Source organism: Puma concolor, chromosome D1, assembly GCF_028749965.1.
Source record: "Puma concolor isolate L17-30 chromosome D1, mPumCon1.1.hap2, whole genome shotgun sequence".
Lineage (NCBI taxonomy): Eukaryota > Metazoa > Chordata > Mammalia > Carnivora > Felidae > Puma > Puma concolor.
Window position 1 is genome coordinate 96,543,803 of NC_141676.1, and position 143,367 is coordinate 96,687,169.

At 46.7% G+C, this 143,367-nt stretch overlaps 2 protein-coding genes, 1 long non-coding RNA gene, 2 other non-coding genes and 1 pseudogene across 6 annotated transcripts; all 6 read left to right on the forward strand.

The window, feature by feature from the left end:
- The first annotated feature begins 3,093 nt into the window (after positions 1-3,093).
- CLMP (CXADR like cell adhesion molecule) lies at positions 3,094-103,316 on the forward strand. Its single transcript, XM_086678826.1, is given in 9 exon segments — positions 3,094-3,327; positions 3,729-4,045; positions 78,945-79,102; positions 96,395-96,596; positions 97,591-97,758; positions 98,222-98,344; positions 99,348-99,489; positions 100,068-100,315; positions 100,318-103,316. Coding segments are annotated over 8 exon segments (1,122 nt in total). The 5' UTR covers positions 3,094-3,327; positions 3,729-4,014; the 3' UTR covers positions 100,368-103,316.
- On the forward strand, positions 37,906-39,861 carry LOC147576900 (uncharacterized). The gene is made up of 2 exons (XR_015241255.1): positions 37,906-39,175; positions 39,408-39,861. It is a non-coding gene; the product is annotated as an uncharacterized LOC147576900 (long non-coding RNA).
- On the forward strand, positions 84,159-85,365 carry LOC147576901 (small EDRK-rich factor 1-like; annotated as a pseudogene).
- Positions 103,317-106,139: 2,823 nt separating the features above from the next.
- Positions 106,140-110,987, forward strand: HSPA8 (heat shock protein family A (Hsp70) member 8). Of its 2 annotated transcripts, none has more exons than XM_086678825.1 (9): positions 106,140-106,163; positions 107,177-107,386; positions 107,717-107,922; positions 108,163-108,315; positions 108,407-108,962; positions 109,177-109,379; positions 109,619-109,817; positions 110,025-110,257; positions 110,562-110,987. In XM_086678825.1, the coding sequence occupies exons 1-9, from the start codon at positions 106,142-106,144 to the stop codon at positions 110,745-110,747; spliced, it is 1,968 nt and encodes a 655-aa protein (XP_086534951.1). In that variant the 5' UTR covers positions 106,140-106,141; the 3' UTR covers positions 110,748-110,987. The 2 variants fall into 2 exon arrangements, with proteins under 2 accessions (XP_086534951.1, XP_025784114.2); XM_025928329.2 differs by lacking the exon at positions 106,140-106,163 and adding an exon at positions 106,284-106,438.
- On the forward strand, positions 109,022-109,109 carry LOC112866267 (small nucleolar RNA SNORD14). Its single transcript, XR_003224103.1, has one exon. It is a non-coding gene; the product is annotated as a small nucleolar RNA SNORD14 (small nucleolar RNA).
- Positions 109,449-109,534, forward strand: LOC112866268 (small nucleolar RNA SNORD14). The gene has a single exon (XR_003224104.1). It is a non-coding gene; the product is annotated as a small nucleolar RNA SNORD14 (small nucleolar RNA).
- Positions 110,988-143,367: the final 32,380 nt, after the last annotated feature.

A 143,367-nucleotide genomic window follows, 5' to 3' on the forward strand; every position in this document is an offset into this window, starting at 1 on the left:
GGCTATCCGTTCCAGGGGACTTCGCTTGTCCATCGGTTTTTCCTTTCATGTATTTCATTTCATTCAATACCCCCCCCCCCAGTACACCAAACTCTACCTCTGCGTCATTGTCTAGAAATGCGCCCCCCCCCCCCGCCCCCGCAATGGTCCTCCTCAGGTCTTCTCATCTAATGAAATTCTATTCTTTTTTTAAATTTTTTTTTCAACGTTTTTTATTTATTTTTGGGACAGAGAGAGGCAGAGCATGAACGGGGGAGGGGCAGAGAGAAAGGGAGACACAGAATCGGAAACAGGCTCCAGGCTCCCAGCCATCAGCCCAGAGCCTGACGCGGGGCTCGAACTCACAGACCGCAAGATCGTGACCTGGCTGAAGTCGGACGCTTAACCGACTGCGCCACCCAGGCGCCCCATGAAATTCTGTTCTGTTCATCATCCCCCAAGGCTTGACTCCAGCGTTGTTCTCCCAGGGAAACTTCGCCACCACCCAGCCTACAGTGCTCCCTCCTTTCTTGGAATGCCCAGTGTTTCGTACTGTCAGGATAATTTATTCAGGCACTTAACTACATAGCTTTCTCATATTGTGGCTGGAACAGTTCACATGTTGACTTTTCCTCTCCCACGGGACGGAGAGGTCCATTTAGGGTAAGGACTGCCACATAGCTCTTCCGATTCCCGTGTCACCCAGCTGGGCCAGCGTGGGCTATGGCGTAGGTACGCAATGGGCTGCTGAGTTATGAACCATCCCAAGGCACTGTCCACTTGGGGCCCACAGATGCGGGATAGTAGACAAGAGGCTTCAGGTAAAGGGACAGTCACCTTCAGGGACACAAAGCTCTTTCCAAGGAACATATGCCAAATATCTACTGGTTATAAGACTTTGGACCTGGGAAAACCGAGTGTTTATGACCTAATCTCAGCCCAGGCGATCCATTTCCTTTGCTGATGACTCATGTCTTGGAGTGAAGTCTTGTTACCTTCCAGCTTGAGCAATGTAGGTTTAAACACACGCATGCTTACACCCACACACATCTGTCCTGTGCACACCAGCCCTTAAGCAATAAATGGTGTCACAAGGTTCAGGAGAAAGGCCACAGTGGTAGGGGGATTAGAAATGGGGCTTTAAAACCTTTGCAAAAATATCTCCCTTAGAAAGAAAGAAAAAGGAGGAATCTGGGTGAAGGGTACCCAAGAATTCTTTGTACTGTTCTTGCAACTTTTCTGTAAGCCTGAAATTATTCCAAATACTAAATAAAATTTTAAAGCAGAAATAACAAAAAGCCACCTTCTCTATTTTCCCTCTCACCTTTGTCAGCCTTTAAGAATAAACCTTGTTTCAACACATTCCCCTGTGAATTATAGTTGTGAATATTTCGATTTCTCCTATTGAACCAGAAGTATAAAATGGAAGATAAAACTACTCAGAGTCAGAGAGCTTTTAAATCTTTTATAATATAAAATAATAATATTTTAGATTATTAAATTAGAGGGGCGCCTGGGTGGCTCAGTCGGTTGAGCATCCGACTTCAGTTCAGGTCACGATCTCGCAGTTTGTGAGCTCGGGCCCCGCGTCGGGCTCTGTGCTGACAGCCCGGAGCCTGGAGCCTGCTTCGGATTCTGGTCTCCCTCTCCCTCTGCCCCTCCCCCTCTCATGCTCTGTCTCTATCTCTCTCAAAAATAAACAAACATTAAAAAAAAAAAGAGTATTAAGTTAGAATATTAATAAAAGAGAGAGGTTTTAATATTTTGTGATATGAGGCATAATATTAATCTCTCTAGTTTCTGGTTTCCTCATCATTAAGATGGAGTTAAAAATGCCTCTTCCTGGCACCTGGGTGGCTCAGTCGGGTAAGTGTCCAACTCTTGCTTTCCCCTCAGGTCATGATCTCATTCGTGAGATCAAGCCCCCCGTGGGGCTCTGGACTGATGGCATGGAGCCTGCTTAGGATTCTCTCTCTCTCTCTCTCTCTCTCTCTCTCTCTCGTTCTCTCTGTCTCTCCACCCCTTCCCCACTCACACTTGCTCTCTCTCTCTCAAAAGTAAATAAACATTTTTTTTAAAAACGCCTATCCCTTAGCATCGCTCTAAGAATTACATGCAAAGACAAATGTTAAATAATTAACATAATTCCTGGTCTGTAGTCGGTGCCCTGCCATGTTAGTTCCAAATATTGAAAAAATGTCCATAACCAAGTTCTACTCGCTTTGTGTCCTCACCCTAAAAAAAGCACCTGGTGCACAGTAGATGAATAAATCGTTACTGAAGAAGCAGAGACAACACGGATAAACGTTGGCATTCTAAAGGAACTTACAGCTGATCCCAAAGCCGCCACGACAGCCCCTGCCTTGACCCTCCCTCCTGAGGACGTGGTGAGAGTCCCCTACCTCTCCAAGCCTCTGCTTTCCTCATCTATGAAATGGGTTGGTTTCCCATAGGACCAGAGGGTACTATACAGCTCCTGGGATCGAAGACTCCTAGAGAGAGGCCTGGAAAAATGGGGCAAATGTGCGATCAGGCAAGCCTAACAGGCCTGGAGGGGTTCATCTCTTGGAAAGCATCCCCAACTTCTGAGCGCGGGGCGGGTGGGGGTGGGGGAGGCGGCAGCTCTCACTCATAGACACCGGTGAGGCTGGAGAGGAGCGGGTCCTCATGCCTCAATGTGGCTGAAAGAGAAGTCACTGCTCCAGGAACATCCAGAGTCTGGGGACCAGAGAGCGCAGCTCCATGGTTTCACAGAGCCCAGGAGGCGGTCGTGCTCCAGGCAGTGGAGACCCGAGCCCGAGCGCGGCCCCTACTGCCCTTTCCTCTAGTATCCTCTAGCCTCTGTGCTCCAGGGCCCTCTAGGGCCGACCTCTCCCTCCCTTAGGCCAGCTCCTACCTGTGCCACTGGCCGGCAGGCGGGTCCCTGGGGCCCAGGAGCCTGGCCCTGGCGAGGAGGGAATTGCACCCCTTCTGCCTTTTCTTTGTGGAAGGGAGTGATGCATACTTGGGCCAGAGCCACGTGCAGTGCTTCCTAATGGACCAGTTCCACTGAGGTCTGGACGGCCCACTCCCCCGGGGGATCTGAGGATGGGCTGCTGTAAATACTGACAGCAGAAAGAGAGAGAGAGCGCGAATGCGAAAGGCCAAGGGAGGGCCAGGGGAAGGGTGGCTGGGGTTCCCAAGCAGGCAGGGAGCAGCCAGTGGAGGGCTGCCGGACCGTCGCAGTCCCTTCCACGCCTAAGCCTAACCGTCCTTATGGTCAGCCTGCGCTTTCCTACGACGCAGCCAGACAGGGAGGGCCGAGCAGAGGAGAGAAGGAGCGAGGGAAGAAGGGAGAGGAGGGAGGAGGTGAGAGGGGAGCGGCCAGAAGAATGTAAATGGGAGAGAAATGAAGAAAGAGAGAGAGAGAGAGACACGGTGGCGGGAGGGAGGGCAGATGAGGGAGAGAGTTGGAAGCACAGAGGGTGAGTGGGGGCGAGAAAACGAGATGCCAGGGAGAAGTGGAGAGAGGCACAAAGTGAGAACGGAGCCGGAGACGCGCGGCCAGGCCTCGGCCGATCCCCCGCGCGGGTCGGTGCGGCCCGGCCCCCTGCCCTCCCGGCCCCGGCGGCGGGCCCGGCTGCGCGAGGGCGGGCGCGGGGGGGGGGGGGGGGGCGAGGGAGGGGCTGCCGGTGGGAGGCGACCATGTGGTTCCAGCTCACTCTTTTCTCCCCCCCCCCTTTCTTCACTTCTTTTTTCTTTCCTAACAGGGAAAAGTGTTCCGCGGAGCGGTAGCGTCTTCCCGCCTGGCCCTGTCCTCCCCGACCCTGGTCCCCGCTCCCGTCCGGGCGCGAGCTGCCCCTCGGCGCCGGGGGGGTGGCGGGGGGCGCGGGGACCGGGCGCGGGGACGGCTCCCGCGCCGGCACATGGCTGCGGCCGCCCCGCGCGCACCCCGAGGCGCCGCGCCCGGCTCGCCCGAGGTCCGTCGGCTGCGCCCCGCCGGCCCGGAGCCCAGCAGCGGCTGAGCGGGGGAGCGCCCGCGCCCGGGGCGTCGGGATGAGCCTCCTCCTCCTCCTCCTCTGGCTAGGTGAGTGCTCGCGAGCGCGGGCCAGCTCCGCAAGGCCGTCCCCGCGGCCCCCGGGGAGCGCGGGCGCCCGGGTCCCCGCTCGCCGCGCGGGGTTGGGGGGCGGGGGCACACATCTGGCCGCGGAGACCCGCCCGGTCGGCCATCGCCAGCGGCTCGCACATCTGGGCCCGGGAGCGGGCTGGGGGCCGGGGGCAGGGGGGGCGCGTCTCCGGGGGACTTTGGGCGTGAACGGTCTGATGCGGAGGGTTGGGGGCCGGGGAAGGCTGGTGGTCAGTTTCAGGAGTATCTGGGGAAGCGGGAGGATCGGAGGAGGGAGGAAGGTTTATTCAGGAATTTTTGTGCCAGGTTCCTGAGGGTGGGGGGAGCTTTTTTGTTTCAAACGGGCGCCTCGAGGGCTCAGATTAGAAACAGATGTGTGGAAGGGTGAGAGGAAGGGAGTGGAGGAAGAGACGGGGGAGGGTGGGGGGACGAAAAGGAGGAGAGGGAAAGGGGCAGAGCGCAGGCAGGACCAGGAACGGGAAAGTGAGGACGGAGGGAGAGAAGAGGGACAAGGGGACCGGGCTGGGAGCTGGAGAGAAAAGAGGAGAACAGGGGATAGGAAGCAGAGGAGGAAGACTGAGGGAGATTGAGCAACAGAGAGTCGGGAAGACAGAGGAAAATGGAGTGGGAAGAGAAGAACAGAGAGGAACAGGTTCGGGGGCAAAGAAGAGCTTTTCCCGGTGTCCATCTGGATGTCACCCAGGCGGGGTCCTGAAACCTCACAGGCCCTAAGGCGCAGACGCACTTGGGCTGGAAGCCGTCGGGTTTGCAGGACAGGGCAGGACAGTTCCCGTCAAGGATGTGTGTGGGCAAGAGCGGACAGGAAGACCAGGAGTGTCTGAGGCGCCAGGGGCAGGCAGGAGCTGAGCTGAAGAAAAGTCGTGGTGTGCACCAGGGAAGGTGGGGCTCCCTGGGGACAGGACAGAAAAGTTAGCCAGGGTTCAGGAAACCGAACCCAGCTGGGTTTGGTAGAGCGCGCACGGCCTGGGACACCGGACCTCCCGACAGAACGAGTCCTGACTTTGAGCTGACTAGCTGGGTGATCTCGAGCAACTTTACTCACTACCCAGGGCTTCGGTTTCCTTGGCTCCAAAACAAGCACATTAGATGGTTCCTAAATCCCCACGTAGCTCCAACGGCCTGAAACACCGGGAGGGCGACAGGGCCTGATGTCTAGAAATAGAAAAACCAAACCCAAATCGAAGTGAAGAGGCACAAAATAGCCACCCTGACTCAGATGGCTAGAGCTCTCTGTCTCTCTTTTGTTTTTAAAATTTTTTTTAATGTTTTTGTTTATTTTTGAGACAGAGACAGAGCATGAGCAGGGGAGGGGCAGAGAGAGAGGGAGACACAGAATACAAAGAAGGCTCCGGGCTCTGAGCCGTCATCACAGAGCCCGGCGCGGGGCTCGAACTCATGGACTGAGATCATGACCTGAGCCGAAGTCAAACACTGCACAGACTGAGCCACCCAGGCGCCCCTCTCTTTTGTTTTTAAACGTACAAACCGAGGAGGCCACGTGCAGGCCTTTGGAGGCCAGCCTCGGGCCAATAATCACCCAGGTTAGAGGAATAAAGAAGGTGGATTAGCCTAAACTATTGCTCAAGTAGGGCAGGTGCGGAACCACTGTGTTGTCCTTGATACTTGGCCGAGTCTTGCAGTGCTGCTTCGGTGCACGGCTGGTGTATCTGGACGGCACCTTGGTCCCCTTTACTGGCCCCTAGCCCGAAGCTATGAATCACCAGATGTTCAGTAGACTCAAACTTCAGAGCTCCCTTATGAAAAGCAGCTGGAGTTCTTTAAGTACTTACCCCGCGTGCTTGATATGCACCACCTTGTTAACTCATTTATCCTTCACACCAATCTTATTGGCTACCCACTGTCATTATCCCCGTTTTAAAGGAAATCAAGGTGTAAAGAGGTCAGAGAACTTGCTTGAGGCTGTAAGCTCGTAGTGAACGGAGAAAGGACTTGAATGTAGGTTGTTTGCCTCAAGAGATGGCTTGCTAAACCGCAGTGAGTACAGCCTTCTTTCACGACAGAAGGACTTGAAGGTGTTGTTTGTAGCGAAATCCGGTTTAGTCCTCGTCATGAAGCCTGAGGTGTCAGAGCGAATCTGCCAGTGAGGGGTCTGGGGAAGGGAGAGAAAACTAAGCTAAGCCTGTCTGAACACCTGCTCCATACCAGCACTGTTTGGGCACAGTTTACGGTGGAAAGTGAAAAGTGACTGTCCCACATGGTCCGTTGAAATCAACTGGCTGGCCTCGATGATCGTCATCCTCTTGGTTCATGAGAAAGAGGAACTGATAAGACAAGCATCAAAAAGATGTCACTGATTCACTGTCCCCTCTTTACTGCACGCTGTTACGTGTGGCCATTCCTCTGGCAAGAAAATAATCTGTTGGGTTGATACTTTCTTTCTCCTAGAAGCTGCTTCTCATGATTCCCTTGTTGGTTCTGTCTTTACAAAACTGGCACAAATGAAAGGCCAACGTAGAAGGGAAAAAGTAGACTATAGACTTAGCATTCTGCACAACTGGATGTTTGCCATTCACACTATCCAGCTTTTGTCACACCTATGTTCTTGGTCAGACATACTCAGACTCCTGATCATCCCAGATCAAGAAAGATGAGCCAGTCACAGAGTTGATGAGCTGACGGGTCTGGACAAGGGACAAAGCAAGAGACCTGAGGTGATGCTGGTGATCCAGAGACCGGCCACTGAAGGGAAAAACAGTAGGAGGGACCCCTCTATGCCAGACATTCCTGCATGGGTCAGAAGCCCCCAGGGAAGCACTCCTGTGGGCTGGAGGAACCTCATTTGCTAAGTGGTTTTGAGCCATGGTATGCCTGGCACTCTAGCAAAGCCAGAAAGAAAACCCTCAGAGTTGCCTGAATCCTAAAATCATCTACCGGTCCCTTAAAGGAACAGTTCCAGGGCTGCTTATGATCACTGCCGGCGTGATTTCTGGCGTCTTTTCTCTAGAGAATGCACAGTACTGAAGGGGAGTTGGGAGGGCTAAGAGTTCATAAGCTGAGCACGGATGGACCGGTTGACTCTGGACCTGCCGGTGAGTGAAATCAAATGCCACACCCCTCTGATGTGAATGAACACGTAATGCTCTGAGCTTCATGGAGCAGAGAAAAGGGATATTTCATGGCCTCCCCCAGCCCCAGCCCCTCCTCTGACTGCCTCCCTCCCCTGATGCTCGGGTTCTCTTTATTCCACCTTAAATTCTCACTTGGACTCCTGTAATGGCTGCCATATTGGTCTCCTGCGTGAACTCTTCCTTCTCCACCCTACACACTGCTACCAGTGGGACCTCGTGAGGCGGCTGGTATAATGCAAAGAATTTGGACTTAGGAATCTGGCAAGCTCTCTGGGTTCTTGTTCTGACTCTCTTGTCCCTAAAACAGGGGTAAAGAGATCTTTAATTCAGAATTTCTATAATTCTATCATTTGACTCCCTTCGTCCATAAACCTTTGGAAATCTCCATTGCTTATAACATTGAGTACCAACACCATTCTCATTCAAAGATCTTACACGATGTCATTCACAACTCCTCTCCTCCCACCCCGGGCAGCTCTACAGGGAATCTGGATGATTTCCTGTGCCTTACACAAGCCCCATGCTTCTTTCTGTTTCTATTCTTTTGGCCTACGAGAATCCCTCCACCAAAGATGCCCTCTTATTCTCCACCTACCCCAGCAGATCAAAATCTTGTTCACCCTGCACATCTCACCCCCAATACTGCTTCCTCCATATGCCCTTCCATGATTTCCCCAACAGGATACACTTTCCTTCTTTTGAATCACAGTAGTCTGTCTGTGAGGCTGCTTGGCATGATAGTGATCCGGAGGCTTGTCTTTGCCCCGGTGAGAGCGTAAGCTCCATGCAGGCAGGTCAGTAAGCTCCATGCAGGCAGGTCAGTGTCTCCTTTATCCATGTACCTTGCGTAGACTAAAAACTGTGGACCGTTTGTTAAGATAGTTGGGTTTTTGGAACATTTAAGGTCAAGAGAGGTGAAAGATTGGAGGATTGTCACTCTGACTGTGGAATGACACAATTGTGAGGAGCCCAGTTTTAACTCAGCTTGCCTTTGTGCTTTCTCGTCCATTAATGCAAATGGGACTAGTACCACTTGAAAAAAAAATATACACAGAATTGTGGAATTGCAGACCCCACTGAGAATCGGATGAAACCCATGAAACCATTTCTTAGAAAAAGGCATATATACATTGAATTTTGCCTGTAACCTCTAGGGATTCATGGACGTCCTAATGCCAGTCCTCGGGACCGAGTAAATCCTTGATCTAAACCTACTCCTTTTCTTATGGTGAAGAAGGAACCAAAGTTCAGAAAGACTCAGCTGAAGTCAAACAGCTAGCTTCATAGAAAGGCCAAGACTGGAATCCTGATTCCATAATCTGTTCTGTCACACATTCTTGAAATAGAAAAGGTCTCTCCTTCCTTTTCAGCTCATGTAGTTAAGCTCCAAGATCACAACTGCGCTTCAGATGCTTCAGTTAAATGTGCTACATGCTGATTAATTGGCATTGGTTTTTGTGTTGAGAAATTGCCTGAAAAATAGGGCAGATGTCGTAACATTCCAATTTAGCCATCATAAGTGGAAATCCTGGAAACTTCTGCAGTGCCTTGTAGAATGTCTGGTGTGTTCAGAAAAAGAGAATTATACCCATAGTCCCAAAGAGGGTGTGTGTGTGTGTGTGTGTGTGTGTGTGTGTTTACAAGGAATAGATTGGAAAACCAGTAGCTCTGGCGCCTTCATAATTTTGCCGGGTTATTCTGGGTGAATTCTACCACTTTGAACCTCAGTTTCTTCTTCTGTGATGTGAGATCATTAGACTAAGGTTATCCCTAAGTTTCTGTACATCGTTAACATTCTCTCTCTTTTTTTTTAATTCTGAGAATTTGCTGGCTGGTCTAAATGCGGTTGGGGTTTAGGAACACATGGGTGTTGGCATGCGTTTCTGATTTTTTTCACGCACTGTCCACTCATGGCAGTTGGTTGCATATGATTATAAATCCAGAAGGGCATTCTGCCTAATGCGAAGAGAGCAGAGACTTCACCATGGAAGTGCACTGTGGCACTGTTAACGAGGGAGGGAAGATCATTCAAGGTCAGGATGGGTGGTTAGAATCCTATGCCCCAGAAGGTTAGTAACTGAAATACTCACCTAAATGACCTCATCCTAAGCAGAGTTACCTACAAAACAGCCCCCGGCGTGGACACCAGAGTAAACTTCTGCATAGAGGGTCTATTGTGTGAAACTATTTGCAAGCATTAAGCATTAAAAATAAGGTGTAATTCACATATAATAAAGTGATCTATTAAGTATGTGGCTTAACGGGTTCCTTGCACGGTTTTGAACTTGTGGTTAGGTTTCGAGATATGAATTGTATATTATTAGGTTACTTGTAGTACCTGGGAGAGGATTATAAGGGTAAGATTATCATGACAGTAGAATTCATGTCTAACAATCGTACAAGGTTGAGCAATTTACAAAGTTTATTAACATACTTTACCTCATCCCTAAATCACTCTTTGAGGGCAAATGTCATTATTACGCCATTTTACAGATAAATAAACTGAGGCTTAGAGAATTCGAGTAAGTTTCTCAAGCTTACCCTGTTAGTAAATAGTTGAGCCAGAATAGCAACCCAGCACTTCAGATTCCAAAGACCATTTGCTTTTCATTTACCAGGAGGGACAGAAATATTCTAGAATCAAGAATATATTACCAAGAAGCAGAGGCTTCATTGACAGGATGCCAGAGGATAAACCCTATGGTGGAAAATACAGTGAGGACATTTATCACTTACCCCCTTCCCCTATTCCATTCAAATGGTTAATCTGGCTTGTGTGGGTTGGGTTAATATGACAATTGTTTATGATTTAGAATTCCTGTGTATGTCTCACATGGATTACTAGCTCTTCTGAGTAAGCAGAAGACTCTTATAGTTAGTTATCCAAGGTTATTCAAATTAATATCGAGGTAGTTAGTATTCAAGAGACCTTGCCCTGCTTTGGGGTCAGATTCGTGAACTGTCGTCTTTAGCACACAGTCCTGTGGCTATGGGTGGCGAAGGTGTATGATTGGGTATGACTTGCCCTATATGTGGCTTTTCTAGTTAAATCCCTGTTTTCAGCAGTTTTGACTTCTTTGCCTCCCTTTCCAAAAAAGAATGCAGACTGCACCAAAAAACAAACAAACAAAAAATCTGGTTATCTGAACTTCCCAAGTATCTGGATTCCAGAAAAACAAAAGCTTATTTCCTTTGGCACCATATAGATCCAAATGGGAAGGAATGCTGAAATCAAACAACCTTTATTTTGTTAGTGACCGTCCGTTGGATCCCTGTGTGTCCAGCATCAGCCAGAGTCTGGGCGTGAGAAGACTGAAAGCTGCTTTGTTTCAGTAGAAGGCAGGGGAGGAAGCGGTCTCCCTTGCGCCCACGGGGAAGCGGGGAAGAGAAAATGGGCAACCATCTTCAGAATGGCTCCCCAGTCAGTGGGGGGATTTTGGAGGTTTTTCTGAAGTGACACAGCGAGGGAGGTAGAAGGGAGGCGCCTCGTGGATTCAGGTCCCGTAGTAGGCTCTCAGACCCCGGGATATGAGAAAGCCACGGTTTCTACCGCCTAAGAACTCAGGCCAGTGGGGGCGAAATAGGCATAAACGAGGAATTACTGATCTATGAAAGCGCTCTCATCGAGGAAAGTACCAAGATTTCTAGGAGTCCCAAGGAGGAAAGGAACTTTATTATGAGCTGTCTTGTGGAAGTAGGGTATTTCTTCTCGTGTAGGTCTTCAGGGACTGGGCCAGCTGTCCTTCTGTCCTTCACAGCACTAACACATCCTGAGGTTGGTGCTGAATAAACAGCTCGGGGGTGGGTGGGGGGTGTGATGGATCCCCCCCATCATCATCAGAAAGGATATTTAAGTGGTGTGTGTCCTTGGCATTCGGCCAGGTGCTTCCTGGAGGGATTGAACCTCCCGATGTCCTTGCCTATTGAGGATTATGGTCTCATCCTTCATCACAGCCTGCCAGCTCCCTAGCTACCTCTATTGCTTCATCCTTCGGGGGATGTTAGAAAAAAAAAAAAAGGAAAGAAAAAGAGAAAGAAATACATCGATGAATTTGGATCTCGTGATTAAGAGCAGAGGTCTGTTCACCCACGGCTGTAATTGGTATTTGTCCACATGGAAAGCACATAGGATCAAGCCAAGAAGGACTTTTTGTTCCAAGAGAAATCCATTGTATTGAGCAGAGACTCGGCTCCCGTCATAGTCTTACTTTTCTGGTTGGAGGGCGGGGCAATCAGATCTCAGAGGGGGGGAAATTGCCTTGTGACTTCATTGTTTAAATTTAGGCTGGGCTTTGTCGGATCGTTCAGACTGGGAGCAGTAAGCCTCTAACCCAGCCTCTGTCACTTCTCATTACTTCCAGTGACAGTTCCAATTATTTCCAATCACTCTTCAAGGGAAGAGCGGGGGAAGCATGGAAGGACCAGCAGTGCAGCGACTTCAGTAAGAGCCAGGGCCCCGGGCTCCTCAGACCCCAGCTTTGAAGCCCTGCTCGGCCACCTCCCCATCACGTGACCCTCACCTCTGCCCTTACTTTTCTCCCCGGCCACCGCACCTAGTGACGATGTCACAGGTTTGTAGCGACAGTTACCCGAGGTCGTGCATATAAAGAATCTCAGCGCCCTGCTTGGGACAAAGGAATCCAATGGCCGTGGTGATGACCGTGACTGTCCTTGCTGGGGGAGGGTCGGCCCATGGGGATTTGGCCGATGTGGGGATATTCTGCTTGAAGTCAGCTGACACCGGGCCGGCAGGGCCAGCCTGTGGAGCTCCGGCCACTGCTGCTCCTCCCCCATGCAGACAAGTCCCCAGATGTCCTCTGGGGAATGTCTCCCTGCTCCGGGACCCCAACAGGTGCACAGACCCCATCTGTGCCCCCCGCTAACTGCGTGCAGCCGCCCTGGGAGAGTAACGTTTGCGTCACGTAGCCCTGGGCAAGAGGTGCCCTTCCTTACCCCACCTGGCACCCTGTGTGCAGGTTGCTGAGACAGTAGCTCAGCGTGAAGCCCCTCTTTCCCCAGGCTCTGTCCTCGCCGCTACGTGCTCCCGGATGCCTGTGCCAATGTGGGCTGCCCCCGCCAGGCAGATACTGGGTGCCTCATTTCTGCATTCGCCGTCAGGTAGTGTTTTATTGAGCATCAACTACGTACTAGGCATTGTGCTAGGGACTTCCATACGAGTGGTTTCTTGGATCCTCCTAACAAGCTGTGAGGCAGATATTATTATCCCCATTTTATTTTTCTTATTTTTTAGTGTTTAGTTTTTAGTTTGACAGAGAGAGTATGTGAGCAAGGGAGGGGCAGAAAGAGAGAGAGAAAGAGAAAAAGAGAGAATCCCAAGGAGGCTCCACACCGCCAGTACAGAGCCCGACACAGGGCTCAGACTCATGAGCCATGAGATCATGACCTGAGCTGAAATCAAGAGACAGACTCTTAACCGACTGAGCCACCCAGGCGCCCCCAGTATCCCATTTTATAGGTCAGCAAAGTGAGACAAGGGGTCAGGTGTTCTGTCGTACGGACTGGAGCTGGGTTTGCCTCCTGCTTCAGCAATGATCCAGGGAAGACGGGAATAAAGAGACAGGTGGGTAACCTCCGTGTTGTGACGCCCAGACGGGAGGCCGCTCAGGGACCAAGGTGTGCCTGGCCTTTGAGGATGTGGCCTCCGAAGGAAGTGTCAGCCCTTCGTTCACCCACTTTCCAGGCTGTCTTTTGTCCTGACCAGAATTAGACTGCAGCACGCCCAGCACCCACATTCAAGATGTGTTGAGTTATATTTCCTTTTTAAATTTGGGAGGACAGGAAAACCTCAAGGTGAGAAGGAAAATGTCTGTTTTTTCCACTGACCTGAACAACAGAGAATGTGACAGCCCTCTCCACTGAACGGGGCTAAGCAGAGCGTCCCAGATTTCTGCAGACCTAGAATTCCCACTCCGAATGCATCCTTGGGCCAGGCAGGTAGGGTCTGGGTGTCCAGCCGAGGCCTGCTCTCCATCTGCTTCCCTCTGGTGGAGTTTCATCCCCCCAGGCTGCTTCGGCCAACGGCCGAGCGCAACAGGCTCCCGCCTTACCCTCTCTCCCCTCAAAGGAGAAGAAGCAGAAACGGGGCCACCTCTCCACAGCCACCCTCTCCGCTCCACTGCCTCTCCCTCCCTGTTCCCGGAGTCCTGCCGCTTCCCCAGCCCTGAGGAATCCAGTCCCTCACACGCCTGCCACGTTAACCTGACCTTCTCCTCGCTCTTTCGTTCTCTCATTGGGCCCGGTATGCCCTGCTGTCACAGAAACACACAGAGAGAGATGAGATACACAGGGAGAGACAGAAACAGACACATGCACAGAGGCAGAGACACAGAGAGAGAGAGAGAGAGAGACAGAGACAAAAAGAAAACAGAGTGGGGAGCCTGGGTGGCTTAGTCGGTTAAACCTCCAGCTCTTGATTTCGGCTCAGGTCATGATCTCACTGTTCGTGGGCTCGAGCCCCGCGTCGGGCTCTGTGCTGACAGTTCAGAGCCTGGCGCCTGCTTCGGATTCTGTTTCCCTCTCCCTCTGCCCCTCCCCCACTGGTACTCTGTCTCTCTTAAAATAAACATTTAAAAATAAATAAATAAATAACAAACTTATGAATGAAAAAGTTGATGAATATAAAGTATAAGCTTACAAAAATTAAAAGCTGATCTCTTCCTAGAGCATCTTTTTTTTTTTTTTTAAGTTTATTTATTTTGAGAGAGAGGGGTCCGGGAGGGGTTGAGCAGGGGAGGGGCAGAGAGAGAGGGAGAGAGAATCCCAAGCTGGCTCGATGCTGTCAGCAGCAGAGCCCAATGCGGGGCTGGAACTCACGAACTGTGAAATCATGCCCCGAGCCAAAAATCAGGAGTCAGATGCTTCATCGACCGAGCCACCCAGGTGTCCCTTCCTAGAGTATCTTTAATGAGGATTCTTCATCATCAGAAAGACCCCGAGGAGGAAATGGTGATCTCAGGCACAAAACAGATGGTGGAAAGATTTCCAGATAGAGCAGCCTGTCCAGCATGCCTGGAAACCCTACCCCCCAGCAGGCCAACCACCGTTGGTCGCTCCTGGAACAGGACTACACGCTCTCTTTGTAAGGGGATGGTCAGGGCTGTGCAGTGAGCAGGTGCATAGGTGGGAAGTGGCCAGACACCCTGAAAACCCTCTGCTTTCCACCCAGTGGTGGGGAGCCTATAGTCATCAGCCCTTTTACACGTTGGGGACTTATTTTCCATGTTCCATGTACTGTAATAATTTGGGAAACCTGAGGCTTTCCCTTCTGGCGTAATCTGAACTTTTAGCCTCATTAGTGGAGAAGGCCAGCCCAGCCATGCTGACCGACTCATTCCCTGGCCCTCTGGGGGTGAATGGCTCGTCCTTGGGCACACGGAGTTAAAAGTCCTCTTTCTCCTCCTTTCTCCTCTGCCTTGGCGGATTTACCCTGCACCTCACTAACTAGCGCAGTGTCACCGAGGCAGGGCGAGCAGAAGAAACGCTCATCGGCTGACCAACACCGAAAACAGGGGTGGGGTTTTAGCGATGTTTTTACATTTTATTTTATTTCCAGGCTGAGTGCTTTTCTGCATACATTAGCTCTTCATGACAGCATGGTGAGGCAGGTACTGGCAGCTTCCATTTTATAGAAGAGGGATCGGAGAGGTTAAGGGATTTCCCCATTAGTAGCAGAGCCAGAACGAGAAGCCAGTTCTCCCGGCCCCCGGATCATTGCTTGTGCCACTTCTCCACATGAGCTGGAGCCCCCTTAGGAGTGGCGGCAGCAGCATCGCACGGGCCTGAGCTGGCCTCTTCCCTGCCCCCACCCTGTCGTCTGTTGTCCTGGAAGCTCACTGAGTGTGCGCTGAATGAAAGATCCTTGCCCGGTATGGTTGCTCTCCTCTTTGGGGAGGTTTGAGATCTCGTATGTGCGGTGACAGACCACGCTGATTTGCCCAGGATCGCAGGGTTTCTCAGGATGTGGACACACAGGATTTTCAGCGCTGAAACAGCAACCGTCCCGGGAAAACCGTTCTGCTGGTCAACCACCTGGCTACTCAAAGTGTGGTCCTTTCAGCAGCAGCGGTATCACAGGGAGCTGGTTAGGCAGAATCTCAGGCCCCACTGAACCAGATGCTGCAAGGTCTGTCCGGGATCCCCACTGAACATAAGAAACATCTGAGAAATGGGGTGCCTGGGTGGCCCCGTCGGTTGAGCGTCCGACTTCGGCTCAGGTGATGATCTTGCGGCTCGTGAGTTCGAGCCCCGCGTCGGGCTCTGTGCTGACAGCTCGGAGCCTGGAGCCTGCTTCGGATTCTGTGTCTTCCTCTCTTTCTGCCCCTCCCCTGCTCATGCTCTGTCTCTCTCTGTCTCAAAAATAAATAAACGTTAAAAGAAAGAAAGAAAGAAAGAAAGAAAGAAAGAAAGAAAGAAAGAAAGAAAGAAAAGAAAAGAAACATCTGAGAAGCTACATAGAGCAGGATCTAAGACACCTTTGACAGGAGTTGGGGAAATAGCAGATTCGGACCTGAATTGTCTGACCTGGGAAAAGCTTGGCCGTGACCTCAGCTGATGTGCATTAGACACACAAGGCTTATAGGCTGAGGAAGAAAGAAGTCAGGGGTCCCATGTGTGACCCAACTGGGGTGCGTGAAAAGTGGGAGAGTGTCTTGATGCTGTCTCGGCATGACATGATCCAGGGTTCAGCTTCTCCGTCTGTGAAACGATGATGTTCTTATTAAGGCTCTGAAGTTCCTTGGACTCACCCTCCCTTTGACTCGGGAGAGGCTGGCACTGTCCGTAGTGAGCAGCCAATTACCCAGACTTCGTGCAATGGTGGCAGCGGGCTAAGCTCCCCACCCCGGGGCCGGGGACTCAAACACCTGAAATGAAAGCACAGGGGGCCACTTAACATACAACAGAGCTACGCGTGGCAAAGAGCAGACCCACCCTCGGTGGTTAATTATTGAAGGAATAATGAGGCTGTAAAAGCGGTATTCCGAACCCATGCGTTTTTTTTCCCCCGTTTGGTGCCTGGCTCCTTGTCACAAGAGCTGAACCCAGCTTTGCAAACAAGAAGTGATTGAACCTGTACTCCGGGAGAGGACGTGGTTGCCAGCTCCTGCTAGGTCCCAACAGCTTCTCTAGACCTTGGCTCTTCTCAAAGCAAACCGGGGTCAAAGCCTTGGTTCCAGGCCTTTCCGTGACGGTGCTGGCCCGTTATCTTCTGCTCGTCTCCGGGCCCTGCAGCCTGACCGTCAAGACGTTAAAATCGCAGGCACCGGGCAAGGTAGGAAAAGACATTCGTATTTCTGGGCTGGCAGCGCGGCCTCGGACTAAAAGAAGCATAACCCACGTTTGTCAACTTTCTCTCTCTTCCAAGTCACACGGCCAGTAGGGACTCTGAAATAAGGGCCGCCCCAGGGACGGGGTGACAGGCAGGCGGGGAGATGAATGTGTTCATCCGTTCAGTGAGAGCGGTTTTGGGCAAAGCTGATTCCTGCCGTGATGCTAGTCCCACTCTGACACCAAGAAATCAAACCGTCACCTCTGTCGTAATAAAGGGAGATGCCTGTGACCCAGGTCGGTCGGTTTTGTAACAGTTTCTTCTCGGCTCGTCATTCTCCCTGGGATCTCGAAGGGCTTGGGTGTGGGTGGATTTTAAAAGAGGATAACCGATTTCCATCGTGAAGCAACCCTCTGCGCTTGGTTCCGAGGGTAGAGAAGGACCCGTTCGTGACCCAAGACCCCACGCATCAAAGTCTGGTGGGGGGACCAGACCGGCCGAGGAGAAGGAAATGGTGAAAGATGTTGGACAGACTGTCATAAAATGCCCAAGTGTTTGGTACGGACAGGAAGTGGCTACGAGTTTTGGGAAAGGGTAGTCATCGAGGTGCGAGCGCTTCCTTCAGCCAACAGTGGAGCAGGAATGTGAGGTGAATACAGAATGACTTGAAGGCATTTCATCTGGGGCCAGGGAGGGGCAGGAAGCCAGAGAGGCAGAGCCCGGGGCAGAGGAAGAGAGGGGGAAAGGGCACGAGATGCGGGCCAGAGACCATGTGAAATAGTTGTTCCATCTGACTCTAGAAATAACACTCATTCAGTTTACAGGCCCCTTTGGGGGCCTTCCTCAGGTGGTGTTGAGAAGTGACCTTGGGCACCTCACTCTTTGGGCCTGGCTCTTCACCGTGCAAGAGGGGCGATTTTAACGGAGAATGTCTAGATCCTTCTGGCTCTGCAGATGGAGGGCTCTGCGGTATTCCTTTGTGGGAGGCCAGAGCCCCAAGCCACTCCTGGGGTTCTCACCTGCCCCTCAGCTCCGCACCCCCAGGCTCCCTGCTGCTGCTCGGGCTGGGCCCCCACTGCTTTCCCTTGCGCTGGAATGGACCCCACACACTCTGATCCTGCCCAGGCTTCTGTCCCCAAGAGGCCAAAGTCCCTCCAGGCTCAAGGTCTTTGCATTGTTTTTCCCTCCCCCAGGAACGCTCTTTCCCCCCGATTTTTGCAAAGCTGGCTCCTTGCCTTCCAGGTTTCAGTGCAGCTATTGCCTCAGTGAGACCTTTTCCTGAGCTCCACCCACCCTCCCTGGTCTAACCAGAGTTCTAGCTGCTCACTCTCACCTTCCCCTGTTCTGTTTTCTCCCTAATATTTATCACAGTCGGAAATACTCGTTTTCCCTCCATTCATGCACTTTTCTATCGTCCCTTGTATGAGAGTCTGGACTTTGCCTGCGTCATTGACTTCTGTGTCCCCAGTGCTAAGAACAGTGCCTGACAGAGAGCTAGAGGCTCAGTAAAGGTGTGACGAATAAACACGCGTGCTCTTTCCTGTGTGATATGCATAGCGACAGAGAAAGTTTATAGATGACGAAAGTCATTTATGGGCCCAGTTATATGCAAAGATCGTCATCCCCATGGTTTCATTCCATCTCCACGGCCACTCTACTGAGTAGCTACCACCAGGATCCCATTTTACGGAGGCGAACATGGAACACTGCAGAGGTTGAGCCCTTGCTGAAGACTGAAAAGCTGGTAAGGCATGAAGGTAGGATTTGGACCCAGGCAGTTTGACCACAGAGCTGATGCCATAAATTCAAGTACTACTCAAGTCCTCTAAAGCCAGTGTTTCTCAGAGTTTAGGGTGCTTTTGAATTACCTGGGGGTCTTGTTAAAATGCAACTCTGATTTGGTAGATCTGGGGCGGGGGATGGGGCTCAGATTCTGCTTCCACGTTCCCAGCCAGTGCTGCTCGTCTGTGGAAAATAACGCTCAGGAAGGAGAGGAGAGATAGAGGGAGAGAAACTGAGGCTTACAAGGTTAGGTGGCTTTCTTTAGATCATAGGGATAGTTAGTAGCAGAGCAGGGACTCCAGCCCAGTGTCCCTACTTCTAGCTCCAAGCCCTTCCAATGGCTCACAACCTCAGGGATTTGGAAGCATGCACGCATTTTTAAAGACTGTTTGATGGGGCACCTGGGTGGCTCAGTCGGTTAAGCGTCCGACTTCGGCTCAGGTCATGATCTCACGGTCTGTGAGTTCAAGCCCCGCATCGGGCTCTGTGCTGACCTCTCAGAGCCTGGAGCCTGTTTCAAATTCTGTGTCTCCCTCTCTCTCTGACCCTCCCCTGTTCATGCTCTGTCTCTCTCTGTCTCAAAAATAAATAAACGTTAAAAAAAAATTTTAATAAATAAAAAAAAAATAAAGACTGTTTGCAGGAATATAGCCACCTGAATTAGAGATTGCAAAGATGATCCTGTGTCCTCCATTGGAGCAAACAACAGGAAGTCAGTACTTACAAATGCTTCCACTCTGAGACGGCTCTTACTACCGGGAAGGACATTCTACTCTGAGCTGGAGTCACCCTTCCTGGGAACTGCCCCCAACCGAGGCTACAAAGATTAATTGCCACAGTTGCCTTGCAAGTAAAGGACCCTCCATTAAAAAAAAAAAAAAAAAAAGCTTATTTATTTATTTTGAGAGGGGCGGGGAGGGGCAGAGAGAGAGGGAGAGAGAGGATCCCAAGCAGGCTCAACTGTCAGCACAGAGCCTGACGCGAAGCTCGGACTCACAAACCGTGAGGTCATGACCCGAGCCAAAAGCAACAGCCAGACGCTTACCCTACTGAGCCACCCGGGGTCCCAAGGATCCTCCACTTTATGATGGGTGCTGTGCTAGATATTTTCATATGTGTGTCACCTCAGGCCAATAACCATACCTTGAAGTATGTAGTCTCAATCCCCATTTTACAAATACAGAAACTGAGGCTCGGAGGGAGGAGGTTAAGCAACTCGTCCCAAGATACACAGCCAATAGGCTGCATGGACAATGTCCTTTCTACCACAGTATCTCCACATATCTTCTTTCTGCCCCCAAAGCCCTGTGAATAAATGAGGGAAGTTGCTTTCATGTATGTCTCCCATCCTGCTCTTCTCTTTTGGAACAAAACCCTCCAGTTTCCTTGAACGGTTTCCCCTAGTTATCATAATAGTCGGGCTCACCATCATTGACTGAAGCCATGAGATGTGCCAGGCACACAATATGTAGACTGAATTAATCTCTGTAGGAGCCCTAAGAGGTCTCCATGTTATAGATGGACGGAATGCTGAAACCCAGAGAAGTAACTTGTTCAGTGTCACTCAATTAGTAAGTGACGGCAAGCCAGGATTTGAGCGTGGGTCTCCTGGACTGTGAACATGAGGGAGAACGCTGGATGGAATGAGGACAGTGGGGATCCGAGTGGGAAGTGACGCAAATCTGGCTGCCCTCCCATTGTAACTTTCTGTATTGTGTTGGCACGCATGGCCTCCCCTACGGACAGACTTCGCACAAAACAGGGGAGCCTGATCTATGCAGGGGGGTGGGGTCTTGAGTTATTGAAGGCATTGGTCTGGGGAGGTTATTTGACATCAATTCTAAGTACTTAAAAAAAAAACAGCATCAATGATGGTGATATAACTGAAATACAACATACCATGCATATTTAAAATGTATGGTTTGTTATGTTTTGGCGTGGATGTATGTCCATGAAACTATTACCATAACCAAGATATTTATTTATTTATTTATTTATTTATTTATTTATTTATTTATTTAATTTTGTGTATATGACCATTAAACTGCCACCATAATCAATATATATATGTATATATGTATATGACCATTAAACTGCCACCATAATATATATATATAACACATATTATTTTGAAAGACAATCCCAAGCAAGCTCCACTCTGTCAGCACAGAGCCCGATGCGGGCTAAATGCCAGGAACCGTGAGATCATGACCTGGGCTGAAATCAAGAGTCAGATGCTCAACCGACTAAGCCACCCAAGTGCCCCCATAATCAAGATATTTTAAATATATGTCACAAATCCACAAGGATAACAGCCCTAGTAATGAATTTTTGAGATTCTGATCTTCACTGTGAGGGTGGGCAGGAGAAGGACCCAGGGAAGATGAAAACCCATCTCCAGTCCCTAGAAAGCCTTGGGGAAGGTGTTGACCCAGATGATCCCGATGGTGGGGTAGGACCCTTTAGCCTCTTAGATTTCCATGCTACCTTGTAGTTTTCTGATCTATTTTGATCTAGACTCACATGTGCAGCCCAGTTTGGCTTCTCCAGATTCCCATGTACTTTCCACTTGGGTTCAAGAATAAGTTAACCATCAAGTTCTTGGGGTTGAACAATTTAGTAAAATGGAATCCAGCGGGGCTGGTCTTCCAGATAAAGCCTCAAATTGCAGGGTTCTCAATTCAGCCAGAATGAGATGACCCACCGGAATCTCCAAGAGGACACCCAGAAGACAGGAGCCACAGGCTCAGTGTCCACCTCCCATCGTCCCAGCCTATGTCCTTGTCTCCTGAACCCCTCACCCCCAATACATACTGCATCAAAGGGAGCAAAATACCCTAAGTAGTGAGGATTCCCAGTGAAGGGCTCTGAACGCAAAGGGCTTACTCTAGAATGACTGAAATGGCCTGAATACCATCTTTACCCGAAGAGCGTTCTCATTCTCCCCAGTCGAGGTCATCTCTGTCTGCTCGAAACTGCCATCAACTTTCCATTATGTCAGCAAGCACCTTCTACCTTCTGAAACATAATTGTCCACACGCACATCTTCTTTCACTGTAAGCTCTCTGAAGGCATGATCCTGGTTTGATCATTTTCGCATCCCCTGTGGTGTCTGACCCCTGGTACACAGCCATACTTGTTGAACAAATGAATGAATGATGCACCTGTCCTAAACCTCCAGGAACAGCGGTACTGCTCTGCAGTGGGCTTGTCTAGGACTCAGAGCTGAACGAACGTTACCTTGGCGCCTCTCACACCAGATGTCACACATGAAGTATTACACCCAAAATGAGGATTCTCACTCGTGTGATATAAATAGAGCCAAGGAGATACATGCTCTGTCTTCTTCACATACACTGTTAATGCTAAGCAAAGGTGAGGCTTGGCCTGACAGGCTTGGCTCACAGAAGGAAATTGACTGCTGTCATTGGTGAGGCTATCTCTTGAGGGAGACACAGCTCCTGCCTCCAGTGGTTCCAGCAGCTGCTAGTGACCCAGGAGAAGGGTAGAGAACGGTTCTCAGCCAGGGGGTGTGGGGCTCAGCAACTGGGGTCCCATTTGCTCAATCTCAACCTTGGAAGGAAGTCTGTAGAGCAGTAGAGCTCATGGATCACCGCTCTAATTCCTTGTCCAGAGATATCCATTCCTTGTGGGCCAATGTGGAATGGCCCGAGCAGTTAAGTTTCCGTTAGGTCACTCGAAAAGGAATTCATTTATGGGTTAGACTAAATTTGATCTGAAGTATAGGCATGCCTAAATCAGTATTTCTCGGACTTTTAGGTTTCAGGGACCAAACACATGTGGGGCCCACTTTTCAAACATTGCTGACTACAGATATTAAACGAAAATACAAAATACCGGCATGCTGTTAAAATTATTCCTAAAAGGAAATGGCATTTCAACAACAATAATAGCAAAAAGGCAAAAAGACAACCACACAAGAACAGCCCTCTGTCTACAACGACTAACACGGACTGAGTGCTAACTCTATGCTGGGCGCCGATTTAGGAGTTTTACTCTTATTTCATTTTACGCCATTCATATTCCATCATGTATATTTTTTCTTCTCTAGGAAGCTATGAAAATGTCTTCATGTTCCAGAGGTGCCAGTTTATACCCCAGACTTAGAAAATCAATGAGGGGCGCCTGGCTGGCTCCGTTGGAGAAATGTGTAACTCTTGATCTTGGGGTCGAGGGTTCGAGCCCCACGTTGGGTGTAGGGATTACTTAAATAAATAAATACGTAAACTTTTTTTTTTTTAAAGGAAAGGAAGGGAAAAAAAAAATCACCAGATGAGAAAACTTCTTTGAGGTAACTCACAGCCCTAGGAATCAAACTTTCTATGGCCCTTAAAGTTTGCACCTGATCTGGAGGCCAGGATGTGATCCTTCAGACCAGCTTCTTATGCAGGATCCAGGTGACCAACATCTTCCTCCGAAGCGTCTTTGCTAGAGGGACACCCCGAGTTCCGATTCCACTTGCACCTGAGACTCACGAGTTTGGAGTCTCCATTGACAAATGCAACGGCCCAAGTGAATCACAATCCAGCCAAAGCTAACGTACTTCCAACTACATTTGCGGGTCTTGAACAATGAAGGAAATGCTACCACTTTTGTAAGATAGAGCCTCCCCCACTCCCTTTTCCTGCCTGAACTTTCAAAAACGTAATATCCCATTATCATGTTTCACAACGAACACAAACCAGATGGCTTTGGCCAGAGGAAAGAATGCTGGATTGAGTCACAGGGTATGAATTAAATAACCCTAAACAACCATTAAAAAAAAACCCCAAAAAAACAACCGAAGTGTTTCTTAATTTCGAGATTAAAGGAAATCCATGGGGCCTGAAATAGAAAGAGAAGATAAAGCATGTTAGGAGGCTGCCTCTAGACAGAAGGGCCTTCTTCAGAAAATGAACAGGCCAGCGGGGTCATCCACTGCAAAGCCTCCCCAGAGACCAAACACGTCTTCAAAAGAAGGAAGCAAGTGGGAGACTCTGTTATTTATTTTTCCAAAGCTTAATAAATCAGCTCAAGGAGACCCAATGTCAGGCTTAGCTGAGAAATATTACATTTCGGGAGACAGAGCCTTAGTATCCAGGTGGGAGAGGAGCCAGAATTCAGGATGATTTAAGTCCAGATGACCCTTGCTTGTGTTGTCCCTTCCTCTGGACCATCTTGTTTCCCTGAATAAGAAAGAAGGCCGTAGTCAGAACTTCCTATTACCCATGGAAAAAAAAAATGTTCAAATTCTCTCCTGTTCCCAAAGAACTGGATTTGGAGGGCGATATGAGGAAGCATATCGTAGTAAGAAACGCATTTAAGTAAGTGTAAGAAGGTAAGTCCTGGCCTCTCCATCAGGTAGAAAGCTTAAGGTTCGCAGAAGTTTAGACGTAGGGAGCTGGAATTTTAAGATCGATAGGGAGGTAGGGAGCCCCAGAGAGCTCCATTTTTCTATCAGCTATGTCACTTGTCACTGAGGCTCCGTTTCCTTATCTGCCAAATGGGGACACAACTCCCATTTCACAAAGGAGGAAGGCAAGGCGCTTAGAGACGGAGGAACTTGGCCAAAGTCACCACCCTCTACGTATCTTGTTGCAAAGCCTGTGCTCTTTTCCCTAACCACACCAACTCTCGAGATGAGATCATATACATTAAAATGTCTGTCGGGAGCCAGGCACTGTGCAGTCATTCCCTTGTGGTTATTAGGCACAGACTTCCATCTGGCATGCACAAAGAGACGTGTCAGCTCACATCTGCATGCGTCCATGAATATATTCATCCAAGACTGCTTTGCAAACATGAGCAAGTTTGTGGTCTGACTAGCATAAAAATACTTCAGCAGTAACAGAACAGAACCAGGGAATCTCCCAGAAATCAGGCTCTGCAGTGGCTTCAGCCACATGAAAAGCAGTTCTATGCTCTGACTAATGCCAGCGCTGATCTTTCGAGCATTAGTGACACGTGGCTCACTTTGGGATAATCCTGGACCTGCTGTCCCATCCCAGAAATGAGTTTCTTTCTTTCTTTCTTTCTTTCTTTCTTTCTTTCTTTCTTTCTTTCTTTCTTTCTTTCTTTCTTTCTTTCTTTCTAATTTTTATTTTAGAGAAAGAGAGAGAGAGTGCATGCGAGTAGGGGAGAGGGGCAGAGGGAGAGAGAGAGAGAGAGAGAGAGAGAGAGAGAATCTTAAGCAGGTTTCATGCTCAGTGCAGAGCCCAATGTGGGTCTCGATCCCAAGACCCTGGGATCATGACCTGAGCTGAAATCAAGAGCTGGACACCCAACCAGCTGAGCCATCCAGGTGCCCCAGAGATGAGTTCTTTCTAAGAGATCAAGGCAAACCATATCTGCTGTTACTGGCCATTAGAATCTGGGAAAGAGGGTGTTAGCTTTGAGGCAATGATAAAGAGGAGAGAGAGGCTCCTGGTCTGGACCCAAGGGTATTCAGGGGTGACATGTTCTGCACCCTGAAAAGGTGTCATCAGAATGGTGAAGAGGAAGAGTATGATGCTTTCAGAAGGTCCCTCCAGGAAGGCTTATCTACGATTAGTGGGGTACAGTTAGCACAAACTATTTTATTTATTTTTAACCAAAAATTGAAATTTATTTATTTTTGTCATTTTATTTATTTATTTATTTATTTATTTATTTATTTAATTTATTTATTTATTTTAATATCATTTATTGTCAAGTTGGCTAACATGTGTATACAGTGAGTTCTTGGTTTGTGGGGTAGATTCCCGTGATTCATCGCATACATACAACACCCAGTGCTCATCCCAATAAGCACCCTCCTCAATGCCCATCACCCCTTTTCCCCTCTCCCCCAAACCCCCCATCCACCCTCAGTTTGTTCTCTGTATTTAAGAGTCTCCTGTGGTTTGCCTCCATCCCTCTCTCTTTGTAACTGTTTTTTTCCCCTTCCCTTCCCCCATGGTCTTCTGTTAAGTTTCTCAAGATCCACATATGAGTGAAAACATATGATATCTGTCCTTCTCTGAGTGACTTATTTCACTCAGCATAATACCTTCCAGTTCCATCCATGTTGCTGCAAATGGCATGATTTCATTCTTTCTCATTGCCAAGTAGTATTCCGTTGTATATACAAACCACATCTTTATCCATTCATCACTTGATGGACATTTAGGCTCCTTTCATAATTTGGCTGTTGTTGAAAGTGCCGCTATAAACATTGGGGTACATGTAGCATAAACTACTTTAAGGAATAGTATCGAAGTCTGCTTCAGGAATTTTAAGATTTTTTTTTTTTAAGTAATCTCTCCACCCAACGTGAGGCTCGAACTCACAACCCCGAGATCAAGAGTTGCATGCTCAGCCAACTGAGGCAGCCAGGTGCCTCTGCCTCAGGAATTTTAAAAATACTCATAGTCTTGGCCATTGTTGGGAACCTGTGCTGAAGAGATAAACAGAATGTACCAAGTTTATGTCCAAAAATGTTTACTGCAGTAAAAACACTAGCACAAACTAAGTGTCCCCAGATAGGATCATGGCTAAGTAAATTATGTTCGTGGATCTGTACGATCGAATAGAATGCTGTTAGCGAGACGTAACAAAGAATTTTCATGACTTGGATAACGCTTATGGTATCATGTTGACTAATGAAAACATAACAGAACGGGACATACGGTACAGTCGCTACTTTGCGCTCATGTAAAGGCACCGAAAAAAGGCTGTAAGGAAGTTTTACTGGTGATAGTTATTTTCCTCATTATTTTGTCCTTATTGGCCAAGTTTTGTATAATAAGTAGGTATAACTTTTATTTTTAAATGGTGCTTCAATAATGGCTCAAATATCTAAGGGCCACCCCTCCTTAAATGGCTTTCTCTTTTGCTGGAAAAAGACAGGAGGCTCCCAGGGGCCCTTCCTCCTCTCCCGCTCCCTCCCCAGCCCAGCCTGTACTGTCTCTAGGGTTCCCTTCTATGACTCAAAGCTGACCAGGGTTAATACCCCTTGGCTTAGCACAGGCTTCAGCTGCCTGTTGCCTCTAGACTAGAAGACAGGGTTCAAGCTCCTTCGTGTGATTTCCTGTTCCACATGGGGCAGACCCTTTTAGATCTTCCAGTCTTCATGCACGGTCTTCCCTCTGCTTACAACACCCTTTCCCCTTCTGGGGCACCTGGGTGGCTCAGTCGGGTGAGAGTCCGACTCTTGATTTCCACTCAGGTTGTAATCCCAGGGTCGTGGGATTGAGCCCCAAGTAGAGCTCCATGGTAAGCATGGAGCCTGTTTGAGATTCTCTCTCTCTCTCTCTCTCTCTCTCTCTGTCTCTTTCCCTCTGCCCCACTCCCCCACGCACACTCACTCTCTCTCTAGCACTGTCTCTAAACAAACAACAAACAAACAAACAAACACTGTTTCCCTTCCTTTTTTACCTGGGAAAGTCTTACTTGACCTTTATAGCCAAGATCAGAGGTGAGCCCCTTTGCGAAATCTTACCCCTCAGTTCCAAGCAGAACTGGTTGCTGTTGGCTCTGCTCCCAGAGACTTTGCCCATAGCGCCATTTGCGCAAATACAATTTGTTGTAATAAATGCATCTTTATGTCTCTTGCTCCCTCCCCCCTGCCTCTCTCCCCACATAGGACCATACGACTGGGAGAATGGAGTCTGAGACTCATTTGTCTGTAGGTGCCCAGGGATGAGTAGGTAAAAAACAAAACCAAATCTGGTGGTTGAGCTGGGACAGACGAAGCAGCAGGGAGTTCCCAGGCCAAGTAGGTAGTCTCTATAAGATGGCTGTGGCCTGACCTCCCTGGAAGCAGCAAGAAAAAGCAGGCTTCATTGCAGCCAGATTTAAGTTAGCCAAAAGGAGGAACTTCCACAGGTTGCTGTCACTGGACTAGACGAGTGATGGGGGGTGGGGTGGGGTGATGCCTTCAGAATGGGGTGAAAATCTCCCTAAGAGGAGTTGGGCACTGCCCTTCTGGGAGCCCGGAAGGTAGACAAGGTGACCTCAGCTGGACCTGGGTTTCAGTGTATCATCCAAGGCAACGCAGTTGGAAACTCTGCTTTCTCCCAGGGCCCACTATGATTCAGCTCTAGGCCTGGGCAGTTTTCCACGTTCAGCTGCACTTCCAAACCCAGATCTGCAATTTGAACCTAACGCCCCGCAGACAAAGAAGACTGTTGCGAGTAAGGCGTTTGCTCCCGAAGCCCAGTAGGGCTTTGGCTCCACAGCCCTCATTAGCATCTGCAGTCACATAAATATATATGAGGACTGTGGATTCCCCTGGGAGTCCCGGAGGCCAGCACAGCCAAGGCAGAATCTCTCCCTCTTTGCACCTCCTCCTGGACCCTCTGAGCCCAGCTGCCTCTGGGAAGCCCAGCTCTGTGAGGCTATTCCCCAGCAGGGGCCCGACAGCTCATTTTCAGGGGGGGCAACAATAGACGCTTGGCCATTTGGGCTTTGGGAGAACCAGCCCTGTTCTGCCCCTCCTCCTCCCCCCCCACCTTATGTTGGGCCAGGGTCTCTAAAGATCAGATGTTTCCCCACTACCCTCTCCTATGCCCCGATCCTGGAGACATGAGGGCAGAGTGAACCCGCTGCATGGTACCCACATACCCTGCATGAACCCGCACGGCAGAGCCCTGTGCGGAGCCCAGATTGGATGCTGCAAAATTCAGGACGGAGGGAGGTGAGGAGACTCAGGGCTTTTTGTTCCTAAAGTCCTCCTGATCTAATGGGTCGACAAAATAGAGAAGGAAACAAAAATTAGAAACCTGAGACACAGCACCAACCTCAGAGAAATATACATGAGAACATAATCAATAGCATGTGAACCTTGTAAATTCCACAGAGGGGGTGGGGCCAGAAGGCTGTGCTGTTGGATACAGTGCTGAAGTCTCAGAGGGCTTTGGGAGGAGGTGAATTTCGACTGGGGAAGGGCGGAGTTGGGAAGGGTACTGACTGGCTGCCCATCCCCCTCACTGGGGGCACTGCAGCACAGTGGAAGTGGTGGGGAGTAAAGCAGCCCCAAGGGTCCTCAGACTCCCAGTAACTAGCCCGCTACCACAGTTGTTTCCAAGACTGGAAGGAAAGGACTTTCAGAGAAAAGCCACAAAACGAAGCCAGTTGAATCCCGATGTATGGGGGGGGAGAGTCTGGTGTGGGTGGCTGTCCTCCGGTGCTTCTGGCTGAAGCTGGAGTACCCTGGCCCCGGCTTTGGGGTGCAATGCCACAGCACTGCCCTGGCCAGATACATGACCCCGCCCTCTGCAGCTCCTCTGTGATGGAAAGCCATGGATCCCTCAGTGGACTAGGGGAGGGCAGTGGATAAAGTGGAAAAGGGAATGACCGCGGTAGATTTCCAAATGTAGATTTCCAGCTCGGGTTGTTTGGAAAAGGTTTCTCCGGTCCCACTTCCTTTGGCCACCTTGGCAGCCTGGCGGCCTCAGTCAGCTCAAGAACAGGCATTCTGCTCTCCAAAGCGTCCTTCACCCCAGGTAGCCTGTCTTCCCTAGGGCCTGATAAGAGAGCCCAAGCTCTTCATTTCTTCTCGGGGAACTCCATCATCTGTCCTCATCTGTGACAGCTTTCTCTTAGGGAAGGAGGCAGATTTCTCAGCCAGGGAGGAGCTCCCCCTTTCCCCGAGACTGGCGATCCCAAGTCACGGCACGTCATACTGGAAGGATCCTCGGAGGTCACTGATTTCAACTCCTACTACAAGCCCAGAATGAGGATGTAGGAGGGGCATGGGGAGGGAATAATCAGAGCTGGGACCATAATCCGTGGTCATCTCCTTGCCACCACGGTATAGGGGGCACAGAATGATCTCTGCAACCAAACCAGCCTGGCTCCGCACTCCATCTTTCTGACTTGCTGGCCATGAATAAGTCTTTGAACTTCTCTGAGTGTCTGCATCCTGAGCTGCCAAAAAACAAAGGAGAAAGAAAGGTGATCTAGGGGCGCCTGGGTGGCGCAGTCGGGTAAGCGTCCGGCTTCAGCCAGGTCACGATCTCGCGGTCCGGGAGTTCGAGCCCCGCGTCAGGCTCTGGGCTGATGGCTCGGAGCCTGGAGCCTGTTTCCGATTCTGTGTCTCCCTCTCTCTCTGCCCCTCCCCTGTTCATGCTCTGTCTCTCTCTGTCCCAAAAATAAATAAAAACGTTGAAAAAAAAATTTAAAAAAAAAAAAAAAAAGAAAGGTGATCTTTTTGTAGGATGGTCTACAAGATGGTTGCTGGTAATGGCTGTCACTTACTGAGTACTTACCACGTGCCAAGGGCCAGGCGAGCACTCTGTGTGCCTAATGCCAGGCCTGGCATTCAGTCAGTTGTAATTATTAGTACGTGTGGTCCCCGACAATTGACCCTGCTCACGGTCATGCCTCACCTCTGGCAGCAGACTTCTCAAATGATAAAACTCCTCCGCCCCCCACTTTCTAGAATCCGGGAAGACCCCCAAAGCAGGAAAGCAATTCATGTTCAGTCTGAGCGGTGACTTGCTGACCTGCTCTCCAGCACTGAGGAACGGTCACCAGCCTTCTCGTCCAAACGCAGCCTGCTGTCTCTTGTTTAAACAAGGCCAAGGAGGCAGGCAGGCAGCCTGTGGTTGGGGAGGAAGAAACAAGGGCTGTTTGGGATTCCATGCAGACTCTGGGCTATTGAAGCTGTCAGGCTGATATACAAGCTCTGTCGGGCTTATAGCTCTTGGCATTCTGGCTGCTCCCCCCTGATGACCATTTATAGTCAATCCTTCTCAAGAGGGTGTAGCCCTGGGGTTGGGCAAAAGTGATGAAGTTGGAGGAAAGGCACCTGGCACAGGGGAGGCAGGCCGTAACTACTAGAAACTTCCCTACCTCCAAACACCACTGATTTCCCAGAATTTGGGCTCGGCGGCTCCCCCTTCAGGCTTGCGGGGTAAGAACAAGCCAGTGCCAGAGGGAGGTTGGAAGGTGGAAGGAATGGAAAGATCAGGGCCACCAATCAAAAGAGGTTTTAGTGGACTTTAATGTAAGACGAGCCCATGTGGCCTTGTGGTGGGGGATTCCGTTCCTGTGCCCCTGAATTTTTCTTTTGTTCGTTCCCTTGAGATTACCTCAAGACCCTTTTCTGCACATTGGAAGTAGCAGACCTTTCACAGAGCTTGGAAAAGGGAAAGGTGGCTTACAGCACCCACAGTCCAGTCTGGCTGTTGACCTGTGGCAAGTTCTGCCCTTGGCATCGTCGGGACTTCCGTGGTCTCTGCTTGGGGAGAGCGCACTAGATTCCATGTGTTCGAGGTAGACCTCATGCTCTTTAGGTGCCCAGGAGGATGAAAGGGTAAAAAAGAGGGTCTGGAACTGGTCCTACAGACTTGGGGTTGGTGGAGAAGAACACTGGCCCTAAAGTCAGCTGGAGGAATTGCTAGGAAGTCCGGAAACTGCAAATAAGGGTATGAAGACAGGCTTGCTGCTGCTGAGGCCATGGTGGTCACCATGGCCCTGCATCCACCTGCAGGAATGCAGAATAATAATATGTCCCTGTTAACCATCAGAGGGATATCCGAGGGTGGGAGTGGGGGGAGGATGATCAGAAGCAGGGATGGACGGGAGCATTGATGGTTATTTTGTTAGGTTCTAGACACTGGGTTTTATCTACACTGTTTTTTAAAATTTTTTTTTCTAAGGTTTATTTATTTTTGAGAGACAGAGACAGAGCATGAGCGGGGGAGGGCCAGAGAGAGAGGGAGACACAGGATCCGAAGCAGGCTCCAGGCTCTGAGCTGTCAGTACAGAGCCCCATGTGGGGCTCGATCTCGTCAACTGCAAGATCATGACCTCAGCCGAAGTCAGACGCTCAACAACTGAGCCACTCGGGCGCCCCTACACGGTTTTGTTTCTTAACGTTCATAACCTTGGGAAGTTAGTTTCATTCTTCTTTTACAGATGAAGAAACGAACACTCATGGAAGTCAGGGAACTTGCTCAAGGTTTCAGACTTGGCAGTGATGGAGCTGGGATCCAAACTTCTTTCTACTCTGTCAGGCTGGTTTTAGCAGCCTATACCAAGATTGGTTACTTGTTTAGAACACTCCCTCGGGGACAGGGGCGGTTACAGGTCCTCAGGAGGGCAGATTACAGACCAGGGGATGCTGTGGTAACTAGAAGGATCCTCCCATTTGCCTGGTGTAACTGGACAAAGCCGTCTCCAGCTTGAAGAGGTGTCTGCTTTCATTAGAAGGCTGTTCCCTGCACAGGGTAGAATGACACCGTCCAAACCTCATTTTTCTGTTTCCTTTGTCTAGAACTTCATAGAGATCACGACTCTTTGGTTATGACATCCATTCTTTGGCCAAATGAAAACATACTGGATTATGTTACAACATTCTTTGGTTGTTTCAGTCCTGGGGATTCCGGGGTCCCTTTTACTAACTTCAGGAGTCGATTACCACATTTCGAAAACCTTTGAGTGCAAACTACAAGATCATTCATTCGTCCAAATTTATTGAGCACTTACTATATGCCTGATGCTGGGTTCACTACTGGGAACAGAATGATGAAAGGTGTCTCTGCCTATGTGAGGCAGATACATAAACAAAACATCATGTGTGCGCAAACAGCATGATGTTTAAAGCACTGTACAGGTAGTTACTCTCCCTCCATTGGTTTTCCATTCATTGAAACAAAACCCAAAAAATCGAATTTAGTGTAAGACCTTATATTTAGTACTGGGAAACCAAAGAGGTTTTTTTTGGGGGGGGAGGGGGGGGAGATAGACAAATAAGTAGATAAACTATATGGTACAAAAATTTACAACAAAAAAGGCAGTTTTGGGTAGGCCTGTTCTTACGGATTTACATAGAAGTAAATTATTTAGTACTTTATCTAGAACAGAGCAAGCACTCAACAAACGGTAATATATGTTGTTGTTATCAACACTATTATCATTGTTGGCAAATGTTTGGTGACTTAATTTGGATTTTTTCCCCTATAAAATCTGGGTAATATCGTCATTTTTCCATTTTACAGAAGCAGTTGTACATAATATGATTTAAGTGGCTACACCATACAGTTTGCGAAGTAAAGATTCAAAAATTAAAACAAACATTCTGGCTCCCGGCATATCCCTCTTACTATAGGCTTCTGAACCCACAAGCTGGCCATCAGTTGGGTCTTCTCCGCCTCAGCGCAAACTTATTCTGACTCTACCCCCTACTCTTTATGATCTAACCCTCAAAACATCTGACATTACCTTAGAATCTCCTTTCTCTACTCCCTACTTTTAGTCAGTAAGCTGTCTGGGCTGAGGAACAATGCTTCTCTGCCTTTACGGTGAATACAGACCGCCCAGGGTTCTTGTTAAAATTCTGGGACAGATTCTGGGGGCGCCTGGGTGACTCAGTCGGTTAAGCATCCGACTCTTGGTTTTGGCTCAGGTCATGATCTCACGGGTTGTGAATCTGAACCCCATATTGGGCTCTGTGCTGACAGCGTGGAGCCTGCTTGGCGTTCTGTCTCTCTCTCTCTCTCTCTCTGCCCCCCCCCCCCGCAAAATAAATAAATAAATAAACATAAAAAAATTTTAATGCAGATTCTGACTCAGTAAGGATCTGGGTGGGGCCTAAGGCCCCACATTTCTAATAAGCTCCCAGTCTATGCTGGTGCTGCTGGTCCCAGGACCACACTTTGAGTAGCAAGCAGTCCATTATAACTCCAAAGCCTCTCTTTGAACTCCCTCTCTTCCTTACGCTCCTGCTGCCCCAGCTCAGGCCATCCTTCCTCCTCTACAGCTGAGACCCCAGCTCCTCAGTGACCTCCCTTCCTGGACTCCCTGCTTCCGCCCCATCCTACACACTTCTGCTAAATTCAGCTTCCTAAAATGCAACTTCCTTCACGTTACTCTCCTGCTGTAACGCCTCCAGTGACTCCCCACTGACCAGCACACTGGACGCAAATGTCTCTAACGGAAGTTGAGATCCTGTAAGAGTGAGCCTCAGCTTTTTCGGTGTGAGAGATCCCATGGTTCCCATCGGTTTACCCCACCCGTGACCTCCATTGCTTCTTGCCTTGGGGACTTTGTGGACACTGTTCTTTCCACTGATGCTCCTTCCCAGGCCCAACCGTGGCCCTAATCTCAGCACCCAAACCCTCTCCTTCCTTCAAGGCCTGGGCACCCTCTTCCGCAGCTGGAAACGTCTCAAACCCGCACAGCTCTTTGCCCAAATACGCTTATTTGTGTGCCTTTTCCCTTGTGCGTTCCTTCATCTCTCCGCAAACCCCACAGCATCTCTCGCAGGGCCTTGCTCCCAGCAAGCCCTCAGTTAATCCATCCCCGGTGCCTGAAAGATCTATTTCCCAGTTCTTTTAGTGGGACTCTGTTCTACTTGCATTATCTATGCCCCTGTGTTAGACGTGTTGCGACACTGTAAATCCCCTTGAATCCTTTTTGGAAATTGGCGAGTTACCAATCATAAATAATCAGCTGCAAGGGTAGACACTCAGGAATCGTTTGTGAAGTGACTAGAGGGATGCCTTCTTCAGGGCTGAGTCAAGAGCAGGTTACTGGCTTTACGCTTTCCATTCCTTCCTGTTTCCGGCCCTTTGGCTCGTCTGTCCCTTCAGAGGTCCTCCCACAGCTCTTTGGGGTCCTGCTCAGCTTCAGGATGCAGGGTGAGCTCGAGCCCTTCCAGGAGCTGCCCCCGGACAAGCTGTTCTCTGGCCTCCCACACCAACCAGGCCTGTTGAATCCGATGGTTCCCAAACTTGAGTGCCTGCACCCGTCATATGCACCTGAGGGCTTGTTAACACACTGAGCACCTGCCCCACCCCAGGGACTGCGGGAGGGGACCGACAATTTGCATTTGTAACAGGTTGGTGGATGATGCTGATGCTGTTTGAAAATGGCTCTTGGAGGACCACTGCCCTGGAGGTGAGGTTCTGGCTGTGAGGAAGAGAAATCACAGCTCAGGCAGGCACAGCAGGGGCTTGAGAAATACTTAATGGGTAAAATTATTTGCTCCACCTATCTTAGCTCTCCCTCCCCACATGGATTATAAGTCACTTGCACTTGGAGACCAAGTCTTATTAGACTACTTCTCCGGCAAATTCCATCAGGCAGAGCCCAGGGCTGGGCACGGAGTTCCTCGTTTCTTCCCTTTTGGACTAGAAATGGAAAAGATCGGTTTTTAAAGTTCATTTATTTATTTATTTATTTATTTATTTATTTATTTATTTAATTTTTTGGATGTTTATTTATTTTATTTTATTTTTAAATTAAATTTTTTTTTTTTTAATTTACATCCAAGTTAGCATCTACTGCAACAATGATTTCAGGAGTAGATTCCCTAATGCCCCCTACCCACTTAGCCCCTCCCCCCTCCCACAACCCCTCCAGCAACCCTCTGTTTGTTCTCCATATTTAAAGAGTCTCTTGTGTTTTGTCCCCCTCCCTGTTTTTATATTATTTTTGCTTCCCTTCCCTTATGTTCATCTGTTCTCTGTCTTAAAGTCCTCATATGAGTGAAGTCATATGATATTTGTCTTTCTCTGACTAATTTCGCTTAGCATAATACCCTCCAGTTCCGTCCACTTGGTCGCAAATGGCAAGATTTCTTAATGTTTATTTTTGAGAGAATAAGAGCGAGAACATGTGTGAGCAAGGGAGGGGCAGAGAAGAGGGTGGGGACAGAGGATCCAAAGCAGGCTCCACGCTGACAGCAAAGAGCCTAATACGGGGCTCGAACTCATGAACCGTGAGATCATGACGTGAGCTGAAGTGGGATGTTCAACTGACTGAGCCACGCAGGCGCCCCTTAGTTTATTTATTTATTTTGAGAGAGACAGCCGGCACATGCATGAGTGGGGGAAGGGCAGAGAGAGAAAGAGAGAATCCCAAGCAGGCTCCGCCCTGTCAGTGCAGAGCCTGACATGGGGCTCAAACTCACAGACTGTGAGATCATGACCTGAGCCAAGATCAAGAGTCGGACGCTTAACCAACTGAGCCACCCAGGTGCCCTAAAAAGAACTTTGTTAAGCAACAGTTATGACTCAACTGAGAGTATTTGCAGAGAATTATGGAAAACGCCATTCCTTGTAGACGCAGGGCATCACAGCTGTCCTGGGGGTGTTCCCACACTTCATCAGGTCCAGGGTGCCGCTCCCTCCCCCGTGTGGCCCCCCGGCACAGCTTGGCGTCTCCACCGGAACAGCACTTACCTCACTGCCTTCCAAAAGTCAGTTGACCATCCCTATTCTGTTAAGTGTGAGATAGTTAAGACTGAAGCAGTAAAGCTAACAGAAATTATAACCCATGCAGCACACGGCTTTTCAACATCTATTGACTCCGTTCAGCAAGCCACATATTCTCATTTTCTCGTTCAGACGTTACGCACACTCAGATGATTCCCACACCTGCTTGGGGCGTCACTTGTTGCCTGTAGGTGCATGGGGAACCTGAACAGACCCTAGGGGACAGTACTCACCCTTCTCACCCACTGGATCTGTTTCTCCCCCCTCCTTCCCTTCATGCCCAGGCTCGCCCAGGGTGGGGACAGCAGCTCTGTCTTCATAGTGGCCTGCAGGTAATCGTGAATGAGCACGTTCTGGAAAGTTCACAGCCTGATATTTATCTTCTCACCGAAAATAGCTGTTAAATGGCTCCCAGGAGATACTGGCTTTTTGCTGAGCTTTTCAGACACTGTCTTAATCATTTTTAAAAATAACACACACACATCCATATTTAAATACATTCGTTTCTTTAGTGTTTTGACAGATCATTGGTCTTTCCCACATTTTCCAAAGGTCTTAGAGCCAAGCCTAGATAGGAACTGCTTCCTGAACCTCTTGAGAAAATTATTGTCTCTTATATTGGAATCCCCAGTGCCTAGCACAATTCCTGGCACATAAAGGGGGCTAATGAATTAGATACAAGATAGAAAAAGTATAGCTAATATCCGCTGAACATTTTCTCTGTGCCACACTGAGAAGTCCTTTATGGGATGATCTTATTTAATACCCTCATAACCACCTGCGACCTGGGCACTAACAACCACCATATTTGGTAAACGAAAACAACCCGGGGCTCGGAGGGGCCAAGTAACTTGGCCAGGTCCATCACCCAGAAGGGATAACGCAGATTTTAAATCCAGGTCCGTCTAGCTCCAGAGCCCCCGTATTTACCACAACACGATGTGAGGTCAACAGTTGAACAAACTTTGATCACACGGACTGTAAATATTTGGGTAGTCTACTGGCTTTGTGGGTTTTTTGCGCAACTAAAATGATATACCCAACAGCAGAACTTATGAGAAAATAACTAGGAGTGCCTTTTTTTTATGTTTAGTTTTGAGAGAGAGAGAGAGAGAACACAAGCAAGGGAGGGGCAGAGAGAGAAGGAGACACAGTATCCCAAGCAGGCTCCAGACCCTGAGCTGTCAGCACAGAGCCCGACACGGGGCTCGAACCCACGGACCACAAGATCGTGACCTGAGCCGAAGTTGGACGTTTGACCGCCCGAGCCACCTAGGTGCTCCGAGCAGTGCCTTTTAGAGAGGGAGATGGTGGGGCCCGGCTAGGTTAACGGGCCCGCCCAAAGCCAGCAGGCCATGGTCGTGCTGTCCATGGTGTCCCCAAGTCTGATTTCTAGCGGTAGAGATTGGCACTCAAGCCTTCCACCGTGCCTACGTTCTCCACTATCTTCTAGCCCTTACACCATCTTCCTGCCCTAACAAAGGCTTGCTGGCTGTCAGAGTTTGAACAGAGCAGCATGGATTCCTTTTGAAAGGGGGGGTTGAGTGATCAGTGTGACCAAACTTCTGGGGTTTGTGCAGACGGGACCAGGTAGGAAGGAACAGGAAGAAAATGCGTGACCACAGAGAGGGGTGTGGTACAGTGCTGGTACAGGAGAAGGTGATAGTTCCACACTCTCCTCTGGAGGGAGCCCTGGAGGCACTTAGAACAGCCTGCACTTCAAATGCCAAGGCCAGAGCTCCAGCCCCTGCCGAATCATCTCCCTGCACGGCACTTGACACGTGGGCAGGGCACTGAGCCCCTGGGCCTTCGTTTCTTCTTTACTTGCGACATAAAGAAAGAAGTTGATTTCTAAGGTGCTGGTGATGTCTAAGGTACTGTAGCTCTGACATTCTAAACGGGGATCGTTTAAGGTTGGGCCTGATGTCCTAAACCCACTTGGAAAATTCTGCAACGGTGGCAGTCACCTCTCCAAGTTCTTCTCGGAGCCCGCTGATAAATGGGTCCCAGGTGTTTTTTTTTTTTTTTAATGTTTATTTATTTTTGAGACAGAGAGAGAGACAGAGTGCAAGTGGGGGAGGGGCAGAGAGAGAGGGAGACACAGAATCTGAAACAGGCTCCAGGCTCTGAGCTGTCAGCACAGAGCCCGATGCGGGGCTCGAACCCACGAACTGCGAGATCATGACCTGAGCCGAAGTCGGACGCTCAACCGACTGAGCCACCCAGGCGCCCCTGGGTCCCAGGTGTTTAACCCCCACAATTCCTCCATTCTCCCAGGACTGAATGTATATCCCTCAGTGTTGCTGCTTCTCAAACTGTTAGACGTTACTGTGGTCATAAGCCTCAGCGTTCAATAGAAACAGTAACCAAACAATTTATTAGCAAGGTAAAAGAGTTCTGGAAAGAAAGCGTCCGATCGGTGATATTCTTGGTGGGGGTGGGGGGGGTGGGGGTGGGTCCCTGGAGCCACAAGCAGGGCTGAGGAATGCTCAGCAAATCTTTTTAGGGAGAAGGAAGCATCATTAGGGAGATGTTACTCTGCGGGCCCGAGCACAGCTAAGCATCTCTCCACCATTTTGCAGAGCTGAAAGAAGGAAGCATCGAATGAGCTTTTTGCCTGCAGGACAGAGCAGAGCTGGGCCCCATCCCACAAGTAAAGCCCCATCCACGACTGCCGCTTCCTTCCTGCTGTTATGCAGAATGCCCTGGGATAAATAGGGCCCCCTCCCTGTCCCCTGGCGTCAAGTATCTCTCGCTGCGAAACCAGTGACCCACTCCCCACGTTAGGGGCTTAAAACTACAAACACTGATTGTTTCACCATCTCTGTGGGGCAGGGATTCAGAAGAGGTTAGCTAGATGGCTCTGGCCTGCGATTGCTCCCGAGTCTGCAGTCAGGCTGGGGCTGGTCATCTGCAGCCTCGGCAGGGCCGAAGGATCTGGTTGTCCGTATTAGTCTGACTGGGCTGCCGTAAGAAAAATATCACGGGCCCGGTAGCTTTGCCAGCGGTTGTGTTCTCGCAGGTCTGGTGGCTAAAAGCCCACGATCAAGGTGTTGGCAAATTCGGTTTCTTAGGGGACTCTCCTCCTTGTGGACAGCTACCTTCTCACTGTGTCCTTACGTGGCCTTTTCTCGGTGGACGGGTGCAGGGGCCAGCATGGCGGGGGAGGGGAGGGGAGGCACTCTCCCTGGTGTCTCTTTGTATAAGGACAATAATCCTACCAGATTAGGGCCCCACCCTTTTGACCTCATTTAACCTCAGTTACTTCCTTAGAGGCCCCATCTTTTTTTTTTTTTTTTTAATTAAATGTATTTATTTATTTATTTTAATTCAAGTTAGTTAACATACAGTATATAGCCTCGTCTTCAGGAGTAGAACCCGGTGATTCATCACTTCCATGTGACATCCAGTGCTCATCCCCACGAGTGCCCTCCTTCATGCCCATCCCCCAGTTAGCCCATCCCCCACCCACCGCCCCCTCCAGCAACCACCAGTTTGTTCTCTGTATTGAAGACTCTCTTACGGTTTGCCTCCCTCTCCGTTTTTATCTTCTTTTTCCTTCCCTTCCCCTCTGGTCATCTGTTGTGTTTCTTAAATTGCACAGATGAGTGAAGTCATATGATACTTGTTTTTCCCGGAGGCCGCATCTTTCAATGGAGCCACACTGGGGGTTAGGGCATCAACATGATAATAATGGAGGAGACACATCCAATCTACGACAGCTTCCAAGGTGGTGTATTTAAATTTTTTTTTTTCAACGTTTATTTATTTTTGGGACAGAGAGAGACAGAGCATGAACGGGGGAGGGGCAGAGAGAGAGGGAGACACAGAATCAGAAACAGGCTCCAGGCTCTGAGCCATCAGCCCAGAGCCCGACGCGGGGCTCGAACTCACAGATCGCGAGATCCTGACCTGGCTGAAGTCGGACGCTTAACCGACTGCGCCACCCAGGCGCCCCCAAGGTGGTGTATTTAGAGAGTGCTGGCTGTGGGCAGGAGGCCTTGGTTCCTCCCCATGTGGGTCTCTCCCACGTATTGCTTTATGGTCCTCATGCCCTGATGCCTGGTGTCCCCTAAAGAGTGCAGTCCAAGTTGTAAGCTGTGCACACGCTAAACCTCTCTGCGTCTGTTTCTCCATCAATAGGATAATTACACCTTCCTCAGGATGGTTGTGTTAAATGACAGAACAGACGTGCTGTGTCACAAGTAGTGCTCATCAAGTAAATACTCCTTCCCTCCCCAACCTTCTCCAGTCTGTACAATGACAACTTCTATAGGATGACAACACAAGACAAGAATTCCAGATTGTCACAACTGGAGGGATTTCCGTAGCATCTAGTCGAACAGTCCCCACTTTTTTAACCCCCAAGGCTCTTCTGATTTTTCTCTCAAGAGCCCTATATTTTGAAATACTTTTGATCCCAGGGGCACCTGCCTGGCTCAGTCGGTAGAGCATGCGACTCTTGATCTCAGGGTTGTAAGTTGGAGTCCCACGTTGGGTGTAGAGATAGAAAGAAAGAAAGAAAGAAAGAGAGAGAGAGAGAGAGAGAGATAAGAAAAGAAAAGAAAAGAAAAGAAAAGAAAAAAGAAAGGAAAGGAAAAAAGAAAAGAGAAAGAAAGACGGGGGAAGGAGGAAGGAAGGAAGGAAGGAAGGTAGATCTTTGATCCCCAAACAAATGTCATTAACTGCATGTTTCATTTTCCGGTATATTCACTAAAGCCTGTATAACTGCTCATCAGAACTTCTGATCAGTGAAAGACCATCCGTGCTTCCACCTTGAGTTGGGATAATTTCCGTGAAAATCAAAGCAATCGTTACTTTAGAGGCTTAGAAAGATGAAGGAATTTATCCAAGTTCATTCAGATTAGTTAGTAACAGATCTAGGGCTCAAACCTGGACCTCCTGATTCCAAGCCAGTGACCATCCCTGAACTCTAAATAGTCACCCTATCTATTTCATGTGCTGTGCCATATTTCGTGATGTTGGACATAATAAGAGATCCAAGATCTCCCTCAGTCTAACATTACAGAACTCTGGAATAAAACATCCACCTTTGCAAGGCCCCAGCTGCATGGATAGCACAAATGGGCAAGACCCCCAACCCCCCAAATGGAGGGAGGCCCATAAGTATCATAGAACAGGCCATTGCCCATGTGGCCTCCTTGAAGGGCTGTCCCATTAGCTGATGTGTCGATAACTTCTAGAGCTATTTAGAGCTTTAAGGTAGAGAGCTAGTTCTGTGTCTTCAAGTTCGCTGGCCCACACTCCAATCCCAAAGAGAAGCTAGCTTCTCACTAACAAATAGAAGTCAAGCCAGGAGAGGGGACAAGGAGATCATCTTTGACCCTACCTGCATGGAGCAGGGGGTGACAGCGTGATTCAGCCATGCTCTGTCTTGCTGCCATGGAGAATGAGAGCTGAGAATTATGGGGGCTCTGTATTCACCCTGGGGCAGGCCATCAACCCACCATTTGGTCAGAAGGTCAGTATATGACAGATGTCTAATCCCAACGTCTTCTCTGAAAAGAAACCAAAACAAACAAACAAACAAAAAACCAAAGGAAGAAAAGCCAAAGAATTAAAGAGGAATTTACTCAGCCTAGAGGTGGAAAGAACGGTGCCTGTGAGCAAGCTAATTGGGCCGATTGTTTAAGAACAAATGTTTGTAAATGTTGTTCTGCTCCGTGTCCGGTCTATTGCCCCCTTCCCTGTTAGTCCCTAGTCGGGTTCCTTTTGAATGTTCCAGCCTGCCTCTGCTTTATTCAAGGGCACGAAAACAGGGTTTGTATTTTCCATACTTCTGCCAAAATCTTAATTGGGGGAGGTACATCTCTGGGGATTTATGTGGTCCAGGCAACAGGACTCAAAGGAGAAGCTGGCAGGAGAAAAAAGGAACTCGATCAGATAAAAGTTTTGAGCTGCACCTTTCTCCGTAAAGAGAAAGTAGCTGGAGCTCTTATTTGCTCAACCCCCTGGAGGCCGTTCTGCGCCTGGGGAAAGGAGAAGAATTCAGTGTTCCAGACGATGGGCAAGCTTGAATGTCAGTGCTTGGTGCAACCCGAGCCCTGAAGCCTGGGAGCTCCGTCAACCGCAGTCCAGGGAGATGCTTTAATGTCAATTACATTTAATGTCATTGCTCTGTACGCTCTCAGCCAGATGCGTTTCATCACGAGAGTTCATTTCCTGGAGAAAAACCTTTAGAAAAAAGAACGAGTGTCCTCAACGAACTTCCTTTGAGGACAGTCTGTATCAGCCCAGTGGCTGAAACGCTTTTCCAACATGCTTCCCCCTTCAGGCATTTCTTATACAACCTCTGTGCTCAAAGTCCCTTACTGGGCTCTACTGAGTATGTGTAATAGACGACATGGCCCTGACTTTTAGTAAGTTACAGCCTGCGTGGGACGTATATGATACACCATATGAAAAGATACGGGTTGGGGGGGGGCGGGGATACGAGCCAAGTGAGAAAAAAAATGACAAGGTCCTTGGCAAATGTTTCCCTTATTTGAGCTCTGGAGAAAATTAGAAAATGGCGGCCTTTCAGCGTGGTATCACTTTGCCATCATAACAAAGTACCACAGATTGGGTGACTTAAACCACAGAAATTCATTCTCACCATGCTGAAGGTTGGAAGTCCAAGATCACGGTGTCCGCAGGGATGTGGACGGTTGTCTTCTGGTGTCTTTCTATAGTCTTCCTTCTGTACCTGTTCGTGTCCTCATCTCCTCTGTAAAGACATCGGTCAGATTGGCTTAGGACCCACATTAATGATCTCCTTTTAACTTAATTCCCCTTTAAAGACCTTATTTCCAAATACCTTCACATTCTGAGGTACTGTGGGTTAGGATTTCAACATTCATAAGTTGGGGGGGGGGAGGGTGGACATAACTCAACCCATGCAAGGGGTGTTTAGAGGAGGAAACTATTCACACCCATTGAAAAGTGATACAAATCTATCCATGTGGCTGCCGTGCTACCTGCCAGGTGTGTGGTATTATGGGAAGGAGCTCAGGGGATGGGGAAATTGCCATGAGCCAGTGTGGTTTGAAAGGAGCCTATCCTGAGGCGTGAAAACTGAACCAGCTAAAAAGGAAAGGAGATACGATTCGGATGAGGGTAGAGTGGGGGTTAACAGGGGAGGAGGAGAGGACATTTCAAGCAGAAGGAATCGCCTGGAAAATGGTGCAGATGGGGTGCTAAGAAGACGCACACGGGCGATGTGGATTAGACCAATCCTGTAAGATTGGAGCATTCATTTTGTTAGACATGCGGAGGGACGAGCCTGAGACAGTGGCCTGCAACTTGAGAGTGAAGGGTTGGGCTGTGGATAGACTCTTTCCCATGCAGGGCCCTGAACTTGGCTGGTAAAATGACAAGAATAACATACGCGGGATCTCTCCTTACACCCGTTAAGATTTTTCACAAACGTCGTCCCATTTCTTCGCCACAAATACGTAACAGGATCAGCAGGGCATCATCATAACCATTGTATACATTTTGGAGATCGAGGTGGAGGGAGTTTAAATTGCTTGACCAGCAGATGAGAGGGCCGCGATCAGAATTCACTCCAAGCGAATTAGTCTGACAGGCTGTGTGTGAGGAGCCCCTTGCAGACGGGGAGCAGGGAGCTGGGAGTCATTAGAAAGAAGAGGAGTGCGGTGGTGACAGCCCGAGTTAGAGGAGCGGTACTAGACCCGGAACACTTTTTTTTTTTTCAACGTTTATTTATTTATTTAATTTTTGGGGGGATAGAGAGAGACAGAGCATGAACGGGGGAGGGGCAGAGAGAGAGGGAGACACAGAATCGGAAACAGGCTCCAGGCTCTAAGCCATCAGCCCAGAGCCTGACGTGGGGCTCGAACTCACGGACCGTGAGATCGTGACCTGGCTGAAGTCGGACGCTTAACCGACTGCGCCACCCAGGCGCCCCAGACCCGGCACACTTTAAACAGACATACTGTGCTGGTTTTGATCAGTAAACGGGCGAGAAATGAAAACGCTGGGAAATAAGCAAAAAATGCCTCTGGGAGGGGTTAGCGTATTTGGGTCTCATCGGACTTCAGGACCTTGGCACGACTTAATCTTTTGGATTCTTTCCCGGCTTGGACATAGGAGCAGGGAGAACAAAAGCGCAGGTGTGTCCGCACGTGCCCCTTACAGACCCTTGGTATGTTGTACCGTAACTGTGTGTGCATATGTCTGTCCCCTCCCAGACTGTGAGTTCCTCCAGGGAGGTGACAGTCTTTTCTCCATCGTTGTATATCCAGCACCTAGTAACATTCTGCAGGGATTAGAAGCTCAGTAAACACCTGTTGAGTGAATGAATGAATGAATGAATGAGCGAGAGTAAGTGGGACATGAGCATAGGGGACGAAAAGAACATATAAAGCAGAGGGGAAAGACCTTGAGGACAAGGGTTGGAGACTTCCCAGGTGTCCCCAGGACAGCCTCATGCGCAGGCAGGTAAATCCAACCTAAGAGAGAAGTCTACAAAGCCCAAGAAACTTCAAGTAAGTGGTTTTGACCACCGGGTCACTGCAGGCAGCTGTGGCCTTTCTTGTACAGACTTAGCCTGCTTTCTTATGCACAGAGTGGGCTTCAAAAAGCTTGTGGACTCGATCGCACAGAATTGCTGGGCAAGTGGGACACACAACACGAAATAACTGATTTCATGGAACAGGTTTCTAGGCAGAACCCCGTGGTTTCTTCTCCATGGCCTTCCCCATTAGTGCCGGAGCGGTCCTTTCCCCTAAGCTCCTGGATGCTCTCCTGTCCTGCTTCCTGCCGCCGTCCCCACGCTGTGTGTCTGCGTGGCACGTGGAAGGCCCCCTGCTGAGTGGACAAGTCTGGCTGTAAAAGGAACGAGGTGGGATCAGGTGGAAGGACCCCAAGACGTCAGAGCAACTCGTTCTCCTCTCGGCGTGTTTATCAAGAAGCCTGCATGGGCTAGAATCAGTGGGCCTGCTGTTCTTTTCTTCCCCTTAGGATGTGACTGTAATCCGGGGCTCCTAAGTCAGTTTGTTTCAATAAGCAGGTTTTGTGAAAACTACCAAGACGGGCGCCAGACCGCCCTGCCCCCCAGGAATCTATTCTCTTTGTGGAAGAGCGACGTCTTGCTGATTAGTGTTGAGTTTCTCCTACGCTCTTAACTACCCTGAGCAAATCCCATTCTCATGCATGCGGCAGAAGTGCTAAGATTTCCAGAAGTTCGTCTACACGCCGCCAAAGCAAACGCTAACATTTCCAGATGTGAAACGACACCTTCCTGGGGCACCTGGGTGGCTCAGTTGGTTGAGTGTCCAACTCTTGGTTTCAGCTCCGGTCATAATCTCCTGGTTCATGAGGTCAAGCCCCGTGTCGGGCTCTGCACTGGCAGCATGGAGCCTGCTTGGGATCCTCTCTCCCTCTCTCTGCCCTTACCCCAATCGCACGCATGCTCTCTCTCGCTTTTTCCCTGTCTCAAAATAAATAAACATTATAAAACAAGCAAACAAGAAAGCAACAACATGGGGCCCCTGGGTGGCCCAGTCTGTTAAGCGTCCGACTTTGGCTCACGTCATGATCTCACAGTTCATGAGGTCGAGCCCCACGTCGGGCTCTGTGCCGACAGCTCGGGGCCTGGAGCCTGCTTCGGATTTTGTGTCTCCTTCTCCCTCTGCCCCTCCCCCACTCTCTGTCTGTCTGTCTGTCTCTCTCTCTCTCTCTCTCTCTGTCTCTCAGAAATAAACATTAAAAAAAAATTAAACAACAACAACAACTATGCCTTCTCACCAAGGCTCGGTGGGCTTTTCAGAGCCACGTGCTGTGGCATATTCTTCACAGCCATGTCTTCTGGTGATCATCTAGGCACCTGCCCCTGATATCTGGCCCATCCATCCCCACATCCTAGCCCAATTCCCCTTGCTTGAGCACATGCGTTGATTATACAGGAAACAGAATATAACCCTTGCCTTACAAAGCAGTGAACAAGTGCTCTGTGGGGTTACAGCCACGATAGGGTAGAAGTAGCCCTTAACGTGCTACTGTTTCAGCGAGAAGCCAAGACATCAGGCGGACACCCTAGACCTCAGCCTCTATGCAACAGAACGGAGGCAGTGAGTTAGTGAAGGACAAGTCTTGCTAATTTAAAAAATGTTTAGTACTGACCAGAACCACACTGGTTGACTCTCTTCCCACTGTAAATGCCAGGGAGATACAGATGGGGCGAGGGCGGAAGGTTTCGGGGCTCTAGCGTTTAGACTTGGAGTCCTTCGAGGCGTGATCTGTTCATCTCTTAGAAGGTCTGAATTCTGGGGGTAAAGATCCCCACTGTCCAAGGGAAGAATCCTAGGCATCAAAATCCTTCCTTACTTTGATGCCCATTTTAACCTTATTTGACCAAGAATGTCATCATCCACAAAGAGCTATCGAGAGTGTGATGTGTCTGACCCTATGCTAGATGTTGGGCTGTGAGTATGTCGTACCCTGCAGATTACAGATCCTTTACACACGGACCAAAGGGGCAGGTGTATTAATTACCTATCGCTATGTAACAAAGTACCACAAATTTAGCAGCTGAAAACAACACACATTTAGTATCACAATTTCTGTGGGCCAGGAGTCCAGACGCGGTTTAACTAAATCCTCTGCTTAGAGCCTCTCAAGGCTACAGTCAAGGTGTTGGCCAGGGCTGGGTTCTCATCTGGGGACTCAACTGAGGAAGGATGGGCTTCTCCATTCACATGGCGGCTGGCAGCATTCAGTTTCTTGTGGTTGTAGGACTGAGAGTTTCTGTCTTTTGCTAGCTTGCTGTCAGTGACCACCTATAGTTCCCTGTCATGTGGCGCTTTCCATAGGCAGACAACATGGCAGCTTGCTTCTTCAAGGCCAGCAGGAGTGCTTCTAACTCCAGTCTGCTAGGTGGGAGCCTATAATTTGATGTGATCGTGGGAGTGACAGCCCATCTCCTTGGCCATGTTCTATTGGTTAGAAGCTAGCTATAGGTCCCACCCACATTCAAGGGCCAGTGATTACACAAAAGCATGAATACCAGGAGGTAGGGATTAGGGGGGCCCCCTTAGGGTCTATCCACCACAATGACAATATCCCTACTTATCAGAGATGAGCAGTGAGGGTCAGGGAACATGATCAGCAGTAGTCACTCAGCTTGTAGGGGACTAAGGTCCATGTGTTCTGATTCCATTGGCCACTGTTCCTTCCACCAAATAGAGACAGTGATAAGGATCCTGCCCTTAAGCAGCTTGCTAAAAATTTGGGGAGTAGGACTAGAAATAGGACCCCCCCAGAACTCTGGAGTGCCATCACACAGGAGAGGATTGGCCCAGGGAATAGGTTGTCAGGAACCTTCACTGGGTTCTTGATGTGTCCCTCCATGGACGTACCCAAGAGACATCAGAGATGAGAGGTAGGACTTTGGCTTGGAGCTAAGAAATCGTGAACTCATGTCCAGCAGCAGACTGGCTATTTTCAGAAATCCTATCCACCCAGGAGCCTCAACCACAACTTTTCCTAGGTGATTTTACAAGAGAAACCCCACAACTTTCATTTCCCCCTTCTCCCACTTAGTGTTTTGCCTGTGGGATTCAGAGGTCAAAGCCACTTACTATAGGTTCCTTTGTCTCCTCTGCCATGTGCCATGGAAACTTCCCTAAAGATTGCTCTTTAATCTTCGGCTCACATTTCAACTTTAAAATCATTTGAGTACCCGTAAGGGAAGCACCTAGACATTTGGATCTCCCATTGCCTCCCTTATCCCACCCCTGACCTCCAGGATCAAGGTCCCACCTGAAGAACTTTGACCAGATCCACTTAATTCTCTCTGGCTCTGACAGAGAGCTGTCCTGCTGGGCCACAGTGGAGAGGAGAATATTTGTGTGAATAAGTACTATTGAAGTCTTTGTGGGCACTCATGCGAAATCAAAGAAGTTACAAAACACCGTCCCTGTCTTACCGAACACATTCATTACGCTTTGGGGGGTGAAATCGGCACACTGCAAATGATGAACCCAAACCAGTATGAGCCACTTTATGAAAAACTATTTAAATTAACTCAGTAATTAATTTTTTCTGCTTAAGTGCTGAATTACAATACAGGGTAAATGCCTTACCTACGCACAGATGGAAGAGCCCACTGTGAACCAGAATCTGGTAGCTTGAGCCAGGCTTAGAAAGAGACCCTAGAGAGCGGTGATTCTCAAACGGGGGCCATTTTGTTTGCCGGGAACCATCTGGACATGTCTGAAGACACTTTTGATCGTTGCAACTTGGTGGGGGAGGAGGGCTTATAGGGTGAGTGCACAGAGGCCAGGGATGCTGCTATATATCCCATAAAGCATAGGGCAGCTTCCACAACAAAGAATTATCTGGCCCAAAATGTCAACAGTGCTGACTTGTTGAAAAAAGCGAAACCAAACCAAAGTTGAAAAACTCTGGTCTAGACTTGTCCGAGAGGAAGCCTTTTAGCAAAGGTTGGGGGAGGCGGGGCAGCAGGGGAGCGAAGCAACAGATGGCGGGACGGTGGAGGCACCAACCACCTCCCCACAGGCTAATCTAGAGGGTTCTCTCTCTCCAACTAATGACAGCCCATCTTCTGACATATGGCTGGCCAGCCGCAGCGAACGTAAGAATTACAGAGTTAGAATCTTAAAGTGTTATCGCTGAAAGGGTGCTTCGAGATCCAGTCTAACCCCTCAGTATTACAGATATGGACACTCAGCCATAAAGAGACAAAACTGAGTTCCTTCCTGCAGGTAGGACAACATCACCGGCTCTCAAACCCAGGCCCCTAGCGCCCAGCCCAGTCCTCTTCCGTTGTATGTTTGATTTTGTTTTAAGATTTTATTTTTAAGCAGGGTCCGCCCCCACCACGGGGGCTCGAACTCACGACCCCGAGATTCAGAGTTGATACTCCACCGACTGAGCCAGCCAGGCACCCCTTTTTTTGATTTCTAAGAATACAATAGCCTTTTGAAATCTCCCATCCAAGGTGGTTCCTCCTAAGTTGAAAACTGTTCTACAGCTCAGAAGTTTGCGTATTTCCGTATTCCGTATTCCGTATTCCGTATTTCCGTAAAGGACCAGAGAGTAAACATTTTAAGCTTTGTAGGCCCTGCAATTTCTGTTGCAAATACTCAGCTGGGCCGCTGTAGCGTGAAGGCAGCCGCGGGTGATGCAGACAGGAATGCATTTGCTCTGTGTTCCAATGAACTGGATTTATGGACACTGAAGTTAAACTTCGTATCATTCTCGTGTGACAAAGAACATTATTCTTTTTTTGTATTTCAGCCATTTAAAAGTGGAAAAACAAATTCTTTTTTTTAACTTTTTAAAAAGTTTATTTATTTTGAGAGAGAGTGTGTGTGAGCGGGGGAGGGGCAGAGAGAGAGAGAGAGAGAGAGAGAGAGAGGATCCCAGGCAGGCTCCCCGCTGTCAGCGCTAAGCCTGTTTCAGGGCCCCAACTGTGAGATTGTGAACTGAGTTGAAACCAAAAGTCTGACGCTCAACCAACTGAGCCACCTAGATGTCCTAAACCATTCTTAATTTTTAATTCCGGGTCATACAGAAGGGGGGACAGGGGCAGGGACAGGAAAAGTTTTACTAGATTTGGCCTACAGGTCACAACTGCTGAGGGCCACCTGGGTGGCTCAGGTGGTTGAGCGTCCGACTTTGGCTCAGGTCTCGATCTCTTGGTCTGTGGGTTCGAGCCCCGCATTGGGCTCTGTGGTGACAGCTCGGAGCCTGGAGCCTGCTTCGGATTCTGTGTCTCCTTCTCTCTCTGCCCCTGCCCACTTGTGGTCTGTCTCTTAAAAATAAATAAAGGTAAAAAAAAATTTTTTTTAAGTTAAAAAAAAAAATGCTGATAAGTTACTATAGCCAATCCCTCTCTCTTGTTTGTTCCCCACTTTTTATAATTATAAATCCAATTTGGGGGGCGCCTGGGTGGCGCAGTCGGTTAAGCGTCCGACTTCAGCCAGGTCACGATCTCGCGGTCCGTGAGTTCGAGCCCCGCGTCGGGCTCTGGGCTGATGGCTCAGAGCCTGGAGCCTGTTTCCGATTCTGTGTCTCCCTCTCTCTCTGCCCCTCCCCCGTTCATGCTCTGTCTCTCTCTGTCCCAAAAATAAATAAAAAACGTTGAAAAAAAAAAAAATTTTATAAATCCAATTTGGGAACAAAAGTTTGCTCTCTATAGTCTGGCATGAAACAACTTTCAAAGCCTAGTGAAAATAAATGGCAAACCATACACGCAACACGAATCTCATTTTGTTCTATGTGAAACGGAGTTTTCTATGTATATGTACACATGCATGTACGTATAAACTACAGAGAGGAAACTTTAGAAGAGCATTTCTAAAATCGCTACCAGGAATTACATGGGGGAAGGGAGGAGGGTTGAGGAGAATGAGAGAATATATTTCTGTATTAGTCTTGTAATTCTTCGAAGTTTTTTTTTTTAATTTTTTTTTTAAACCTTTATTTATTTTTGAGACAGAAAGAGACAGAGCATGAACAGGGGAGGGTCAGAGAGAGGGAGACACAGAATCTGAAACAGGCTCCAGGCTCTGAGCTGTCAGCACAGAGCCCCACGCGGGGCTTGAACTCACGGACCGCGAGATGGTGACCTGAGCTGAAGTCGGCCACTTAACCGACTGAGCCACCCAGGCGCCCCGTGAAGTTTTACATTGAAAAAGGGTTAATGTGTCTCTTACACTACTTTGATATACATACCGGCCCCGGACCTTCACCCCCAAATCCGGCCCTTCTTGCTGTTTTACTGGAGGGAGTTGGGAAACCTCCTATAAGTAGAAAAATCCAGGAGACGGGGCTCGGAGTCAAAGGCCCCAGGCCTTGGGGTTTCTGGTCATTTTCTGTTATTCGGGGGTGGGAGGTGAGGAATGACCTTTCACTAAATTAAGGGGGACAAGAAAAGAGAAAAAGCCAGCTACAATAGTGCTTTTTCTGCGGGGACACTGGTGGTCCAGGGCCCTGCAGAGGGAGACTGGAGTCGGAAAAGGCCTCACAGCCTGCCACCTCCTCCGCCCCAAAGCCTGGTGGGGTCTGAGGCATTCTCGAACCCTCCAGCCCATGTGGTTTCAATCCCCAGCCCTGCGCCTTCCGCCCAGCCCACCCCCGTAAAGCCCAGCAGCTCTGGAGGCCCTCTGAGTTCTTTGTTTGCTCAGAGCTGGGCCCCTCGGGGCTGGCGGGCTTCCCCTTTCTAGGACATTCCGGAAATGGTAGGGCAGCCCCAGGCGAGGGCTGCAGGCTGCAGGCAGCGTGCTGGGGGAGCTGGGGCTGCCTGGGGCCCTGCTCAGGGTCCCTGGGGAGAAGTAACCCTGCGACCTCTCAGCCAGCGCTGGCCAAAGCAAACAGCGAGCACACGTCCCCAGCGCAGCTTCTGGTGACACGGTTCATTCTTAGGGAGATGGCCATCTCCCCTCTGGGACCCCGCAGGCTTCACGGGCCTTTTCTCCTCTCACTCCCTCCACCCGCCCACTCCCCTGCTTCGAACTGGTTTCTTCTGAATTTGAAAGGGGTTTGTAGGGGAAATTCAAGCTTTCAAAGGTGGAAGATTAATTTGGTTTTCTAGAAAAGAAGGGCTGCATGGAAACTTCTGTGGGATTCCAGGAACTGGACAGGGGAGGTTTGCTCTCGCCCAGTTTGGAATGCGGACAGACCCTGTCAGTCGGTGTGGGCAGCTTGCCATTCCTAAAACTGAGGGCTGTTGGCCAGCCCATACGTGACATTCCACTTAAGGCAGGTTATGAGAAAGTTACACTTTGGGCCTAGATTTCAGAAGTGTTGCTCAAAAGTAATGATCTAGGGGCTACTGGGTGACTCAGTCATTAAGCGTCTGTCTGCGGCTCAGGTCACGATCTCAAGGTTCGTGGGTTCAAGCCCCGCATCAGGCTGTGTGCTGACCGCTCAGAGCCTGGAGCCTGCTTTGGATTCTGTGTCTCCCTCTCTCTCTGCCCCTCCCCCGCTAACGCTCTGTCTTCTCTCTCAAAAATAAAAACACATTAAGAAAAAAAAACCTGTCTCCCCTTAGCCTTGGCCATTCGTGCCTATCGTTTGCACTCCACAAATCAGGGTTGCCATTTTCACAGAACAACCTTACTTTCTCAGAACATCAGCAGGAACATTGCAATCATGTTTGGCAACTTTCTTGAGTATTTTGCTATGCTTCTCTCTCTCTCTCTCTCTCTCTCTCTCTCTCTCTCTTTTTAAGTAGGCTCCACGCCCAATGTGGGGCTTGAACTCACGACCCTGAGATCAAGTTTTGCATGCTCTTTGCACTGAGCCAGCCAGGAGCCCAACGTGTTGTTATTCTTTTAAATTTTTTTTTTTTTTCAACGTTTATTTATTTTGGGGACAGAGAGAGACAGAGCATGAACGGGGGAGCGGCAGAGAGAGAGGGAGACACAGAATCGGAAACAGGCTCCAGGCTCTGAGCCATCAGCCCAGAGCCCGACGCGGGGCTCGAACTCACGGACCGCAAGATCGTGACCTGGCTGAAGTCGGACGCTTAACTGACTGTGCCACCCAGGCGCCCCCCAACGTGTTGTTATTCTTGAATAAGGAAAAGGGAAAATTTTCCCAGGATCAAAAACAGTTCGTTTGTTTATTGCTGCTCTCAGATTCATTGCAGTTGGCCCCCGTGATCCAGGCCCCTTCTTTGCAGTTAATTTGTCACACTGCGAACAGAGCTGTCGTGCTAGAGTGTCAATGTGGACATGAGACACCCCTGCCTGCAATTCCTCTGGCTCCCGGTTGCCCAGGCTTCAAGGAGAAATTCTCATCTCCTTAGCATGTCGCGCAAACTCTTCCTGGTCTGGCCCCATCTACTTTTCCAGTTAATTTCCGGTCCCTAGCTCCTGTCAATTCTCTACTAAAGTCCCTGGAAATTTCTCATCTTTCCCTGAGCATTTCTCCGGGTCATCCAACAACTCTGGAATTCCTTTGGGTGCAATTACAATGTCATAGTGCAGAGAAATAGGAAACACTGTGGTGACTTATTAAAGAAATCGTTTTCTCCACATCCACCCTCCAAACGGCTTCCCCTGTTCCACACTTAAGTGGGATCATACAGTAATTGTCTTTGACAGTTCCCCAAAGCAATCATTCCTTTCCCAAATGCCTGAATAAGGGCTGCTGCGCACTTACTGGCCTGTGTCTGTGTGGGGCTCAGTCAGCCTGAAGGAAGATAGAAGTCCTGTCCTTCTGCACTTTGGTCGGGAAACTAGAGACCCTGTTTCCGTCTTTAGGGTTGGTTCTGCTGCTTCCTGAGAGGTTTCTTGCCTCTATGTCCTCCCTCTCACTAGGATTATTCCTTTCTTTCCACTTTTGTACTCCTTGTTATAATAGCTAAGGTAGATTTCATACTGTGTGCTTTAAACCCAGCTTTCCTGTGATTAATCCTTACAATAGACCAGCGAAATCAGGACTATTGTTAGGCAATTTATGGATAATTAAACCAGGTTTATTAAAGTTAAGGATCTACGTAAGGAAAAACAAGGGGGGGGGGAGGGGGATCTTACTTAAGGACTCCTTTTGGACCCAAGCCCACTTAGGTGACCGTTCTCCATGCTGTCTTTTAAACCTACTATTTTGAGACTTTGGAGGAGTAAGTTTGGGGCTTATTTTGTTGTTATCGTCTGTTTGTTTTGCTTTGCTCCTAATCTTAAATACATAAAATTAAGCTAAGAGGAGTGCAATAGTCCCTCCAAGACTCCAAATATTCTTTTCCCTGTTTGTTGCCTAACCTCTGTGGCTACCAGGAAATATTTGTTAATGGAACTGACAGGGCAAGTGAAATTTCTTCCGTACCCTTTATATCTGAGGGAGGAGAACAAAGAACTCGAACCAAATGCGGTTTGAGGGAAGGAAAAACAATCGTCTAGATCCCATTTTGGAATGATGTCTATTATTTTTGAAATCCATTTAGGGAAGAAAAACAAAGAGTTTTTGGGTCTTAGCACACCTTTTCAGTTGGGTGTGAATATCACACCCCCATGGAGAGACCATGATGGTGTTTAGAAGAAGCAACTTCCAACCAAGTTTTATTTTTTATACATTTTTTAAGTTTATTTATTTATTTTGAGGGGGGCGGAGGGGCAGAGAGGAAGGAGAGAGAGAGGATGCCAGCAGGCTCCGCACTGCCAGCACAGAGTTCAGCACTGGGCTCGAACCCACAAACCGCGAGATCATGACCCGAACTGAAACCAGGAGTCAAACAGCTTAACCGTCAGAGCCACCCGGGGGGCCCCTCAACCAAGTTTTAGATCTTTGAACTGTTTTCTGACTCGTGAACTACTTTTCCACCCCCCAACCATTTTCAGAAGCTCAACCCTCATCGTTCAGAATGCTTGCTGTACATTCCCGGCTCGTGCAGAAGACACGGGTATGACGTTGGTCACATTGGGTGCCTGCCAGGGAAGGTGAGAGTGTCACTTAGGGGCTTTCCACCGTGTGTAAAAGAAAGTGTGCTGACCTTGTTCTTTCCCTCCTGATCTGCTCAGACACCATCCAGCCCGCACCCTTGTTCTTCTCGACTCTCAGTGCTCGGATTGCAAGGATGTTTTTCTTCCTTTGTAACACTGCCAAAGCTTTCCAGAGCGCAGGTCAAAAACCTGAGCCTCCTTGCCCCGGGGGGTCACTTCCCAGCACCTCTCGGGCTGTTCTAGGTAACACGTGAGTAAGTCGCTGGGATGGGAACTGATCTTTGTCACCAAAGGGCCAGTCCCAGGCCTCTTGAGGCACTTACACATTTGGGGTTTCCCTGTTCGGGCCCCAGAGCTTCACATTTCTAGAAGGTAAATACCATCCAGTATTCTCTATCCCCGCCTCTAACTTTCTTAACTTCCTTTTCTTTTTAACACATGTGCTTTCTCACCGTGTCCATTCCTAGGAAGGGAGGCTCCCACCCGATCCTGCCTCAGCCTGTTCTTTTCTGAATGTGGGCGGCTTCCTGTCTGTGGCTTAGTGGTTTCCACTGCAAACAGAGTAGGAGATGAAATTCAATCCTTGGTTCTCTAAATTATATTTATTTCTCTAGTATTTTGGGCCTAGAGCTTCCATGGAGGAAAAATGTGTGTTTTGGTGAAAAGGAGGAGTGAGGGGGGAAGGATTCGATGTGAAAGGAGCACATAGTTTCTGGAAAAAAAATGGCACCCCGGAAGTCAGAAGGCCCGGGTTCCTGTCCCAGTCTTGCCATTAACTTGCATCGGTGTGACCTGACACTCAGTCACCTACTCTGTAAGGCAAAGTGGCTAGACGTTGTGAGGACAGTGGGTAAGCCCACAGTCCTTAGTTTCAAGTACTGGGCTGTGCCATTTGTGAGTCATATTTCCTTAGGAATTTACCTGATTTCTCCAAGCCTCGGTTTCATTGTCCGTAAAATTAGAATAAAAGTTGTACCTATTCTACAGGGTGGCTGTAAGTATAAAAAGATAGTGTTCACTGAGCGCTTAGCAAGTGCTCTATAAAATTAGCTCAGTGAGCACTATCTTTTTATACTTACAGCCACTCTATAAAATAGGTACAACTTTTATGATGAGCATAGGGGCTCCACAGGGTTCTTCCCACATCTATACAGTTTATGACTTGATTTTTAAAAAGATCAGTGATGGGGGTGCCTGGGTGGCTCAGTCGGTTAAGCATCCGACTTCAGCTCAGGTCACGATCTCGCGGTCTGTGAGTTCGAGCCCCGCGTCGGGCTCAGGGCTGATGGCTCAGAGCCTGGAGCCTGCTTCTGATTCTGTGTCTCCCTCTCTCTCTGCCCCTCCCCCGTTCATGCTCTGTCTCTCTCTGTCTCAAAAATAAATAAACGTTAAAAAAAATAATTAAAAAATAAAAAGATCACTGATGATTACATTTTAAATTAGTCTTCCATTTTTTTTTTACTGCGAGTTCTATTTCAGTTTTGTTTTTTAAGAAGTTCCTCTTCTTCCAGGTTAGCTGAGAATTTTTTTTTAATTCATGAATGGGTGTTGAATTTATTATGTTCTTTTTCTTGATCTGCTTAAATGATATTGCTTCTCTCTCTTTCTATAAATATGGGTAATTACAATGATTTTTTTAAAATGTTTATTTTTGAGACAGAGAGAGAGGGAGAGAGAGCGTGTGTGTGTGTGTGTGTGTGTGTGTGTGTGTGTGAGCGGGGCAGAGAGAGGGAGACAGAGGATCCAAAGTGATCTCACCAACCCAACCGTGAGACCATGACTCGAGTTGGAGTTGGATGCTTAACTGACTGAGCTGCCCAGGCAACCCACAATGATTTTTTTTTTTTTTAATGTTGAACTAACCTTACATTCTGAGGATAAAACCTACTTGGTCTGATTCATTATTTTTTGTATTTGTTACTTGATCTGATTTTGTTAAGAAATGATCGCATACGTGTTCACATGGTCTGTGGTTTTTGTGTGTGAGATTTGTGTGTGTGTGTGTGTGTGTGTGTGTGTGTGTGTGTGTGATATCTTTATCTGGGTTTTGGAATCAGAGTAATATTGATAAAATGTGGTGGGAAGTGTTCCTTCCTTCTCTGGTTTCTGAAAGATTTTGTGTAGAATTGCTGTCATTCCTCCAGAAGAGCTATCTCTGTTTGTTTGGGTTTTTTTAGAGATTTTATTTTTAAGTACTCTCTACACCCAACGTGGGGCTCGAACCTGCAACCCTAAGGTCAAGAGTCACATGCTCTACCGACTGAGCCAGCCAGGTGCCCCTATCTCTGGTTTTTAAATGTGAAAGAGATTGTTCCCTTAATACCCCCTTCCCTGTCCAAGCAGTCTTAATTACCAATACGGAAAAGAAGTCATTATCTCAAAAGGTGGAAAAGTCTAACAATACGGTTCAAAAAGAGCTTGAATAGGTGAAGGAAAAGTTTAAAAAGGAAGAATTCTACTGTACTCAAAAATTATTTAACTGTGTAGGATATTACGAAATCAAATATATTTCATGATGAAAGTATAGGTTTATAGCTTCCCATGCTTTTCCTTTATAACATTTATCACATTTACAGATTTGATCTAATTACTTAATCATATTAATGTATCACATTAAACGTAATTAGATACTTATCATTATTTTTCTTTTATTCTTGTGAGTCTTCTTTAGACAATTATAAGCTTCATTAGGGGAGAGACTAAGTCTGTTTTCCTTACTATTATCTTCATAAACCTGGCTCAGTAGTAGAAACCTGGTAAATATTTAATTCATGACTGGATAGATAAGGAATAAACTCATTAATACTTTTACAGAGGCTGGTGGGTACTGAATAGGTGCTCAGTAATTGTCTGTTTAGGGCGTGGTCACTCCTGCCGTGGGAGGGGGGTCTAGGAAGCAGGGAGAGTGAGTTCTCAGCAAAGTGGCTCGGGACCACTCTTACAGATATAGAACGTTGCATGCTGGGGCGCCTGGGTGGCGCAGTCGGTTAAGCGTCCGACTTCAGCCAGGTCACGATCTCGCGGTCCGTGAGTTCGAGCCCCGCGTCAGGCTCTGGGCTGATGGATCGGAGCCTGGAGCCTGTTTCAGATTCTGTGTCTCCCTCTCTCTCTGACCCTCCCCCGTTCATGCTCTGTCTCTCTCTGTCCCAAAAATAAATAAACGTTGAAAAAAAAAAAAAAAAATGAATGCTCACAGAGGAGTTTCCCCTTGATCCTGTAGGCCAAGGTGAGGCCATCGGAGGCAGTTAAGGAAGGCAATGCTTTGCAGACTTTCCCCCCAAGTACGCCTAGAGGCAGAGGAAGGAGCTTGCATGTGTACCCCGGGGGACTTGGGAACACAGCCCAGAATAACCTGCCACAAGGGCATTTCTTTAAAGTCTTGCTTTAGCTTAAAACTACATATGAATTTTGTGTTCTATATTTTTAAAAACATACAGGTCCTTGTTTTCAATTACTCACCACAAGCTTCCCCGAAAATACTGATTACGTGATTATTCTACAGCTTTTGTGGCCCTGTCATACTGCCCATGTCCCCCAGGGAGATGAGCATATTTGTTTGAGAAGTACAAAATAAGGAGAACGCCCATTTTTCTCACTGCTATATCCCCAGCAATCTCAGTGTCTGACACTTAGCAGATGCTCAGGAAGTGTTTATTCAATGAAATTTACCCAAGGGATACAGGAGTGCTGATGCATAGGGGCACTGGTACCCCAATGTTTATAGCAGCACTTTCAACAATAGCCAAATGATGGAAAGAGCCTAAATGTCCATCAACTGATGAATGGATAAAGAAATTGTGGTCTATATACACAATGGAATACTACTTGGCAATGAAAAAGAATGAAATATGGCCTTTTCTAGCAACGTGGATGGAACTGGAGAGGGTTATGCTAAGTGAAATAAGCCATACAGAGAAAGACAGATACCATATGTTTTCACTCTTATGTGGATCCTGAGAAACATAACAGAAGACCATGGGGAAGGGGAGGGAAAAAAAAAAGTTAGAGAGGGAAGGAGGCAAACCATAAGAGACTCTTAAAAACTGAGAATAAACTGAGGGTTGATGCAGGGGTGGGGGAGAGGGGAAAGTGGGTGATGGGCACTGAGGAGGGCATCTGTTGGGATGAGCACTGGGTGTTGTATGGAAACCAATTTGACAATCAATTTCATATAAAAAAATAAATGAATGAATGATGGCCATGAAATGACATAATCTGACCAGATATTCTTTTTTTTAATGTTTTTATTTTTTTTTTAAGTTTATTTATTTTTGAGAGAGAGAGAGAGACAGAGACAGAGCACGAGTAGGGGAGGGGCAGAGAGAGAGAGGGAGTCACAGAATCCGAAACAGGCTCCAGGCTCTGAGCTGTCAGCACAGAGTCTGATGTGGGGCTCGAACCCACAAACTGGGAGATCATGACCTGAGCTGAAGTCAGATGCTTAACCACTGAGCTGCCCAGATGCCCTGAATGTTTTGAATGTTTATTTATTTTGAGAGAGAGAGAGAGATAGCGTGCACACTCACAAGTAGGGGAGGGGCAGGGAGAGAGGGAGAGAGACAGAGAATCCCAAGCAGGCTCCGCATTGTCAACACAGAGCCCAACCTGAGGCTTGATCTCATGAACCGTGAGATCATGACCTGAGCTGATATCAAGAGTCGGGAGCTTAACTGACTGAGCCACCCAGGCGCCCCCTGACCAGATACTGTAAATGTTTTTTGTTTTTGTTTTCTTTGAGGCGGGTGGGTGGAGAGCGTAAGCAGGAGAGGGGCAGAGAGAGAGGGAGAGAGAGAATTCCAAGCAGGATTCATGCTCAGTGAAGAGCCCAATGCAGGGCTCAGTCTCACGAACCAAGAGATCATGACCTGAGCCAAAATCAAGAGCTGGACACCCAACCGACTGAACCACCCAGGTGCCCCCTGACCAGATATTTTAAAAGGTGACGTGGACAGTTGGCTGTTGGATTATTTCAGAGATGCAGCCCAGTCATATTGGCACTTCAGTCCTCTGCTGCCACATAGGCCTGTCTGCTGAGTTTTCGAGATAGAGCCTGGTCCCTTTTCATCTCCATTCACTCACCTGGACAGCACGGTCCACCAAAAGCGTGGGAATTTAAGAAAGTTGGGGGGGGGGTGGTGGCAAAAATAAGTCTCCACTTGCCTCTGATTTAATCCCAAACAGTGGTTAACCAGTGAGCTGGGAAAATTGTACATAAAAACAGAGACAGTTGTTCAACTAAAAATAACAACAACAACAAATCAGAGCTGTTCTCGAGGGGCCAATTCAAACAGTGTTTTTCTAGAAGCTTCCCTCTCGTAAATCTCACCTCAGATGACTCACTCCTTCCTCTCTGCAACCTTGAGTGATGAATCCACTCCTGCTCGAACGTCCAGCACGCATTCCTGCCTCTCTGGCTTGGCCAAATCCCTTCACCCTGTCACCCACCCCACCCAGTGAAATGCTCGGATCTTTCACACTGGAAGTTTCATATCCTTCACTGATTTCATCATCCACAGGCTGCCGTCTCCTGTGAGTTCCTGTGGCTTTCCAGGTTGTACCAATTTTGTGCTGTCTTGTGGTATTCTTTGATTCTTTCACCTAACTTAGCACTTTACTGGACGCTCCGTGAGGACGGGACCGGGACTCCCGTGTTAACCCTACTCACGTTGTCTTCCACAGCATTCCCGTACAAGGCTGGGAAGGGGTACCTGGTCACGTGGTTGGTTCACTGGTCGCTACAGGAGCTGGTAGTCACCGGAGTCGGCCTGCCCGTCCCCCGCAGCTCCTCACGGGGTTTGCCACCAACTCATTAACGAGAATCTTCAGATCTCTGCTAGAGTCCTGTTAGAGTTCGTGGCCCCAGAAAGGTCACAGCTGGAGGCCAACGTATCGTGCCCAGAAAAGCTGATTCCAGGACTAGAAACCACAGTGGCTTTTAAAGACCACAGAGAAAACAAAAGAGTTCAACAAACGTGTGTCCTGAGAAGGCCTCAGTCTCTGGTAGGGTTTCCAAGTTGCAGACACAGCAGAAGAGAGGAGGGGACAGGCAGGAACTCTGTCTGGCAGAACAGGGTTTCATTTATGCTGAGCATGGTGACTTTGTCCCCAGGATTTCTGCACTTCCTTCGTGTGGTCTGAGAACCTTGACGCGTTTTCCCCCAGTCTGACCAAAATAGCTTAAATGCAACATGCCTGGTGAACAGAAGGGAAGGGAGGAAGAAGGGAAGGAAGGAAGGAAGGAAGGAAGGGGGGAGGGAAGGAAGGGGGGAGGGAAGGAAGAAAGGGAGGAGGGAAGGAAGGAAGGAAGGAAAAGGAAAGGGTAGGGAAGGGAAGGGAAGGAAAGGAAAGGAAAGGAAAAGAAAGGAAGACATTCACAAAATTCCCACACACCTTTTCTCTGTGCATTTCCTAAATCAAGATTAGCAAAAGGACTCACGGTTTTCTCATTCCAGACGAGACTTGCTTTCACATTTTTCTGTGCCCTTCTCTCAGGCAAGATCTTATGGAGAAGAGACAGAATGCGCTGGGAAGCAGCAGCTTCCTTTCCCTCTTCTATCATGCTGAGCAAAGGCTGTTCCAGCAGAAATGCTTTCTGGCAGGAGCGTGACCACCCTGTCCCGATGCGCACATCCCAAGTGCAAGAATAAGCACTTCTGTTCCCAAAGAACGACCCCAAAGGGCACAGGGTTCCATGGCAGGATCCCAGAGGAGGGACATAGCCCTGCCAAGATGACTGCCTGTTGGACAGAGGAAGAGGGAGGGTAAAAAGCCACAGATACTATCAAGCCTTGAGTTATTCTCAAAAATGGTGAAAAGAAAGTGTCTACAGTATTGAAGACAATAGGGGTGCCTGGGTGGCTCAGTCGGTTAAGCATCCGACTTCAGCTCAGGTCACGATCTCGCGGTCTGTGAGTTCGAGCCCCGCGTCGGGCTCTGGGCTGATGGCTCAGAGCCTGGAGCCTGCTTCCGACCCTGTGTCGCCCTCTCTCTCTCTGCCCCTCCCCCACTCACGCTCTGTCTCTCCCTCTCTCGCTCCCTCTCTCTCTCCCAAAAACGATAATTAAAAAAAAAAAGTTAAAAAAAAAAATCAGGGCAGTATGGAAGACGATACCTGCCCCCACCCAAATCACTTACTGATGTTTGAGGTCATGTGGTCGATGGAACACCGTTGTGTTTCTCTGCACCCCGAATTCCATTGAGATGAAAGTGAAGGAATAAAATGGATATAAATCCACAAGGACAAGAGAATGAGGGAGGAAACAAAGGAGAAAGAAAGGCTGACAAATGTTTGGGTGAAGCGAAGCAGATGCAGGAGAGACAATCGACTTGCCAAATTCTCTGGGATCTTGAAATTTTAAAATATGCAACGAGGGCCTTTTTGTAAGGAGTGAAAACCCCTTTAATGACAGTTCCTAAGTGTTAGCTTTGGGCCGAGTTCTGAATGCCAAGCACGTATATTTGCTGTATTTGTTTCTTTTGTTTTTTTTTTTTAAGGCTGCTTTTTTTTTTTAATTTGATTTTTAAGTAATCTCTACACCCGACAGGGGGCTTGCCATATTTGTTTCCTTGTTTATTTTCACTTTCTCGCGGTGCACGTGCAATTCAACCGCCTCCTTGCGGAACGTGGGGGCACCTGTGACTTGAACAAGCCCCGGTTCTTAACGTCAAAACGGACGCGGTGAACCGTGTCTGTGCGTGTGTATGCACGCCCACTGTGTGCGGGTGAGCTGCACAAAAACGGGGCTGTCTTGCGGCTGTGTGCAAACACTGGCTTTTTCTTTTCAAGGTGGCACCTCAAGAGTGATCTTTTTCTTGTGTCCCATCTCAAAAAATGAATATTTTTTCCCCCGAATGCGGTATCGACCAGGTTAAAGACAGAGTATTCTAAATGTAGTAAAGCTGAGCCCCCATTGCTTATGGATGGGGAGCCAGTTCGCGAAAAGTCTCAGGAACTGGGGGCGCCACAGATACAGCAAAACGCAGAGCAGAGACATGGTCTTAAAGCTGGGGAGTCAGGTGAAAATCTGTTTAAAAAAGATCTCAGGTTCTCCTGCTGAACGTTCCATGGAACGGCCCAGCTCCTCCCCCATCCCACAGGAGAAGGGAGTTTGAGAGGCCTTCTCTCTGAGGCTGTTTGATTTGCATTTCAAATTGGACTCCCCAACCCCTTTACTCACCCAGCTCGGAGATCATGGGCCACTGCCCACCTCCCACTGACAGATGGGTGATTTAAGAATTCTCCTCCGGAGAAAGAGAACAGCTTCCGAGAAGAAGCCTACAGACGCTGACATTTGGGAAGGCCACCGTGAAAAAAAAAAGCTACAGAGAAACCCACCGTACAAAGCCATTTGGGAAAAGTAAGAGGAAAACAAATAGAAACAGAGATTTTGCAGGGAACCCCGTGATTAATATCCTCGGAGACATAAGGGAAGATATTGTACGATGTTTTGCAAAAGGAACAGATTAATAATAATAATTATTATAGCAGTTTTTATTGAAAATTTACTGTGTACCAGGCTTGTATGAAAGCTAACTTTACCAGCATAGCATTCCTTTACTCCTCATTTAATGCCTATGAGTTGGGTACCATTATTTCCCCTCCATTTGATACATGAGACAGCTGAGGTAAGGGAAGTGTCAAAGGTCATACACCTAGAAAGGTGTGTATACTAAATATATTGAATCCCTGATTTTAACAACTACCGTATTTATAACGTCCCCTGAGAGAGCCTTTGAAAAAAATTCTTGGAAAAACTCAATCAAAAACCATGAGAAAAACATGAAAAATAGAGGATCAATCCAGGATCAATATAACACATATGTATACAAACGGGAAGAAAATAAAATGAAAGGAATTATTCTTTATTTGTTTGTTTATTTATTTATTTATCTATCTTTGAAAGAGAGAGCACAGGCACATGCGGGGGGAGGGGGAGGGGGCAGAGAGAGCGGGAGAGAGACAGAATCCCAAGCAGTCTCCGTAGGTTGTCAGCATGGAGCCCAATGCAGGGCTCAGGCCCATGAACCATGAGATCACGACCTGAGTTGAAATCAAGAGTCGGATGCCCAGCTGACTGAGCTACCCAGCGCTCTGGAAGGAATTATTTTTGAATAGTATAATAACATTTCCTGACATTTAAATAAAATAGGCTTTCAGACTGAAATGAACAGAACAAGAGACTTGCAAACAAAAACCCATCTGGGCACCCATCTTCATTCTGGGAATGAAGATAAGACCCTAAAAACTTTCAGAAAAAAGAGGTCACTTACAAAAGATGGGAATTAAATTTGGCATCAGATTTCTCAACAGTAACCCTGGAAAGCTGGAAGTCCATGGAGCCATGCCTTCTGAAATTTGAGTGAGAATCCTATCCAGCCTAACATTCTATACCCAGCCGAACCGTGAATCAAGCGTGAGACACAGAATGCACAGGAACTAACAAGTGTTCCCTATAGGAGGGAAACTGAGACCCGGGTGCGGGCAAGAGGCTGACTCTTCACCATATGCCATTTTGTTCTGTTTGTTTACCATACGCTTATATTATCCCAATAAGTTTTTTAAAAGCTTTTTTACGTGGTCCTAATAACGACCTGGATTTGGAAGGCACCCATCTTAAGTTATAAAGCACTTGGGTGATGTCTTGTTCTTCACCAGTCCTCTCCCGTAAGCGTGAAATACACCTGGTCAGGGCGCAGGGGGAAAGGGAGGTCAACCGGAACCTGTTTGCACTGCTGATGGCGAAGATCATCTGGAAGACAATTCTTGGGCGTTGCAAAGCCAAGACTCATCATTAGGCCATTTGAATAAATACATGAGGGAATGAATGAATAAATGAGCAAGAAGCAGCCATGTGAGTCATCTGGGTGTGGGTGAGTAACAGGAAGAGAGCAAAGTTAGGGGAAATTACTTGGCATTACGAATCCTCCCTTGCAGAGAACTGACATGTTCTTCGGGGATATATCCTGAGTGCAGGGAGCCAGATCGCAATTCTGGATCTATTCTTTGCCACCTTAATGTGAGAAGCTGCCGTCTGTTGTGGCTGATTTATCTGCATACCGTCATTAAGTAGCATACAGATCAACGTCCAGATTTTTAATTGCCATTATCTGTCTCTGGGAGAAGAGAAACTCTATGTTTCCTGTGAAGCGTGAGCTATACCTGATTACAATTCTGCTCATACACTTGATGTAAGAAGAATATTAAAGCTCACTGCAGTCCTTAAGAGCTTATCTAATACACTAATTATTTTTAAGCCCTTTAGAAAGAGTTGGTGTTAAGTGAATAGTATGATGAATACGGCCAACTTTTTACGAATATGTTAGTAAGAATGCATTCCAAGCACTTTACCTGAATGATCACAGCTCGGTAGCATCAGCCTCTCGGAGAAAGATTAAAATAGTCTTTAATGTTGGATACAAACACCATACGGGGAATTACTGTCTTTCGCATTCTACCTGCCATAATCTCTGAAGACAGTTCTGCCCCCCCGCCCCCAAACACACACCAAGATCAGGATGGCACAGCTTTTATAAAAATTTTCCCATGATGGGGCACTTACGTGGCTCAGTCAGTTAAGCATCTGACTTTGGCTCAGGTCATAATCTCATGGTTCATGAGTTCGAGTCCCACGTGGGATTAGCACGAGCCCTGCTTGGGGTGAGCTCCACTTCTCTCTCTCACTCTCTCTCTCTCTCTCTCTCTCTCTCCCTGCCCCTCCTGGAATTCTCTCTCTCTCTCCCTCTCTCTGCCCCTTGCTCACTCACTCTATCTAAAAAAAAAAAAAAAAAAAAAAAATATTCCCATGACATAATTCCAGGAAAATGTATTATCAGAGTGATATGAAGATTATAGTTTACCTTCTTTGGAGAGCATAGGAAGTCTGACATCAGAATCTTTAGGTTGGAATTTTGGCTCTAGATATTATTAGCTCTGGAGTCTTAGCAAATTAGTAGCCTTTCTGAGTCTCCAGTTTTGTTCTGTAAAATGAGGCAAAACCCTGCCTCATAGGGTTAAATGATTAAGTGAATGATTAAGTATACACACACACACACACACACACACACACACCATATGTATACATACGTAAATATTCCTTAGCATACAGTAACTGGTATATAGTAAGCGCTCAACAGATGCTAGTTATTATTAATATTATAAAACGTTTTTGTAATTTTCATAGTACTTTCACATAAACTAACACTAAACTATAATTCCCACTTATTCTGCATAGCAAAACTGAAAATACATGTGGGGAAGAACTGTGAAATCTGAACAGTGCTATGCAAATATAAAAGTGGTAATATCAAACTTATTATTGCATTTCCATAAAACAGAATGAAAAATTCATGTCATCACCTACTCTTAAGGGAAGTTGTGATTACCAAAACATTAATGAATGGTTAAAGCACTTTTTAAGTCTATAAGACAATGATTATCATTGTGAGTGGAGAGGTAGAGGAAGTTATTGTATAATTTTTAAAGCTTTTATTAAGTTGGGTAGTAGACAGCCTCTAAGATTGTCCCTAATGATTCCTGCCTCCTGCAGGTCCCCTCTCCTTGAATGTGGGCTGGAATGATTTGATTGCTTATAACAAATAGAATATGGCAACAGATGTCTCCTCTGAGTTTCCATCTTAGGCACTGTTTTGTGCTCCCTCTTGGATCCCTCATGCCGAGGGAAGCCAGCTGCCATGTGGTGATATAGCCCTGTGGAGAGGCCCACGTGGTGGCTGAGACCTGCCACCAACCACATTGTAAGCTGACAGGTGGATTCTCCGTGCCTCAGGTGAGCCTTCAGATCAGACCACAGCCCCATCCAGCAGTTTGATTCCACCTCATGAGAGTCCAGAGCTGCCTGGCTGAGCTATGCCCGGATTCCTGCCTCCCAGACACTCCGAGATAAGATATGTTGGTTGTTTTGAGCTGCAGAGTTTAGAAGAGTTTGTTATGCAGCAATAGATGATTAGTGAAAAGTGTAACACATAAAATGCACAACCCGTAAGTGTACAGCTTGACAAATTTCACAAAATGAACATGCCCCAACAGGCACCCAAATCAAGAAATAGAACAGGGGCACCTGGGAGGCTCAGTTGGTTAAGGGTCCAACTCTTGATTTTGGCTCAAGTCATGATCTCACTGTTTGTGAGTTTGAGCCCCAGATAGGGCTCCACACTAATGGCCCAGAGCCTGTTTGGGATTCTCTCTCTCTGCCCCTCCCCCAGTTATGCACGCATGCTCTCTCTCTCTGTCTCTGTCTCTCAAAATAAATAAATAAACTAAAAAAAAAAAAAGAAAAGAAAAGAAATAGAACATAGTCAGCACCTTAGAAGCCTCCCTACGTTCCCTTCTACTCATCATCTCTTCCTCTGAGCAACCACTCTTTGGAATTCTGACAGTATAGACTAATTCTTTCTGTTTTTGTACGTTACGTAAATAGAATGACGTGGTACGTACTGTTTTGTGTCTGTCTTCTTTTGATCAGCATTATGTTCATATCTAGGTTCTTAAAAGTGTCCTCTAAACCGCCATTGTGTAATCACAGTATTTAATCTGTTCCAAATAACAGTAAAGAAGAGTGTGAATTTTTATATATGCAAAAAATGGGAGCATAAGTAGAGAGATATTGAGAAGCAATTCTGTATGTGGCCAAGACTAGAAGAGATGAAGAAAAACTTGGAGGGAACTCGTAAGAATGCTAGCGTGACACTCGGTCAATAAAATTTTTGTTACATATATATCCTGGGAGACAGTATAATATACCGTTAAGGGTATGGATGTTGGAGTTAAAATGGTTTGAACTGTGGCACCAGTCCTTACTACCTTTGTGATCTTGGACAAATTCATCTCTCTGCATTTCAGTGTCTTTGTCTGTAGAGTGTGGGTAATAATAGTTAGTGCTTACCTTACAGGATTGTTGAGAAGATTAAAAATGGAAACGAATAGGGGTGCCTGGGTGGCTCGGTCAGTTAAGCGTCTGACTTCGGCTGAGGTCATGATCTCACAGTCCGTGGGTTCAAGCCCCGTGCCGGGCTCTGTGCTGACAGCTCAGAGCCTGGAGCCTGCTTGGGATTCTGTGTCTCCCTTTCTCTCTGTCCCTCCCCCGCTCATGCTCTGTCTCTGTCTCTCTCTCTCTCAAAAATGAATAAACATTACAAATTTTTTAAAAATGGAAATGAATAGAAATCAAGTAGCACAATGCCTTGCCCATAATAAGCATTCAAAAATTGCTAGCTATTGTTAAGAAATGCTTCCATAGAGGGGTTTTAAAATATACTGGATGGCGAATGTGTATTATCTATCATTTTGTCTCATGTAGGAAATGATTTGCCTGTGAGTAGAAAATACAGCTTGCTTGATTCTTTTTGTTTGTTTTGTGAACCTTGAAAAGAAAATAACCAGCGAGTTTATCAGCAAGATGAGTTAATCAAGGAATAGCAGAGGAATTGCAGTTTGGGACATGCAAAGCATGGGGAACCATAGGCAAGTCCAGACAACAAAGGAGAAGAATATTCTTTTCTAGAGGAAAGAAGGAAGTTGGGAGGGGCTGTTTTAAATGAAAGTCCATTGGACCAGAGCAAGAATTTGGGGTTATGGTGACTTCTCATTGGCTGAACTGCAGTGGTTCTCATTAGCTGAGTTGTTGCCGGGCAAAAAGAAAACCTTCCTTCTTCCTGCTGGGGTATGTAAAGTAAGTTTTGAGGAGTGGTACCTGCATAAGCACGTCCCTTCAGAACTTCCCAACTCCATTTTGGTGGACATTTTTTCTTTATTCATTTTCAAAGTTTCATGACTCTCCTCTCTATCCCTAGAGAAGGTGACTGAGGGAGAAAGAGATCTTCTCTCTGAAGATCATCTTCTCTTTGTTATTAGTTTTTATAGGAAGGTAGATGGGATAGATAATGGCTGAATTGCTGCTTTAATTTATCAGTGGATTTTTATCAGCGTAATCTCAATTTTCTATTGCCATGAATCCCTAACAACGGACTATCGCATTCTCAAGTGTAAGACTGTGTTTTTAATTTCCTCCCTCTGTTCAAATCTCTGCCGAAGGTAATAAAAGATTTAGATTTAGAAAGAGACTTAGCATTTGAAATGAGACAGAGGCTATAAATAGACATGTCGATGAAATAGGTTAGTGAGGGATCTAGTTCTCAGAGTCTCAGAATCAAAAGGCTCACATTCTTGTCTGATCTGTGTACGGACACAGATATGCTTGTAGCGTTCTCTGCACAGGTTTTCCTACATGTATAAAAATGAATACGTGTATGGAAAATGTACTAGCATGTTTCCAAGAACAGAATTCCGAGGGATAACAAGTGTATTTCTGAGCAGCAGGGTGATTGATCCCCTGCTGGACCAGGTCAGTATCCTTTCTCTGACAATTGTTACTAGAGGTATCAGGATAAAACTCTTGCACAGTCAACAAAGTCAACCCCCAGTCTGTAGGACTGTGACACAGCTCACATGCCGTTTATGTGATATTACTGCCCATTCCGTGGGAACTTGTCAAGACCAAGGGTCCACGGTGATGTTCCAATCTGTCAAGTACTGAGGTCGGCTTTGCAACTGGTTTCCTAAGCAGTCAGGCTGCCATTTTCAGTCTTTGGAGTGCCATCCCCTCAGTTATCACTGCTAAAATTCCAATCTGTTCTTCAGGGTCCAGTGCTCCCTTCGGCAGCACATTCACTAATAATCCTTCAAGGCCCAGGTGAAATACTTACTTCCCCTTCTATGAAGCCATCCCTGATCACCTTGGTGATCTTCCTCTTCTTAATTCCCTTACCACTTCCTGACCGTCACGTTGATATTGATCACACACCGTCCTGACCTGGGTTTGTTGAATACCTGTTTTGTTTCTTTATTATTGTGATCTCTTTATAGACAAAAGACAATGACATTGATCTTTGTTTCCAGCAGCATCTAGTAGGGTAGCAGGAATGCCACTCATATTCGTCCAACAAAGGTGCACTTCTAGTTACTCCCCTCTGGTTACCCACCATTTTGTCAATGTTTCTTTTTGTGACACCCAGAAGCTGAAGCATTGAGGATAAGGTGTTTGTTTAAGGACATTCCATAGAAGTCAGGATCCCTGATTATCCTACGACATAGAAGTCAATATCCCTAAGCATCTCCTGATTGTACAATACTAAAAAATTTGATCCTAACAGATATCAATATCTTGGAACAGTTTTGCTACGATTTCAGATTCTCAATGATAATAAGAGAACATGAACTATTTGATACGTTTCAGCAGACTGGTTTTAAATATGAAATTGTCCGGAAGGCAAGACAATGACCTTCTGCAGCCCTTCCCAAACTTGAGATTGTAGATTACGTATAACCAGGACATTCCAGGATTTTGTAATTCAGTACGATGCCGGCCTAGAACAAAGACTATACTTCAAGACTGAAAAGACCTTGAGATTTCTTTTGCTGAGTCCTCAGTCCTTCTAAGCCATCTGTGATGGATTTTTGTTCCTTCCCTTTGTCTTTTCTTATTGACTCTCTGCTAAAACAATACTTCACAGCGCCTGAGTAATCGATTTGCTTCATAATAAATTCTACAAGTAAAATAAGGTTTTTGATCTCAAGGTAAACATCCATTTCAGTTGGAAAAAGTTAAACTCGTGAACTTAAGCTACTAAAATAGTATATGCTTCTCTTTCCTTGATAAGGTTCCTCTCAAACGTCTGACCATATTTTCTGATTCCTGTTGCCCTTGAAAACTAAATGTGCATCGTTTGAAATTTAGTATATAATCACAAGTGGCAACAAAGTGCTTATCAAGCTTAAATCCAAGGTCATCTATAATTCTTTGTCAATTATCATCCTTCTTACTAATATAAGAACTGCATTAAACAGGAGGCATGGCTAAGCCTCTCTAAGTAAATTCTGCCCCCTTGTGGATTTAAACGTCCACAGATAGGAAAGAAATGTAACTGCCCGGGTCAGTTCCCTTGAATTCTTTCAAAAAGCACCTCAACAATCTTTAAAAGCAATGATAACAATGAAACCAAACTAGATCATTTGTGTAAATTGCATAAGAGATGACTGATGGTGACAAAACACACTATACTGACAATAGAATACATTTTATCTTATACTTTGCATCCCATTCAGCTAGGACAATGCCTTGGATATTAATATATCAATTAATACTTCATACAATATTATAGTTAGAAAGGACTTTGATGTTGCTTCAACATCCATGTATAAGGATCCCTCTTATAGCCCCTGACGCATCCCCAACTTGAATGATGCCGGTAATGGAAAATCCACGAAATAAGGGGGGTGCCTGGGGGGCTCAGTTGGTGAATCGTCTGACTCTTGGTTTTGGCTCAGGTCACAATCTCACGGTTCTGTGCTGACAGTGCAGAGCCTGCTTGGAATTCTCTCTCTCTCTGTCTCTGTCTCTCTCTCTCTGCCCCTCCCCCACTTGCTCTCTCTGTCTCTCAAAAATAAATAAACACACATAAGTAAATAAATAACCAAACAAACAAATGATACAGCTCATTCTCCTGTCAGACAGGACTGTTAGAAAGTCTGTCAACATAGGAAGCTGAAATGGAATGAGTCTTTTGTAAGAAAACCGTATCACTTGAGAACTGGAAAGAGGTGTTGGAGATCTCCCAGTCTATCATTTTATGGTCCGAGCTATTATGCCATCTGGACCCAATCCTACCTTCTAGAAGAACACCCAACAAGTAACAATACTTGTTTTGCAGCTTTTTAAATGTTGGAAGGTAGGTACTGTGCGGCCCCTTAGCCTCCCATCTTCCTAAGCTTTCCCCTATAATTGTGTCAACCCTTACTCATCGGATATGTTTTTCAGACCCCCTCCTCTGGCTAGCATCGAATACGATGGAAGTGTGCCACCCCATATTTGGGACCTCAGACCTCTGTTAATGCAGCCCAGACTCTTGTCAGTTTTCTCCGCAGCCATATCACACTGGTGGTCACTCTAAATCTTGTAGCCGCCCAGGTCCCCTGGCCTTCCTGCTCTGGGCTTGTGTCTAGCTGTAACTTCTAACATTTGTCCCTATTAAATGTCATCTCACTTTTGGCTCAGGATCCCGGCTAACAAGATAATTATATATCTTTTTTTTAAATTTATTATTTGAGAGAGAGAGAGCGGAGCAGGGAAGCGGGTGCCGAGCATGCGTGCACGAGAGAGAGAGAGAGAGAGAGAGAGAGAGAGAGAGAGTCTCAAGCAGGCTCACGGCCATGAGATCATGACCTGAGCCAAAACCAAGAGCCAGACGCTTAACCGACTGAGCCACCCAGGTGCCCCAAGATAATTATATATTATTTTATTTTATTTTATTTTATTTTATTTTATTTTATTTTATTTTATTTTATTTTATTTTATTTTAGAGAGAGAGAAAGCACATGAGCAGGGGAGAGGGGCAGAGGGAGAGAGAGAAAATCTTAAGCAGGCTTTACACTCAGTGTGGAGCCCAGTGTGGGGCTGGATCCCACAACCCTGGGATCATGACCCGAGCTGAAATCAAGAGTCGGACGCTCAACCGACTGAGCCACCCAGGCGCCCCAAGGGAGGTGATCACTTTTAATCCATCTGTGTTTAGTCTGAAGATGTCTTCAATTGCCTTCTGTAGTGTGAGGCTCTCTGTTCCCCTGTCCCTCTTACCTTCCCCCACTAGCTCAGGCTCTTAGGCTCCTTCTTCACTCACCCCTCCCCCACTCCATCTTCCTGTTCCCTCTTCCTTCCTCTTCCTTCTCCCTTTCTCTCTTTTCATCCCCCAAACCAACCCACAGAGGGGAGGAAATTCAATATCTGGCCCCCTGACCCGAGCCCACCTCTCAGGCTGCCACCTGGGTCCTTGCACACACACACCACGAATTTTAGGGACTTCAAGAACAAACAGTCGCCTCGGGAGGGACACAAGTAAGAAGTGACCCGCACTTTCAGATGCCTGAAATTCCACTGATGACCCACAAGCCTCGCTGAATTGGCTGTAGGCTTTCTCTAAATATCGAATATATGTTTGTGTTTGAGAAGACATGAGAGCATATCAGTTGCTTAATAGGTCACAGTGAATGTGGTTTTCCTTTTCCGAAGACCTCATAAAGGGAACTGGCCCGAGAGATTCTGGGGTGGACCTGGGAGTAGGTTGGGAAGGCAAAATATATAGAAGAGAGACTTTTCTAGTTGTCAGTGAGGGAGCTTGAAGGAGGGGACAGGAGAAGACCATGCTGCCTTCTGTTCAAGTTGCCCCTACACCACCTCCGGGCTGCGCAGGAGAAGCATGTCTGTCTTTCCAGAACTATCTCAATCCCACTTATCACCAGAGCCTCCTTCACCCACTCTTGTCGGAAACGATCTTCCAGGGGCGCCTGGCTGGCGCAATCAGTAGAGCATGTGACTTCATCGCGGGGTTGTAAGTTTGAGCCCCATGTTGGGTGTAGAAGAGATTACTTAAAAATAAAAAACCTTAAAAAAAAATAAATGAGCTTCCATATACTATTATTAACTTTCTTAGGTGTGATATTATGGCTGTGTGGAAGAATGCCCTTCATTGGTTTTTTTTTTCGTGTTTATTTATTTTGAGAGTGAGTGTGTGCGCAAGCTGGGGAGGGGCAGAGAGAGAGAGAGAGAGAGAGAGAGAGAATCCCAAGCAGGCTCCATGATGGCAGTGCAGCACCTGACTTGGGGCTTGAACTCACAAACCATGAGATCACGACCTGAGCCGAAATCAAGAGCCGGACGCTTAACCAACTGAGCCACCTAGGCGCCCCGAGAATGCCCTTAGTTTTCAGAGGTGCTTGCTGAAACATTTAGAGGTTAAATGTTCTGCTATCTGTGACTTACTTTCAACCAGTGCAGCAAAAAATATACATATATGTAGAGAGAGACAAAGCAAATACGGCCAAATACTAACAGTTATCCAGCAAAATGACTTCCAAACTCCTCACCATCCTGCTTTATCTCCTCAGCATGTTCTTCTGGTTTTTCTTGCCTTTTGAAGTACAGTTGTAGAATTATGAATAATAATAATTACCATGTGTGACTGGTTACTGTGTACCGTGTATCTGTGCTAGGCACTTTACATACATCATACATAATCCTGCAACAGTCTTTCCGGGTTGATGTTTTTCTTCTCGTTTCGCAGGGAGGAAAAATGACCTAGAGTGGTCAGGAAATTAATTGGACTTATGGGTACTGTTTAAGTCCCTCTTGATCTGACTCCAAAGTTTATGCTCTTTCTATTACATCATGTGGTCTCTTGAATTGTACGTAGTGTTCCAGAAACAGCCAGGAAGGCGCATGCCTGCAAACACACACACACACACACACACACACACACACACACACACACACAGAATTGTATGTATGTCATTAGTCTAGAAATCAGGAGGCCTTTGGGTGAGTCACTTCTCTCTGAGCCTCAGTTTCTGGATCTATAACACAAGAGAAGTTAATTTAAAAATATCCCAAGTCCTTTTTATTTTCCTGACGGACATTTGATGATTTTGATTCTCATGAGGCTTTCTGGAACATGTGAAGGGAAACACAAGAAAATTCTCTTCCCATTCAGGTAAGCGAACAGACCCATTGAGAAAAATACGATCCCTAGTGGAAGGAGGCGTTATCCACCCCAGAAGCCCATTGGTGGGGGCCCCACTGTACATGGAACGGGGTGAGGTCACAGCTCCTGTACCCGACATCAGGTAGTGACTCTAACTGCCGCTCTCTAACTTTGCTACTTGCAAACTGCGTGTCTACACAGCCTGGTAAATAGCTCAAGTCTTACCAAAAAAAGCACCTATCTATCGTTGACCTGTGCACCAATCACTGTGGCCTCTCCTAGGTGGAGGCGCCAGGGAGCATTGGGTGCCTGTGTCGACGACAGGTGCTGGAGGGTCCATCCTTGGCGGGGAGTGAGCGTGCAGACTTAACCACGAGGTCCTAGGGCACCTTGCACCCCGTGGGCATCAGGGAGTCCTTGAGAAGCTGAAGAATTGCGCGTTAGGGAAATAAGAGAGAAGTAGATATTTTAAAGGCAGCATCCTGGTTGCTGTGAAAAGCTCTCCCGGTCTTTTGCCTCCTTGAATCCGCGAGAGCAAGATGGGTACCAGCAGCTCTACAGGAGCCCTTCGAGAAAGTTCGCCAAGTTCTTGCTCTTGCCGCGTCTGCCCAAGCTGACAGAATTGTCTGTATGTCATTGGTTTGATCCAGAAATATGGCCTCCGTATGTGATGGGACACAAGCGTGTGAGGAATATAGGCTTCGTGTGGTTGGACTGCGTGAACCTGTTTGAATGGATCGTCCAAGACATCTGTCTACCTGACAGCAGAAACGATGCTGGCTCTCTGAGCATAAAAGTGCTTAAAGGCTCAGATTCTGTCTGTTTTCGTGTGAATGGAACAGTCAACTGGTTATAGAAACCTCCTTTTTAAAATGTACTATTATCTCCTCAGCGGATTCACCTTCGAAACAGATACCTTATGTCCCTCAGTTATATAAAAGTATTTATGCTGAAAAACCAAACGTTACCCCTGCCCCATCTCTTTAAAGGAGGTTCAAGAGAATCTTTAGGGGGCGCCTGGGTGGCTCAGTCGGTTAAGTATCCGACTTCAGCTCAGGTCGTGATCTCGTGGTTTGTGAGTTCGAGCCCCACGTCGGGCTCTGTGCTAACAGTTCAGAGCCTGGAGCCTGCTTTGGATTCTCTGTCTCCCTCTCTGTCTCTCTACCCCTCTCCTGCTTGTGCCCTCTCTCTCAAAAATAAATAAACATTAAAAACAAAGAGAAAACAAAAATCCTCCTTCTAGTAGAGGAAAGCAGGGGAAGGGAACTGACGTTTTGGGGGGGGAGACTCCCATGTGCCATCACACTGCTGGGTGCCTTACCTCCAGTGTCTTGGTTAATTCCCATTTTGCAGATGAGAACACTGAGGTTCAGAGAGGCTAATTCTCCCAAGCTCAGGCTCCCAAAGGTCCTGTGTTAAGTGCCTGAGTTGCACGCCAAAGCCTTCCCTCAGGAAGAGCCCAAGGCTTCCATGACTGCCTCTTGCACGGGCACACGAGAGGATTTGCACCCCTGCTACCTTCCGGCACCTCACCGCCACCAACTACCACGAGTGTCCCAGACACCCAGTGGAGACTTCCGTTGACCCTTGAACAACACCGGTTTGAATCGTGTGGATCCACTTATATGTGGATTTCTGACAGTACAGTAGTGTGCATGTGTTTTCTCTGTGATTTTCTTAGTATTTTCTTTTTCCCCAGCTGACTTTATTGCAAGAATATAGCGTATAATACGTATAACATGTAGACTGTGTCAAATGATTGTGTTGTCGGTAAAGATTTCCGTCAATGGTAGGTGGCTAGCGGTTAAGTTTTGGGGGAGGCAAAAGTTATACGTGGATTTTGGACTGCGAGGGGCACCGGTGTCCCTAACCCTGCTTTGTTCCAGATCAGCTGTATCTTCCTACTACCAGTTCTGCCGCTGACTCTGTGACTTAACATTTCAATTCTCTGGGTTGTGGTTTCCTCCTAAGTTAAGTTTTGATGATCTCTTAAGGTCTTTCTTTCTTTTTTTTTTTTTTTAAGACTTATAATTTTTTCTTAATGTTTATTTTTTTTAAATTTTTTTAATGTTTATTTTTGAGACAGAGAGAGACAGAGCATGAATGGGGGAGGGGCAGAGAGAAAGGGAGACACAGAATCGGAAGCAGGCTCCAGGGTCTGAGCCATCAGCCCAGAGCCTGATGTGGGGCTCGAACCCACGGGCCATGAGATCGTGAGCTGAAGTCGGACGCTCAACTGACTGAGCCACCCAGGCGCCCCTTAATGTTTATTTTTGAGAGAGAGACACACACACACAAAGTGTGAGCAGGGGAGGGACAGAGAGAGAGAGAGAGGGAGACACAGAATCCGAAACAGGCTCCAGGCTCTGAGCTGTCAGCACAGAGCCCGACGCGGGGCTCGAGCTCACGAACCGCGAGATCGTGACCAGAGCTGAAGTCAGACGCTTAACCGACTGAGCCACCCAGGCGCCCCTCCTACGGTCTTTCTCGATGAAGATGAAACCTTCGATACCCGGGAGCCCACGGCTGGCTTTTCCCACTCACCCACCAGGCAGTGGACAGACACATGCTTGGCCGTCCCCTTACACACTGCCAAGCCTGAGAATTACAAATAGAGCCCAGGCACCTGTGTGTTCAGGCCATCGGCCACAGGGGAGGGGTGGGGGGAGCACAGAAGGAGCAATTTGAGAAATTTGCAGGGATCCCAGCGAACCCCTGAAGTCTGAGATTCCCTGCCTTGGTGGAGTCATTTGTATTCGCTGGCTGGCCCCCTCCCTGCCCTGCTGTATTTAATTCTGGATATGGTATAAATAGACCTTGGCACTCTGGTAAAATACACCACCCTCCGCTTTGTTCCTTTCCTTTGGGGACAGCAACCAAATCTGAGCCTTTGAGTCCCTCTAGTGGCTCCAATCGGCAACTTGCCTGGTTGTTTCTTGGCCTGTATTTAACGTATAGTGCCTACTGTATGCACCAGATCGGTGCTGGGCTCTCTAGCTTTGCCAGGGGTGTGGGATGCTGGTTTCATTTGATCACTGTTGTGTCCAGGGGAAAGTGAGCAGGGGTAGAAGGCGGAGCTGAACTCCCTGCTGCTCTATAGGAAGTGTGCTTTCCCGGCACCGAGGGAGGATGGGTTTTGTATGGGCTATTTCTGCCTTTAAGTGATTTGTAGAGCCTCAGGGCGACTCCTTTATCCCTGGGCCTCAGTTCGCTCAGGGTGAGAGGAGTACACAGGTTAAATTCGAGTCAGTCCAACAACTATTTAGTGAGCACCTGCGATGTGAGAGACCCTGAGCCGAGTGCATTGAGAACGTAGCGGTGGATGGTACCTAACCTCAAGGAGCCTAGAGGCTAATGGGAGAACCGGGTGTCCGGGAAGCCGCATACGACACAGGGGGGACGCGGCACAGAATGGCCGTCAGGGCGTGAGCTTTGCCACGGGACAGATCTGGGGTTGAGCCCGCGATCTGGCACCTTTAGCGGCGTGACCTTGAGCAAAGTGCTGAGCTCCTCTTCCTGTTTCATCCCTAGATGCGGATAACAATGCTTTCTTCATGGGGTTGAGCGCTCAGCGTTCAGCCAAGGCACACAAATGGCGGCCACTCTCAACGCGGTTTAAGTTCTAAACAGAAAGAACAGAAACCTTACTGGGAGCGTCAGTAAGACTCCGGAAGGGGCTTATCCCGTTGGTTCTGAAGGCCCCTTCTTAGGCCCAACGGGTTTCTGTGGTCTCCTTTCTTTGCCTCCGAGCTTGGGAATCCACCTGCTGCTTCTCCAGGGTGGATGCCTCTGGGGGTCCTGCCCTGCAACGTCAAACCAGTCTGCCTCCCCGGAGAAGGAACTACAGTCTCTCCTGCCCCCTTCTTCCTTCTTTCAGGCTCTTTTCCTTCCCACAGAGTTACTGCGAATCTATCTTGGGAAATGAACACAGAATAAAAAAGGTAGCTTACATGCTTCCGTTAGTCATGATCCTTGATTCTTAGTGCTTAAAACTCTCTGAACTGGCAGAGTGAGTTCTCCCCGGGAAAGGGGACTTCGTAGAAACCCTGACGCTGGGGGCTATTGCAACTCAGAGGTTGTATGATTCTGTTACATTGTGAATGAGGCACGGGGACGTTGTAAGTGACTAGAAAGAGAAAGAGACCATTTTCACTCTGAGCTTCTTGGTCACTGTGTAAGGAGACAAAGGAGGACCTTACAGCCCACCTTAACGCCAGACACATCATACCTAGAGTCCAGGGGAAGTTCTTTAATTCTGTGGATTTAATGGCCAACAATGTCTGAGATTAATAGGAAGGAGAGAAGGTGAGCTTTGGAGCCCGGAGTTGCTGATGGAATACCGTTCCTGGAACAAGATGAAAATTAGGGGCGCCTGGGTGGCTCAGTCAGTTAGGCGTCCAACCTCGGCTCAGGTCATAATCTCACAGCTCATGAGTTCAAGCCCCGCATCAGACTCTGGGCTGACAGCTCAGAGCCTGGAGCCTGCTTTGGATTCTGTGTCTCCCTCTCTCTCTGCCCCTTCCCCGCTCACGTTCTGTCTCTCTTAAAAATAAATAAACACTGGGGCGCCTGGGTGGCGCAGTCGGTTAAGCGTCCGACTTCAGCCAGGTCACGATCTCGCGGTCCGTGAGTTCGAGCCCCGCGTCAGGCTCTGGGCTGATGGCTCAGAGCCTGGAGCCTGTTTCCGATTCTGTGTCTCCCTCTCTCTCTGCCCCTCCCCCGTTCATGCTCTGTCTCTCTCTGTCCCAAAAATAAATAAACGTTGAAAAAAAAAATTAAAAAAAAAAATAAACACTTAAAATATATTTTTAAGAAGATGAAAATTAGAGGTAAAGAAAGTCAAAAATGGAACTGAAATCCCGGGTGGCCAAAGGGATACTGGGTGGGTGGAGGGACGGGATCCAAATGTGGGAACTTGGAATTTCACTTTGGATAGGAAGGGTTGCCTCTATATTTTGAAGCCATGTGGTGTGAAACTATAAAGAATGGAAGATAGAAGTTGGGGTTAAGAGAATGAGTGTCCCTAAAGGAAGTAGTAACTGCCTATAAGAGCCCACTTATTCTCTGAGGCATCCTGCGCTCCCTGGAGGTCTGTGGGGGGATCACCTGTCTCTAAGATGGCTCAAGGAGTGAAAATGGTACCTAGAGCCTGTTCTGGGGAGGATGCCAACCCCTGCCTTTCTCCTTCGGTCTCTGTTCTTAAGGAAGCCTCTGCTAGTAAGGGAGAGAAGGTCCAGATCACACAGTTGTTGACCTGAGTCATTTCATCACTCATAAAAAACCAATAAGGTAGGTAAGAGTGTAACCTGGGGGGCCATGGAAGATACAATGAATTCAGTTAATGGAGGAACCACTGTGCGATTCCAGGACTTCCGGTGCTTCTGGTCTGGGGTTCTTCTGACACCTTGATTTGCCCCTTGCCTGCAGGAACATCCAATAACTATTACTTGTAATATTTGCTTCCTATACGTTGCTACCCAGTTTCTGCATTACTCACTAGAGGCTCTTCTTTTCCAGTGTCCTACTATGTTGGAACCTTGGGGACTCACACTGAGATCAAGAGAGTGGCAGAGGAAAGGGTCACCTTGCCCTGTCACCATCAACTGGGGCTTCCGGAAAAAGACACGCTGGATATCGAATGGCTGCTCACCGACAACGAAGGGAACCAAAAAGTGGTGAGTGTACAACTGGCCAGACCCCTCGCCTCCCCCGGCTCCCCTCCCCACCCTCCTACAGTCGCCTTCCCTCAGTCCTCCAGTTTTCTGTTTCTTCCATCTGGCTTATAGTTGAAAGACTCCAGATACAAACATTTTAAAAAAGAAAAGGTATTTGGGTCTTAAAGATAAGACAGTCTGTGCTCTTTGGGCAAGCAAACACTCCTAGGAAGTCACCTGTCATTTGCCCAAGGAGGGCATCTGCAGTATTAGCATCTTTCCTAAGAAGGGAGGTAAGATACAGTAGCTTGACTCCCTAGCCAAGTGGCCAGAACCCCAGATCTATACTAGGAAGCCTGCTCCTCCCCATCCTCTGAAACCATTACCACCTGCCTACATGTAAGTTTTGCACAAAGCCATGACTCGCAAGCTCGGAGATTGTATATAATACGACAAACCACATACAACGCAGGACGGGACTGAAAATGTTAACGCTTCAATAATTGGCCAGCAGAAGAATTGATATGGGTTCTGGAGTTGGAAAAATGAAGGAACTGACCCTGGGTCTTCAGTGCTCAGGATGGGAGGTCCGTTGGTGTTTCTGTGCTTTTGGGGCAGTGTCAACAGAGCTTGTAGTGAGTGCTTTGCTCCCAACGATCCGCTGGGCTGGTCTCTACCGAGCGAGAACTAAGTTAGCTACTGTATTATCCTGTCTGACTTGGCTGCATTCAGCCTCTGTACCTTTCCTCCACCTGGCTTTTCTAGCATAACTCTTCCTATTCCATTTACCCACTGACTTTTAAAAATTCTTTGGGTTGAGGGCCACCTGGGCTGGCTCCATTGGTGAAGTGTGCAACTCTTGATCTCGGGGTTGTGACATGGAGCCCCGCATTGGGTGTAAAGATTGCTTAAAAAACAAAATCTAGAATAAATAAATAAATAAAAATCTGTTGGTCGAAAGTTTTGTGATTTAAAAACATCACACAGAATACCAGGGAAGCTGACTTTTTAGACTTTTTGTCCTTTTCAGAACTTTACCTCTTGCCCTACTAAAAAGTGAAAGGTGTCCTTTCTTCTCCTCTGTCTATACCGCTGATTTCATACCATGGTTTGTGCTGGGGGAAGCTAAGGTTTTTATTATTTTTTATAAATTTTTTTAATGTTTTTAATGTTTATTTTTGAGAGAGAGAGAGCGCGCGTGCGCGCGCGCACACACACACACACACACACACACACACACACACACACACACAAACACGTGAGAGCAGGGGAGGGACAGAGAGAGGGAGACACAGAATCCGAAGCAGGCTCCAGGCTCTGAGCTGTCCGCACTGAGCCCGACCCTGGGCTCAAACACAGGAGCCATGAGATCATGACCTGAGCATAAGCCGGATGCTTAACCTACTGAGCCACCCAGACACTCTTAAAGAAATGATTATTATTATTATTTTTTTTTTAGAGAGAGAGAGAGCATGCAGGCAGGGGAGAAGGGCAGAGGGAGCACTCAGCACAGAGTCCCACATGGGGCTCGATTCCGTGACCCTGGGATCATAATCTGAGCTGAAATCAAGAGTTTGATGCTCAACTGACTGTGCCACCCAGGTGCCCCAAAGCTAAGATTTTCACTAAAAAAAAAAAAAAAAAAATCCAAGGTAACTGTTGGATTTTAGCTCCTACATCACTTTGTCATTTTGTTCTCATGGTACATCGTCCTGAGACTCTCTGTTCTCTGGAGAGCAAGGTCACCTTAACCTGAGCATATTGATTCCAACGGGGTCTTAGTCAATCATAGACATGATAGTCTCAGTTCTGCATGAAGCAAATAAGAGCCATGTCTGCTAATAAAAATTAAAAAAAAATAAAAAACTCCGCTCATCTAACTTTTTAGCCACGAGTTTTCATTTAAAGAAAAAGAAAGGTTGCATGCTTATGTAGCCAAGCGAATATAAGGCTGAGAAGTTAATTGTTGATTCAAGCAGGCCTTTCAGAGACGTTTGAAGCAGGGACAGTTCCCTACTTGCCTTCAATTCATACTCCTGTCGCAGGATTTTTTTTCTCAATACCCGGGATTCGTTGTCTCACCACTTGGAAGAATGAAGAGGTGGAGGCAGAATGAGAAGCAGGCAGAAGTTTATTAGAGTGGAAAATCAGAGAGTAAGAATAGTGTGGAAGCTCTCTTTCCAGAGAGGGGGCATTTCAAAGTGTGAGTGCCTGCGACCATAGACAAGGGTCCTTGTTTTATAGGGTTCTGGTTGCCACTCCCCTTCCCATCCCCCTCTCGTTCTCTCTCAGGTCACACCCTTTCTGGCTCAATAAGCTCTAAGTGCTGGGTGGTCCATTCCCGATGGCCACCACTGCACTGTATGAGGGGTGGTCTATGGCCATGTCATTCCTTGTGGGTCATATGTTTTATGACTACTTATTTTAGTTAGGTCTTTTATCAAATTCCTGAGGGAATCCTGAGGGGGGTAGGTGGTGTCTCTGACGTTCTTTTTTTTTTTTTTTAATTTTTTTATTTTTTAATGTTTATTTCTGGGAGAGAGACAGAGCATGAGCAGGGGAAGAACAGAGAGAGAGGGAGACACAGAATCGGAAGCAGGTTCCAGGCTCTAAGTTGTCAGCACAGAGCCCGACGCGGGGCTCGAACCCACACACCGCGAGATCATGACCTGAACCAAAGTCGGGCACTTAACCAACTGGGCCACCCAGGCGCCCTGGTGTGAGTTATAGTCTTAAGAGGAACTTTAGGCCCAGGGGAGTTTGCTGTGGTCAGACACTCCCAGCGGTGTTCCAAAATATGTGCTTCCCCCCCCCCCCAACCCCCCAGGGACCTCAGGTCCTATCCTTTCTCTCTCTGCCTACTGAATCCTATCTTTTCCTATCATACTCCAAAGTAAGAATCAATCATTTATTCAGTCATTCAGATTACATGCATTTATTTAGCACCTACCGTATGCCATGGTAGACACTGGGTTACAATACTGAAGAAGATGTCCAAGTCCCTGCCTTCATGGGGCTTACAATGCAGCCATTCCGTGATTTAAAACAAACAAAAAAAATTTTTTTAAGCAGAGAGCACTATTAGCTACTTGCCAGGTTCAAGTTTGTTTAGCACAGATGATCTCATTTAACTTAATCCTCGTAACCAGGATTACTAGTCCTATTTTGCAAAAAAGAAAGGAACCACATACAGCATGTGCACATACACACACACAGTGAGAAAAATGCAGAAGTTCACCCATTTTGCAGTTTGAAATGAGGCACTGTGATGTCAGTACCTGGGCTGTTAACTGCTAGCTATGTTCCCTTCGTAAATAATTTGAAGTTATAATACGTGCTATGTGGGAAATCAGGAGACCGTGGGAAGAAAATTGTTCCAGACAGAACGAATTATGCCAGGGCCCTAATTAATGCTGGAACAAGCCAGGCACTGTTGAACGTTCTAAAAGTTCAAAAAGCAATTTAGGTTAAATTGAATAAACCCTGGATTCCCACTATACACGTACTCTGTCATGAAGGAGGTGGTTGAAGAGATAAATGTGTAAAGAGACAATTTGACATAGATCATGATAGAAGCAGAGCGTTCTAGATGAACATAAAGGAGGAGCCACTGGCCAGAATTAGTTGGAGGAGGGGGAAAGGCCAAGGGCAGCTCCCTATAAGAAGTCACAGCTGATCTGACTGTTGATAGAAGGCACTGCCCTGAGGATCCCCCAAGAGCACAGACGCAAAGGCTGCAATATTCTGGGAAACGGTAAAGTAAGCAGCTAGCACAGGCGGAGCTCAAAACGTAAGCACGCAGAGGTTGCAGGACCAGAACGTGAAAAAGGTCTTGTGTACCATGCTAGGGAGCTCAGATCCTTTTCTATGATGTCATGGAGTTTCTTGAAGGATTTTAGGAGTGAAAGGGACATATATGCATCTCAGATGATCACTCCAGCCCGCGCAGTGCCGCACTGATTTAAAGCAGACTCGAATGGAAGCAAGGTCAGTTGAACAATTTCAAGCTATACAATAAGGGCTTAAACTATAGCCATGGGTAGTTGGAATATCACGATGGGCATAATAAAAATGTAGTGGGTAAATTTGCCACCATGTCCGGAATGAGAGTGAGGGTGGGAAAAAAATCCGGGAGGGGCTGGAACGGAGGTGGTGCCTAAGGTAGGTTAGCCAATGACCTAGACCCCAAGTTTAGCTTTGCGTTTCAATCTGAGCAGAATTGGCTCCACCCCTTTTGTCTAGGATGCTCAGAGGTGCCGGAAACGCTTGGGGGTGGGTAGGCAGTTTGGGGAATATATGAATTTCAGTCCAGGTGGGTAGCATGGCCGCTAGAACTCTGGAGCTTTCCTCTTGGTTCTAGGGATGGGCACATAGTTAATTTCCAAAGTCGGAGTGACCACCTCCCCCCCACACAATGCACATACAATGGAGACCTTTCCCTTCTATTTTTCAGACGAAGAAATTAGGACAGGGATGTTCTCATTCCCCTGCCAGACCTCTCTGGCACATCCTTTCTCCCTTTGCCCCTTTTCTTTGATACCGAACAGGAAAAACCCTCATCAAAACCACAGAGAGGGGCCTACGTTCATTTCCGTTCAAGGCAGTTGCACGATTACTGCGCGGGGCCCTTGGCGCAGCAGAGCCCCTGCTAGAAAGCTGAGCTGCTCCATCTGTTCCATCAGGTCCTAACAAACCGTCCTCCTCCTCTCAAAAATGCGCTGGGAACGGGTCCACCAGGAATGTCAGAAGACAAACAGCCCCACAGCAGCTGCAATTCATGTACTTCATTTGTTGTCTGTTTGCAGAAGGATTGAATGTATGTGCACTGTTCTCCCGTCACACCTGGAACAAGGACTTAGCCTCAGCTCTGGGTTTCCTAGAATTAAAACCACAACAAAGCAGGGCCTCGACGGGCGGGGCTGTGGGAGGAGCAGAGGTGTCTGCCCTGCAGAGGGCGCCCCTAGGGGCTTAGCCTTCAAGAGCTGCCGGTGGGCATGACCGACAGCCTCGCTGAGCGAGCTGGGAGGCCGTTGCTCTCTCCCCAGTAGCTCTCCTCCGGGCTCGGTCCGGGGTCTGCATGGCCCTCGGAAATTAGCGACAACTTGCCCGCCAGAAAAACATGAAGAAACCCCAGGAAATTAGCAAGGGAAAAAGAAAATTATGTGGTTTTGGATTGGAGGGCGGTGGTCTGGTGCCGATGGCCAGGAAAGAACTCCTGAGAGGTCTTTGGGAGGAGAAGGTGGTTTTATTAAAGCAGGGGACAGGACCCGTGGAGTCGGGGGAGGTAAAGGCCAAAGGGAGGTTCCCAAAACGACTTTCATATGCTAAAGAGGACTGCGGAGGCCTTGTTATTGTTGAACTAAAGTTATCTTCCCTCCAGTAAGGCATTAACATTAAGACTGAGAGTTCCTGGAGGAATGTTTTACTCTGCCTGTCTCAAGTATTTGTCAGTGGGCTGCAGGTTCTAAAGAAACTTAATTTTATTTACCATTTTTTTCTTGCCTTTGTTCCCCGCGGCACTATGGAGGGGAGGGTGATGTTGGGGCTCCGGGAAACTGAGTCTATGGGTTTCTGGAGATTAGGCTATTGATAAGATTGCTTTTTTCTTGTAATTTACTAAGACTTTTGTAAAGTGATGGGAGACTCCTATCCTGGCTAACTGTGATCTCTATCAGTCAACCATTGGTTTTTCTCTTTCCTTTGTTCTTGGGCTGCCTGGAGTGCCTGAGGAATGTCACACAGGTACCACCTGGGGCGGGGGAAGGGGGTTGCGGGGTGTCAGCTGGCCTTAGGCTCCCTCATCAAAAAGAGGATAGCTTGACTACCTCTCAGGGAAAGCCGAGGGACTCTGAGATAATGCAACAGAAGCAGAAGGCAGCTAATGAGAAGACGTCTGTGCAGACCAGAGAAAAATGATGACTATTTGGAAAACCTGCCCGCTGCTGCCAAACAAAATAAGCTCTATGATCAAAATTTGGTGGCGTGAACAGTCGTATGTTATAACATATCCTTATAAAACTATTTTAAACTAAAAAAAAAAAAAATCACACAACAAAACAAAGAGACACAGGTATCTAAGATTAAATGTTTGTCTGAAAAAATGGAGACAAATTGCAAGGCTGTAACTGATCCCCAACCTGTGTCATAAATGAGTGTAAAATGCTTATATTAGGTCATGGTTATTTAATTATAGTCAGATTATTATGGAGTTGTATAATGTCCGCTTTCCAAAGATGTTAACTACTTACCTTGGTTGTCTCCCCCCCCTTTTTTCTTTCCATTAATTAATGGGACGGGGGGGGGGGGGGAGGGGGCGCTCCTGGCTGGCTTAGTCGGTAGAGCACGTGACTCTTGATCTTGGGGTTGTGAGTTCAAGTCCCATGTTGGGTGTAGAGATTACTTAAAAATAAAATCTTCTAAAGTAATAATAATAATAATAATAATGGGGGGCAGGATTTGGGGGAAAGGAGAGAAAAGTTCTCAGGAGTCAGCCCTACCTGAATGTATTAAGTGCTATGGTGGAGATTTGCCCAAAGGGCTGAGGCTTGCTGGAGGAAGTCAGTGATTCTACACAGGGAGCCAGGAAAGGCTAGAATACAGAGAAGCTGGCCCTTGAGCTTGATCTTGAGGCCTGTAGGTGTTGTGTAGGCAAAAATAAAAGAGAAGCATTTCAAAAGAAGAAGACTGCATGATCTGAGACAAAGACACATCTGAGGGTGTTGTTCCAGAATCAAGGGACATCGAATTTGGGGACTAAGCTCTTCAGAGAGGTGAGGACAGGGACCAAAGATGAGGTGGAGTCCAGGCTGTACTGGCCTTAGGTGCCACATTCAGAGGGCTAAGCTTTGGTCCATAGGGCACACAGGTGATGGAAAACAAATGGAGGCTTTCAGCTAGGGAAGCTTTAATATACAAATGTATGGAATGACTAATGTTGTTTGGGTACTGGGCTGGACAATTTTGGAAACCCTTAGGGGCTTTCGTAAACCCGGAATCAGACTAATGAAAGTAATTGTGAGCGCTTATTCTCTCATTGCTACAAAAACCCGATGAAGTAGCTTATTCCTGTTTTACAATTGAGGAACTAAAGGTTTGGAAAGGTTGATTAACTGACCCCCATCACACAGCTCTAAGTGGCGGGGCTCCCATTTGAATGTAAACCGGTGGACTTTCCAGCCAGCTCACTCTCAATCACTGTGCCCTGGTGCAGCCCTGGGGCTAAGGTTTTCAAAATCAAGGCCCTGTAGTGGATTCTAAGTGAGCAGACTTTTTTTTTTTTTTTTTTTTTTTTTTTACCACCGACTGGAAAAGCTATTTCATGAAACTTACGCTTCGGTTGTATGTACCTGCTATGTGTAAAGGTTCACCAACTTCCCAAAGCCCACAAAACCCCAAAATGCATAAAAATTACCCAGCTCTTGGGGTGCCTGGCTGGCTCAGTTGGTTAAGCATCTGACTCTCAATTTCGGCTCATGATCTCACGAGTTGGAGACCGCTTCGGGCTCCCTGCTGACAGCACCTGGGATTCTGTCTCTCCCTGCTCCTCCCCTGCTTGTGCTTGAGCTCCTGCTCTCTCTCTTTCTCTCTCTCTCTCAAAAATAAATAAAAAGAAAAGAAAAGAAAAAAAATTACCCAGCGCTTTACCAGTTTCTAGGTTTAGAATCTCTTCATTCTTCCTAGGAAGTACAAACTAACTTCCTCGTAGTGATTATGCACCTAGGAGGTAATAGGAAGAAGTCAGAAAGAAAGTGACATTAATTGAGCACCCGTTAGGCATTCCCATCTTACTCCAAACATCAGCCCCCAACTTTCAGTCTTAGGAGATAAGATCTCAGCCTTCCAGGTTTTTTCCTATCACTAACTTATTTCCTCCTCTTGCTATTGTCTCAGCGATTTGGCATTTCTATGGTCACTCCTTCCACTAGCCCCCAAGAAACCTATCCTTTCTTTTAAAAAAAAAAATGATTCTCTTTTTTTTATTTATTAAAAAAATCTTTTTATATTTATTTACTTTTGAGAGAGATAAGCATAGAGTGAGCAGGGGAGGGGCAGAGAGAGAGGAGACAGAGTCTGAGGCAGGCTCCAGGCTCTGAGCTGTCAGCACAGAGCCCAATGCGGGGCTTGAACTCATAAATGGTGAAATCATGACCTGAGCCAAAGTCGGGCACTTAACCGGTTGAGCCACCCAAGTGCCCCAATGTATATTATTTTTGAGAGAGAGAGAGAGAGACAGGGTGCAAGAGGGGGAGGGGCAGAGAGAGAGAGAGAGAGAGGGAGAAACAGAATCCGAAGCAGTCTCCAGGCTCTCAGCACAGAGCCCAACGCGGGGCTCGAACTCCTGAACGGTGAGATCGTGACCTGAGCCAAAATCGGGTGCTTAACCAACTGAGCCACCAAGATGCCCCAATGAGCTGCAAGTTGTAGGGAAATTTAATTTTATCTATATTTCTTTTGCCTTTCTTCTCCACATTACTGGCTGTAGCCTGGCACACAAGGTTGGTCACATTTTAAGGGATAAGAATAGGAAAGAAACCTCTGCCTGGCCCTAAGAACTCCTTGCTGGGATGCCCAGTCTCCATGGGAATGCAGTAATGAGTTAGTGAACATAGGAGGGCCCACAAAAACAGCCCCACTTGAGTAGGACCAGACTGCAGCCGCCCCATTTTAGATTGGGATATATGTACCCACTTCGTTGAAGGCCTTCTCTAAGTATTTGTGAAACAAAAGAACGGCCTTAAGTCTAAGCAGTTTGTCTCAGAGACTCACTTCCTTAATCTTCTTAATCTCGTGAACGTTTCACTGCCAAGGTTTTCTCTTTAATGAGAGGAGTTAATACTTGTAAAGTATTTAGGACAGTGTCTAGCACAAAATAAATACCACATACGTGTTTGTTAAATAAAAACACAACCCCCTGGCCGAACGTATTACGTCGCGTTGATGGATTTTCGTTTCTAGGCCTGATGCATATTTTCCTAACTCCGGGGCCGAGTGCTGAATTTGTCACAGTGTAGTCACTGAATGGTCAGTGAGCAAAGGAACGAGGTCCTTCCACAGATATCTGCTCTTAAAATTAGTACTATAAGCTTGTGGAGCTAAGAATTGTTTTTGTAACTTTCTTTTAATACGTGAAGAAAATTAGACCTTAATTCTTCTCCAGAAAACTTGGGCTTCAAACCTTCTTTTTATTTATTTATTTATTTATTCATTCATTCATTCATTTTTAAGGTTTATTCAGAGAGAGAGAAACAGAGGGTGGCATGGGGAGGGGCAGAGAGAGAGGGAGACACAGAATCTGAAGCAGGCGCCAGGCTCTGAGCGGTCAGCACAGAACCCGACACGGGGCTCGAACTCATGGACCGTGCGGGGCTTCATACCTTTTAGACTTTAAAAGGTGAAGCCCCTTGCCCAAGACAGATTTCAGAGCTAGGATCTAAAGCCCAAATTCCTGAAGCTAAATCCCTTTCTCTCCCTCTGTCGCCTCCCCCGTAATTTACAGCTCCCTGTTGAAAAGAATGCAGAACTTCAAGGTAAAACTTTTGTCCGGAAGTAAACACTGCACATTTGATTGAAGTCATGCATTTCCTGTACTTTCCAGAATATTCCCCTGCGTGAAGATGAAGTTCAGGAGTGACCTCCCTGTGGTGTCTGTGGGAGGCTGTGGGCAGGTGTTCAGGCTGGAGTAGGGAGAGGTCTTCTATTTGTATGATAATGAGTGTAATGAAGCCCTTCGAGGCTGCTCCCCCTGCCCCTACTCCCCTACGGCCTCCTGCCTCAGCAGGTGGTTTCAGGATTCAACTCACTGAGTCTCTAGGAAAGAGAGGGTAGGAGGCAGAGGCGGTCTCATCCAGGGGTGAGGCTGGAAACGGTGAGCAAAGGCTGGACTTGAATAGTCAGCGAAAGAGATCCGAGATGGCATTATCAATTTTACTCTGAGGTTGGTATTTTAAGTTTGTTTATTTATTTATTTTTAAATGTTGATTTTTGAGAGAGAGAAAGCGTGAATGAGGGAGGGGCAGAGAGGAAGACAGAAGGAATCCCAAGCGGGCTCCGCACTGTCAGCACAGAGCCCGACAATGGGGTTCCATCCCACAAACCTCAAGATCATGACCGGAGCCAAAATCAAGAGTCGGACGCTTAACCAACTGAGCCACCCAGGCGCCCTCCCCCCCCAAACCCCGTGGTATTTTAGTGAGTTTTAACCTTTGTGTTTAGATACCCACCATTTGGATAGCCTCCTTATGCCTTCTTTTCTTAATCTGTAGATTCGTGCCCTCCAGGATCTTATCCAGTCTCATGGCCTTAAATACTATCCACAAGCTTAGAATCCCCAAATGTATATCTCCAGGACTACGCCCCCCCCCCCCCCAAATATCTGACTCATTTTTATGCAACTGCTTACTTACTCTATGCCTCCTCTGGGAGTCTAACAAGTATCTGAAACCAAACTCCCGATTCCCCTCACTGTGCACACTCTGACCCCAAACCTCCTCTCCCTGGCTTTCTTCTCTTGGTTAGTAGCTGTTCTCTATTTTCAGAGGCTCATGCCAAACACCTGAGCGTGGTCCTGGATTCCTCTCTTTTTCTCATACCACAAATATACATTTAAATAAGGTGGTCACGGGACGCCTGGGTGGCTAAGTCCGTTAAGCATCTAACTTCAGCTCAGGTCAAGATCTCGCCCCGAGTCGGGCTCCATGCTGACAGCTCGGAGCCTGGAGCCTGCTTCGGATTCTGTGTGTGTCTCTCTCTCTGCCCCTCCCCCGCTCATGCTCTGTCCCTCTCTGTCTCAAAAATAAAATAAACATTAAAAAAATGCTTAAAGAAGGGTGTTGGTTTATTGGGAGATCCAGTTGGTTTCATCTTCAAAGTACACTTTGAATCTGATCACTTCTTGTCTCTTCCACTGTTACCACCATAGAGGCTGTGCATCTATTGCCTGGATCTTTACTAGAATAACCTCTTGACTGGTTTTCCCATTTCCACTCTTGGCCTCCTACAGCCTATTCTCAAAATAAATCATATCATGATGCTATTCTGCTCAAGATCCTATAATAGCCCCCCACTTCCACAAAATGAAAGCAATCATCATCTTTATAATGGACCAGAGCCCCGCCCCCGCAGGATCTGGTCCCACTGCCTGACTTCGTCGTTTACAATTCCCCTGGCTTACTCCAGTTACCTGACCTCTCTGCTGGTCCTCAAGTATGTCAAGGCACTCTTCTGCCTTAGGGTCTCTGCACTGGCTTTTTCCTCCACTTAGAACTCTCTTTCTCCTAGAAAGCTCCAAGGTTAGTTCCACATCTCAAGTATTGACTGTCCTGTCTCCTTCCAATAAGGTCTGCTTTGACCACCTTATTCAATTTGCAGAGTTGAACTGTGAAGCCACCTGCTGACAGAGGAGGCTGTCGGGGAGTAGGGGCAGGGCAGAGGGGAGCAGTCTTCAAGGAATCTAACCCTTCGAGGCTCCCCCCCTACCCCAATAGGAACACTTGCCTCCACCTCCCACATACAGGGTCCCTCCCAGACATCATCTTCATGCTTAGACTCCATATTTTCTGGAGATGAATTAGGGTCTAATTTTCCTCACGTATTAATTTCCGCAGAAGTAGAAATTAACTCGTGGAATGCCCATAGCGATTTCCCTGTTTCCTACCCATCGCATAGCTGTGGTTCCTGTTTGTAGAAATGCAAATTAAATATGTCTGAAGGATTCTATGAATCTTAGTCCAATTCTCATTTGAACCTGTTGCAAAATCTTTCTGGTTCCATCATTTATTAGTGAGTGCAATAAAATCTTTGACATGGGCCTATTTCTATGTATATGAGGGTCATAATTTTCCCCTTATTTTTAATATTTATTTTGGGGAGAGAGAGAGACAGAGTGTGAGCAGGGGTGGTGGAGGGGCAGAGAGAGGGAGACACAGAGCTGGAAGCGGGCTCCAGCCCGACACGGAGTTGGAACTCACGAACTGCGAGATCATGACCTGAGCCAAAGGCCAGACACTTAACCAACTGAGCCACCCAGGTGCCCTTTACCCTTTTCTTTTCTAAGTTGTCTTTTAAAACTGCAGGAGAGGGAAAAGAATATCTTTTCCCCTTTCTCTTCCTAGGATCTCCAGCTGAGGCACTATAAATTGGACTGACAAAAGATTTTTGTTGGTTTGTTGTCTCTCTTTAAAAAGTGTAAAATTTTTTACTGAGATGCAATTGACACATACCCTTATATTTCAGATGTACAACCCTTATATTTCAAGGGACAGATTAACAGGAAACTGACAAACAAGTTTGTAACTTCTGTGTACCATTTATGTAGCATGCAGCGAATACCCACAGATGAGTAACCTCAAGTGGTGGCTAGAATTCGGCTGTCTGCCTAACTTAGTGGGGGAAAGGGAAGAGGAGGGAGGGCAGTTAGGGAAAAGCAAATGACTTCTGAGGAAAAGAAATGGGCCCTCAGAAGAACAGATGGGAGATCTGCTAGTCTGTGACCTTGTCTGTCCGGGTGGGGGGTGTGGTACCAGATTTCTGGTCTCCTCGAAGAGATTAGAGTTGCTCTCAGGAGGGGATTTAGGACAAATTCTTTTGAGAGGCTCTGCTTTTAGGTCTGATAAGGAACTTCAGGAACTCAAACGCCTTCAGCATTTGAAATGAATTCTTAGGCACGTGAAAGTGGCGTATTTTGGCACGTCCTGGTCCTCAACACGTTCATAGAACAATTTTCTCTGAATTGGTATCCTCTCTAGCACAGGGCCAAGCACAGAGTCTGTTTTCAGGGACTGTGTATTCACGAAAGGACTGCCGAGTTGCAAAACAGCCTAGCCAAAGACCATTCAGGGCAACAGACACATAAAACCTGAATGCCCTCAACGCTCTCCTGGACGACACCCAGCCTTACAGGAAGGGGATCCAGCAACCTATGAGACCAAAGTCTTTCACGATTTCTCCTCACATAAAAATGCTGCAAAACAAAACAAAACACAAAAAAAACGCTATGGGTGAGAGCAAAGAGAAGAGACCATTAATCTGAGTGTCATTAACAGGGAATGTGTCACGCGAAGTTAACGTTGATTTTGGATTTAAGAGAATGATTGGGAATTCTTTATGTGGAGAGATGGAGAAAAGGGAGTTTGTGTGTGGGAAAATGCAGTGGGCAAAGGCATGGAGTACAAAGAAAGCATAACCTGTATTAATGGAAGGGAGATGATGTTACCTGATAGTATGCAGGTAGGGGAGGTGGCCAATAGGAGCTGAGATTGGGAAGGTAAAGCAGAGGTCACTGTGAGGACTCTAGACTGAATCTGGTCATCATTCAGAGGTGGCCGGGAGCCACTGAAGGCTTTTGAGCTGGAAAAGAGCCCCTGTGAGTTTTACGTTGGTATTAACTTGGCATCCAATTTACAATGTTACAGGCTGCAGAGGGCAGAAATACAGACACAGCCACGCAGCTGGAAATATGAAACTGGGGCCCCAAACTGTGTTGGCACAGAGAGATGAGAATGATCACAACAGTAGTGCTGGTTGAAACGAGTGGGTGGAATTGAATACTAAACATGTCTTAAGTCTATTTGTTTTTTATTTTTATTTTAGAGAGAGAGAGAGAGAGAGAGAGACAGTGCGTGAGTGGGGGGGAGGCGTAAAGAAGACAGAGAGAGAGAGAGAGAGAGAGAGAGAGAGAGAATCCTAAGCACGTTCCACGCTCAGCGTTGGAGCCCAACACAGGGCTCCATCCCATGACCCTGGGATCATGACCTGAGCTGAAATCAAGAGTTGGACGCTCAACCAACCGAACCACCCAGGCACCCCGAAAATGTCTTAAGTTTAGTATCGGTTGCAGGGTCTACCTTTACTTTTCTCTTACTTTCTTCTCCCCAACGTGTCGCCCACAAGAGTGTGAGGTCCTCAGGGTAGGCTCTGGTGTCTTATTCCTGCTTGTTGTCCGGCACCCGACCCTGTACCCTGCCATGCGAACGCAATACATGGTTGCTGATGAAAAAGAGTACGCAGAGAAAGGAGAAAACTCGTTTCTCAGAAAGATGGCGAAGGTAACATGGATGCCACTGAAGGGTTTTGACATAATGGAGAGAGAACGGATGGACGTTTTCTTGGATGGCTTCAAATCTTTTCAGGAAAGCATTTGATGCATTGTAGAGCATCCTGTGATAGAGGACGGGGTTCAGGGCTTGCGCGGAGCGAAACAATTTGAACAGCTGCAGCCAGAAATGTGCCTGGGAGACTCCCCTAGGCCTGCAAGCCTGTTTTTAGTGCCTTCTGTGTATCTGGAATGCTCCCTGCAGCCCGCTTCACCCTGCCTCTGTTATCTCTTATTTCATCTACTTATCTTTCAAAGCCTAACTCGAATGCTTCCAACTTTTCTGGGACATTCTCTCTGATACTATTTCAAGTTAATTAATCCTTTTTCTATGTTTATACTTCTCTCCTTGTTAATCCCATTAGATTTTAAATCACTTGAACACAGGAAGAGGGTTTTAGTCATCTGAATAGCCTCCCCCGGACCTGATGGGAAGCAGTCATTCCAAAAAAATGTTTGCTGGCATTTAAAATCAAACGAATTTAAGAATATGATTGATGAGTAGTAGGAAGGGCAAAGCTGAAGTTATATAGCTTGAAGTCTTGGTGGATCAGTATGGTTTTTGTGACTAACAGGGGTGAGACAAAGGAGGAACAGAACCCAGGAAGGATTCAAGAACTATGGGCTGTGATGCAGGCAGATGAAACTTCACAAAAACTCTTTTTTTTTTTTTTTTTTTTTTTTTTTGCTAGAGAGATCTAAACTTTGGTTTCCCTGCCTTGAAAAACAAAGGCATGATGGCTCACATGTATTTTATGGAAGGAAGGGATGTCATTTTTTTTCCACCCGACTTCCCTTTACCAATTGTCAGTGACACCCCCCACAAAGGAAAGTCAAACAATGAAGTCCTCAGTATTAGACTTGAATTTTAAGCATGGACTCCTACTCTTTAACTCCTCCAAACCCTTTGGCTGGCCTCTAAACTTTTGATTTTTTTTTTTTAACGTTTATTTATTTTTGAGAGAGAGAGTGACCAGGGGTAGGACAGAGAGAAGCGGGGGGGACAGAGGATCCCAAGCAGGCTCCATGCTGACAGCAGAGAGCCCAATGTGGGACTCGAACTCACAAACCGTGAGATCGTGACCTGAGCCGAAATCAAGAGTTGTACACTTAACCGACTGAGCCAACCAGGAACCCCTGGACTCTAAACTTTTGTAAGAACAAAACAGATTGATTTGATAGTGTCGCTTTTCCTCCTTCATTTCCAAACTTTCTAGAAAAGCAGTTAATGAGCAGTGAAATGAATGGAGATGGCCACAGGAAGTGGCTGAGAGATAAGTGGTATACCGGGACAACGAACTGAATGGCCTTAGACGGTGATGTTCAAATCCGAGTTCTGCTACTTGTCTGTGAAATGGAGATCATGAATACACTGTCCCCCTCTTACCCACGTGGGATGTGTTCCAAAACCCCCACTGGATGCCTGAAATCATGAATAACGCCAAATCCTATCTGCACTGTGTTTCTTCCTATACATACATACCTGTGATAACATTTAATTGATAAGTAAGGCAGAGTAAGAAATTAACAATCATTAATAAAATAACTAATAATAAAATGACTTAAAAGTTATACGACCATAGTTTTTCTCTCCCCCTTTCAAAATCTTTTTTTTTTTTTCAACGTTTATTTATTTTTGGGACAGAGAGAGACAGAGCATGAACGGGGGAGGGGCAGAGAGAGAGGGAGACACAGAATCGGAAACAGGTTCCAGGCTCTGAGCCATCAGCCCAGAGCCCGACGCGGGGCTCGAACTCACGGACTGCGAGATCGTGACCTGGCTGAAGTCGGACGCTTAACCGACTGCGCCACCCAGGCGCCCCCCTTTTTTTTTTTTTTTCCAACGTTTATTTATTTTTGGGACAGAGAGAGACAGAGCATGAACGGGGGAGGGGCAGAGAGAGAGGGAGACACAGAATCGGAAACAGGTTTCTCAAAATCTTATTGTACCATAGTCACCCTTCTTCTTGTGATGATGTGAGATGATAGAGTGCCTCTGTGATGAGACGGACAAAGAGAACGACACAGGCGTTGTGATACAGTGTTAGGCTACTATTGGCCTCTGACAATATGTCAGAAGGACAATCATCTGCTTCCAGACCTTGGGTAACTGACACCATGGAAAGTGAAACCACAGATAAGACAGGAGGAGGACTACTTAACTTGCAAAAATCATGTGAGAAATAAGCTAGATGTAAAAGCACCCAGAACAAGGAGTGTTATGTATTTTTTTTAAAAATGTTTTGTTTGTTTATTTTTGAGAGAGAGACACAGCACAAGTGAGGGAGGGGCAGAGAGAGAGAGAGAGAGAGAAAGTGTGTATGTGTGTGTGTGTGTGTGTGTGTGTGTGTGTGGGAGAGGAGCAGAGAGAGAGAGAGACACGCAGAATCCGGAGCAGGCTCCAGGCTCTGAGCCGTCAGCACAGAGCCCAACACGGGGCTCAAACCCACGAACTGCGAGATCATGACCTGAGCCGAGGTCAGACCTTAACTGACTGAGCCACCCAGCTGCCCTGAGTGTTGTGTATTTTGAACAGCTCACAAGCAGTTCGTAGGAAATGCAAAAGTTAGAAAGTCTCCTTCCCGTGCCATTCTGCCAGTTCTCCTCACAGCCAGCTCTTGACGCATTTATTGTGCGTCAGCTTCCTTCCTTGCCTTAGCTGTGTGGTCATGATTACACAAGTAACTCAAGTTTAAAATTCCTTACCTATGAAATGAAATGGTTCTGGGGCACCTGGGTGGCTCAGTCGCTTGAGCGGCCAGCTTCGTCTCAGGTCATATCTCACAGTTCGTGAGTTCGAGCCCCGCGTCGGCCTCTGTGCTGACGGCTCAGAGCCTGGAGCCTGCTTCCGATTCTGGGTCTCCCTCTCTCGCTGCCCCTCCCCCACTCCTGCTCTGTCTCCCTCCGTCTCAGAAAGAAAGAAACCTTAAAAAAAAAAAAAATTAAATTAAATGGTTCTGAGAATTTAGTGAAACAGTTGCTACTCTGTAATTAAAACGTGCACAAATATGAAGTGTTGCTATTTTGGGAAGGAGGAGAAAGGCCTAGAGAAACATATTGTGCTTTTAACTTCATTTAGAACAGAGGTCTTTTGGACCCTTAGAATCAGCCCCAGTCTTGGCTGCATTGTTCCATTAGGAGTGTTCTCATCCCTTATCTTGACATCAGCAAGAGAGGAAGGCTGAGGGCCACATTGCTTGACCCTGCCTTGGTCTGTCCCACAGGTGATCACTTACTCCAGTCATCATGTCTACAGTAACTTGACTGAGGAACAGAAGGGCCGAGTGGCCTTTGCTTCCAATTTCCTGGCAGGAGATGCTTCCCTACAGATTGAGCCTCTGAAGCCCAGTGATGAGGGCCGGTACACCTGCAAGGTGAAGAATTCAGGGCGCTATGTGTGGAGCCACGTCACCTTAAAAGTCTTAGGTAAGACAGCACCAAGGTAAACGCCTATATCTTAGTAATAAGGTCTCTGTGAGGAATAGCCAAATGAATCATGGGGGTATGAAACTTTTCAATACCCTGCATTATGCATGCAGAGATCAGCTAGTCCAGTTTCCGGAAAGAAGTGTGTATGCTCTATAGTTTATGTTCTATATTTTAGACGTAATGAAAGGAGAAAGAAGAATCACAATTTTCCCTGGTAGTGCATTACAAAATTTAAATCTCCTTTGACGTTTAAGTGGTGTTCTTGTATTTAACTTAAATCTCACAGGTACGATTCAACTCCCTTTCTGGTTTCTGACAGCGAGAGCTGCTGAGTTCCATTTAATTGCTTCCGAGTTAACAGACTTCTGTCCCTGTTTCAGTATTAGTAGAATCACACTCAACTTTCCTAAAATTTCTTCTTTATTTTTTTTATTTAAATTTTTTTTTTAATGTTTATTTGAGAGAGAGACAGACAGACAGACCATGAGCAGGGGAGGAGCAGAGAGAGAGGGAGACACAGAATCCAAAACAGGCTCCAGGCTCTGAGCTGTCAGCACAGAGCCCGACGCGAAGCTCGAAGTCAAAAACCGTGAGATCATGACCTGAGCTGAAGCCAGATGCTCAACTGACTGAGCCACCCAGACACCCCTAAAATTTCTAATTAAAGAACAGTGTCCTCTTTGAGAAGTGATGAGGAGGTTTCTGAGGGAGCCTCTGCAAATTACAACAGCACCACTGGAAGCAGCCAGAATTTTGTGTGTGTGTGTGTGTGTGTGTGCGCGCGCGCACGTGCACACACGCACACACAGGGGATGGAGGGGGTGTGTATTTCTGGGGGTGGTGTAAAGCATAGTTAGGTAGCAAAAGGCTACTGAATCCCCACCCAAAAGTTGACCAGATGATGGCCAGCTAGAGAAACAACTCAACAGGACATAGTTCTTCCATGGAGTCTGGTGTGTGGCCATCTTTGAAGCTTCTTTCTTTTTGCCAGTGAGGCCATCAAAGCCCAAGTGTGAGTTGGAAGGAGAGCTGACGGAAGGAAGTGACCTGACTCTGCAGTGTGAGTCAGCCTCTGGCACAAAGCCCATCGTGTATGACTGGCAGCGAGTTCGGGAGAAGGAGGGAGAGGATGAGCATCTCCCTCCCAGGTCCAGGATTGGTAAGTCACCTTCCCATCAGTCTGCTGAGACCACAGAATGGTCCTCTAGCCATGAATCCTAAATCCCGTTTGTCAGCAACTCACCACGTGACCTTGAATGCACGGCCAAATCTCCCTGAGCTCCTACTTTTCATCCGTCAACCGGGACAGGAAAAGAGAAAAATCCATCCTTTCCCTCCTCAAATGGCACCTAAAAGTGGCAGAAGAAATGAGGAAGAAATATACTGCGTAGCCATTGTATCTAAACGATTGTGTTTGGTGTCCCTTACACGTTCACAGTCTTTTGTAACTCTTGGCGGACGCACACGTTAAAAGAATGTTTGCCTTTTCCGTCTTCCAAGAAATCTACCATCTCCTCCTCACCAAATTGTGTTAGAGAATCTTAGGTCAATGATGCACTGAAGCAAACAATACAGAGGCCCTGTCACTCAGGGGATTACAGTCGTTCCTTCTGCTTATGTAGACTACAATAACCCTGGACGCGTTCTGCTGCAGAATCTCACCATGTCCTCCTCTGGGCTCTACCAGTGCACAGCAGGCAACGAGGCCGGGAAGGAAAGCTGTGTGGTGCGAGTGACTGTACAGCGTAAGTATCCAAACAGTTTATTCCTGTGGTCGCGTCATGGTTTGGCGTACAGCACCTTTCATCGCAAGTAAGAGTAAGGTCAAGGCCAAAATCTTTCTTTCCGGGAGGACGTGGTGACCGTGAAAATAAATTCGGTAGTTGCAGTGACCATTCAACTGGTGTAGCTAACTGTATTTACAAACGTGTGAATCTGTCAGCTCCCTAAAGAAATGTGTTAGGTCCAGGAGGGGACCGGAGGGAGATTTCCTCTATAAATGTAAATTTCCCTTATAAAAGGGGAACTTGTGCTTTGTTTTTAGAACTTCTCCTGTGTCTGCTGTTTCTCAAAAATAATCAGATTAAGGGGGCATCTGGCTGGCTCAGTTAGTAGAGAATAGGACTTGACTCTTGATCTCAGGGTTGTGAGTTCAAGCACCACGCTGGGTGTGGAGCCTACTTTAAAAAAATCAGCTTAGGGGCACCTGGGTGGCTCAGTCGGTTAAGTGTCCGACTTTGGCTCAGGTCATGGTCTTGTGGTTGGTGAGTTTGAGCCCCGCGACAGGCTCTGTGCTGAGCCTGGAGCCTGCTTCGGATTCTGTGTCTCCCTCTGCCTCTGCCCCTCCCCCACTTGTTCTCTCTCTCTCTCTCTCTCTCTCAAAAATAAACATTAAGAAAAAAAAATTAGGTTAAAACAGTCCTAATAGCAAAGAGGCATATTTTGGGGTGGCATATTCTGCCACCTTTCAATACCAAGAAGGACAGTCATACATCAAGGGTAAATGGGAAACTCCAAAAGATAGAAAGATCTGGAAATACCCATCCTGTCCAGGACTTATGGGTTTGTTTGTTTGTTTGTTTAAGTAAACTCTACCCCCTATATGGGGCTCAAACTCACGACCCCAAGATCAAGAGTCCTCAAATCAAGAGTAAGCCAGCTAGGCACCCCCAGGGCTTATGTTTTTAAGTTCATGCGTTCCCTAGCTTATGTTTGGTTTTACTTCTGCTTTTGTTTCTGAGAAAATAGATGTACAAAGCATCGGCATGATTGCAGGAGCGGTGACAGGCATGGTGGCTGGAGCCCTGCTGACATTCCTCCTGGTATGGCTGCTAATCCGAAGGAAAGACAAAGAGAGATATGAGGAAGAAGAGAGACCTAATGAAATTCGGTAAACCTCCCTCCAAAATCCCTTGTCCTAGGCTTCCTTTCCAGCTCCGTAGTGACCAGGGAACATAAATGTCCCATTTGCTCTTAACTGTGAATCTGTTAAAAGGATTATTCTGGTAGGCAAGGAGTTCCAGCCTAGGGACAGAAAGTCTGGTTTCCCTTGCCTTTATCGTGAAACGGTCTATCCTCAACTGGTAATTAAAAGATCAACCTTACATTACTTCGGATTCGTGTCCACTTATGAAGGGCCTATAATAAGGAATGAGCATAACTGATGGGCCGTGAAAGGGTTTGCGTAGACAAACCCCAGATCAATCTCAATGGTAAGCGTGTACTCTCCCAGAGTAATAGAGTTGACTTCAGGGCTAACAAAACATCCATTTGCCTAAGTCAACCGCTAAGTCTCAGCGACTGGGGAAGTCCCTCTTCCCCTAAATGGCTGCCTTCCAGTGGTATAATGTGAAGTTTACGGCTTGAGGAATTTATTGGGAAGCCTCAGAAGGAAGCAACCGTAGTGGAAGGTGTATCATAGTCTTGCCGGTGTTAAAGTTTACCTCTGCTGGTTTTTTTCCTCCTCAGAGAAGACGCGGAAGCCCCGAAAGCCCGCCTGGTGAAACCTAGCTCCTCTTCCTCAGGCTCTCGAAGCTCACGCTCTGGTTCTTCCTCCACTCGCTCCACAGCAAATAGTGCCTCACGCAGCCAGCGGACGCTGTCGACAGAAGCAGCACCCCAGCCGGGGCTGGCCACCCATGCATACAGCCTGGTGGGGCCAGCGGGGAGAGGTTCTGAACCAAAGAAAGTCTACCATGCTACCCTGACCAAAGCAGAACCACACCCGGCATGATCCCCAGCCAGAGCAGAGCCTTGCAAACCGTCTGAATTAGAGTGGACTTGACTCCCGTGCTTTCCTAGGAGTCAGGATCTTAGGACTCTTCTAGTCATTGAAGCTCAGTCACCAGCCACACAACCCCCTGGAACCAGACGACCGGTCATTTAAGTAGCGGTGAGCATTGCGTGGAATGGATCGAAATGAGCGCTTTCTTTCTAGGACACTGAACAAGAAAAAGGATGTAAACTGCTCATCTCCAAAAAGGCATCTCGTGGTGCCTTGAGACCAGAGTGGGGAAAAGCAGGGGTCCAACTCCGTGTGTTTGTTGGCCAGGACCTGTGGTGGAAAAAGTTGGGGAAAGGGGAACTGAACACACTTAAAACTTCTCACCGGAAATGTTTTGTATCAGTACTTTGATTCACCATAGTCAAGGGGAAATGAGGTGGTGTTCATAAATTTTCTATGCATTTCTGCAAATCTACTGGATTATTGTGATTATTCAGAGTCAAGGGGAACCCACAGCCTTATATTACACCTAGCTGCACCAGGTACTGGGCATATCACTTCTGAGAAATTTCAAAGACGGAAGTAACGTTTCTTCTGACCTGATTTCATTTACCGTAAGGTTTGGATGTTAATTTCACAAGGCGCTGAACTAGCGGGCGGTGCCAGTTTTCCCACTCTATCCACTACTAATCTCCCTACTTCTAGTGAACAGTAAGAGAACTAAGAGAGGAATCCAAAACGTGTGACCAGGGACTGCAAAAAACTTTCCACCTTAATCATGTTCAGAGGGTCACTGACAGATATCAGAAATCTATACTGGAACAATTGTGGACTTTCCCTCAAGTCTGAGGTCTCTAAGGACTTTCCTGCTGGATATCTCTGGAGCAAGAAAACATTCACTATGTGTCATTTGACAATGTTCTCAGAAGTCTTCTAGAGAAAAAGAGCTTGTTCAGAGATGCTGAAAGATCATGTGACATATCCTTGCATTCTCTTCTGAGAACATATGAAATCAGAATTTCAAGACTGACTATGACTAGAAAGGGAGCTTAGATCGGTTTTCTCTTCATATTCCGTAACATGTCAAGGAGTGGTATAAAGAAGTTTACTATTATACCAAACTTGGAGCTTCCTCCATTTCTTTTCATTTTAGGACAAGGACATGAACCTGGGACTTTTGATAATTCTAAGCCTTAAATTATCAAAAAGATCAAGGATTACCGTTTCCTAATGGCATTGCAAGTACATCATTACCATTCCCTCCTGAGAGGGTGACACAGAATTTCGGTAATTTCCCAGCCTAGCCTCTGAGGAAGTCCAGGTGTGGGCTGGAAGGAAAGGGAATTATATTTAAGGAAGAGCTGCTGAGGATAACTAGTGGGTGGCAGGACAGGGCTGCATTAGTGACTGCTAACATTTGAGCTGTTACCCTCCTGGAAACAACAGAAATGATTCACCAGGATAACCATCAGAAGGGTTGATTCATGGGGGGAAAAAAAAGGTGTGTGAAAAATGAAAAGGAAGTGGCAGCCTCCAATACAAGAACTTGCCTTTTTAATCCTTTTGACTGTTCTGTTAATCAAAACGGACCAACTATTCTGTTAGTCTGATCATGTGGCAAGAATGGGAGACCTGAAACCGCCCTGCAAGGACCCCAGTGCAGATGTCACCAGATCACCGTTGGTATTGCAAAATATTTATTATTAAAAGGGCAGCAGGTTGCAGGGAAGAAAAAAATCATGCGGAATTTGGAGAGGACAGCATGGTTTCTAAAATGGGAATCAGATGCTTAAAGAGAAATGGTGGATCTGAGATTTTGCCCCATTTCTCTGTTTTTTCACGTCTGTGTTTCTCACAATAGAGCCCTCGGATATTGCAAATGCATTTCCTTCTAAGGTTCTTTAAGAAACAGGGGTTGATCCCTGGGTGAAAATTGTAATCTGAGTTTTATCTTCCTCTTAAAAAAAAGGTGGGAAATAGGAGACATTGAGGAAGTAATGTAAAGAATGTCTATTAATTTAAGAAGGCTGGCATATTTGGAATGCTTCTTATACTAACACTGCCTCATTGTAAGATATTAACTCCCTTCCTTACTCTACTTTTTTATTCTTCTGGTAGTGTGATAACATATCACTTCTGCTATGTGATTCTGAGAATTCTTATTCCTACGGTACCTGAGCCAAACAAGTACACTACGGAGGCTGTGGCTGTACCATCACAAGCAATTTGTTCTTATCATTATTTCTACCTTTGAACCTAAGGTTTCCTGCCTATGCCTTTGAAAGCAGGAATCGGTCCCCTTTGCATGATATGGAGATTTAGATTATTTAAGCCTGTTAGTTATTAAAAGACAAATACCAGTTGGATATCCAGATTATTTTGGAAATCTATTCACAGTGGAAATCTACAAAAAAAAAAAAAAATCACAGATAACTACCTAAAATCTGAGAAATTCTAAGGAATTGAAAATTCTGAGGTAAGATGTTCAAGTCTTAGCAATGATAGTGCACTTCTCTTGGAGTCTGGCTTTTGGGTTCAGACATGGCAAATTCTGGGCTTAAGATACAGTTTTGAGACACTACAGGTTTCAAGCCATATTTCCATTAACACTGCAAGTCAAATACATTTGATCCTTTAATGGGAAACAAACAAAATGGTAAAATAACTAAAAGGTAGAAGGAAAAAATGTTTGTGGAAGAAGATAACGATGGAATGGTGTGAATGTTTAGAGAATAACCATTTCAATAAAACATATAAACCAAACAAATTTGGAAAATAATGAAGTTGATGCCCTTGCTGTTACACTGTGTAAAAATATTTTCTGAATGGCTCATGCAAAAAGATGGAGAATTTTGCTTCATTTCTGGTGTTAAACTGTTCATATTTTAACTTCTAAGTTGCCTTGTAATTGAGACTGTATTTGATCACAAAAACCAAATATTTATTACAGATGCATCTGTATCAGCAATTAAAAAATAAATAAGTAAAGGTGATACTGTAGAAGGTGAAGCTCGTATAACCTGCACTGGAAATTTGTTCATTAGCTTGCTGACAAAAGAGGAATGGAAGAACTCAGCCTACATAGGATCTATTATTTATTGATTTCAGTCCCAAATATACCAAGTACTATTTTCTCACAAGGCAAGATGGTAAGCAGTACTGGAGATACCAAGTTATGGCAGAGTGCCTGCTCTAAAAGACTTTACCAAAATAAATAGTGTTTCTTAAGCAAATATTTTATGCCAAGGTCAAGTGCCAACAGAACTCCACACTTGGGGGTTCAAATAAATCTCAAAAGAAGTAAATACAAGAGATTCAAATGAATCCGAAACAAAGTTCACAGAATTAGAGGAGGTGATATACACAGAGCACTTAGAACATGTGACAGGCTCAGATATGTTAAGGGCTCCATTCCCCAGTCAGAAACCCAAGCCCTCAGACTTCTTCACTGCAGTTCCTATGCCCCAAACTTTAATTTTCCATCCTGTATGTGTTTGAAACCTTGTGCATTTAAAGAGGTGGAGACAGGACAGTCATCTTATTGACCTTTAAATCCACAAACTCTGAATCATTCTATGTAATAAGAGCATAGTTCAAGTACTACAATGTACTTTTGAATGACTGGAAACTGGTTATCTACTCTACTTTAATCACTGCTGTTAGGTGGTTTGGCCCTTGTTCCATTTTCCAATGGTTCAGTAGTTAAAATGTGGGTAGTTCAGAGGTTAGTTAAAAACTGTGATATGTAGGGCATAGTTCAGAGACTGTCCTTGATAGGTTGAGTGGGAGAAGACAGTAGATACCAAAGAAAATTGAAAGGAGCCTCCCACAGCACACATCTTCCACTTTCTGGAGTTGAAGTTATAGGTGTTTCTAGAAAGAAAATTACACTGTAGTGTAACTAAAAAACAGACCAGGGGCACCTGGGTGGCTCAGTCCATTAAGCCTCCGACTTCGGCTCAGCTCACCATCTTGCGGTTTGTGAGTTCGAGCCCCTCCTCAGGCTCTGTGCTGACGGCTCAGAGCCTGGAGCCTGTTTCAGATTCTGTGTCTCCTTCTCTCTCTGCCCCTCCCCACTCACGCTCCGTCTCTAAATAATAAATAAACATTAAAAAAATAAAAAAACAAAACAAACACAGACCAAAGATTCTGGAATCAAAAGAGCTAAGTTCCATTTGAGCTCAGCTAGCTGTTAATCCTTCCACAAGTAACATCTCTGAACCTCATTTTTCTCCTCATACCGGATGTACATCTCAGAAAACTGTTTTGATGATTGAATGATATAACAAATGAAAGCACTTTATATGCTGCGAAAACACCATATAAAATTAGTATTTTGGGAGGTGGGAAGAAATTAAGTATATACCTCCATGTACTCAAGCCAACATTGCCCCGGAAAAAGCAAATGTGAAAAGAAAATGTCTCCTTCGTATGTTTGAATCCGTCTGTAGGCTTTACTGGCTTTGACAAGGACAAGGTGTCCTCACTCTTGTGACACCCTTTCTGGAGGCACTGTCTGGAAGGTCTTTCTAATTCCGGCCACACCACTGTGTCAGATAGTGTGAAAAAAATCTTTTCATCTATCTGCCCCTTTATCTATCAAATAAGAGTATCAGCTGCCCTGCCTGTTTGAAAGAACACACTGGAAAACATTTCCAGGTACTGAGAAAGGCTCTTAGAATGACAAGGCCTAAATACCTGCCACCATGCACCACAATTTAATTCTAAGTAGTACTGTTTCGTGGAGTCGATTAGTAATGTTTTCAAGATGCCTCTGAACGATCTGTCGCTTAGTTTTTTATAAGTCAAGGCAGGAAAGACATTACATCATGTTACTGAAAATAAAAGCAGCTCCGAGAGTCTAAATCAAGGACACGGGGCTACCGGAACCCAGGTTCCTAATGCCTGATTCTCCTCCACGGAAAAATCTGGCTAAGCTTTTCTTTTTCACAAATAACTGCGAGGTGCGGGACTTGGGCAAATGCAGAGGCAGAGCCGAGACGCCAAACCTGTTCTTGGCGGGAGGTGGGGAGTGGCGGAGTTGTCTGGGGTCGGGGAAGCGGCTTTGGCCACTTATTTTGTCGAGGGTCCAGGCACAGCATCCGGCCTTAAAGGCTCTGAAAAGCCGGAGCCCCTCCAACCTCGGCCTCGAGGGCTGCCGGCCTCCAGGTGCCACGGTGACTGAGGGTTCTGGAGGCTTGGCCTGGCTAACCTGTCTCTTCCTACACCCAAGTGGGGCCAGGCGGCTCCCTCCAGCCACAGATCTGTGTGTCCCTGGGCAAGACACCCTAGTAGCGCTCAGGGGTGGGAACATTCCTCCCGGTTCCTAGAAGGCCGACTTAGCCCAAAGGCACCCTAGGTACGAAACATACGAACGTGGAATCCGGGAGGGCCTAAATGAGCCTCTACAACGCCGAAGTGGGGGGTGGGGAAAACAGAACGAGGACGGAGGGGGGGGAGGGGCGCAACAACCTTCGCGGCCATTTTGTCCTCGCTCCACTTCCGTCTTCGCTCCCGGGCTGCCGGGTCCGGACCCCTCCCTTCAGGCCCTACGCTCGTCTTCCCCCGGTTGCACGTCGATCCAGATTGCGGCTAGTGCTGCTGTCATTGGCTAGTTCCAAAATTGCCCGCCCCTCTTCCTCCATTTCCTTCCGTCCGCTCCCGCCCGCGCTGACGGGAAGCGCATGCGCAGAAGCGGATGCACCCCCCCTCCCCCGGCCCGGCCCCCCGCGCCTGGGGTGACTGAGGACTCCCGCGCGCGGGCTCTCACGGCTCCACCCTCCCTTTCCCCGGGGCCGTTCGGAGAGCGGGGGCGAGAATGAAAGTTCCAGAACGCTGCGGTGAGTGCGTCATCGCGAGGTGGGGTGGGATGGGGGCGGGAGTGGGCGAGGCCCGAGGGTAGAGCCGGCTTAGTCATTGGGGCTCACAGAGATGGCCGCGTGCCCATTGGTCGAGGAAGTCATGATGGGCAGCCGGCAGGGGTGGGCCCCTTCTGGAAGGTTCTGAGGCAGGGTATAAGAGACAGGGTGGCGGGCGGAAACCGGCCTCATTCAACGCGGCGTTAGCTCTCCAGGTAGCTGTTTCTTTGGCAAGCGGGGCCGGGCCCATACTGAAGGTAAGGCTTGTCTTCTGAGCTTTTGGGAGTTTCTAAGAAACGTGCAACCTACCACCACCGGGCTGGTCGGGATTGCAGAGGCCCAGAGGCTTCTGATCATTTTCTTGTAGGTGGGGGGGCCCCCCAGGCCCCTGCCCGCCTGGGGCGCGCTCCTTACGGGGAGGCGGCGGACCCGGCCTTGCGGGCAAGCGGGACGTGGACTGCAGGCCGTGATGGTCGCCGCGGGGTCAGGGCGGTGCCCGCGGGGAGGGCTGGGCGTGGGCCGCATCCGTTTGCGGGGCACGGGAAGTCCAGCCGGCCCCCTGGAGCGGACCCTTCCCTAGGCTCTCAAAAAGAGGAAGTCGCTTTTGGCACGGGCCCAACGTGGGGGGAGGGGGCTTCTGAGCACGCCATGCAGGCCGTATTGTGTTGGCTCCGGAGCGTGGGGTGGGGGGTGGGGTTGGAGAAGGTTGCGCTGAGTCGAGGCCACGTGCTCCTGTCGCAGACCCTCCGGGCAGGTGCTTGATTCAGGGCCGGACTCGCCCGCGGTTGGCACGGTAACACCCCGATTGCAGCATTTTTCGCTCTGGCCCTCCCGCGTGGTTTCCTCCGACAAGGGCAGTGTTTCTGGGGGGAGGTGCTAGTGTAATCTTTTTACCAAAGTGTCCATACCTGATAGTTTGAGGAGCAGGAAGCGTTTCCAAGTGCTGGTGTTTTTTTTTGTTTTTTTTCCAAACCCTGGGCTTTTTTTTCTTCCAGCAACTATGTCTAAGGGACCTGCAGTTGGCATTGATCTTGGCACCACCTACTCCTGTGTGGGTGTTTTCCAGCACGGGAAAGTGGAAATAATTGCCAACGATCAGGGAAACCGAACCACCCCAAGTTATGTCGCCTTTACTGACACCGAGCGATTGATCGGTGATGCTGCAAAGAATCAAGTTGCAATGAATCCCACCAACACAGTTTTTGGTAAGCTGTTAATTTTGAGCAACATGCCTTGAGTTTTAAGTGGTGTAGACTGAATGAGAAAGTTCAAAGTTTATCAATGTAAGGTAGCCGTGAAAATTTTGAAAATAGGAAAAGCCTTTTTAAGAATTTACCTGGTAATTTTGTACTCTTAACTGCTAAAAATAGGGTATCAGATGAGGAAATCTGAGCAATCCTGCCAGAGAGAACTTGAGTCCATTTGACTAATGTGGAGTTCGGTTGCTAGGTCTCTGATCTTCACATTTCAGTAATGGTGTGCTAGGGTTCTTACTTGGTAGATGCAATGTAACACTTGACCTGAAACTTTTATAGATGCCAAACGCCTGATTGGACGTAGATTCGACGACGCTGTTGTTCAATCTGATATGAAGCATTGGCCCTTCATGGTGGTGAATGATGCTGGCAGGCCCAAGGTCCAAGTAGAATACAAGGGAGAGACCAAAAGTTTCTATCCAGAGGAGGTATCTTCTATGGTTTTGACAAAGATGAAGGAAATCGCAGAGGCTTACCTTGGGAAGGTGAGTAGCCTGCTAATCCTAGAGACCACGTGGCTGGAAGTTGAGCATTATGCACTAGATTCCCTGATGAATTCATGCATGGGGTTTTGATTGAAGGACACACATTAGTAATCTGACTGCCTTATCTTTAGAAAGCATGTGATTGCTATCTTCAGTACACGCAGAAGTAGACGGAGATGGGAGTATTGCCAGATTTATGAACTGATCTCTAACACGGTTTTGTTTTTTCTATATTTCTAGACTGTTACTAATGCTGTAGTCACAGTACCTGCCTATTTTAACGATTCTCAGCGTCAGGCTACCAAAGATGCTGGAACTATTGCTGGTCTTAATGTACTTCGAATCATCAATGAGCCAACAGCTGCTGCTATTGCTTACGGCTTAGACAAAAAGGTATGTATCCTTTGTGGAGCTGGGATTCATTTAACGACTGACTTAAGCCATTGGAGATTTGGATGAGTAATCACCTGTATTCTAATTGCAGGTTGGAGCTGAGAGGAATGTGCTGATCTTTGACTTGGGAGGTGGCACTTTTGATGTGTCAATCCTCACTATTGAAGACGGGATCTTTGAGGTCAAATCTACTGCTGGAGACACCCACTTAGGTGGAGAAGACTTTGACAACAGAATGGTAAACCATTTTATTGCGGAGTTCAAGCGCAAACACAAGAAGGACATCAGCGAGAACAAGAGGGCAGTCCGTCGCCTCCGTACCGCTTGTGAGCGCGCCAAGCGTACGCTTTCTTCCAGCACCCAGGCCAGTATTGAGATTGATTCTCTATATGAAGGAATCGACTTCTATACCTCTATTACTCGTGCCCGGTTTGAAGAATTAAACGCTGACCTGTTCCGTGGCACGCTGGACCCTGTAGAGAAAGCCCTTCGGGATGCCAAGCTAGACAAGTCTCAGATCCACGATATTGTCTTGGTGGGTGGCTCTACGCGTATCCCCAAGATTCAGAAACTTCTACAAGACTTTTTTAACGGGAAGGAACTGAATAAGAGCATCAACCCTGATGAAGCTGTCGCTTACGGTGCAGGTAATCCACTATTCGAATTAAATGGTTCTAACAGGTGGTCTTGAAAGCCCCACGCTGACTCGCTATGATGAGTGATTCTTAAACATTCGTAGTTTCCACCAAAAGCTTAAGCTGATGATGGTCTAACTTCCTTGGATGTCTGAGCGATAGACGTTTGTTAGGTAACGAGGTTGTATTTATTTTATTTTTTCTTAACTAAACGTTTTTGTTTTAGCTGTGCAGGCAGCTATCCTTTCTGGAGACAAATCTGAAAATGTTCAAGATTTGCTGCTGTTGGATGTCACTCCCCTTTCTCTCGGCATTGAAACTGCTGGTGGAGTCATGACTGTTCTCATCAAGCGCAATACTACCATTCCTACCAAACAGACCCAAACCTTCACTACCTACTCTGACAACCAGCCTGGTGTGCTCATTCAGGTATGTTTTACTGTATTGGTACCGATTCAGTTATGCTTCAGGTCCTATGAGATTTTGGGAAGACTTGTCCTGCTATGATGATCGATTCCAAAACCATTCGTAGTTTCCACCAGAAGTCTTGTGTTGGCCAATTCCTTCCTTGGATGTCTGAGCGAGGTCTTTCCTGGTTGACCTGAATGTCTGTAAACTGGTATGCTGTGATGCTTGCAACTCCTTAGTAATTCTCATTTCCTACCAAGGTTTATGAAGGTGAGCGTGCCATGACCAAGGATAACAACCTACTGGGCAAGTTTGAACTCACAGGCATACCTCCTGCCCCCCGTGGCGTTCCTCAGATCGAGGTCACTTTTGATATTGATGCTAATGGGATTCTCAATGTCTCTGCTGTGGATAAGAGCACAGGAAAAGAGAATAAGATCACCATCACAAACGACAAAGGTAGGCACAACTTTGGCACTTTTTCCTTTGTCTTAAAAGATCTGGTCTGGGGTCATAGGGACCATAGATCTTCTAAAATCTGCCCAAGGGCATTGAACCCAAGGGCTTGCTTCTAATGGGCTTGGAGCATTAATGGTTAAGGTTGGCAGGATAACTGAAGGTTCAATGTCAAAAGTCCTGTCTAAAAGACCAGTTAACTTTCCACAGGTCGCTTGAGCAAGGAAGACATTGAGCGCATGGTCCAGGAAGCTGAGAAGTACAAAGCTGAAGATGAGAAGCAGCGAGACAAGGTGTCCTCCAAGAATTCCCTTGAATCTTATGCATTCAACATGAAAGCAACTGTGGAAGATGAAAAGCTTCAGGGTAAAATCAACGATGAGGACAAACAGAAGATTCTGGACAAGTGTAATGAGATCATCAACTGGCTGGATAAGAACCAGGTTTGTAATTTCTAATAAATTGAGAGTGGAGAGGGTATGGGGTTTCAGCAAGATTAGATGGGATTTTACAATACAAATCGGTCACAATGATGAATGGTCCATACATTCGCGGTTTCCACCAGAACTTCAGATGTTGGCAACTTAGATTCCTTCCTTGGATGTCTGAGTGACCCAAGAGTTCGTTGGTAATTAAGACTCCTATGTGATGGTAGGTCTTTGCATTTTAGGAACATCAGGTTGACTTGGTAGGAAGTTTCCTCCTTTGAGGAACCTATAGTAAAGGATTTTGTTTTTTGTTTTTCAGACTGCAGAAAAAGAAGAATTTGAACATCAGCAGAAAGAGCTGGAGAAGGTCTGCAATCCCATCATTACGAAGCTGTACCAGAGTGCAGGAGGCATGCCTGGAGGAATGCCTGGAGGCTTCCCTGGTGGTGGAGCTCCCCCATCTGGTGGTGCCTCCTCTGGGCCCACCATTGAAGAGGTTGATTAAGCCAACCTGAGAATAGGTCTAGCATTGTTCCACACAAAACATTTGAAGGACCCAAATTTGTAGCAAATTCCATGGCAGTGAAGTTGAGCTGCTATAGTTAATAAACTGGGCATTCTTGATACTTGAATATGGAATATGTGCACAAGGAAAGGAAATACAACATTGCACTTTATAAGCACTGTATTGTTAAGTGGAAAATGCAATGTCTTAAATAAAACTGTATTTAAAATTGGCACCATATGATTGTCTTGAGTCTATACAAGGGCAGCAGGCATTTTGGTTTGGGGCTGGATGGATACTTATTTGGCTAACTGCAAATCACACAAAATAGTATTTGGGCAGTTGTATCTTTCAAAAGAGGCCTCGGGTTAATGAATTCATGTTAATGTTTTATTTGGGGTTTGGGATTAGTAGTAAAGTGAACTTAGGATTTGCAGATTTTTCAGTGTTGGGAGAACTGTTGATGGGAAGGAAGTATTAAAAATATCAGAAGGGGTTTTTGTGCTTGGATGGTCAGTTTGAACAGTGAAATAGTCCACGGAAGTAGCATTGAGCATGTGAAACTGACCCACGTGTGGAACTGTAAAGCCCTGCACCAGCACGTTTGATAACCGTTCTGTTTCTTTTTCTCAACTTGGTTGGGTGGGAACTTGAAGGGGTGGCAATGGAGTTTGAGGAGGGTAGGGTTTATTTACCCATAGAATCAAACCATGAGCATCTAATTCTGACTTTAATATCTAAACACGCTGAACAAATATTGCTACATTTCCACTTAAATCCACTTAACTGGATTGCCTTTATGTGATCCTGGTTTTGGAGCAAAGCTGTACATTCGTGGCCTTGGTCCTTTAGGAATGTTAGCCGAGGTGTTGGGCTACACAAGTGCTGCCACTAAATTTCAGTTCCAAAATGTCCTTGTGTGCAATGTGTAGCTCTGTCCTGAGAACCCTCAAGTAAGGAAACCGGTAAAGGGATTGTTACCCACAGTGCCTGGTGACATACCTGCCATCTGGTGGTCAGTTTAGGAGAAACCTCCTGCTGTGTGTTGGCGAGGCCTTAATGCTCCCAGTGGAACAGTCCAACTTTAAGATCTGTTTGGAATCTTTCCCTGCCTTTGTAGAATTGTTGGTTCCTGGGTGACCCCTGTTAATGACAGTTAATATTAGGATTTCAATGGTAATTGCAGAATGATCTTCGTTTTAGTTCAGGGAGTATAGTGAAGATGTTTAGAAGTCATCAGTTTTTCTCTAAATGAGGTTATATTACTACATGGACTTCACTACATAGTGACTTATGGCCATGCCCATGTAGTGCTTGGTGTCTACAGGAGATTTGGGGTACCATATGTGATTTATATTTATTTTCCCTTAGCTTATCCAAAATTTGAAAGCAATGCATGATCCTTGGGAAAGGCCCAGGGTGGAGTATTTATATAATTTGGTTTCTTCATCTGACTTGTTTTAGTCCCTTTTTGTTACTGCATTCTTTATGAACTGGAACAAAACTCTGACTTGAGATCTCAAAAAGGAACAGTAGTATAATCAGTGGAACAAACAGATTGAAAAGTGGTGGCAGTCCCTTTATGCAATATGGGAGAAGCCATGCCTGTGCTAGGGCAAATAACGGGGCTTTGTCAAGAAGGTGGAAATTAACTGCTAGAATTAAAATTAATCTGCATAAGGTGGTGGTTACAGTTGACACAGATTGAGTTGCATTGATTTCAAATTGCACGGTAGGAGAGCAGATCGAAATATTCAAATAATGATCGGCTTTATTCCAAAACCTGTATTTTTTGCTCCTTCATTACCATGGTGAATTCTGAAACTCTGGCTCCTTTCAACAGAGCATCTGGGATTCATACTGGAAAGAATATTTTCTTAAAGGAGTTTCATAATCTTGGTCCTCAAAACACATGCAATTGTGTACTTAGTGACTTGGTCCCAATATTCATCTGAGCATTTGTTGAAAAAATTCTTTTTATTTTTGACAGAGACAGAGCATGAGCGGGGGAGGGGCAGAGAGAGGGTGACAATCTGAAGCAGACTCCAGGTTCCAAGCTCTGAGCTGTCAGCACAGAGCCTGACACAGGGCCTGAACCCACAGACTGTGAGATCGTGACCTGAGCTGAAGTCAGACGCTCAACCGACTAAGCACCCAGGCGCCCTCATCTGAGCATTTATTTGAGTTCATGGTCAGCCTTTTTTTTTTTACCCCCAATGCTTTGGGTATTCAGTTGGAGATTCGTCTTTCGCAAGCGGCAGTCAGCAGTCTGGGCATTTGAGAAGCACAGTGATTCAAATCCACTTTTGTTTTTGTGATTAATTAGGTTCCTGCTGTGCCAGAAACCTGGTTTGTGGGTATTAGATACAAAAGCTGGTAAAAATGTGTTTCAGCCTTATGTGTCTATAGGATAGCAGGAGAGAGTGACTGAAGATAAATTGGTAACTCCGAAGTAACAAAGTATAAAATGGCATGCTTGCAGGAAAACTCTGGCAAGAAGAATGCTTAGAAGATGGAGAGAAGGTGGCCCTAAGGAAGGAACAGTAGTGTTTACCACTTACATTCAGTTTAGAGTTAACAGGTAGCTTCCACTTTCCCTACTTTTTTTAAACAACCTCCTAGGGGAAGGATGGGTGGATGGTCAGCTGTGCACTCGTAGATCTGTATAGGGTGGCAAAGGCAATTTTACTAACGGTGATTTGGGGTTGTGGTTATAAGCGGTAACATCATGGTGCTTGATGGCTGGTTCCTAAATTTTGCACAGGATCCCACTGGACTGGGGAGAGGGAGCAAAAAATGCACCGTTCCTCCCATCTCCACCTTTTTAAGAGTTAGTGTTGGTTTCAGCTAAATGTATTTGGCAATAGCTTAAGTTTTTAGTCAACAGTAATTGTTAAACTACTAAGGGCGTAGTTTTTATCTGTAAAGCCGCAGCAAGACATTTACTTTCAACAGCATTAATATTTATATACTTAAAACGTAGTACAAAATAGCATGGTAATACTTGCAAACAGTCCTTTGTTCAAACAATATTTATGGAGTACATATAATTTTTCAGGTCCTCTACTTTCATAGGAAAAACAGCCTTTTGGATTCTGGTAAGGTAGCATGGAGTGATGGTGGAACATAAATAGGAAAAAAGTTCAGAATTTCCATTGGCGGGGTGGGGTCTGCATATGGGTGTAAGGGCCTCTTTTCCCACTAGATGGCAGTAGCTATTTAGAAAGCAACCGCAAAGGGTAGGTGAGGAAAGTACAGGTTTTGCCTAACCCGAAGCATAGCAAGTGCTGAGGAAGAAAGCCCCGTGTATTCACATTCGTGTACTAGGTAAAGCATTTTCTGGTTGGGGCTATAGCTTTGAGTAGAGGTCTCCGAGTGCTTGGGGTTTGGAGGTGGTGGTTAGATCTGGAACTTTGAAACTTGGGAGGGAGGGGCGCCTGGGTGGCTCCATTGGGGAAGTGTTTGACTCTTTGATTTCTGCTCAGGTCAGGATCTCAAGTTCTTGAGATCGGGCCCCGCATCAGGCTCAGTGCGATTCTCTGCCTCTCTGCCCTTCCCCCACTTTCTCTCAAAAAAAAAAAAAAAAAAAAAAAACCATAGAGGAGAAAAAGGGTTAAATCTCTGTGGTTAGAGTAGTCTTAGTGGATACACTGTCCCCAGTTTAAGCCCCTGTGTTATTTTGAACTTCTCCCGAGAATCCTATTTGTATGAAATGCTTGAATTCCCACCTGCCCCCAGACTCAAACCCAAGAATGCAAGAGTATTCACACACTCCTGTATTTCTAGTGTTTGGCACAAGTGGAAGAAAAGGGAGTAGAACCAGGCACCCAACAGGTTGGTGGTAGAATGTACTCCCTTTGAGCTTTCTGAGGGTGTGGTCACGGTCATGGGTCTTGGAGTGGTGAGTGGCTGGCTGGCTGGCTGGCTGAGTTCAGGCCCCTGACAGATCGGCTCCTTGCAGAATTTGGGAGCCAGGATTAGAGTTGGTTGGTGAGAGGAGGAAATGATCAGTCAAGCCTGGAATAGGTCTAGCCAAGTGAAAGTTGGCGGCAACAGGACTGTCGGAACCTTTGGCCTCATGGACCCCCTGATGTCTTTAGGTTGCCCTGCAGTTGGGGCAGTATGTGGGGGTGGGCTGGGTGAGCAGAGGAGGCACGACTAGTCTTTGCCATGTGAGAGGACAGACAGCACAACCTGGAATAGGGCCTATTCTAAGGAGCTGGGCCACAGATCAGGGCATTCAGAGGATGCAGCCAGCCCCAGAGCTCCAAATGTTGACTTGGGTTAGGCAAGGTTGTCTTAGATACGACCCCAAAAGCGCAAGCCACAAAAAGACTTCCTGAAAATTAACTTCCATAAAGGATACCATCAAGGAAGTGAAAAAAGCCCACAGAATTGGAGACAGTATTTGCAAACCATATATCTAATAAAGGACTGGTATCCAGAAGACCTTTAAAATATATTTAGGGGTGCCCGGATGGTTCATCGGTTAAGCCTCCGAACTTCAGCTCAGGTCATGATCTCACAGGTCGTGGGTTCGAATCCCTTTACCAGCCCATCATCCCTGCGGATTCCCAAACAATGCCTAATTCTATTCTTGCCAGCGATTTCCCCCGTGGGCAGCAGTTTATTTCTGTCATCAAGTCTCTGATGAAATCTTTAGCCGTGAAACGTTTAGTCCAATCCGCACAAATCGTGTGTAGTGTTAACATGTCACAGGCTGCCGGTGGCCTGCATTATGTGGTAATTTGGAAGCGAGAGAAGTGATAATATAGGGCCGGGCTGCTTTTGTGAGCTCGCATTAATGCTGGAGCTGGTGATGTCAATTGACAGCCCATTGATTTGGGCTAATAGTGCCTGGAGGGGGCAGAATTGGAGCGAGGTAGGGAATAAAGGATATCGACGACTGTCGCCAGGATCCCGGCAGCTTTTAATCTATTACTGCCCTCTTTTAATGCAGCTTCCATGTGGACTGCATTTACTTCCACCAGCTCTGCCTGCTGCGCTGAACTGCGAAGCCAGGGAGGTGCCACCCCCAGAGTGCTCCAGAGTTCCCCCGTATTGATTTCTTTGATGCTCTGGGGTGCGAATTATAATTATTTCATTAAGCCCTTTAATGGGTATCAACTATGAACTTTCCCCAGCCCAGGCCGGGGCCGCCAGGGCAAGGTCTGCATCATTAATCTATGCTCGTGTCCTTGCCACCAATTGTGCCCCCCCCCCCACCTCGACCCTTTTTTTTTCCCTCCTATTATCGCGTCTGTGGTTTTAGTGGGAAGCAGGTCGATCTGCTCTTGGAGAGGAGCTGCGAAGGGGAGTTGGCCGATTTGGGGAGGCTGGAGGGGAGGCCACGGTTGAGCAGATCGTAGTGTTGGCTGTTCACACCAAGGGACTGGCTAATCGTGCTGTTAGATCTGCTCTGCCCGCTTCTAGTTTGCCTGTGCAGGGAGGTGATGAACCGTGCCTTGGGATAAAGCGAGAGATCCCGCAGCCGCCTCCTTGTGTGGCTTTGAGTCCTGTCGTAGCTCAGAAATCTGCCACACCCTCCCTGAAAGTCGGTAGTCTACCTTACCAGGGGTGCTGTGAATACGAAGGTGTGCAAAATCGTGCCTTGTGCCCTTAGGGAGCTTCAACTGCACTAAAGGGACCAATAACCAAACAGGCAGCAAGACACTAATGGGCCTTGAGAAAGGACGAAGTACAGGGAATTATGGGACCTCACGGAAGGGGCCTTGACCCAGGCTTGGGGGTTAACGAGGGCATCCCGGAGGGGCAAATGCTACACTAAACCTAAGAAGGACTAGGAGATAGAGGAAGGAGGAAGCGCATACCAATCAGTGGGAACAGCATGTTTAAAAGGCCCGGAAGTGGGTTGCCTGGGTGGCTCAGTCAGTGAAGCCTCTGACTCTTGATTTTAGCTCAGGTCATGATCTCATGGTTTGTGGGTTCGAGCTACGCGTTGGGCTCTGCACTGACTGTGTGGAGCCTGCTTGGGATTCTCTCTGTCTCCCCCCGTCTTTCTCTGCCCCTACCCACCTCTCTAAAAACAAACAAATAAACTTAATAAATAAATAAAAGGATTGGATGTGAAAGACAGAAGGCACGTGAAATTTTGGGGACCTCCCCTAGGTGAGTAAGGTCAGCACTTTGTATGAGGTGGGGAAAAGTCCCCCCAACCCCCAGTCTGCTTTCTTGTCTTTACCCACTTGCCATTGCTGATTAATCCCATAGAAGTCTCAGAAAAGCTCTGAGTCTTAGGTGGCGTTTCCCATTTAATCAGAAGCTTTCTTGTTTCTACCATGCTTTTCTTTAGGCCCAAAGTGAGTTTTATTTCAGGTTCTTCACTTGTTTGGTTCATGCGGTGGCTTTATTTATTTATTTATTTTATTTTTTATTAAAAAAAATTTTTTTTTAACGTTTATTTATTTTTGAGACAGAGAGAGACAGAGCATGAATGGGGGAGGGTCAGAGAGAGGGAGACACAGAATCTGAAACAGGCTCCGGGCTCTGAGCTGTCAGCACACAGCCCGACGCGGGGCTCGAACTCACAGACTCAGAGATCATGACCTGAGCCGAAGTCGGACGCTCAACCGACTGAGCCACCCAGGCGCCCCCATGTGGTGGCTTTAAAACATGTCTGCAATTTTTTTTTTCTTGCAACTTTTTTTTGACATTCCTTGCCATGAGGGTATGGAAACTAATTCCTCTTCCTGTGGATATGGGCTGGCTTTGGGGACTGGCTTCCAACAGATAGAAAGCGGAGAAAGTAACTCAGGGTAACTTCCGAGTCTAGATTGTTAAATCCATGCCGCTGTCACCTGATTCCCGGGACCCTCACTGTAGGAATCTTCAGCTACTCCTCAGGAAGTCCCGCCCCCCCCCCCCCCCCCCCCCGCCCCCCGTGAGGCCCATGAGTAGAAAGACCCAGAGGAAGAAGAGCCCCCGCTGTTGAGCGGTCCTGGTCTGCACCCCAAGCACGTGAGTGACAAAGGCTTGAATATGATCCAGCCCCGGCCATCAACTGACTCCATCTTTACTCAGAGCCCAGTCAATCCCCAGGTTCATGACCAAAGTAAATGATTGTTACTGTTTTAAGCCACTGTTTTGGGATGCTTTGTTACACAGTGATAGATAATTGGAACAGTGAGGTTTGATTAAGTTTGTATCTGATTAAGTCTGATTACTATAGCTTTATGGTTAGTCTTAAAATCAGGTAGGATGTATGAGTCCCCCAACTTTGTTTTGACCCTTCTAGATCTTTTGCTTTTTCATGTAAATTTTTAAGAACAAACTCATTTTCTACCATAAATGTAGCTTGAATTATAATTGGGATTTTAATGACACTACAGATTACGTTGGGTAAAGTTGACCTCTTAATATTGAGCACCAATCCCAAAGTGTGATATTTATTTAAGTCTTTTTAAGTTTCTGTCAGCAGTGTTTTATAATTTTAGAACGAGGAACGTTGCCATCTTTTGTTAGATTTTCCTTATTACGTTGTTTAATTCTGTAAACAGAACTGTTTTTTTTTTTTTTTAACATTTGTTTATTTTTGAGAGACAGAGACAGAGCACGAGCAGGGGGAGAGGTAGAGAGAGAAGAAGACACCGAATCCGAAGCAGACTCCAGGCTCTGAGCTGTCAGCACAGAGTCCGATGCGGGGTTCAAACCTACGAACCACGAGATCATGACCTGAGCTGAAGTCAGACGCTTAACCAACTGAGCCACCCAGGTACTCCAAAACAGAACTGTTTTTAAATTTCATTTTCCAATTAATCACTCCTACTTTGTAGGAATGTAATTGAACTAAAATATTAACCATGTATTGTGTGACTTGCTAAATTCACTTATTAATTCTAGTAATGGTTTTGTGGAGTTCTTTATTATTTTTTCCAGAAGCAATCATGTTATCTGTGAGGAAAGATGGTTTATTTCTTCCTTTCCAGTCTGTATGCCTTTTACTTCTATTTCTTTCCTTATTGCTTCGATTAGGACTCCAGTAAAATGTTGAGTAGAATGACATTGACGGAAGACATCCTTGGCTTTGTTTCTGATCTTAGGACAAAGCATTTAATATTCCACCATTAAGTGTGATGTCAACTTTGGATTTCACAGAGTGGGTTTGGGCATTATGCATATATTAAGGGTAAATTTGTTGAGCATGGCAGTCTATCCATGACAAAACCGTCTGCAGGGACCAGGATGGAGGAAGAGGGCTAACGTAGGTAAACATAGGTCTCCCCATTTAAAGGAATAGACTGGAAGTAGCAGGGAGTGTTGTAAGATGTGGCTTCCCAGAAAGAATGGAGACTGGTAGAGCAAAGAGAGAATCACATCCTCCGAGCGGGACTTGGGGGCTTAGAATGGCTTCTTTCTTCTTCTCTACCTGGTGATCTATTCACTTTTCAAAAGCCAGATATGAGATATTCTCTTTCTGGAATTCTAGGCGAGGCTGGTGACTTCCCCACCCACAATTCCCTGTATGCTTTGCACCTTTAGTATAGCCTTTTTTTCACACATTTGGGAGATGTTTTGCAAGCCTGGCTGGCTTCCCCCTGGATAGGGAGAGCCTCTGAGGTCGGAATGGTGGCTTCTTTGTTTTCATATATGCTGCTCCTATCGACCCTGCCTCTCTTGGAATCATGGGGCAGAATTGGAGCTCTGGGGTTTGCATACCATATTTCCCCAGCTGTGAAAGCCTCAAACAAGTTTCCCTCTCAAAATACTTTTAAATATATAAATACTCTTTAAAATAAAAAGAGGGGCGCCTGGGTGGCGCAGTCGGTTGAGCGTCCGACTTCTGCCAGGTCACGATCTCGCGGTCCGTGGGTTCGAGCCCCGCGTCAGGCTCTGGGCTGATGGCTCGGAGCCTGGAGCCTGTTTCCGATTCTGTGTCTCCCTCTCTCTCTGCCCCTCCCCCGTTCATGCTCTGTCTCTCTCTGTCCCAAAATTAAATAAACGTTGAAAAAAAAATAAAAAATAAAATAAAAAATAAAATAAAAAGAGAATAATGACACTACTCTTAGAGGTAGTTGCTACCTGCTTTTTTTCCGGCAGTGCCTATTTGTTGAACGAAGGGACACAGTTTTGTTTTAGAACAGAGGTGTGGCCTAGAGATGAACAAAGGCACAATCTTGCATGATCCCTGATTTGAATGGAAACTTGGTTAATTAAATCCTACCCATCTTTAGAAAGTGTATTCACAATGCAGTGGGGTTCCCAACCCTATTCGAGCTCGCACCTCTGTTTTTACAAGAAAGATTTTGTAATCTCCTCTTTACCATCATGGATAGTATTCATAGACACATAGATTCATATCTACTATTCACAGGTAACCAACACGTTCTGTGGTAATTGTAAATCTGAAGGAGAGTTAAAGAAAAACAACTTGCAATAAGATACCGTGTTTCGATAGATTCATGCTCAAGTTCAGATAAGCTGGAAGGCGCAAAGGACTAAGTGAGATGCTCAGTCCTGCAGAAACTTTGTGAAAGCAAGTTACAAATCCACACGGATTCAGGCCAGTGCGTTGATGGCTCAGGTATCAGTGCACCTGGGTGACTTGATTGGTTAAGCATCCGACTTGGGCTCAGGTCATGATCTCGCGGTTCCTGAGTTCGAGCTCTGAGTCGGGCTCTGTGCTGACAGCTCGGAGCCTGGAGCCTGCTTCGGATCCTGCGTCTCCCTCTCTCTCTCTGCCCCTTGCCTGCTCACATTCTGTCTCTCAAAGGTAAATACACGTTAAGAATTGTAAAAATCTGCAAAAAATCCTTCATGTGATTGTTGTATACATAGTTAATTCTGGAACGTTTGTTTTCACCTATATGAATATTTGGAAAACATTCAGGAGTCACTTGGGATGCGGACATTTCTTCCACGTAGAAAACTGACTTGAATGTTGCAAGATGCTAGGCACCCCTCTCTTCCACGCACTAAAAGCCAGTGGAGCCTCCAATCGTGGCAACAATCAACAGTGTTCCCACAGATTTCCCAAGTGCCCTGTGCGGGGCAGAACCACCCTGAGCCCAGATTCTAGAGTTGGCCTTCGGTTCAAAAACCCTGGCACTGCCTCTTTTTGTCTGCGTGGCCCCTTGACTTTCAGTTTCTTCACCTCTAAAAGTGGGGGTGTGTGATGTATCCAGTCACAAGGTGTGTAAAGGTTTAAATGACAGAGTAGTAAAATGACACTTAGCACCGTGTCAAGTACCTAGCACGCGGAAATAGCTAATACATACCGAGCATTGATTATTTGTCACGAATAGCAACAATCCTTTGCGTTCATTATTTATTCTAATTTTCAGTTGGGTAAGCAAGGCCCAAGTTACTTGCGCCAAGGTCACACAGGAAGTGACATGCAGTCTGACTCCCGACCCTGTTTGGTTACCTCCCTCCGCTGCATTATGCCAGCTCTGTTGCAAACAGTACAAGAAGACTACCCCTGTAGCTTGCCAAGCGCTAACCCCTCTTCAGAGCCCACTACTCTTTTTTTTTTTTTTTTAAGTTTATTTTGAGAGAGACAGAGACAGAGTGAATGGGGGAGGCAGAGAGAGAGAGGGAGACAGAGAATCCCAGGCAGGTTCCACGCTGTCAGCCCAGAGCTCAATGTGGGGCTCGAACTCACGAAACCATGAGATCATGGCCTGAGCTGAAATCAAGAGTTGAAGGCTTAACCGACTGAGCCACCCAGGCGCCCCAGCCCACGACTCTTATAAAGGATCTCTACTGGCCGACTCTCTAGAATACTGAGGAGTCTGAGGAGGAAAGACAAGCTAGGCCAAGAGCGAGGGAAGGGTGCAGAGGGCATGCAAAGTATCCCACCAGTCCCTTCTGTGTTTTTCTCTCAACCCACTCCCTTGATTGTGGGACTGAACTGTAATCAGACCAGGGAAACTGAGGCCTGGGATGGGTGAGGTGGTTTGCCGAATCGGATAAGCCACTTGCTTTGAGGATGGGCTGATTTGGGCTCAATACAAAGACCAATTTCTTTTTTTGTTTTTTGTTTTTAATGTTTTTATTTTTATTTTTTGGTGGGGGGAGGTAGTGAGAGAGGGAGACACAGAATCTAAAGCAGGCTCCAGGCTCTGAGCTGTCAGCACAGAGCCCGACGCGGGGCTTGAACTCACAAGCTGCGCGATCATGACCTGAGCCGAAGTCGGATGCTTAACCGACTGAGCCGCCCAGGTGCCCCTAGTTTCTGGTTTCTTACCCTGGACCCTGACCTAATTATTATCAAGAAAGCTTTTGCTACAACCTGTTCTGCCAGTTAACTCTTCATTTCTGAAAGCATGGAATCACGGAATTGGTAGACCTCGAAGCATCCTTACGAATTATGTATTGCACCTCATTAATTTATGGAAGCCCAGAAAATTAACTGGCTCACTGAAAAGTACGCTATTTCATTTAACAATTATATACAGCACTTACTATATGTGAGGCAGTTTAGACAGTTCCTTTAAGCCATAACAACGTTCTTGGGTTGGTACTATTACTCCTTCCTCTTTTCTGAGATCCAGAGAAGTTACGTAACTTCCCCAACGTCACACAGATAGTAAATTGCAGAGCTGAGATTTGGACCCAAGCCTTCTGGCTTGAGCTCCTACCATTAAGAAACTCTTTTCTCTGTGTTGCTGTTAACTCACAGCACCGGTGCTCAGACTGCAGTCTGGGGTGGCTCACTCCCATTCTAGCATTCTCCTACTGCCCCACTGAGGGTAGGGCAGATGGCCCCTGCAGACCATTTGAGCCCTCCAACACACTGACGCTAATTTCTATCCCATTTTTATAAACTTCCGGTTACCTACCTCAAGAAATTCTATGTTCTTTTTACTCAGCACCTACACTTAAAAGTCCTTTAGAGCCTTGCAATGTCTGGCAGAATGGGTACTCTGTTATAGTCTGATAACAGTCTGATATACTCTGATATGATCCCTGTTCATGTTAATAGTAGCAGCAACACTTAACATTTAAGTTTAAGGTTTTTTTTTTAACTTTTTTTTTTTAATTTCAGAGAGAGAGAGAGAGGGAAAGAGAGGAAGAGTGGCAGAAGGGGAGAGAGAGAATCTTAAGCAGGCTCCACACTCAGAATGGAGCCCAACGCAGGGCTCAGTCTCACCACCCTGGGATCATGACCTGAGCCGAAATCAAGAGTCGGACGCTCAACCAGTCAAGCTACCCCAGGTGCCCCATTTTTATGATTTAAAATGTCTTGTTTGTTTTTTTTCTGTTTTTAATTTTTTTTTTAATGTTTATTTATCTTGAGAGAGAGAGGGAGAGAGAGAATCCCAAGCAGGCTCCACAGGAGCAGCATAGAGCCTAGTGTGGGGCTTGAACCTGTGAATCATGAGAGCACGATCTGAGCCGAAATCAAGAGTTGGACACTTAACTGGCTGAGTCGACCAGACGCCCCTAAGATGTTTTTTTTTTTTTTTTTTGCCTGTGGTGAAATACATGTAGCAAATGTTCCCATCTTCACCATTTTTAAATGCACAGAAAAGTGTTAAGTATATTTACGTTGTCGTGCAATCAATCCCCAGAACTTTTCCCTCTTACAAAATTGATATTCTGTATCCATGAAATCACTCCCCATTCCCCACCCCCCCCATTGACAACTGCCATTCTACTTTCAGTTTCTAGAAAAGTGACTACTCTAGATACCTCATATAAAAGGTTTACAAAACCTTTTTGTAAAAACCCAACTTTACATTCTTCATATTATTTGATTACAACAATAATCTTAAAAAATTTTTTTAATGTTTATTTTTGAGAGAGAGAGAGAGAGAGAGAGCGAGCCTGAGTGGGGGAGGGGCAGAGAGAGGGAGACACAGAATCTGAAGCAGGCTCCAGGCTCTGAGCTGTCAGCACAGAGCCCGACGCGGGGCTCGAACTCACAGACCGCGAGATCATGACTTGAGCCGAAGCAGGATGCTTAACCAACTGAGCCACCCAGGTGCCCCTATAATCTTTTTTGTTGTTAAGTAATCTCTGCACCCAACATGGGGCTCGAACTCACAACCCCCAAATCAAGTGTTGCAGAAGGGGCTCTACCCACTAAGCCGAACAGGCGCCCCTGATTACAACAATAATCTTACAAGCAGGCAGGACTCTTGGAGGCCTGGTCCATTTCCAATTTTTTAGGCTCTCAAAATATAAAGAAATACCAAATTGATATTACAAAAATTGTGGTACATTAAAAATTTTACCCTGAATGAATGAATGTCTTCAGAATGTAATGCCGTGCACTTGTCCCAGAAAATATTTATTTAAAAAATTCCTTAGAGCGTGCTGCAGGTGTGGCCCAAAATGTCACATAAGTTTCAAATCGGGGGGCGAACACCTCCTTCCAAGGCTGTGTTTCTCTGTGGCTGAATGTATATTTGTTTTGAGATGATGTCAAAATCTAAATGTGAGACATTCAGTAAATGCAAAGTCCGGGTAAAAGGACCATTTCTCCCTCTCCACCATCGCTTCCACTTTAGGAAAAGGTAGGCATCATCCCCTCAGTCTTACAGACCAGAAGTGTCTCAGCAAGTATTGTTCCCAGGTAAAAATATAACCGCACATTGGTGGTGGGGATCAAGACTTGAACTCTGAACACAGCAAGCACCGAGCCCAGCTGACCGGTGCTGCCCACCCTTTGCAGTTCAAGAATGTTAGTGTGGGTGGCTCAGTCGGTTGAGCATTGGACTTTCGATTTCGCCTCCGATCATCAGAGCTCACGGTTCGTGGGATCGAGCCCCATGTCGGGCCCTGTGCTGAGCATGGAACCTGCTTGGGATTCTCTCTCTCCCTCTCTCTCTGCACCCCCCCCCCACCCACTCTTGCTCTCTAAGTAAGTAAATAAATGTTAGCGTGAAGAGAAGGTATCTGGGTTCTTCCGAGCACGCTAATTGAAACAGGTTGCTTTGCAGGTAGTGAGATCCCAGGCTCTGGGGGCAGTCAAGAAGAGGTTTGACGGCCATCGTCTGGGTTTGCTGCAGAGGAGATTCAGGAATGGGCAGTTGGGAGCGAGGAGGAGGGGGAGTGGCGTTCGATTATTTCTGACTTTTTTCGGAGCCCCAGCGCAGGGCCCAGCCCAAACCGTCAGCACATCTGTGTGCTCTGGGGAGAGGCAGTCTGGGCCACGCATTCAGCTCCCCACGGTTTCATTAGCAGCAGCCTGTCGCCGGTTGTTGGGCAGCTCCAGCTTAATTTGAACAATTGGGCTCTGGGTTCCCGAGGAAAACAGTCCGGGTGCCTCTGCCATCCATCAGTATTCTCTTCAGTCCCCCGACAGCTGCTCACTGCCGGCTGACTCAACCCACGCTGACCTCATCTTCGCACACAGAGCAGAGGAGGATTTGGAAAAAATTAGTTATATTAGTGACTCCCTGAAACACTCCGTTTACTTGTGATATGACAAATATTTCAGCCATTAGGATCTCTCTGTCTCTTATCATCTTAAATGCACTCACTTACATTCCAAATCACTACTTAATTTAAAAGCCTATTTGTTGAGATTGTGACAGACCCAGGGAGAAGGAGAGACAGACACTCACGCAGCTCTGGCTGGAATAGAATCAGACTTGGAACTTTGATTGAATCTCTCTCCACAAGACTTATGCTCAGTCAGGTACAACCTAAACACGTAGGAAGCAAGAAGCTTAAAGGGAAACCCACCCTATAGAGATTTACAAGCTCTGCTTTAAAGTGGCAGGGGGCATGGTGACCTTGGGCAAGTGACTTTGTTGCTGGGTGTCCTCATGTTCCCCGAGCCCCGGAGATAGTGACTCACTCAGTGAACGTTTACTGAACCCCTAATATATGCTAGGCAGTGTGGCAGATTCTGAGGATACATAGATGAATGAGCGATGCCCCTGTGCTCAAAGCTTTTCTCAGTTTATTAAAAATAAATATTTATTGAGTACTTACTATTTGCCAAGTATGCTAAATATTATACATGCTTTTGTTAATAAAGTTGTTTCATGTTAATTTATTTTTGAGAGACAGAGCGTGAGCGGGGAAGGGGCATAGAGAGAGGGAGACACAGAATTTGAAGCAGGCTCCAGTCTCTGAGTTGTCAGCCTGACGTGGGGCTCGAGCTCACGGACCGCGAGATCATGACCGGAGCCAAAGTCGGATCAAACTGACTGAGCCACCCAGGCGCCCCTATACGTGCTTTTTAAATTTAATCTACACCATTATCTTACTCCTAAATGGTGCAGATAATTCTATTTCCATGTTACCAATGAGGAGATTAGTCTGTCTCTTTGATTCATAATATTAAACCCTGTGCAGTACTCTCTCCCCATAGAAAAACTTCTCCTAGTGGAATTTATGAACGGAAAGTTCCCAGGACAGACCGTGTTCAATATATATGTGTACCGCATGGTCGGGATATTGGTATATTATTGGATCTGTGATAGGGACAAAATTATTCTCAGCATATGAGGTAAGGACCGATGGAATTCATCATGCCTGCCATCACTGGGTAGTTAGCACTCATCAGGAGCCCTGTTACTTAGATTATTGAATACCTCTTATTTCTCTTTATTTTGGTCTCTTTGGTTCCTCTTGAAGTCCTGGCAATTTTTTTTTTTTAAGTTTCCCCATTTTTCAGCTGTTAGAGGGAAGCGAGGAAGGAAAACCATCCATCCTCCCTGGGCTTGGATTTGAAGGTTAAAAGCAGACAGAGCAAACTCCTTGGGTCAACGTGTGCGTGTGACGGGAGATACCAACTTGGGTGACCCCCTGGGTCCCCTGTCTGTGCTAGGAGGTGGCCTCGCCTCCCTGCCACAGCTGAATGATTCAGACGTAGACTCCTGGCTTAGACTTGGAGCCAAGAGGCGTGGACGCCAGACTTTGGAATAGTCACATTAATGACAGCTCGGACAGATTTGCACAACTCCTACTGCGGAGGGCCCATGTAGCAGTTATCTATCGCTGTGTAACAAACTGCCCCCAAACGGAGAGGCTTAAGACAACAATTAGTTATTTCTCAGGATTCTGTTAATGTGTTTGGGTGGTTCTTCATCCAGGCCCACCCATGTGGATGCATGCCGGTGGCAGATTGACTGGGAACTGAGCCCAGCTGGGAGCCTGGCGTGGCTTCTTTTCACACGGACCTGCATCCCCGGGCAGTCTAGGCCAGGCTTCTTCACCGGGCAAAGACCGTGTTCCAGAAGGCAAAGGGCAGGACTGTATCTGGACACTGCCGCACGGTCTTCCCCGCTCTTCTACCGGGGAAGGCCTTCTAGAAGACCCCACGTCTTCTACCATTCAGTATGCGTTGCCAGACCAGTCCGAAATCACGGGGTGGAGACGTGGACTCCATTACCTGATGGGAGGACCTGTGGATAATTGTGGTCTGAAGATAGACTTAGCTGATTGACGATGCACAAATTATCTGTGGCCTTTCCCAGTAAGAGGCGGGGTCTGGTTCCTCAGCCCTAGAATTTGGGATGTCCTGGTGATGTTCTCTGACCAACGGAAAGTAGCAGAAGCGATAAACAGCTGTCAAGATACAGCTCCCGTCGCTCTCTCGGAATATTTCCCATCACCAGGGGAAGAGGCAACAGAAAAATAGCTACGTATGATATTGACATAAAACAACCTTTCATCTCACAGCAACCCAATGAGGTAGTGGGTTGGTGTCAGTCCTCCTCCTTATAAAAATGAGAAAACGGCCAATTAGAGGGGTTAAGTAATTTACCCAAGGCTACACAGCTAATATGTGGCCGAGGTCAAGTTGCCTGACTTAGGCCCTGTGGATTCTCTGTGGATCTATTTCCAGGAGTGAAATGTGGAGCTTAGGTGTTTTGCTTTTAATACAGGATCAGTGCGTGGATTCACATCTCTGACCCGGGACCGCTGCAGGAGGTTCTGTCATGAGTGGCCCTGCGGGAGGGCAGGGGGGCCTGTGCTTGTAAGGAGAAGGACCTGCCCCGTGTGTCACCTAGAGGCACCCAGCACACTGGGGCATTTTGCATCTCCGTGGTGGAGCACGACAGTGAGTGGCCTGCAACCTATTTAATTCTGTTAGAGAATCAGTGAGGTGCTTGATGAAGCCATTAACTGGGGTTCGTGTCTCCATTCTACTTATAAGACTCCAGGAGGGCAAATGCTGATGGAAATTTATTGATTTCTTTTTCTGCCTTTGCCGAATGGGTCAAAAACATGGTGTAACACTGCTGGTTCCAATTAAAATCACCTGTTAGCTTACAAAGGTTGGCTCTTTTCACCCTCCCCTCCCTTCCCCCCGTTTAAAAAGGGTTTAAAAGATTTTCATTTAATTGATTTGCTGTAAAATGCCCTTTACAATTACCCAGATAAACTAGGCGTCACCTGTGGAGTAAGAGCCAATTTGAGCTGTTTATCAAGACTTTGCCTCTGGCCACTTCTCACCCTGGGATCTTGAGTCTCTGTATTGATAGCTTGTATCTGTCAACATTGGATATTTTTAGTGGGCTTCAGAAAGCTTTTAGGGAGATGCGGAAGGTAGGGCTGCATCTTTGAGCAGGTGAAGAAAGCACGAAGGGTTTTTGTTGTTGTTTGAACCGAGAAGGCCTTATTGTGCCGAAAACAAGTTCAGGAAAGCAGTCTTGGCCCCACAGGCCTAAACATAATCAGAGGTGGCCCCATTTAGAAACCAGGCAGCGAGCCTCAAGGAAATGGGGACGTGGGCAGCGATAAAACGGAGTAGCAAAATTTGCCCGGTTTTTCTTGGTTTGGGCTTGAGGTCAAGCTGTGTTTCATGGTAGGAGGGAGACGTTGGGAGGTCTCTGCAAGAGATGTCTGTGAAGTGACACTTACGTTCTTTGAGCTGGCGGGCTAGTTACAGAGAGGGGAACAAAGAAGGAAGGACACAGGGGTATTTAGTCAAAGTCTTGTGTATTTCCGAAACCATACGCCTGAATCATGGCAAGAGTGTCAGTCCTGGCTAAAGAATTCTGAAAAACAAATTGGCATCAGGAAACAAGACACAGGTAAATACGGAAGGGGAGAGGTCAGTTCCGAGGGGTATAAACCAATCATCTTGAAATTGATTACGGCAGAGTTCTAGAATAAATTATGGGAAGAAACATTTGGGGAGCCTTTGAAAGATGGTCGCTGAGAATGAAGTATAATTTCCACTCTGACTAGCATCAAACAGGAAAGTGCTAGTCATCGCAAGTCTAGGAGGGTGTGACACAGGAAGTAATATGGCGGTCAAAGAGACTAAATGACCGAATATTTATGAAAGCTTGAGGCTCCAGGTGGATGCATGGTAAGTATTAGCTGCTCTGGTTCAGGCTTGCATTACATCCATAATAGTCAAACCACTTCAGAGACTTGTCTACACTGCCATTTCTACTTCTTCATCTGCTTCACTCTTGACTCTGATGAGAACCCCCATCTATCCACTGACACTGCTCTCTCCCTATTACCAGTGACCACACGGTCACTAAATTCAGTGGATACACCCAGTTCTTATTCTGCTTGAACTCTTTGAGAATTTTGACATTGCTAACTTCACCCTTTTCTTTGTCTTTTTTTTTTTTTTTTAATTCTTAAATGTTTATTTATTTTTGAGAGAAAGACACAGAACATGAGCAGGGGAGGGGCAGAGAGAGAGAGGGAGACACGGAATCTGAGGCAGGCTCCAGCCTCCAAGCTATCAGCACAGAGCCTGATGCGGGGCTTGAACTCACGAACTGTGAGATCATGACCTGAGCTGAAGTCAGACATTCAACCGACTGAGCCACCCAGGAACCCCTGGATTTTTTCTGTTCTATCCACCCCTTCCTAAACTCTTTGGCCTCATAGCATTTCTCTGCTGTTCCTTAACTAAGCGTGTTTCCCGGGTGCTTTCCTAGATTCCCCTCCTCACTCTTCTCGGGAGCAATTTCAATATATTTCCTCTCCAAATTTCATCAAGGTGAACAACTAGATTTGCACATGCAAAGTAATGAATTTAGACTCCTACGACACACCATATACAAAAAGGAACTCGAAATTGATCAAAGCCCTAAAGGCAATTCTAAAACTACAAAACTCTTACCACAAAACATGGGCGTAAATCTTTGTGACCTTGGCTTTGGTCAGTGGCTTCTTGGATGTAACAAAACAGCAAGAGAAAACAAAACAAAAACGGCGAGAGAAAATGTAAACACGACATCATCAACATTAAAACCTTGTCGTGACAAGATATCACCAAGAAAGTGAAAGAGGGGAGCCCGTGTGCAGTCGGTTGGGCATCCGACTCTTGATTTCAGCTCAGGTCGGGATCTCACCGTTCGTGAGATTGACCTCGGTGCTGTCAGCGCAGAGCCTGCTTGGGATTCTCTCTCCCCTCTCTCTCACTCTGCCCTTCCCCCCGCTCACATGCGCAATCTCTCTCTCAAAATAAATAAACGTTAAAAAAAAAGGTGAAAGATAACCAAAAGAATGGGAGACAAAATGCAAACCATGTATATGGTAAGAGATTTGTATCAAGAATACATAAAGAACTCTTACAATTCAACAACAAAAAGAAAAATAACCCAGTTTAAACATGGGGGAAAGATCTGGGGCGCCCGGGTGGCTCAGTCGGTTGAGTGTCCAACATCGGCTCGGCTCAGGATCTCACTCACAGCTTGTGAGTTCGAGCCCACCCTGCATCGTGCCCTGTGCTGACAGCTCAGAGCCTGGAACCTGCTTCACATTCTGTGTCTCCTTCTCGCTCTCTGCCCCTCCCCCGCTCGTGCTCTGTCTCTCAAAAATTAAAAAATATATATATATCTTAAAAAAAGGGAGTTTGGTCTTTAGCTTTACGGTTGTGGGAAGCCATGACAAGATTGAGGCTAGAGGTGAGGTGACCAATTTGCCCTTCAGAAAGACCTCCAAGCCAGCAGAATGGAGGCAGCATGGTCAGTTAGAAGGCTTCTGTGGTGACCCAAATGGATGATGGCAGGCTGGACAGAGAGAAGTGGACAGATTTGAAGGCTGAGCGAAGTGACCATTCACGAAGGTGAGAGCACTGTGCGAGGAGAATTTGTTTTAACACCTTCGTGGAGACATAATTCACATACAATTCACCCCTTTAAAGTGTCCAAGCCGATGACTTTTAGTAGATTCACAGATAAGTGCAACTATCACCACAAGCAATTTGAGAACATTTTTGTCACTCCAAAACAAAGCCCACACCCATTAGCACTCAGTCCACATTTCTCCCCAAACTCCCTACCGCACAACTCTATGCAGCCACCAGTCTGCTCCCTGGAGTTGCCTGTTCTGGACAGTTCAGACAAACAGGATTATAAAACACGTGGTTTGCTGTGACTGGCCTCTTTTACTTAGCACGCTGTGGTCAAAATTCGCCTATGTTTTAGCACATACCCGTGTTTCATTCCTTTTTATGGCTGAACATTCCATTGTACGGATATACCATATTTTGTTCATCCATTTAGCAGTTGACGGACATTTGTGTCGTTGACTTTTTGGAGCTATTATGAAGAACGCTGCTAGGAACACGCGTGTACAAGTTTTTGTGTAGATGGATGTCTTCATTTCTCTTAGGTATCTGAGTAGGAGTGGACTTCCTAAGTCTATGGTAAGCCTCTGTTTAGCTTTTGGAAGAGCGGCCAGACTGTTTTCCAAAATGGCTGCACCATTTTACCCGCACACCAGTGGTATACGAGAGTTCTAATGTTTCAACATCCTCGTCAGTATGAAATGATATCTTGTGGTTTGGAATTGCATCTTCCTGACGGCTAATGGTGTCGAGCAACTTCTCATGTGCTTCTTGGCCATTTGTATGTCTTCTTTGAAGAAATGTCTATTCAGGTCTTTTCCCCGTGTTTTTTAAAAATTTTTTTAAATTTTTTTAATGTGTATTTGTTTTTGAGAGAGAGAGAATCTGAAGCAGGCTCCAGGCTCTGAGCTGTCAGCATAGAGCCCGACGTGGGGTTCGAAGTCGTGGACCATGAGATCGTGACCTGAGCTGAAGTCAGACACTTAACCAACTGAGCCCCCCGGGCGCCCCCAAGACCAGACTCCTTAATCCAGTTTAAAAGGCCCTGTGTGATCTTCCCCCTGCTTGCTTAGGTCCTTAATCTCGTTTCCCACACCTGACCGATCACGGCTCACCCCTCCAGACATCCACATCTTCTTTTAGTTTGTGAATCTCTTTGCCTTATCTTGTTTCCGGACCTTTGCAAAGGCTGATCGTTCCACCTTTTGGGTCTCAGCTTACATGTCACTTGCTCTGGAATATTTTTAAATACTCCCCTTCTCCACACCTTCGGGTTAGATGCTCCCCTCTTCGTGTGTTCTTCTTTATTTTATACTGCTTACTGTGCACCGGGCACCATTCTGAGTGCTTCATGAAATTAACTCATTGAATTTTCGTAATAACCCTAGAATGTACATGCAGTCATTGTGCGGATGAGAAAATGGAAGCACAGAGAGTCTCGGTGATTTTTCCCAAAGTCACACAGCTAGTGGTAGTGCCTGGAATTGAATCCAGACAATAGAGCTCTAGAGTTTGTGCTATGATGTCATGCTGCCTGCAATTGCTTAACACATCAAGCACTTCGCATAGTACATTGTAATTGACTAGTTATATCTCCACGGGACCTTTGGTTCCCTGAAAGTAAGGATTATGTCAGGCCTATTTATTGTCGTGTTCCCAGTATGAGGCTTAGACTATAGTCCTTTAATTAAAAGAAAAATCATTGCATGAACAAAGCAATTAGTTAAGATACAGATACGTGAGACGTACAAGAAAAGAGTTTGTAAGATTTGCAAAACATTACAAAAATAGTACAAAGAATTCCTATGTGCTCCTCACCCAACTTTCCCAGACGTTAACACATTGTATAACCACCGTACGATAATAAAGCCAGGAAATCACTATTGCCAATATACCATAAACTGTTCCACTAATGTCCTGTTTATGGTCCAAGGTCCAATCCACGATTACACATTGTATTTATTCGTCATGTCCCCTTGGTCTTTTTATTTTTATTTTTATTTTTTTTAATTTTTTTTTTCAACATTTATTTATTTTTGGGACAGAGAGAGACAGAGCATGAACGGGGGAGGGGCAGAGAGAGAGGGAGACACAGAATCGGAAACAGGCTCCAGGCTCTGAGCCATCAGCCCAGAGCCCGACGCGGGGCTCGAACTCACGGACCGCGAGATCGTGACCTGGCTGAAGTCGGACGCTTAACCGACTGCGCCACCCAGGCGCCCCCCCTTGGTCTTTTTAAAACTGAGACAGTGTCCAGGGGCGCCTGCGTGGCTCAGTGGGTTGGGTGTCCGACCTCGGCTCAGGTCATGATCTCACGGTTTGTGAGTTCCAGCCCCGCGATGGGCTCTGTGCCGACAGCTGGGAGCCTGGAGCCTGCTTCGGATTCTGTGTCTCCCTCTCTCTCTGCCCCTCCCCTGCTCGCTCTGTCTCTCTCTCTCAAAAATAAAATGAAAACTTAAAAAAAACCAAGAACACCCTGAGACAGTGCCTTGATTTGTGTCCAGCTTTCATGTCCTTGACAGTTTTGAATAGCATTGGCTGCTTGGATTGTAGACTGTCCCTCAGTTTGGGGTTTGCCTGAGTTGCCTCATGTCTATTTTATTTTTTTAATGTTTATTTATTTTTGAGAAAGCACAAGTGGGGGAGGGGCAGAGAGAGAGGGGGACAGAGGACCCGAAACGGGCTGTGTGCGCTGACAGCAGAGAACCTGATGTGGGGCTTGAACTCATGAACTGCGAGATCATGACCTGAATCGAAGTCGAACACTCAGGCTCAACTGACTGAGCCACCCAGGTGCCCTGAGTTTCCTCATGCTTAAATTTGGTTATATATTTTGGTTAGGACACCATGGCAGGGATGCGGTATCCTTCTTAGCACATATCAGGAGGCGCATAGTGTCTATGCTTTTTTTTTTTTTTTCAAAGTGAACCCCATTTTATTTATTTAGCATTTTCCTCCAAAGAGAGTAAAGCATTTATTTTTACTCCAGGCTTATTTATTTATTTATTGATTGATTGATTGATTGATTTATTGATTTATTTTTCAACATAAAACTTAATTTTATTTTTTTAAATTTACATCCAAATTAGCATATAGTGCAACAGTGATTTCAGGAGTAGATTCCTTAGTGCCCCTTACCCCTTTAGCCCATCCCCCCTTCCCATACCCCCTCCAGCAACCCTCAGTTTGTTCTCCATATTTAAGTCTCTTATGGTTTGTCCCCCCTCCCTGTTTTTATATTATTTTTATTTCCCTTCCCTTATGTTCCTCTGTTTTGTCTCTTAAAGTCCTCATATGAGTGAAGTCATATGATATTTGTCTTTCACTGACTAATTTCACTTAGCATCATACCCTCCAGTTCCATCCACGTAGTTGCAAACGGCAAGATTTCATTCTTTTTGATTGCCAAGTAATACTCCATTGTATATATATCCCACATCTTCTTTATCCATTCATCCATCGATGGACATTTGGGCTCTTTCCATACTTGGCTATTGTTTTTTTTTTTTTTTAATTTTTTTTTTTTCAACGTTTATTTATTTTTTTTGGGACAGAGAGAGACAGAGCATGAACGGGGGAGGGGCAGAGAGAGAGGGAGACACAGAATCGGAAACAGACTCCAGGCTCTGAGCCATCAGCCTAGAGCCTGACGCGGGCTCGAACTCACGGACCGCGAGATCGTGACCTGGCTGAAGTCGGACGCTTAACCGACTGCGCCACCCAGGCGCCCCCATACTTGGCTATTGTTGATAGTGCTGCTATAAACATGGGGGTGCATGTGTCCCTTCGAAACAGCACACCTGTTTCCCGTAGATAAATGCCTAGTAGTGCAATTGCTGGGTCGTAGGGTAGTTCTGTTTTCAGTTTTTTGAGGAACCTCCATACTATTTTCCAGAGTGACTGCACCAGCTTGCGTTCCCAGGTGTCTATGCTTCTTTACTGGTGACATCAACTTTGATCACTTGGTTAAGGAGATATCTGCCAAGTCTTTTCCCTGTGAAGTTGTTATATTTCTCCCTGTAACTAATAAGGATCTCGTAGAGAGAGACCTTGAGGCTCTGTAAATATCCTGTTTCTGGTCACAGGATACTTCAGAAACTTATCCACAACTTTTATTTATTTGTTTGTTTATTTATTGAAATGTTTATTTTTATGTTTGAGAAAGAGTGAGTGCATGAGCGGGAGTGGGGGAGGGGCAGAGAGAGGAAGACAGAGGATCTGAAGCAGGTTCCGTGCTGACAGCAGCGAGCCAGAACCCACGGGGCTCGAACTCACGAAATGTGTGATCACGACCTGAGCCGAAGTCCAATGCTCAACCGACAGGGCCACCCAGGCGGCCCTCATCCGCAAGTTTTAGCATCCGTTGATGATACTTTCTTGAAACGATTATTGTGCTGGTGTTTGCAATCAATGATTTTCTATTTTCTCCATCACTTCTATGTTTATTAATTGGAAGGCAATAAGAAAGAACGTTCCCTTTCTCTCCACGTACTATCTGTTTATTCATTCAATCAATCATCTATTTGAAAACTTGTTTTGTTCTGTGGATTATAATTCATTATTGTCATTTCTTATTTTTGGCCCAAATTGTCCCAGAATTTGGATCCCTATCAAGTTCGCTTGCATCATCTCAAAAGGTTCTTATGTTTTTGAGTGCATCCTTACCTGCTGGTACCACAAGATGTTCCAAGTTCACCCTGTACTTTCTCTGCCCCAACTAGGTAATCAGGTGTCTATTTGAGTATGCCTGGTTCCTTTTTATGGGAGCATAGTGTTTAGAAACAGAGGTCTGCACGCTATAGGTTCATTGCCACTGGAGTGTCATTATTTCTTCACTCAGTGGGCAGAGCTAGGAAATATATGTATGTGTGACATACAAACCCATCTGTACTAATTTCCACATCTGGTTGTCTATTAAAACCATAACTGGATACTGATCCCTCTGATTCCATCCAACACTGGGTACGTTCTATCCTTTTCCTTTCTTTTTTTTTTTTTTTTAATTTTTTTTTTTTTGACGTTTTATTTATTTTTGAGACAGGGAGAGACAGAGCATGAACAGGGGAGGGTCAGAGAGAGAGGGAGACACAGAATCTGAAGCAGGCTCCAGGCTCTGAGCTGTCAGCACAGGGCCCGACGCGGGGCTCGAACTCACAGACCGCGAGATCATGACCTGAGCCGAAGTCGGACGCTTAACGACTGAGCCACCCAGGCGCCCCTATCCTTTCCCTTTCTTATTCAGATTCCTTTCTCTGACAGTAAAAATTCTGGTGCGTATTATTAACAATATATTTACTTATTTGCTCAACCTTAGAATACGTGTAAAGCAGCTTCAGAGTTGCTAATCTACAACCTATTTGAAAAACAGATTTATTAACTGGGGTACAATACTGTGTACTTGTTAGTCTCAGTGCAAGACAGTTGATATTACTGTCCAAAGGTTGTTGGGTAGATTCTTTTTTCATTCACACCCTTTACTGTGGTTATGTTGTTAATTTCTATTAAAGTCCATACATGTTTTTATTTTTTATTAAAAAGTTTTTTTAATGTTTATTTATTTTTGACAGAGAGAGAGAGAGAGAGAGAGAGCATGAATGGGGGAGGGTCAGAGAGAGAGGGAGACACATAATCTGAAACAGGCTCCAAGCTCCGAGCTGTCAGCACAGAGCCCGACGTGGGACTCGAACTCACGAACTGTGAGATCATGACCTGAGCCGAAGGTGGACGCTTAACCAATTGAGCCGCCCAGGCGGCCCCATACATGTTTTTAAAAGTGGATACTATTTGGAAAAAGATTTTGAAAAGCCCCACGTATAGGGGACTGTTTCTTTCTTCCTCGCATAACACAGAAGATTTGGAGAAATATTCTCAAGCTGGGTCCTCTAGAGCCTGTAGGGAGGTTTGAACCCTATCTCTTCCCACCCTATTCCTTTCGCCAGTAGCCTTCTCCACTCCTGTATTGCCTATTTCTTCAGTGCCCTGGGAAGAAATTCTCACAAGTGCTTTCAAAGGCCTCCATTTCAATCCACCCACCTCCACTGAACTCTCTGCTGCTTTGGCCCCCAAGTAAAACCTTTTGAAACCTGGAATACCACGTTCTTCCGTAGGGAATTTTCTATGCCAAGGATCAGGCCTACCTGATCAAACCCCTGAATTCAACCCCTTTTCCTTTCGCTTGCGCTGTAAGTGGCCACCAGGTGGCGCCTCAGAGTCGACTGCAGTTCTGCTTTAAAGAAAAGTCTGCTTCTCCCGTGCTTAGGTTTTGCTCCAGGAAGCGAATGCATTCCTGAAGGGGGAAGAGACATTCTAGTTGCATTTTTAATATAGTTAAGACATTTTTTTTTTTTTTTTGCCATTTATGTCTTCAACTCAGCTTTCAGCCAAATAACAAAGGAAGCACACTGTAGCCTGTGTCTTCAGCTCTACCTAGAAACCTTGGGCTCCTTGCCTTTTCCTTAAAACCTGCTCCGAGGAAAAACAAACATACCTTCGCTGACAGCCATAATGCAGTTACCTGCCAGGGGATGCTTCACAGTAAGTGTCACCGAGCTGCTTGGTTGGTCAGGCTCTCTGCAGAAGCAGCTTAGGTAGGGTATCAGGAAGCTGGAAATCGTGCAGAAAAGTCCACCACCATCCATGCCTACTTGAGGGGGCCACTTAGCCTTTCCTGGAATTTGATGTCCTTACATGTAAAATGAAAAGATTACTGAACTCCCTGGTCTCAAACACAAATCCCTCAGAACTTAGGGTGGGATAATGGAAATCTACGAAGAGGCTGAAGAGTGGTTTAAGACAACAGGAAGCTGGGTTGACTAAAGTAGAATTGGAAAGTGCACACCCTGCTGAAATGCTTTCAAATTTAAACTTTTTTTAATTAAAAAAAATTTTTTTTAACATTCATTTTTTTTTTTTTTTTTTTAATTTTTTTTTCAATGTTTATTTATTTTTGGGACAGAGAGAGACAGAGCATGAACGGGGGAGGGGCAGAGAGAGAGAGGGAGACACAGAATCGGAAACAGGCTCCAGGCTCTGAGCCATCAGCCCAGAGCCCGACGCGGGGCTCGAACTCACGGACCGCGAGATCGTGACCTGGCTGAAGTCGGACGCTTAACCGACTGCGCCACCCAGGCGCCCCTTAACATTCATTTTTGAGAGACACAGAGAGACAGAGCACGAGCGGGGAAGGGGCAGAGAGAGGGAGACACAGAATCCGAAGCGGGCTCCAGCCTCCGAGCTGTCAGCACAGAGCCCGACGCGGGGCTCGAACTCATGAACTGCGAGATCATGACCTGAGCTGAAGTCGGATGCTCAACCCACTGAGCCGCCCAGGCACCCCTCACATTTCAACTTTTAGAAAACATCGAGGAGACCAAGTAACGTACGTCTGGGTGCTAAATGCATCCGGAAAGCTGCTAGTTTGCAGTTCATGGGCTAGAGAATCTTTATCACCATGGTTTCTCCCAGGCCTGAGTTTCTGTACACACTCAGTAATTTGTTTATGCTCTTCCTCTTTTAAAAAAAAATTATTTATTTTGAGAGAGAGAGACAGAGACAGAGAGAGTGCATGCACACCGGAGTGGGGGGGGTGGGGTGGGAAGGGCACAAAGAGGGAGAGAGAGAATCCCAAGCAGGCCCTGTGCTGTCAGCACAGAGCCCGATGTGGGGCTCGATCCCACGCACCATAAGATCACGATCTGAGCTGAAACCAAGAGTCTGACGCTCAACTGACTGGGCCACCCAGACGTTCCTGCTTATTTTCTTCTATCTGCTTGTGGTATTAGCCATTACTATCATTCCCCATCACCTCTGCATGACTGAACCCTAATTTCTTTTTATCACCTCTGCACGACTGATCCCTAATTTCCTTTTACAAAACCCACTCAAATGCCACCTACTAGAGGAAGTTTCCCTTGATTTATCTCTCTCCAAACTGGAAAACGTTTTCCCTCTCCCCTGAGTTCTTCTAGCATTTTAAACTAACTTCTTCATGGCTCTCACAGTATAGCTTTTTTTAAAACTATGTTATGGTTATTTACTTGCTATATACATTTTAATCTCCTTGTGGGCTGAATTCATGTCTTATTATTGAGTTTTATATTTCCACCATCTGGAAAATCAGCTAACACATATTTACTGAGGGCCTAGTCTGTGCCACACATGGTTTTTATTTTATTTTATTTTATTTTATTTTATTTTATTTTATTTTATTTTATTTTATTTTATTTTATTTTTTAGTATTTTATTTTTTAAATTTTGTATTATTTTTTTAATGTTTTAACTTTTATTTATTTTTAATTTTAAGTTTATTTATTTATTTTGAGAGGGAGACAGAGAGAGTGACCTGGGGAGGGGCAGAGAGAGAGGGAGAAAGAGAATCCCAAACAGGCTCTGTGCTCTCAATGCAGAGCCCGACGCAGGGCTCTATCTCATGAACTGTGGGATCATGACCGGAGCTGAAATCAAGAGTCGGATGCTTAACTGACTGAGCCAACAAGGTGCCCCTCTTCGCGTGTGAAAAAAACCCATTTTTCTCTGACCTTCCTCCTAAAGAAGTTTCGTTTGCTCTTAAGCATCCTCACCAGAGCAACTCGGGCAACTGTGGACCCTGAGAATCCAAGGTGGGAATTCCAAAGGGAGAGCAAAGGAGTTGGACAGGAGACCCGGGGGATCTGCCCTGGGGAGTGTGAGGCTGCCTGCAGGATCTGCATTGTGGGATGCTAGAGACTAGGGGGGCCCGAATGCCTGTGCTTGGTTATAACACCCCAGGGTAGCCCCGTAGGCCCTGGATATTTACCGAGCACTTCCTCTCTTAGTTATTGTAGCATATCAAACTACTCTGAAACTTAGTGGCTTACAACATGATAATCGTTTCTTTTCTCTCATGATTTCTGTGAGGCAAGAATTCAGGAGCAGCTTGGTTGGGTCATTTGGGCTCAGGATGCCTTGTGAGACTGCAGTCAGGATGCTGACCCAGGCTGCCTCATCTGAAGGCTCGGCTGGGGCTGGCCGGTGTACTTCTAAACTGATTTCACCCACACGGTTGGCAGCTGGCACAGGCTTTTACCCGGAGGCCTTCATTGCTCTCCACAGTGCTGGTTGAGCATCTCTATTAGTATTTTAATGCTGCATATTTAATGCATATTTAAAGGCAAGCACTTAGTGGCTTCAAACAGCACCCATTTATTATCTCCCAGTTCTGTAATAAAAAAGCCCAGGCAGGCTCAGTTGGGTTCTCTGCCTAAGGTCTTACAAGGCCAAAATCGAGGTATCAGTGGGTCTGGGCTCTTCTCTGGAAGCTCTGGGAAAGAATCTGCTTCCAGACTCATTCAGGTTGTTGGGAGAATTGTTCCTTGCAGTCATATAGGAGTGAGCTCCCCATTTGCTTACTGGCTGTCAGCTGAGGGCGGCTTCCCGGTTTCTAGAGGCCACTTTTAGGCCCAGCTAAGTTACAACAGTGCATCACATCTTTCTCATGCTTTGAATCTCTCTGGTGCCCCCTTCTGCCACCAGCTGAAGAAAAGCTCTCTGCTTTTAAAGGACGCCTATGATTTGAGGCACCTGGGTGGCTCAATAGGTTGGGCATCTGACTCTTGATTTTGGCTCGGGTCACGATCTCACGGTCTGTGAGATAGAGCCCCAAGTCGGCTCTGTGATCGGTGTGGAACCTGCCTGGGATTCTCTCTCTCTCTCTCTCTCTGTCCCTTCCCCACTCTCTCTCTCTCCAAAAAAGAAAAAAAGGTACTCATGTGATTAAATGGGACCCACCCAGATCATCTCCCTATCTTAAGGTCAACTGGTCAGTAACCTTAGTTACATCTACAAAAGCCCTCTTGCCATGCAACCTAAGATAATGATGGGAAGACAGTAGAGAGCAAAGGTCATTGGGGCCAGCAGAATATGAAGATTGCTGTCCATCCTCCCAAACACTTGGTATTATATGTCTTTTTCTTTTTCATTATTCTGGTTGGCCGTTTAATACCATTCATTTAGCAGGCACTGGTCAGGTCCCTACTATGATGTGCTAAGGGTAGCATCTAAAACCATGTCTAATCCAGATGGCCAACCAACACATGAAAAAATGCTCCACATCACTCATCATCAGGCAAACACACATCAAAACCACAATGGGATACCACCTGACACTGGTCCGAATGGCTAACATGAACAACTCAGGCCAACAACAGAAGTTGGCAAGGATGCGGAGAAAGAGGATCTCTTTTGCACTGCTGGTGGGAATGCAAACTAGGGCGGCCACTCTGCAGCACGGTGTGGAGGTTCCTCAAGAAGTTAAAAATAGAACTGCCCTACAACCCAGCAATGGCGCTATTAGGTATTTACCCAAAGGATGTAAAAATACAGATTTGAAGGGGCACATGCACCCCAACGTTTATGGCAGCATTATCAACAATGGCCAAACGACAGAAAGAGCCCAGGTATCCCACGACTGATGAATGGATAAAGAAGATGTGGCATACATATACAATGGAAAATTACTCAGCCATCAAAAAGAATGAAATCTCGCCATTTGCAATGACATGGGTGGAGCTAGACTGTATTATGCTAAGTAAAATAAGTCAGAGAAAGACAAACACCATATGATTTGTGGAATTTAGGAAACAAAATAGATGCATATATGGAAAGGGAAAAAGGGAGGGAGGCAAGCCATAAGAGACTCTTTTTGTAAAAAAAAAATTTTTTTAATGTTTATTCATTTTGGGGAGAAAGAGGCACAGCACAAGCAGGGGAAGGGTAGAGAGAGAGGGAGACACAGACTCTGAAGCAGGCTACAGTCTCTGAGCTGTCAACACAGAGCCCGATGCAGGACTCGAACCCATGAGCCGTGAGACCATGACCTTAGCCAAAGTTGGCTTTGGCTTAACTGACTGAGCCACCCAGACTCTTGAAAAAAATTTTTTTTAATCTTTATTTATTTTTGAGAGACAGTGTGAGCCAGGGAGGGGCAGAGAGAGAAAGGGAGACACAGAATCTGAAACAGGCTCCAGGCTCTGAACTGTCAGCACAGGGCCTGACACGGGGCTCAAACCCACGAACCGTGAGATCATGACCTGAGTTGCAGTTGGACGCTTAACCGACTGAACCACCCAAGCGCCCCCGGGCATCCAGGACTCTTAACGGTAGAGAACAGACTGAGGGTTGATGGAGGGAGGTGGGTGAGGGGTGGGCTAAATGGGTGATGGGCATTAAGGAGGATACTTGTTGTGATGAGTACTGGGTGTTATATGTAAGTGATGAATCTCTGAATTCTACTCCTGAAACCAATATTACACTATATGTTAACTAACTAGAATTTAAATAAAAATTTGGAAAAAATTAAAGAATAAAATGCTAAGGGGCACCTGGGTGGTTCATTCAGTTAAGCGTCTGACTCTGGGTTTCGGCTCAGGTCATGATCTCATGGTTTGCGAGGTTGAGCCCCACACTGGGCTCTCTGCGGGCAGTGCAGAGTCTGTTTGGGATTCTCTCTCCCCTTCTCTCTCTGCCCCTCCCCTGCTCCCCCTCTCTCTCTCTCTCTCTCTCTCTCTCTCAAAATAAATAAACTTTAAAAAAATGGGAAGAAACATATTTATTTCACAAGAATACTGTTAATTAAAGGATAATGGTATGAAAAAAGATAACACATAGTCATTAAATATATCTATAGAAAAAACCTCTATACAGATGGGGAACACTGCCCAGAATCACAATAACAGACAACATCTATTTTTAAATGGAAAGAGGAAGGTTCAGAACAATGTGTATATTAAACTCTTACTCTGTTACAAAAAGGATATTTGTAAATACATACTGTATAGGCGCAGCGTGTCTCTGGTAGAAGATTGCCTTTTGGGAAGAGAACTGGCTCTTTGGAGGCAAGGGTGGGAGGGAGATCTCTCTCTTTTCATCTTTTGTGCCTTTTGAATCCATGCACATGTAGCGTCTATTAAAAATAAAGTCCTTTCTTGGAAAGAGATAGTAGGCACTCACCAACCATTTCCTGCTTTCCTACTCCCTTCCCTTAACACAGTCACACACAGCTAGAACTCTCTGCACCCCCCCAACACCTTCCTTCCACATGTGCACTCTGAACAGTAAACACACAACCAAATGTTCTCCCTTGCAACCCCAGAGCCCTGGTATGCTCACAAGGGAAGCTGTGTATCTCTGTGCTCAGACATCCCCATGTACACACCCGACAGCCTGCAGTCCTGTGTGTGACATGGTCGTGTATGTATATATGTGTGTGCGTATGTGTATATATGTGTGCACACGCATACATGTATATGTGTATACGCACATGCATCTATATGTATATGCATGTGTGTACACGCACACATGTATGTGTGTGTATGCACATGCGTCTGTGTATGTACACACGTGTATATATGTATGTGTGCACATGCATACATATATATGTATATGCATATGTGTCTAGGTGTATCTATATGCATATATATGTATGTACATGCATATGTGTATATATGTGTGCACATGCATATATATGTATATGCATACATGTCTATGTGTATATATTTGCCTATATGTATATATTTATGTGTGTACATGCATATGTGTATATACATGTATGTGCACGTGTCTGTGTGTATGTATATGCATATGTTTATATATGTATGTGTGTACATGCATACGTGTATA

Coding starts and splice junctions, on each gene's coding strand:
- HSPA8 (XM_086678825.1), top strand. CDS start 106,142: ATGAAAGTTCCAGAACGCTGCG. Junction 109,380..109,618: donor AGCCTGGTGTGCTCATTCAG/GTATGTTTTACT, acceptor TTTCCTACCAAG/GTTTATGAAGGTGAGCGTGC. Junction 109,818..110,024: donor CACCATCACAAACGACAAAG/GTAGGCACAACT, acceptor AACTTTCCACAG/GTCGCTTGAGCAAGGAAGAC.